The 144,179-nt window shown below is 33.3% G+C and overlaps 3 protein-coding genes across 3 annotated transcripts in view; 1 reads left to right on the top strand and 2 right to left on the bottom strand.

The window, feature by feature from the left end:
• LOC129222069 (nidogen-like) overlaps nt 1-10,456 on the top strand; it is a 96,698-nt gene extending 86,242 nt beyond the window's left edge. Inside the window, exons 19-21 of the mRNA XM_054856501.1 lie at nt 446-569; nt 7,304-7,419; nt 10,109-10,456. Of these exons, the coding sequence (XP_054712476.1) occupies nt 446-569; nt 7,304-7,419; nt 10,109-10,242 (374 nt within the window). The 3' untranslated portion in view covers nt 10,243-10,456. The remainder of the gene's footprint in view (nt 1-445; nt 570-7,303; nt 7,420-10,108) is intronic.
• A 2,125-nt stretch (nt 10,457-12,581) lies between these two features.
• LOC129222059 (serine/threonine-protein phosphatase 5-like) lies at nt 12,582-49,859 on the bottom strand. Its single transcript, XM_054856488.1, has 14 exons — nt 49,691-49,859; nt 48,914-49,083; nt 48,595-48,666; nt 46,420-46,567; nt 38,754-38,875; nt 36,520-36,585; nt 28,347-28,445; nt 28,042-28,147; nt 27,900-27,957; nt 26,741-26,825; nt 26,546-26,633; nt 24,881-25,100; nt 19,868-19,949; nt 12,582-12,753 (listed from the first exon to the last, which is right to left on the bottom strand). Exons 1-14 carry the CDS (start codon nt 49,758-49,760, stop codon nt 12,697-12,699), a joined length of 1,443 nt encoding a protein of 480 aa, XP_054712463.1. The 5' UTR covers nt 49,761-49,859; the 3' UTR covers nt 12,582-12,696.
• Nucleotides 49,860-70,789: 20,930 nt separating this feature from the next.
• Nucleotides 70,790-142,625, bottom strand: LOC129216237 (glutamate receptor ionotropic, kainate 2-like). Its single transcript, XM_054850439.1, has 15 exons — nt 142,504-142,625; nt 129,154-129,312; nt 124,845-125,102; nt 122,586-122,776; nt 117,559-117,612; nt 112,209-112,355; nt 106,299-106,466; nt 104,885-104,989; nt 103,106-103,222; nt 97,543-97,752; nt 96,005-96,372; nt 93,166-93,364; nt 91,737-91,959; nt 88,132-88,403; nt 70,790-73,373 (listed from the first exon to the last, which is right to left on the bottom strand). Exons 1-15 carry the CDS (start codon nt 142,583-142,585, stop codon nt 73,200-73,202), a joined length of 2,727 nt encoding a protein of 908 aa, XP_054706414.1. The 5' UTR covers nt 142,586-142,625; the 3' UTR covers nt 70,790-73,199.
• Nucleotides 142,626-144,179: the final 1,554 nt, after the last annotated feature.

Genomic DNA, 144,179 nt, shown 5'->3' with positions numbered 1-144,179 from the left:
TTATGGCTCAAAATTCCCTGAAACTTTTCAACAACACTACATTTAGTAGGCATATTGAAAGCTGAAAGATAAAAATAATTAATAGAAAAAAATATATAATTGGAAAATACAACCAGATTTGCAGCAAAATACAGTAAATCAGAAATCTGCTTGATCACTTCACAAAGAAATGGCGCTAAAACATATATGAAATCCAAAAATTGTTGCCACAAAACTTAAAAAAAAAAAAAAAAACTCAAAAAATAGTACGAAATACAAGAAAATATTAAATTTGGAAACAACAAAAACCTAAAAGCTGAAAAAACCTAAATTGGCAACACCAAAATAAGAAACAGTAACCCTAAATGATCCCTAGGGAGTGCCAGATTTGGCGCGTAATTTTTTTTTTTGGGGGGGGGGGGGGTATATCAAAGTTATACCTTTCAATGTCTCATTTTTGTTTCAGGACTTGGCAGGATTGAATGTATCTCTTTAGGTGGACTTAGTAGGCGTCTAGTCTACACACCAGCCGCTTATCCATTTGGAATTGCAATACATGAAAGATATATTTATTGGACCGATTGGGAACTGTAAGACTTTCTTTTTTTCTATGCTTTTGAAAATTAAAGGTTGTTTATTTGACCTTTTAAAACAAAATGATCTATGAAATTTTATAAAATCCATTTACATATTATTTCATACTTGAGATTATTTTGGTACTGCATAAGAGTAAAATATTGTTTTCAGGCTCGTCATTTCAGCTTGGAAAAGGACTATTTGAACACCCTGGTTTTCAGAGCCCAGTGTTATTTTACAGGTGTGACTGCACCATGCAATATGAATTAAGTGCATACTCCATGCCCATAAAACTCCAGATTAACGGTCACCAAAGGCAATCTGAATGATCGCAAAGCTGGTTAATACGGGTAGTATGGGTTAGCAAGCAAATCCTTAACTAAGCAGCCTTGCTGTTCATCACTGCAAAAACGATATTATGCAGCAGCATTACAGAGAATTGTGCATAAGACATTTACCAAAACAATTTCATTAAGTATTAGTCCCGTTTGTGTTTCTGTTTTTAACTTCAGACACACAAAGGAAGGGGGTTATAAGTTTGACGTGTCTGTGTATCTGTCTGTGGCACTCTAGCGCCTAAACGGATGGACCGATTTTGGAAAAAAAAATGTTCGAAAGGAGAGTTGATCGTTAGTATTCTTAGCTAGGTTGCATCTTCGGGTGACATTAATTAACGAAGAAATTTATTAGAAACCTTTTAAAGATTTTTCACGATTTTGCAGTGAAAATACAGCTAAAAATTTTAAAATTTAATACTAAAATAAAGAGAATTTTTTTCCGCATCTGATAGAATGTGTTTGGAACTTCCATGTTTCATAGAATTCGAATTATGCTTTTTTAAAGCAGATTTTAATAACAGCTAAGCCTTTGTTCACGCTATTGATGACGGAATTCATTATTGGCTGACAAGGAAATTAAACGCAATCATTTAAAATTTTTATCTGTTGCCAGTTTCTATTTAATAGCAAATAAAATACTTGACATTGATTTTTAATAATATAAGGATTTTAAAAGGATTTTCGATTTTCCCTCTTGATTCTACAGTACTAACTCAGTCGGGATTTTTAAAAATTTTTAATTTTATCGTTGCTTGTTGATGGAATAAAACAAGGTCAATCTAATGCTTTATCGTTCAGCTGAAGTGGTGCATGTTAGATTACCATAATTTATTGTACAATCAGGCCGCCCCAATGAGAGGTCACTGTGGCCTTCCAAAAATTTCCTTATTCGGCAAACTTTGTTTGAAGGTTCGACAAAATTTGGAGTCGGCAAACTTCTGTTTCTCTTCTTCCAAAAATTTCAGTTTCGGGAGCCCGTTTATGATCTATCATACTTTCCAACCTTCGAAGAAAAAAAAAAAAAAACAGGAGATTTCACTTAACGTACATAGATGATTCACCAGCGACATTTTGCACATCGATATTATTATATTACTAGATAATCGCCCGTCATGGAATGACGGGTGAAAATTGTTTCTACATTTGAATGAAGCAATTGCCTGATTGGTGATATTTTGATAATTGAAATTTTAACCCTAACTCCAATAGATATAGATAGCGTTAAGACGTTGATCACTTTTTCGTTTCTTTATTCCCCTAAAATTGGCGGGAAGCTTTGTAAAGTGAGGTAGTTGCTTGGTGAGCAGAAAGCTACCCGTTAAACAGGATTGAAAACAATTTAAAGGGTCGATCCTTTCTGGTAAGGATTTAGTGATGGGGGCAGTTTTTAGCGAAAATAGTTCTGATGAAAGAGGAAAACAGGGAGGATGGTAGTTTGGTAGATACTTGGCGAGAAAACTAGATATCATAACTTTTTAAGGTTGAGGGTTTTTTGAGTTTAGGATGAAGGCCTCCTTTATTGTGTAGGGAAGAGATAAAAGTTTTCTTGGCGAGGAAATTTTTACAACAGGGTTGTTTTTGATGAGATTGATATTACGCTGAATAAAAGGTTTGCAAAAATTACTGAAAAGAAATATTCGTATTTAAAAAAAAAATAAAAAAAACGAAAAAAACCTAATAATGTGACTACTCCTGTCGAATATTTATCTCACTAGAGGGAGCGTAACTCATCCCTTTTGGACCGCATAAGCTGAACGAATACAACTTATAAGTCCCAAAATAAGAGGGAAAATATTGACTTAGTTCTTAACAACGGCATCACTTAAAACGGAATTCAAGTACGTATATCAATTTTAAATCGTTATCGCTGGCAGCCCTGACGGAACGAAATTGAAACTTCCGATATCCCTGTTGTCGCCAGTTTCTATGCATGAGCAGACATAGTGTTTTTTGTGTAAGTTCTACGCATAAACAAAATTGGAGTTGAAATAATTATACGAATGCAAATTCTAGCTTGCACAGACATAGGTTTCTTCGTGAAAGTTTCACGCATTTACGTACTTGGGGTTTTTTTGACTTATCAAACATAGGTTGCGGAATTGAGGTAGCATATATTAGGATTTCCGGTTCTCTGCGAAATTCGATTGTCGTAGAAAACCGAGAATAAGCTTGCATTTATGAACTTGTATAGTTTTTGCAATTTATGTAAAGGAAGAAAGTTTTAATGTGCAGATGATTTAAACATGGATATTACCCCCCCCCCCCCCCTCTCGAAAGTTTACATGGCACCTTCCTCCCACCCCCTAAAATATTATTCCCCAATAATGAGGTCTGTTTCACCAAGACTTAAAAGTTTTAAAGCATACCCTTTGTAAAATTTCAACAATTTGGTCTGTGCTTGTGACCCCAATCACCACATGAGCGGGGAGAGGGTCGTTGCAGCGAGTATTATTGAAAAAAATTACAGAAATACTACCTACCGAGGGCTTTTATCAGTTGCCGATCTTGATATGCATAGATGTATGTCCAAATGCTTCCTCCCCAAAAGATGACCTCCTCAATTAAAACGAACCCCCCCCCACTCGAAAGTAAACATGACATCTCATTAAAGAGACTAAAATCCATTTAAAAAACCTTCATCAATTATTTCAGTGGTAAAGCCTACCTCATGCCCCCCCCCCCTTTCAAGGAAGGGCACTTCTACTTCAGCTATTATTATCAGAATAAATTACTTAAATATTTACGGATCAAGATTTACGATGACTTTTTTCTACTGCAGATCATGTAGCTAGGAGTGCCAATTCTCCCCCCAACTGCGTTGCCCCCCCCCACCAAAAAAACAGGATCCTCAAATAAAGATGCTAAATCTTTTTGAAATAACATCTCTGATCCTTTCAGTTGCATAGTCTGCCTTATGCCCTCCATGAGCATATATATCCCTGCTTTAGCAATTATTATTGGGATAAACTATTTTAACATTAGCTTTCAAAATGTCAGGAGCCTTCCCTCTATTGCAGATCTCTATACAAAGAATATAGTTAGGGAAGCACATCCCCCCCCCCCCAACTGCGACGACACCCCTCAATTGTACTGAGCGTCACCCCCCCTCCCCCGAAAAAAAGGCTCCCCTAGTGAAGTCTAAAATCCTTTAAAAATAACTCTCCTGATAGTTTTAGTGGTATTGTCAGCCTCATGCCCCCCCCTCAAATGGGCACCCCAGCTTTATCATTAGAATAAATTGCTGCAATATTTACATTTCAAGATTGCCGTAGGTTTTTCTCGATTGCAGATCTTAATATATAGATCATGATGCTAGGGCTGAAAATCCCTAATAAGTGCGAAGGCGCCCCTCATTTTTAATTTTACCGAAGCCCCCACCCCCGCCAAAAAAAAAAGAGTCCCTATTTAAGAGACTAAAATACTTTCATAAGTTCCCTGATAACTCTAATGGCATAGTCAACTTCAAGGCCATCCCCCCCCCCCCAAATAGGTACCTGCTGTAGGCATTATTATTCACTTAAATTGCTGGTACATTTGCTTATCAAGATGTTCGATGACTTTTCTGTATTTCAGATCTTATGTATGCGATGTAGCTCAATCCATAGAAAAAGGGGGTGCCAATTCCCCTCCCCAAGTGCTGTGGCTCCCCTGAATTGTATCACCCCCCCCCCCCCCCCAACAAAAGAAAAACGCCAGCATCTTTTTAATGGATTAAAATCCTTCTGTAAAAAATTTAATGGCATTGTCTGCGTCATGACCTCCCTCCCCCCTGCAAGGGCTGTTATTATTCTTATATATTACTATTATTATTCACATAAATCCCCCTCCCCCGCCTCAAATTTATCGCGCTTACCCCAAAACGCAACCTTTTATTGAAGAGACTAAACTCCTTTTAAAATAATTTTTCTGATAATTTCAATTGTATAATACTAAGCATCAAGACCTCCGCCCCTCCCATAGGCAAGCCTAATTTAGCTATTATTATTCAAAAAAACCGATGGAATATTTTCCTTTCAAGATGTCCGAAGGCGTTTCTTTGTAGCATATCTTAATATGCAGATGATGCATGTAACTAGGGGTGCCCATTAACCCCCGACTGCGATGGCACCCCTCAATTTTACCAAGTCCCCTTCTCCCTCGAGAATTGCGACCCACAAATAAAAAGACTTAAAATTCTTCTAATTTCTTCAAACGTTTCTGAGGTATAATCTGCCCCCTCTCACACAAACACATGATAATCCTTGCTATACCTATATTACACTAAAAAAAAATTAACGAATTTTCTGTTCCTCAATATACTTTGGGAGTTTCCTATAGTTTTCAGGGTGCTGAAAAAGAATATGTTTGCAAAAATTCTCTATCATACCCTCCAATTTTAAGAAATTTCATTCATTAGTTTTGGATTATATAGGCTATCTTATAGCAGTTAGAAGTTCACTACATCTTTCCTTTAGATGCATTTCATCCTTAGACACGGTTTTTTATTTTATTTTTTATCCATTACAACTATTAAACAAGAAAGTAGAAACCGAATTCACTCTGATACGTTATATTTTTTAAAGCACTTTTATTATACTTGGCCTGATTGTCACGGAGAAATCTGAGGCCTGTATGCCTTATATCTCTGCAACTAGATCATTTAGAGACTTCAGGATTTCAGTAAACGATTTGCTTAATCTTAAGGTACAACTTAGTGCAGAAAAATTAAAATTCTGGAATAAAATTATTTCGGTTAGGATGGAAAAATGCAAATTTTATGTAATTTCCCTATTAAATGTTATAAACCCACTGTTACAAATTTTGTTGCCTTGCAACAGTAACGTTAAATTAAGCAATCATAATGAAAATTTTAAATCAAGGCTTCTCTGAAGCAGGCATGGAATTAGCAAACATAAATCCGAGCATTTAAATGAAAAAATAAGGGGAAGTTTTGTGAGGGTAAAATTATTCTATTTCTGAAATATATTTACACAAAAAAAGGATAAAATAACAGATTAAAAAAAAAAATACTAAGTAAATTTCATAATGCACTCAAAAGGACGAAATAACTTTTCTGGGCCAGAAAGGACAATTTAAGAACTCCTTTAGTTTTTGAAAATTCCAAGAAAATAACACCACAAATGAAGAAAAGTGCGGTTCTAGTCATTTCAAACCAAACTTTAACAATAAGAAAAATATGCATGTTTCAACACTCAAAGTTATGATTGAAAGCTAAATAATAAATTTTCTTCATGACTTGAACCGCACTTTAGGCGGCTGTTGGGGATCTTTGTTGGAATCTTATTAGAACATTATATCTTATTTAAGTTTGTGTTACTGCCAATAATAAAGCATCCGCAATTAAGGCATTTACAGCTACATAAAGTATGAAATTTAGGAATTTTTTTTATAAGTATTTTTTTTCATCAAAAATCTCTGTCTCTCTTCCATTCTTCTACTACTTTTTAAACAATGCATCTTTTTTGTGCTTTATACTAGTTGTTGCAGATACTTATATAATAAGCTTCGCAGTTTCCTCACCTCATAAAATGTTGAATTTACAGGCCTAAATATATCGATATTTTGAGAGCGATATGTCGCGGTATTAAAATTCTGATATCGCCCAGCCCTACACGTTACATACTCTAACTTGTCCTATGGTCATATTTTGCTAAATTTTGCATTTTTCCGGAACAGCAAAAGTATTTGAAACTGTATTATTATGCTTTAAATTTTTAATCAATTTTCTAAAAAATTTTGAGTTGAAATTATAATAGTTTTCATGAATTACTGAAAAGCTTTTTTCCACTTATTTTATTTTAAGACAATTGAGAAATTTTCAAAGGTAATTGAGCTGAAGTTACAACAATATTTGTGATTTTCCATGAATGAACCTCTTAGGTGGTCCATTCGTGAAAACACCTAGCGGTACAATGATGGTAACTGCCTCATTTTGAATATTCTTATAGGTTTTACTGCTATGACGAATCATGATGAAATAAGAAGTATGGGGAATTATACTTGAAAAGGCACTCTTTTAAATTTATGGTCACGTTTAATTGATCAGTGATATTGAAAGCATGTTAAAACTAAATGAAAATCTTAACAGTTAGTAAGGTAATTGTAGAAATCTTACCTGACCGATTAACAATATAATGAAGTAATTTTATCTACTTGACGACACTGCAGTAAACTATTTTAAGGCAAAAGAAGGTACTAAAACTGATTACGAGTCTGCACTAACTCTGGTACGGGAAATATCTTCACGGTCTAGTCATGGAACCGGTCCATTGACGGCAACCTCCCCCTATATATACTGTACATGTATATCATACCTACTGCATTTGATTGTGAAAGTTGACCTCACTGCAAATTGTTGTCAATTATTTGAATACAAAACTAATCAATCATTACATTTACTAATGTTTCAGGAAGTTTTTACATCGGGTTGACATAAATGGAGGTGAAGCAGAACCATTAGAAGTTCCAGCTGGAGGAAGTGGAAGAATGTATGGATTGGTCTCACTACCTTCTTACTGTCCTTCAGGTATTTCTTTTTTCTAACCTTATTATTTAAAAAAAATTAATCATTCTGTTGCTGTTTAAAGCATGTGCATTTGTACACACTTTAATCCAAATATGGAAACTTCAAATAAATATACTACTTCCTACACCAATTTCTTCCTCTTAGGATTTTATACTCATTCTATACAGGATGTTCTGTTTTAACCTGCAAGAACTTTATTTTCGCAACCGTTAGTCCTAGAAGTATACTTCCAATTTCAAAAAAGTTCAAAATCAGATGCAGAATTAAGATAATGAAAGTTTGAAGTAAAAATAAAAATAAGTCAAAAAATACAAATTTTAATTTTTATATGGGCGCCAGGTCCCCTAACTTATATTTAGGGAAATAATCTCCATTGAAAAATAATTCCAATACCTTTTGGGGGGAAATATAGTGGTTAACAAGTGTAAAAAAAATTTTGAAAAAAAAAAAAAAAAAAATAGAACCGACTTCAAAATTGCTCTAAAAAGTGAAAAATTATTTTATTCTTTAAACACCATCGATAATGCTTTTAAACATAATTTTTGAAGTTGGCGAAAAAACAAAACGTAAAATCCAGTGTAACCATGCTTCGTTCATATTTTTTTTCAGAAAAGCATCCAAAGTTACGAACGAAACATTTATATCGCTATTCAAATATGCTGTCATCAATGCATAATGTATGTGATAGTGAAGAAACTGGTCCTGGTTAAATTTATAGTTGTATTTGAGTTATGGCTGTGAATGATTTTATCTATCGTTTTTGCGCCAACTTCAAAAATTATGTTTAAAAGCATTATCGATGGTGTTTAAAGAATAAAATTATTTTTCACTTTTTAGAGCAATTTTGAAGTCGGTTCTATTTTTTTTTTCAAAATTTTTTTATTTTATTCTTTTTAGTGTAAATGTAGGTATTTCAGAAATAATAAGTTACTATCACGAAACTTTATTTTTTTCTTAAAAATGCTCCATACTAAAAAAAAACTATTGACATGCGTTAAACTTTAAGCGATTGGCACTAAAAACTTATCTTTGTTCCTCTCTGGAAATCATGCGTAGTTAATTTAATTATAACCATTTAAGTATTACGTTTTTCCTAACTAATTTACATTCCACAGCATCTAAGTTGCTTATGGTGCAATCCTGTATTTTCTTACTTAGCCCCGATCATCTGTGATCGGCATAGATGATAACGATAAAAATACTACAGAGTAGTTGAGTCAAACCTAATGGTAGCACTGTGAAGGCTAAGCAGATCCTAATCACTGCATCACCTCGCTTCCAGGTTAGGTTTACCCCTACTATGGAGCAATAGCACTGAAGAAAGGAAGATTTTGATAATTCACATAGGGTTACTATAAATCAGCAGGGTTACTAAAATAAAATTTACGCCAAAAATGAGACGACAGCGCCAGATTCCCCATTATCGAAATATCCCTTGAAGAAATTTGATGCTTGCTTCAGAGAAGCCTTCATTCAAAATTATCATTACAATTACTATTAATGTTACTGTTATATGGCACCAAACTTTTATACCAAGGAGTTTCATATTATCGCGTAGATGAAGATAGCGAAGACAATGTGAAAGTCAAATGAAGCGAATACTCGTTAGTCTCAACTCGAGATCTTTATTCAGAACCACGAATGAACGTTACATCTCCTTATATACAACTTGAGAAAGTGCTGGAACTTTCCAGAAAGATGCAGAAATTAATAGAAGATTCGAGAAAATACGGGAAACAGTAGAAACGAAATTTTGGTAAAATTCACTTTGTTCTAGTCGGGACTTGAACCCGGGTCGCTCGTGTGGGAGGCGAGAATTCTACCACTGAGCCACCGTTATCCACGGATGAAAAGTGCGAACTTCCCTACAATATCATTTTGATCATTTAATAGGGAAATTGCATAAAATTTACTGTTTTTTGCCCATAACTTTTTTTCTAAAGAACAAATATGGTCAAACAAAGTAATGGGACCTAAGTTGAGCCATCCCCTATCCATTAAAAAAAGAATCATCAAAATCGGTTCACTAGGTGAGACGCTATGAGTGGACAAACAAAAAAAAAAAAAACATACATACGGTATGAATTGATAACCGCCTCCTTTTTGAAGTCTGTTAAAAAACTAGTGTGTATGGAGTGTGGATTTTCAAATTGTTCAAGGTTTTGTAGTGTGTTTTTGTGGATCACGACATAGCATTTGCATTTAATTTAATTTTGAATAGCAATGAAATTATAAATACCTTACCAGGAAATATCCAACGTCGTTTAGCACAAATAAACAGATTTCAGAATACACGTGTTTCGAGGTTTCAAAGAACCCCTTTTTCAATTCAAAGATGTGATGAGTTTTGATCGTAAAAATGTCAAGTTTTTTGTGTCAGTAATAGTTTTTAATGGAGATTATTTCTCTTACTATTAGTTAGGGGACTTAGGGCCTGTATAAAAAGTTAAATTTTGTATTTTTCGACTCCTTTTTATTTTTGCTTCAAACTTTCAATATCTTAATTCTGCATCTGATTTTGAACTTTTTTGCAATTGGAAGTATACATTTAAGACAAAAACGGTTGTGAAAATAAAGTTTTTGCAGGTTAAAACAGAACACGCTGTATATGTGCACTATTCAACAGTATTTTTCTACTTACAGTCAATTTAACATGCAAAGAAGTTTAGTCTTGACATTTCTCTTTCAGTCGGAAGTCCATGTGCAATTGAAAACGGCGGATGTAGATACCTCTGTCTTCCTGACGGACGAGGTGGTCGTTCATGTGTCTGTCCAGACACTGATGGAACATCAGAAGTGGAATGCAATGAGATAGTTTCTTGATTTCAAGCATTTAAAGGAACAGAAGGCATTAAATGAAACTGTTTGTGAGAACGAATGTCTTGTTGATGAACTTTCCTCAAGTCGTTCAATTTTTACTCTACAGTTATGTTCATACCTCATGTTAGTGCGAACAGTTTGAAAGCTGTAAAAGTGTTTTATGTATAATATTTTTGTACAATTTTTTTCATTTAATAAAGTCATTTCATAAAAAAAAGCGAATTATTCTTTCTTCAATTTTTTGTAAGAATAAAATTTGAAAATGAATGCCGTAATTATACACACACCAGGGTTCATACTAAATTTTTGAAAGTAAAACTTAGCACTTTTTATGGATTTAAGCATCTTTTGAAAAAAATTATTCATCCAAACACAAAAATGCATAGCACGTTTAAACAAAGTGTCCTCTCACACAAAATACTGAAACTAGAGCCAGTTTAAAAACATTGAAATGAAAAGACCAGCACTGTGCAGCTTACAAACAAAATAAAAAATGTGGGAGGATGACCAGATTAAAATGAAAACAAATTTTCTACACATTTTATTTTGCTGCTGATATGTAATGCTTTTTCCCAAAAGAAATCAGTTTCTTTAAAAAAGAAAAAAAAACTTTTTTAAAGTGAACAAATAGTGAAACAAAAGATATTTTAACAGCATCTAGATTTTTACCAAATCAGAATTACAACAGGTTCTGCACAATAAAAGAAACCCTGCAGTGGCTTATGCAAATTTTCATATGTTCTTTACTGCCAGTGTTAGCCTTAGAAGACATTACCAAGAACAACTTTACCATAAGCAAGATCCACCCATTCCGTAAAACATGTTTCTACTTATTTAATGTAGCTTACAAGAACCTTACAAAAACCAGACCTTTTTGTGACTATATCGTATATTTTGATATGTATCCGATATTTTCAATCAATGCAAATTTAAGTCATTAAATAGTAACTGCTTCCTCAAATCACTATTTTCTTATGCAATTATTATAATGCATTAATTCTTTCATTATTTACATTCATAAATATACATTTTTTAAAAAAAATTACTTACTTTGAAAGGCATTTAAGTATAAATAATCTTTACGATCATTTGTAAAATTTGATAATTTAATCTATTGGAAATATAGCATAGCTGATACAATTCTATTAATTTTAATAGAATTATTCAAGCATTAGATGCTTTACTCATTTTTCTTTGGTTAACTTTTACGAATTTTATATATTTTATAAAAAAAAAAATCATTAGCCAGTACACATCCATAAGACTTTTTTTTTCTCCTGACCAATTAAAATTGTTATATTACCTAAAATTTTATGAATAAAAAATAAAGAAGGAATATAATATTATTTACATTATATTAATGATAAATTAATATGTTATATAAATATAATATATTGCCTTTGATTATTTATAATAATAAAAGAATAATAAATTTAATATTTATATCGCAAATGTCGTACTACGAAAAAGAAATTAAATGTCGAAATATATTTTCAAAATAATATTGGATATATATTGTGACATATATCATGATATATATTGATGAACCCTGATTGCAGGTAAAAAGTTTTGTATGATGCTTCATCTTACAATATGCAGTATAAACTTTTAGGAAATTTAGTGTTGAACACAATTTTATTAATGTGGCTGTTATAAACTTTTAAAGACAAAAATATGTAATTGCGGTCTCATTTTTTATGCTATTTTTTTTCTAAAGCGCTGTGGCACGTTAGTTACAATTAAAAAAATACTATAACTATTCTTTGAAATACCATGTCTAACAAGATATCAAAAAAATTAGTTCCAGCAGCATGTCGATAAGACTTTAGTTGCTATTTTTTATATGCTAATTTTTATAATTTTCTTACACTTCAACTCATATGATACCTAATTAATGGAAAAATAAGGATTTTGAAAAATTTATTAGTAATTCCACATTTCTGAGAAATTCCATATTAAAACATCAAATTTTTTAAATCCAAATTGAGCACTTAGATTTCCTGACCTGAAAAATAAGTATATTGGGTTTCTGTAGATAAAAACAAAAAGCAAGCACTTTGAAGTGAAATTACGCATTTGCAAGGGGACTAAAAATAAATATATAAATTAAAAAAAAAAGATTCTGCATTGATTTCATCATCAAAAACAATTTCACATTTATCATAAGCAAAACAATTTAATAACAGCACAAATTTGCAAAATTTTCTGCAGTTATCATGCTCTTTTCTTATGATAACTTTGTTACATAAAGGCACTATTTTTACTCAGATGTGAAAAAATAAAATAAATACTTCAAATAAAAATTATATACAATTTATTAAAACAGTATACACCTAAATATGTACACCTTATATAGGGTGCTTTTGTGAAAGCATCGCTTGAGTATAACAAGTAGATTTTTTTCGTCCTGTATGTACAAAACATTCCTGAGAAACTGATTATCTAATATGGCCTCCGTCACATAAAAGCAAGTAAACTACTTGCATAAGCCATAGGCTTTACATTAGGATGCGGCTGAAAAAGAAAATGGCAATAAATCAAATTTAAAATAACAGAAAACAAATTTTATATTAAACTGCATTTGTATTCAAATCCTTAAACACTATTTTCTATAATAATAATAATACCAGAAACTGTACACGAAAATTTTCTTGTCGAAACTTTTGAAACAGGTGCTCATAACATGAAATATTTAAATTGAGTTTTAAAAAGAACCCAGGGTGTCTACTTCAGCTTAGCTATTAATATCCCTGAGGTTTTTTTCCTCTCAGAACATAAAACTTCCACATGCTATGCTTTTGTAACATTACAGGTAAAACAAAGCAAAAGTTACAAAAGAAAAAAAAACTAAAAAGTATTAATTTAACTTTGTTTTAAAGTAATTCTTAATTTATAGCTGTTAAAACTTTTTTTTATCCTTCAAGTTCACATTCCCTTAACTAAAACTAAACTGAGAGGCACAACAGCCCAAGCGGGGTGAGGCTACAGTGTCCATCTTGATTTTCTTGACTGAGCTGTGGGGTGCAAAGGTAGGATTTCTAAATTAAGGTGGTAGTCGGACATGATCCCCCCCCCCTTGTTTAGTATGCTTGGTACTCATTTTATCGACTCACTGAAGGTATGAGTCTTTTAATAAAGATGGGGGAAGAAATGACAGGCATAAAAAAATATCTTGCTATGCAAAGAAAAAGATAAATAGACTCAGTTTGAGTTAGTTATTTTAAATTTCTGTGAATATCTTCGGTTTAAATATAGCAAAATTTGAATATCAATTTAACTTCAAAGAGAGGAAAATAAAACTGCAGTGTAGTTTATGAGAGTTCTACCATGAGCAAGCAGAGATTGATTTCTACAATTAAGTATTTCGTTAAACTTTAAAAAAAGGACACTAGCACAAGAGTCAGAAGCAAATTGAAGGATTTAGAATTAGATAAATTAATATTCAAATTGCCACTTATTTATTCACATGCTTGGCAAGTCATACACAGAGGAGAGGAGTCCAACAGTTGCACTGTGTGTATGAGTGAAAAATGAAGGGGGCACAAAACTTCCTTCAAAGTATTCTGCTTTCAGATAATTGAAACATTTTGGGAAAAATTACAATTTGAATATAACAAGCTGTTTTCTCAATTCTTATCGCTATCAGCGACCCTCAATCTTCTAAGTGGAACCTCCAAGGGTGATTTGAAACTGATGAAACAAGGGTTTATTAACAAGAAAGAAACTATCAAAGAGATTAAAATAAATTCTCCTCATTCCCAACCATAAAGGGAAACAATTTAATGAAAAACCGATATAATTATGCTTTTCTAGTCGTACTTTAATATTTCGAAATTAACATATAAGGTGTTATTTCTACAGGGTTCATACACTTGTGGTAAAAAAAATTTCCCTGAATATTCCAGGTTGTTTAAGAAAATTCTAGGTTACTCATTTCATTTAAAGTTAAGTTGAAAATACAATGTTTTAAAAATAATTTTAATTGTTTAAAGTAGCAATGTGCAAGAACTGAAACTTTTTCCCTTAGGTTTAAAAAAAAAAAAAAAAAAAAAAAAAAAGGAAATTTTTTCCTTCTTTCTCTCCAAATTTAAGGTTTTTTTTCCCCTAATATTTTTTTGGAAAATTACTTTTATTTGTTTACTACTTGTTGAAAACAAAGTACTTTCAACTTATTTTAGTGTTTCTTCGATACCAGGTGTCATGCTTCATATTGGAGTTTTGCTCTAATTGGACTGCAACCTTTTAGCATCCACTTTTGGTTTACAATATTTCTTTTTATTTTCTTATAAGTAAACAACACAAAACAAATAGAGCAAAATACAAAGCTATTTTTCAGTACAAATATAATTAACTAGTTGCATCGATCGGCATGCCATATTATGCATGATAACAAACATCAATATCTGCGAATCATAGGCTGATGCTATTAAACATCGTTTTTTTCTTTCACTTATTAAAGGGTGCAGGGTGCTTACATTAAAATTATTCTTTTCTTGAAAATAATTTTTAAAAACTCATAATTTACTGCACATTTTGGATTACTTTTAATAGTTTACATTGAGATAAACATCTAATTCTGTTGGAAATTCACTTCAACTTCCATTTTGCAAATAACAAAATATGACTATGAAAAATTTAAGATAATATGTAGATTTCTCATTTTGTAGCATAGTAGTTACAAATAATTAATAATCATTAAAAGACTACAATTAAGACAAAATACAGTTTTTCGTACACAAGCGTCAAATCTATTGGAATAAAAAAATGTTTTAAAGAAAAATTTTGCATTTTTCCAGAAAAAAAATTACAAAATTTGCATTGCAATAAACAGTTTTCAGGAAATATATATATAAGAAGGGTTGAAAATAACAGTCAAAAAAAGGTATTAACGTCTAAGCAGTAGAATGGCATAGCAGATAAAAATGAGAGAGTGTTAAAGAAGCGGATGCAATCGGATTTCAAAGGCTACATCTAACAATAGCACTGTCACTCTCCAGCATTTCCCCACCAACAGCAAGCAGGGGCCAATCCAGGATTTTTTTCTCGCTACCTATTTTTGTGAAAGTATTGCATCATTCTATTTTTGTGAAAGTTTTTTTTTTTATCAGCATTGTTTTTGTGAAATTTTAGACGCATCCTAATTTTTGTAAAAGAAGTAGTGGAACAAGTGAAATTTTCGTTCGAAAAGTGTAAATGTCATCTAGTATTATTTTTAACAGGTTTCGGTTTTTTTGGGGGGGGGGGGGGAGCTAAAAACCTAAGAAGTACGAAAAATACCATCGTAACTTTAACTTAATGGTCTACGTACTGTGTACAATATAGGAAATTATGAGAAAACGGTTCCTTAAAACAGATGTTGAAAGATTGCGATAATATTACCTAAATACACTTTGGTGAAAAACAGTTAAAAATTAGTTATAATAATAAAAAATGGTTTTTATTTAAGCGATTGTTCATATAAACCTGCTTATAATTTTATTTTATGAGTATATTTTATTTTAAACAGAGAAACAAATTTTATATTTTAAAATGCAAATATTTGTGAAATTTTCGATGTTTTGGTGAAGCTACTGATTTTATTACTTGATTTTTGTGAAAGTACCGATTTCAAAACAAGATTTTTGTGAAGGTACCGAAAAACGGTAGCAAAATCAGCCTGTATTGGGCCCTGGCAAGTAACTTCCTTCTTTCTACCCAAGAAAAAACGATTGTCTCAGCAAAAATCCTGATGGGAAGGTAGGAAGAATTGAGGTGAGGGGGTATTTGCGTGATTGCTTGAAAGTGACTGTGAAATGGGCATGGCAAAACGATAAGCGTACAAATCTTCAGCAAAAAATAAAATAAAAGAAAGGTTGAAACTAATAGTCTGCAAAAAGTTGTAAAGATCTGAGTGGTAGGATGGCATAGTAGACAGAAATGAGCGAGTGTTATGGAAGTGGATGCAATGGGATTTCGAAAATGCGTAAACGTTGACGATTGCTACGTCATTCTCAATCCTTTCCCTCTACCCACTCAGTTAACTAAGTTCCTCTCTTCTTTCTACCTTAGAAAGCACACATGAGTTAGTATAAATCATGGCCAGGAAGGGGGGAGGAAGGGAGGTGGAAATCGGCCGCTTGAAAAACCTCGGCCAAGAAATGGGGAAAAAAAAAATCGCGAATCCGCCGAAGATTTTCATCCCTTGTACCGACAATGTAAACGATACTGTGCCGTTATTGTTTAACACCAATATTTTCCTGTACTGATTTCGCGGCATTGTGGCGATATCGTATGTGCGCAGCATTATGACCATTCCCGCTTTTTGTATCGTAAACATTGTGTCATCATCGTTTAGCCAACAGTTGTTATCTTCCTATATCGTTTCTGCGTCGTCTCACCAATGACGCAACCGATATATGCCGCCTTTGAGAATTAGTTTTTAAAACCTAAAAACCGCAGAAAATAAAAGAAAAAATACAAAAAGCGGAAAATTGCTGATCAGCGGAAGATTTTCGTCCCTGCTTGTTCACCTGTTTTTTTTTTTTTTTTGCATCACCATTTTTTATTGCCAACATTATTTTACCTCAAAATTTCAAATTTTTTCCTGTAAACATTGACAAAAACGAAAATAAGATCTCATTGTACAGAACAGGGTTCATACTCAATTCGGGTAAAAAATGTCCATGACTTTTCCAAGACTTTTTCATGACTTTATAAAAATTTTCATGACAACGTTATACAAAAAATGTAGTGCTATTTAGTGTCAAACTTGCCAACTTTCAGAAATGGGCTTTAGAAAAACTTTTACGTGAATGCCACTACCTCATGGGAGCACTTACTTGTGACTGAAAAAATATCAGTGCACACTGCAGAAACGAATAAATTATTCTTTTTTGTCTTCATATAAATTCAAGTACAGTAAAAATATAATGAATGCAATACATTGATGTTGAAATGTCTATTAAATATTTAATAAATAGGGCAGAATAGTAATAAATGGGATAAAAATTGAATGAGTCATTACTAAAATTCCAATAATAAATTCACTTCATAACAACATTGCTCTTTGGTGTCAATAGTGCATATAATCACCCATGTTACTTGACAGTATATTCATTTATTAAAGTAAAGCCACGCTTTTAGTATATTCATTTTTCTAAACCAGATCAGATATATTTCAGCTGGACATAAGGATCAGTTTTGCAAGCTGTATGATGAGCACCTCTGTTTTAGAGTATTAGAATTCCCCTATTTCTATGTTCTATTGCCTGACTAAAGTCTTCGTTTCCTAAAGCCTTCAAAATATTGTGATTAACTCTGATATTTTTAACAATGATTTTTTTACAAGTAGTTGAAACGAACTCGGATGCAATTGAATTACTTTTCGAGGAGTAGTGGCCAAATCAAGAACATGCATGTCCACTACTACATATCTACTTCGATTCCAAAACTCGAATTTGTTTTTGAAATCGTTCAATTTATATGCCAATACTGCTAAATCACTCAATATTTACAGCGCTCTTTTAGTTATTGCAATTTTCTCACAGACGAAAGCATTTTCCATGACTTTTAACAAATTTCCATGACTTTTAATGAAAATATTTGTTTTCCATGACTTTTCCAGGTCTGAAATTCGTTAATTTTTTTTCCATGACTTTCCATGACCCATTCAAACCCTGACAAAATTCCCGGGGTAAAAATTGTTAAAAAAAAATTTTCGGGGAAAAATTGGAAAATTCCCTGACTTTTCCTTGACATTTTTAAATATGCCATTTTTCCTGACAACTCCAGGTTTTCTCGGAGAGTATGAACCCTGTTCTATGTATTTAGTCATCGTTATTGATTTGATGTTTTTCTTTTACCTACATTTTTCACTTGCAAAAAAAGATTATCCCTCATATTTAAACTCAGCCCCTCAGTCTTTGCAACAGGATGTTTAAGTTATAAGGCATTTGTTCCTAAGCGAGTAGATACAAAACATTTTAGATGTGAGAGTAATATCTGTAAAAGTTTGAAAACATACAAAATTATTTTTTAAAAAGAGTGATGTGATTTTTTTTTTTTTTTGTGCCAGGAAATTATGATATTCAGACATGCTTTTTAAAAATAATGTAAATGATGCAAAATATTTCTGAAGATATAGATAAATGTTTGAAGGGGTTCATTACATTAAAATTTTGGGCATCCATCATCATCATGTAAAGGTAAGTCCCTCTCTGAAGATTATTTTCAAGATACTGGCACACGTAAAGATTGGTGACAGTTCAAGTACAATGTTGGTTTAGCTTACCTTGCTTAATAGTTTTTTTACACTTGGAAAAATTGGCAAAAATTAAATTTTTAAAAGATTTTAAGTTTGAAATTTTCTCAAGAAATACAAGAAAGGTTTGAAATTTAGACAAATGGCTGAACTGAAATTTTCATATTCTCACATGCCAGTAAATTCAATTCAAAGATTTCAACCATTTTGCAGAAAATATTCATGTATAAGAATAAATAGAATGGTTAAGAACAATGATATCATCATTTTTCATTAAAATTTTTACATTTATTTAAAAAATTTATTTTCTAGCATTTGTTAATGGGTAGTTGAATCATCTCTATAAGTATAATTTAAAAATATATACTGCTTTTCTAATTGTATCTATGCAGGCAAGTTTTAGAAGATGATAAAGTTAATTTTATTATTCCCTCATGTGATGGAACATGGGAAAATGGTTCTATTACTTTTTAAATTTCTATTGATTGTCTTAAGGGCCATTCCTTAACTACGTAAGGGTCCCAAGGAGCAGGGGGGGTTGGAAAAATCTCAACACCTTTACTTGGGGAGGGGGAGGGGTTCAAACCCATTCTTGCATAATATTTTTCAAGTTGATATTTTACATTAGAAATCGCGCGGTCAAGTGGGCAGGGATCATATTTAATTTGCATCAAAAAGATAAAAAACTGATTAGGAAGAGCTTTTTATTTGTTTTATAAAGAATGAATGGTGTAAAATAAAAATTAAAAAAAAAAATTGCACTATGTATGACATGATTTATTTTTAATTAGTATCGCGTCACATACAAAAAATGTCGAAAAAATATTTTGTCTAGATTCCAAGTTTTTAGCAAATATTTCTTGATACACTAAAGTGTAATTTAATTAATAGTGCATTTATTATCGATTCCAATGATACAAGATTCCTGGATTCATTATTTTATTATTTTGGAAAACAAAATGGAATTTTGCACAACAATAGCAATGGGGTGGGGGGTTGTTGAAAAATCGTATGTACCCTTACATGAAAGAGGGGGGGGGGATCAAAAATTGCCAAAATCATTCTTATGTAATTAATGAATGGCCTCTTATACCCAAACAGTTCAAGTTTGATTCGCAATTGCAAATACAGTGAAACCTGCATGAGTTGACCACTTGAAGTTCACCACTTTAGTGGTCAACTTAGACAGGTGGTTAACTTCACAGGTTTCACTGTACTGTATAAAAGATTTAGTATCATGATCTAGGCTTGGAAAATTCTAATAATGCATAACTTGTAGATCTATGAATGTAGTCACTTTAATAAAATTAATAGTAGTTACCTGGTCTATGAAATTGCTTCTGTTAATTTAAACCAATAAATACTGGTGTGAGGCCAAAAAACACTTACCACAGCTGTATATGTTACAAAATTAGGCTTCATATCTTTCCCATTCATAGTAATAAAGGCTCCTTTGTTGCCCATAGTATCACTAAAAAATAATTTTAAAAAGTGTTATAGCTACTAACACATATACAGATACATATGCTACAGAAACAAGGGCAAATAATTAGCAAAAATGAAAATTTTATAATGGTTGATTAAATAAATAGCTTGCAAAAAGAGGAAAAAAGGTTGCTTAGAAATTTAGTTAGAAATTGCTTGCATTTACACTTAAAATCACTAATGTCTAATACAATATTAACTATAATATTCAAAAGGTTTCAATAAAATTCCACTTTTTGCCATCTATAGATTTTATACTGTCAGACCCCAATTTAATGAATTTCGCAAGTTAGCGAATTTTTCTTTTTTCCCGACAAAACAAAGTATTTTAACAGTCAAAATTTTTTTTCTTTTTGTTAATTTGAGTTAGTGAACATTGGATTGTTTTCCAAATGTTACATCTATATTGTCAGAAGCAGAAAAAGGCATTTCTTGGAATCAGCAATTTGATGGGCGAGGAGGCATCCAACAAAGAGTGATTTTGATCCAAAAAGCAATAGAGAAACTCCCATGAAAACTTACTTTTTCAAATGCATTACATGGCCTTTAAACTGTAAAAACATATCTCATGCAGCAGGCTGCAATAGAAATAGTATTTTTTTCTCTCCATAAAGTCGAAAGAGAACTATTTTGAGTTGAGTATCAAGGAAGTTGTAAAACATCTCGCAGTAGTTCAAAATTTCAAATTAACTAGCATGTAATAAGTTGTGGAATGCTGAATAAAAAGTGCATGCTTTCTAATTATGGATATTTTTGTGCAGTTGCCTATTGGAGTTTTAAATAATGTAAGAGCGTTTTTTTAAAAAAACTTTCACACCCCGATATTGGGCCATTCTATGGACGTGACGCCTTATATATTTCATTAAAAATAATACTTTAAAATATTAATGAACATTTTTTTTTTCTGCTTAACAAATTACAAACCTACGTCGGATTTCTTAAGCAAAAAATTTCGTCATTACACTTAATACCTTCAGGTCTGAGCTATTTTAACCACATATCTCCCACCAGACTGGGGTTTTTTGGTACTTTGCGTGATTTTTAAAAAAATACTTCGAAGATGTGTATTTTAGTGATTTTTATTGTATTACATGCTTCAAGATGTTTTCTTTCGTTATGAAGAAACTATTTGAATAAAATAAGAATCAATTTTTAGTAGGAAATTGTTGGAAAAAGCATGGTTTGAAACTGAAAAAAAAAAAATCGCATTGGAAAACATCACTTTTAACCGTAAAAGTTTACATACACCAAAATAAAAACTTCCTTAAATCTTGAGCAATTATCTGAAAATAGGTTTTATTTGTAAATAAACAATATTTAATAAAATTTGCTTTTGTATGGTACATTTCAAAGTACCCCACAAACTGTAATTTAAACCCCAATTCGATCACATTTAATGTAGTTATTTCTGCCTGGTGCTGCCATTTATGTTTTTTTTTTCTGTTTGAAAGTAAAAGGTCGTAGATAGGATCTAAAAAGGCTAAACACATATATAACTCTTACTTTTATAGCTAAGAGAGTAAAAATTTGACCCCGAGAGAATTTCGGGCTTAGTTAACTTTGCCAGAAACGGCAACCCGAGTTACGCTCGGGCTTAGACTTCAAAGTGTTAAAAATTATTACTCTTTATTGAAATATCTGAACCGTCACATGCGGGACAAAGGATCAACTTTTTCGTGGAATGGCCTTATTACGAATAATCTCGAATTAATGTACAAAGATTTCGGTCCCGATGAATTCGTTAAATCGAGGTCTGACTGTAGTTATCATTACTGGGTCATTCTCATAGAAGCTGTTACTTTCATGTCCCTATAATAATTTACGACTCATACAACTTTTTAAGGGCTGAAATACGTTCAGGATAAAGTTTAACAAGATCATTAAAAGTGTTATTTCCATATTTTATTTTAAATGTTAATGTAAGTCAAAAGTACCCAAATATCCTTCTCTCACTAGTCCCCACTGTTAATTAAAAATAAGCAAAAATTATTTCTAAGCAAACAAACAATGAGTTCACATTTTTGTTTTCATTAAAAAATGGTTCACATAATTATTTTTAAGTTTGTCCCCAGCGGTTGGTGTCATTCTCTCATAACAGTAACTTCCTTCCCAGAACATCGGCAAAATATTTTTTTTAGCAAAACATGTAGTAATTTACAGCTGGAAACCAAGAAAAATATGTCAGAATATTTGCCTCTTTAATTTATCGGAAATAATTACTTGGAATGAATATGAAAGCAATGAAATTAGAGAAGGGTTTTTGCATCTGTCATTTCCTCACATCTGTTTTTACAGGAGAAAAAAAAAGAAATAATGCATAAAAACTTCATAATCATAAATTTGCTTCCTGGTTTGACAATACTTTTATGCGAATAACCTCAAATATCAGTAAGGCATTACTACTAGAATCCAATTTCAATAATTTCGTCATTCCCTCACTAGTGAGGGAATGGCCCCTAAGTGAGTTTATAATGATGAGGGCATATAATGTGATTCAAAAAAATAAATAGTTTGATGGGCCATTCATAAAGCCTTACATATGTCCATGGTTGGTTAAAAAAAATGTTTTTTTTTTTGAAAAAAACCAGAGACATCGTTCTTTCGTAACCAGGCTTTTTTTTTTTTTTTTTGTTTAAATCGAGTTTTTCTTGGTTTATACACTACTTGAAAGATAAAATTTTATTTTAGGAAAATCATGACGATTATAAATTTTTATGGAATATTTATATTCATATTTTTACCTAATTTCTTTGTTATTAATTAAATAATTAAGAGTAAAATATTGTAATTTCATTTCCTCATACATAGAGATTTCTATAGGAGAATATTGTTTGAAAATCCTTAACTATTATAAAAAATACAATACAAAAATGGGCCTTGGTATAAAGAATCTAAGAAATAATTTGCTGTGACAGTTCACCCATTAGTTACGAATAACCAAGAGTAAATTCTTGTAAATAAATTTCCTCACAATCATAGCTATCTACGGTAAATAAAAAAGTAAAATTAAAATCACCAATTCTTAAACATGGAAAGTATTTTGCAGTATCTACAAATGTAACACAAATCTGATGTACATAACAGAACTTTGAGAATCAAAAGATCAACGCATATTTTGTTTAAAGATTTAAAAATTTTTTTTTGATATATTAGGTAAATAAATTACAAATCATGTAATTTATTTACCTAATGTATCAATGAAAACAATTATCGAAACAGGGCAAGTAGGATTTAAGAAAAACATGTTCCCCAGTTCCCCATTGTAGACATTATTTCTCCTGGTTTAATGCATTAAGGAATAGTTTTTTTATCACAGAAAAAAAAATAAATAAAAGCCGCAGTATGAAAATACTCTTTCATATTTTAATAATGAAGATTGTCATAAACATTTATGTTTTTTGATTTTTCCACCATTCATACATGAGACATTTTTTATTACATTAAGATCAAAAAAACTCCTTAAAAGGTGAAAATTTGGCATATTTTTTTTTATAAATAAGAGCACTGAGTTACATGAATATTTTCTGTTCTCATAATTTACTGCCTATCCTTGAACTCCGTGATTAGCAGTTGCGAAAGCTTCCAATTGAAAAAGGGGTGATGGCTTACAGAAGAGAACTTCCCGATGCATTCAGTTTTTGCTTGCTCGTTACTTCCTTCTTGCTATCACCCCTGTTTTGATAAAATCAGAAGAGACCTGATGCATGCACAAATTCGAGTAAGGTTTCGCATTAAAATATCGGACAGTATATAGTTTTTTCTTGCTCTGACTGCACCCTGTATCGGGTATGCAAACAGTGTGCAGATATTAGCACAATTTTATGCCTACTCTAAGTGTTCTTGGACTTTAGTTTTTTTTCCTCCTCTTGTTATTTAAATATTATAGCATTAAAATTTCTATACATTATGCATCGCTTCAATGGTACATTATCTATCTCAATAAATCTTAAGTAAAGAAGCAAATTAGGTAGTAAATGAAATTTTGGTTGAAACATGCTTTTTTCACTATTTTGAAATGCAAAAGACTGAAAAATGATGATAATTGAATAATAAAAAAAGAGCAATTTGGATTTTTTCCCCTTGTAATTTTAGAAAAACTTAGTTGGTCTACCTTGTATATTTATGTACCAAATAGGAAAGCTGTGCATCTATTTAAAAAATAGAAAAAAGAAAACTTATTTAGCAAACTTGCATAATCTTAAAAATTATTAAGTTTCTAAATTTATTAAATCTGTAATTTATCTATAAAGCTTCGTTTGTTATTTTGCATTAATTAAATTTTACTCTTTGCAATAAATGTGTAAAATTTATGAAAACATTTGGGGGAAAATGAAGTTTTTCAAAAAAAAAAAAAAAAAAACACTTTGTTTAAACCAACATGGATTACACCAAACAACCCTGCATAAATCTATCTTTTAAAAGGTTTCATCCGATTCCAGCCACTTTAAGTTTTCTAACATTATAAGCTAAATGTGATTGACTACTAGAATGACTCTTATATGAATAGAACGTTACTTAGCATTTATTCAAATCATTAAAAACAGCACTTAAAAGTGCAAAATAAAAGAAATTTTTACATGTAGTAGAGAAACATAATCTGGTTTCCATCAATTTATATATCTTACTAACATTAAAGCACATGAAGTTACATTTCTCAACAACAATTTTTTTCCCCCACCAAAATACCATTAACTTATTTGCCAACATTCCAAGAAAAAAAATCCAGTAAATGATAATGATTCACTGCAATATACAATTTTCATTAATATTTATGGAAATAAAAAATGTTTTTTTTACTACCCCTCAAAGTACAATCAAATGCAAGATCCTTACAACATATACACAATGGGGAGAAATGCTTAAAATCTAGGAATCTGCATGGGCATATAATGCATTAACCGATTACAATAAACTTACCAGTAATTAGGAGCTGAAAAAACAGTAATGCATTTCCCATCATGGGTTACTTCATAGCCATCTGCTTTGACTTCATGACTACGTATAATATAATCAAGGCCATTTTTGTTTAGAAAATGCTTGGTCACATCAGGGCCAAACTGAATTCCAACCCCTCGCTTGCTAGGTGATATACCAGGTTGAGGTTGAGGATCTGACCATAGTAATTCACACATAATACCTAAAAAAGGAAAAAAAGGTTACAAGCTTAAAAGTATTTTATTCCTCTGCAGGTATGTAGTGTAAGTTCTCATTCCAATGTCTTCGGTAAGGAATTTTGTGAAAATATATAATTTGCCATAAGTTAAAACTTTATTATTTTACAAAAACGTAAATTTTTTACCACACATTCACAGACAAAAAAAGCAACAAAGTAAGTTTAAAAGCATATCAACAAAGAAATTTTTAATTAGAGGGCACAGTTTTGTTTGCTGCCGAATTTTGTGAAATTATTTGCTATTTAGTGAAGGTGTCCACCCCCTATTAGGAGTCTTAGATTCATTAAACACACCTAATTTCTGCTTAGATTCGGTGGTGGTGAACCCTTTTGGCTGAGCATGTAAATTTTTTTTATAAACACTTAACTTTATTCTGGGTCTGCATCACACAGAAATGTTCATTATTTTTTGACATTTGCACAAAAAATTAATATTTTTGATACAGTTTATATACAGTCAATACGTGATAACTCAAATGTAAAGGGACCGACAAAAAACTTTGAATTATCGGAAGTTCGACTTAACGCCAGTTTCGGTTTTCGATATTTTAATATTAAAAACCATCAAATACTTTTAGGTCGGCCTTTGAATAAAGGTACAATCAGTTGACTTGACAGCTTAAAAGCAAATTCATAGTCCAGCAACATGTCAAAGTGTAAACAGTACAGTAGACTAAAAGAAGGTAACTCATTTTGAAACGTGTAACTCCTTTATCGCACATTGGCTCAGCTGGTGCTCTTCTGGATCTAAAGGTCTATTGTGCAGGAATTGCTAGTGAAGGTGAAATAATTATTCTCTTATAGTCACTTTTTTTTTGTCCATTCGAAATAAATTTCGAGTAATCTTGGAAAAAACTTTGAGTTAAAGGAAGTATACTTTGAGTTATTGAGAATAATTAGCATGGAATTAAAGACAAAGAGGTCAGGACTTGATAAAAACTTCGAGTTATAGTAGTATTCGAGTTATCGCAAATTGACTGTATTTATATGACATCAAAAAATCAAACTACATGCATAAAAATAAAATATGTTCATTTTGTTTTTTCCACGGAAAACAAACAGCATGAAATAGAATAAATTAGCGACTCTTTCGGCATTAACTCTTGTCTCCTCAATATGTGATCGTTAGTTCATTCCTGGTGCACTTCAAAATCAAGCAAGATCCACTAGTTTCATCTCACAGATTTCTTTTGCTCATTTAATAAGGGTTGAAAAGAAAATGAAAAAATTAAATAAATTATCTTAAATCAAATACTTATAATATACTCGAAAGGTAAAGGTAAAAGAATGAAGCTTTTTAAAAAGAACATAATGATTAAGGATTACAAATACCACTAAAAGCTACCAGCTAAAAGATATTAATTTACAAATTTGAAAAAAAGTTATTCATAGATTTTAAAAACACATGCCTTTTTCTGGGGGCTGTCGATTTCTATCTATTCCCTTAATATCACTAAGTTTTACATCTGGCTCTGAAAATAAGCCTCCATGCATCACCTGAAATTACCAAATAAAAATATACACATTGATACAATTACAGGTCAAGAATTTTTTAAAAAAATTTACTGAACTTTTACAAACTTCAAAATAAGTAAGAAACATACCAAAACCCTGTTATTGAGTAGATGACACAGAGGAAGAAAATTGTAAACTTCTGTGAATAAATCTGACATCTGTGCTGAATATTTATTTTAATATAGGAATACAACATTAATTTGGTAATTATTACAAAAAATAAATTTTCCTAAACAAATATTGATGAATCTATAGATAACAAGCAGTAAAATACTTAGTGTATCAATAGCTAAGAAATGTTCATAACACTTACACATACATTTAAATTGCAACTAAAAAATTGCTACATTGCGTTTAACATTGAATGTAAAAAATAAATAACATCCAAAAGCAAACAATAACACAATCATAAGTTTAAAAAAAGGGGAGGGCGCTCATTATATAAGACAAAGTTTTTCTTGCAGAAATACAAGGAAGGTGATTCAAACTTCAAATGATGCTTGTGAAAACATTCGTTTTATGAGCGACAAAAGTTGGAAAACGTTTGCATAAAAATCTTTGCAGGGTTGGAAATCTAGCCTGATTTTGCTCTCAATGCCGCAAAATATCATGCGGGATAAAGCATGATTTGGGATCGGAAACCCTATTTCTAACCAAGTCACATAGCCTCATTAAATGATTTTTTTTTTGTGAAACTCACGGAAGTTTAGGATAAATGCAGGAGATCTATACATTTTGTTTAGGAAATTGATTTTTTGAAGCAAATTATAAACTTTATTCCTCGTGTGGGACAACTAATTATTTTTCGATTCTGATAAAAAAAAATTTTAACATGTCGGCCGGTAGAGGCAACTTTTTATCAACTTGACACATTGAATTTCGAAAAAAAAAAGTTTTTTTTCGATATGCCCTAATATCAATTTAAAAAATCTATTACAAATTAAATATTACATCCAGTTTTACCAACAAATCACAAAATGTATGCATAAATAAAAAGAGAAAAATCAATTTTCTCGCTTTTTCTAGAAAAAACTCTTTTTGCCCCTACTACTTTAAAATGTCTGAAAATTTTACATCTATATGCATGAACACAGTTAATAGGTCTATGTGTACATACTTTTACTGGGTGAATAACAATGTAAATGCCTAATCTATAATAATTTATGAGACAAACGAGTAACATTCAATCTAAATTTTAAACTAAAACGTATATACATTTCACTTTCACCTAACAATAAAGGATATTTAGCTTTAACTTCTCCTTCAAAGCCATACATCTGATTCATAGTTTGACTTTCATGATTTCCTTTAAAGAAAAGAATTTTTAAAAAGGAATTTAAATAATTTAAAATAATAACAATACTAAAACAAAAGTATAAAAATAACTCACCCCTTGACATGAAAAAATGATTAGGGTACAGTAGCTTGAAACCAAAAAGAGTAAAAATACATTCAACAGAAAACGAGCCTCTATCCACAAAATCACCATTGAATAGCTATTACAGAGTTAAGATCAACAGAAGCAGCCTGAATAATTTAAAACAATTTCACATGTACTTTTAAAACTTACAAATTTTTATTTTTGAAACTTAATTATATACCTGTATGAGAAAAGTTATACATAGTTACAGTACAAAAAGTTTCATTCAACAATGCTAGCAGAAAAAAAAAGCACTGAGTTTCATAAAAGGATACATAAGGATTTGTTTCCGATGGTAAACCATTCATTTCAAAAATATTTACAAGATCAAAATACTGTCCATGAATATCACCACAAACGGTAAATTTACTTTCCTATTAAAAACAAACAAGCAAACACATAAATTAAATTTGAAAAAATAACGAGAAATATGTTTTCAAACATACACTTAGAAAGCAATAGCTAAAAAATGTCAATAATATTCACATACATTAAAACTATAGCTAAAATGATAACAAAGTTATACTTTGCTGACCCATGAAGGTTTAATGTCACTGAAAGGGAACAGGAAGAAATACATGGTACCACACAAAAGTAATGAGCTTCATGTTATACTGATGCATGCACACTCTGCAGATCGCTCAGCTTGACAGCAACGGCGGTGGGAGTTGTTGGCTTTACAACGCAATGTAGTTCAGTTGCCTCCCAGCTTTTGGAGTGGTACTATCAGCTTTACCAGTAATATGGTGGTGCGTGACACAGCGATGTGGAAAGTTTGTCAGAGCTATGTAAAGAAATCAAATTTTGCTTCCGGTCTCTTTCCCAAACGTTCCCAATGTATCAACAGGCATTTGGGACATGGTGCCTGTCTTATTCGCAAGTAGAAAAGTGGCACAAGGCCCTTTGTAAGGCCGTGGGAAGTGGTGACTAACAAACCCAAGTTTGGACGTCCATCCTCGGCCTGTACTTTTCTCCGGACGTGAATGTGCAACGTCTGTGTGAATTTTTGAACAGGGACTGGTGTTTGACACTGTACCAAGTAGATAAAACCCTGGACTTGTCGGAGACAATGCAACACATTGTTACAGGGTGGCGACAGATCAGGGAAAAGTCAGGGAACTTTATCACTCAGGGAAATTTGAAAAAATGACAAAACTTCAGGGAAAATTGAACAAATGAGAAAAAAAAAAAATTCCCTTGCAAAATGAAGTATTTTGATTCCTTACGAATTTTACACATGTTGTTTGTTTTTAAAAAGTAAAATTAATGAGGTGCGATTATGCAGTGCCGCATATTTGTGCATCTTTTTTCCTCAGGGTTAAAGTATTCAATCTCAGGATGAGCTTCCTAAGATTGCTTCTGTGTCTGTAAAGTTGTTTATATTTTACCTAGCTTGAATTTTTCTTCCACGCATTCCATGCTAAGTAAAATACATGCTAGGTAAAATAAACAACCCTACAGGCAAAGAGGAAGCCGTTATTGATGACTGTCCCTTGCCTTTACTCATTTTCTTGAGGTCATTAGCATACTGTTATCACAATTTCAAGAAAACGTCTTTGTTTTTTAAATTAGTGCTGAAAAAATCTTAAAAGTTATCACTTGGCATTTTAATAAAATTGCTATAATTGAATTTTGACTGAAAATCAAATTTGTTTTTTGCCATGGTATTACTTGCTGTCACTTCAAATTATATGAAGGGTTTTCTTTTCAGACTTTAAAACTCTGTTATTTTAAAACCATTTTCATGTACATTTTAAAATTAATAATTGCTTTTGCATATCAATGTTGCTTGTTACTAAAGTAATGTAAGATTTTTTTCGACAACTAATGAAATCCTTTTTAAATTGAGTTGTGTGCTTAAGTAAATATTTTCATTATTTTTTAATAGCTAAAATGCTGTATTCATTAAAACTTAAGTTCTTGATTAGAGAATAGCTCAATATGACTGATTGTTGAAAAATTTCAATTTGTTTTCCATAAATATGTCGATTCTGCCATGTGCAAGTAAAGGGCAGTAACTGCACATTTTTGTTTTTGTTTTTGCATTTTTGCATTTTTGTCATCTATTGTACGTTATCTTTATCATACATACTCGCTTATTTGGTTTCTGCTGAAAAAGAGGCGCGAAAAAAACGTCTAATTCCAACATTTTCCAGTTGTTAGTACTGAATCCACCACAAATTTCTTCAAATGTCTTGAAAACTAATTTCTGCAGATACTGCAGTTTTCCTGCACAGGGCAGTATTATTTACATAAGTAAAACTACATTACTTCTGTACTTTAACTGTCACTTGTAATTCTTGCAGCAACAATTCTAGTGCTTAAAAATTCAGTTCAAGATTATCTCCATTTAAATTCTTTAGTTTTATCACAATTAGATATGTCTCTAAGAGTGGTTTTGGTAATTTCTCAGAATTCTTATGTTAACTGGTTCCTGGAAGTAGAGTATTTGTTTTATATTTCCTACAATATTTCTCTGTCGATAATTTAATACATTATTTTTACCGAAAAAAAGGAGCATCTTTTCAAAATATATAGTTTTAATTAACAGCTTAAACCGTTTGAAACACTGCATTTTATTTAATATACAATGCTTTTCAGGTAGGGCAAAGAAAAGAAGTATTATCATAGGTAACATAAATCAGGGAAATTTGGTGAACTTAATCAGGAAAATCAGGGAAAAGTCAGGAAACTTTTTTTTCCAGTATCTGTCGCCACCCTGTGTTATGGAGAAGTTGCAAATGCGGAAAGTTGCGCAAAACTTATACCAAGAGTTCTGACTGAAGAAGGTGTCCAAGTCAACGCTCCTGTGCTGCCCTAGCCTTCCTACAGTCTGGGCTTGCGGCCTCCTGACTTCTTGTTTCCACTATTAACCCTTTCGCCGTCCTCCTACTGTCCGCGAAAATTTCTCCCCAGCGGCCTGCCGCTTTCCACGAAATGGAGTGTTGTGTTTTCTCTGTACAGCTCACTTTCATCCACTCAAAGGATGAATGTAAATAATATTTGGAGTATTATGAATAAATAAACAGTATGATTATTATTTTGAAAAATATACACAAATTGTACTTACATATACTCGATTACTTTACACATTTTTTACAGTGTGATAAATTTTAAAACGAGGGGTAATATATAGTCCTACATCACATTCTTTACAATAGTATCACGTTTCTTTACTCACTGACTTTTTCCCCTAATACTGTTTTTCTGCAACAAATATAGCATCTTCTTGGTTCTTTCTGATTTGCAGTAGGGGGAATATAGTCTACAAAATGCCTTTCAGTGAGACGTGACACATCACAGCTGCTCAAACGACACACTCTCTGTGCATTTGTAGCAGTCTTGTAATATTTATCCATAGTTTTGTCAATAAGATCAAGCCTGAAAGATAAGTGGTCTAATTTGCCACCATTTTTTCTGTATAAAACATAGGCGTTGAACACTGACATATCTAATAAATGTCGAAATATTTTCAAATAATATCTGTTTATTTCTCACTGCAGGATAGTTTGACAGCATCTGGTCCAGGTGGTCCACTCCTCCCATTTTATTATTGTAATCTTTTACAATTATTGGTTTTTTTAGTTTCTTTCTGAGTTTTGATATCAATCATCGAGTTATTATGAACAGTACTTATCAAACAGATATTCTTATCTCTCCACTTCATAACGAGAACTTTCCCCCTTTGGAAAGCAACAGTCTCAAGTTTTCTTCAGTTTCACTGACTGTAAGGGAGACATGTCTTTTCTGTTCAATTTTATGGTACCAAATACGTCAGTTTTGTTTTTTAGAAGTATATCTGACAGTTCTGGACTGTTATAAAAATTAACTAAAGTTAAGCAGTATCCTTGGCCTAATAGAGGGTTTGCTAAAGGTAATACAACCTTTGTCCCCATAGATGTATTTTCTGGAGAAACACATAGCTCTGTATTTTTGCCAGTATAAATGATAAAGTCCCAAACATAACCACTGTCGAATTCAGAGTTCGAAAAGTTTGATACCAAATCTAGTTCGTTTCAAAGGTAGATACTGAATCCAGGTTAGGCGGCCTTTGTACAAAAGTAAGCTTTCATCAACGCATATATCTCTCACAGGAATATAAACACTTGAGAACTTTTCCTGGGATGTTCTGAAATATTCCAAATTTTTTTTAGCTTAGGATTTTGAATATTGTTTGAAGTGGCTTCATTGTCTGAAAAATGTAAGAATTTCATTAGAAGAGAAAATCTTTTTTCAGTCATAACTTTGGAGAAAAATGGCGACTCAACAAATTGTTTTTTGGACCAGTACCATTTAACTGCTGGTTTTTGTACTATGCCTTATAATAAAATCAAACTCAAAAATATCCTAATTTCCTCCTCATCTGTATCCTTCCACTTGTGCACACGAGAATTTTCTTTCAGAGTGCTAATGAACTGTTGGTAGCGACAATTCGTTTCTTCGACAATAATATTTATCAGGTCCTTATCGAAAAATAATCAAGTGTTGAAGGATCACTTTGTAGAACATTTTGAGAAATTCCAGGAGTTTCAAGGAAAGGAAATTTAGGTGAAGCACACAACGTATTCGAAATCCGGATCCATGTTCTTGCATCTGCCAGATTAGACTGTTCAGCTTCACTTTCTGATGATGTAATTGAAAAATCATCAGATGAGAATGATTCACTCTCATCATCTGAATCAGATAAATCACTTTCATTAAAATCAAGCAAACACAACTCATCCTTTTTCTCTTTTTTAGCTGAGAAGTACTTTGTTGTAGGAGGTGCCTATTTTTAAAACTATTAGTCAAGTGTACCGATCAGTTCAATAAATCTGTCTTTTTAAACGAAGACTGATTACTTTTGGATTGTACCATGTATATGTCTAAAATTAGATTTTGCAAACGTTAAGTTAAAATCTGAGCATTTATCCACATTCAATTTATTATTGGCGAAAACTTTAAAAAAATTTTTTTGAAAGTGTGAAAGGCTGCAGATAATTAAAAGTTAACTGTACATCCATTTTACAGATTCATCATTAACAGATTCAGAGTTTAACAATATTTTACTAAGAGAAGATCATGTTTGAATGGAAATACGCAACATTATTTGTGATAGACCAATAATTAGTCTAGATTTAGTAATCTTAATTATATATATATTTCTTCTGTGCGGACGTTTGTAGTCATAAGGCTTTTAAACGGCTGGACGGATTTTGATCAAATTTTTAGTGTACAATTAAGTTGATCTGAGACTGGTTTAGAGTCGCAATGGATCAAATTGGAAATGTTTTTGTTAATTAATTAAAACATTGGATGGTTATATCTCCCAAATGATTTATATTTGTTTTAACCTATTGGTGAGCGAGAACTGAAATAAATATTTAGCATGTTGTCAAAGGACAATAAGAGAGCCAACTATGATTTTTGTAATGAAAGTTCCTACTGTGATATGTCAATGGAGGATAGATAGAACATGGAGAGAAGAGAGAGAGTGAAGCCTTCATTTCTTAAAAGCAACAATATTATGTCCCGTGATATACTTAAAAGTAGAGTACAGGAAGAAATCGGTGTCTTCCAGGGTTCGTACTCACTCTGGATACGAAATTTCCACGACTTTTTCATGACTTCATAAAATTTTCATGACCTTGTTACATGAAGAGAATAAAGAGAGAAGTACAATTTAATGCCATCCTTCCAAATTTTGGAAATAGGCATTTAGCAAAACTTTTATGTGAATGCCACTACCTCATCGAAGCGCTTACTTGTGCTTGTGATTGAAAAAATGTCAGTGCACACTATAGAAATTAATTACAATCTGTTTTTATTTGTCTTTAACATATAAATGTAAGTGAAGTAAAAATATAGAGAATGCAATACACTGATGCTTATATGTCTAATAAATAGTAATGAATGGGAGACAAAGTTTGCATGAGTCATTTAAGTTTTGAATAATAAATTTACTTTACACAAATACTGCCCTTGTTAGGTGTCAGCAGTGCATCTAACCATCCATGTAACTTGACCGTATTTCCGTTCTATTAAGTAAAGCCACTTTTTTCAGTAAATTCAATTATATAAACCAAATATTTCAGCTGGCCACATGAATCAGTTTTGCAAGCCGTATGTTGGACAACACTATTTTAGAGTATAAGAATTCCCCTATTTCAATGTTCTATCCAGACAAAAGTATAGATTTTCTAAAACCTTCAACAAATTAAGAGAAGCTCTGATAAATTTAATGAATTTTTTACAAGTGGTTGAAATGAACTCAGATGGAACTGAATTACTTTTTGAGTGGACAAAGCAAAATCAAGAAGATGTAATTCCACCACTACACAATATAAAATATAAGAGTGCTAAAAAGAATGGTGAATTCAAAATTAGTGATGTCCCAGTAGTGAAATCACATTACAAAAAAAGACGGGTGGCTGTTACAGAAGCGGTTGCAACAGGATTCCAAAAAGATTTATTTTTGGGATCATTCAATTTCCCAGAATTAATATCTTTTACAAGCAATACTTTTAAATCACTCAAGGTTTTTAATGCTCTTTTAGCTACTGTTATCTTCTTACTACTCAACAAATTTTTCCATGATGTTAAATACATTTCCATGGCTTTTAATAAAAATATTAATTTTTCATGACTTTTCCAAGTCTGAAATTTGTTTTTTTCCCCATGACTTTCCAGGATTTCCACGACCCATATGAACCCTGGTCTTCTGTCGTCATAGTTGAACCATGTGACCAGATCAGTGCTTCAAGTTTTCCTAACCAAATGATCAGAAAGTACCGTACCTAGCAACATTTGTTTCTCGATTCAAATCCATCTGAGTTTTGGCACCAATGGCAAGAATATTTTAAGGATTATCAAACTAATCAGCACGTTATTAAAGGAAAAGATGGTGGAATTTAAAGACGAAACAAATTTTATTTTAGTCCAGATAAATTACAACAGGGCAGCTCCATACACAAAAATCAGTGCAGTGGTAGCTTTTTATCTTTGGTGGAAAGAACAAGTTAGGCAATGTATGAAGATCATTCAAGTATACAAGGAAAGATAGTAAGGGAGGCTAATGCTCAGGGAGAGAGCAGGATTTGTTTTCGTTTAAAAGATTGGACGGCTAATTGGTCAGATTTCGCTTACGATCGACTGGATTACAGTAACATGGTGACTTTGGCCATAAACAATCGAGTCACGTGATTATGTGTTTACATTTTAAAGCTACTGTTAATGTAATTTATTGTATTTTTGCTTATTAGGTGAAATATTTTGAATTGCAAAGAATTATTTTTGGTTTTCAAAGAGTGTTCAGTCATTTTAGTTGAAGAACGTGTTTATTTTACATTGGGAGGGGGGGAGGGCGGGAAGTGATTTTCGCTTACTCAAGGAACTGTTTTTACCTTTATCATTTTTTTAAACGATATCCTTTCAATTGTTTTATTCCTTTTCATATCGGGACGTTGCAGCGGGATTTCCCATTTGATCTAGATGGGTAGTTAAGTTTTTTACATTTAATATCTGAGGACGATTTTTATCCTTTGAGTATGACTGAAGGAAAAAACCATACAATCTGTGAAGATCTTTCAAGTACGTAAGAAAAAATAGTTAATAAAAGTGGGCATTAGATAAATCAAGTTGTAATAAATATATGCATTCTGACACCAAGCAGCTTAAAACATTTTCCTTTTACTTATTTTTTTCAATAAAAAGGCTCTAACACTTGACAGTTTATTGAAACTTTTCAATTTACAAAGTTTTAACAGAACAACGTCTGTAGGGTCTTCTAGTTATTACTAAATTTTTGACTAGACAAGAAATACTTTAAGAGCTTGAAGTGCACATTTTTATTTTCTTATTAAGTAAGCACAGTTATAGCAGCCACCTTGTTACACTTAAAGGTCACAAGTAAGATTTCACACCATTGAGTTGATAGTCATGATTTCCATATCATTCATCAATCCAAACTGCAAAATATCTTTTAAAAAAAAAGCACATTGTTTTTAATTATATTGTTTTTGCAGAATAACTTTCAATTCTAAGAGAGAGTGCAAAAAAAAAAAAAAAAAAAAAAAAAAAACTATTAGATTATTTGCAATAACAGCTGAATGCATCATTTTTGGGTGTATCCACCCGGATTCATCAGTAACTTCAAGAATTAACTTAATAACTGTAACACATAGAATGTCTAATGTTCGGAATAAATTTAAGGAGACAAAGAAGGATTTCTGAGAGTTTAATGAAAATTTTGGATGGTCTAATTATTATTATTATTTATTTATTTATTTTTTTTTTTGGCAACTTTATGGTGAAGAAATAGATTTAAACTACATCATTCCTATTACAGTTCAGATGTAACTGAATAAACAGTTTTTAAGTGAAATTTTTTAAAAACTTAAAATTGTAAAAGAATACTGGTAAATTATAGATATACTTCATGAAACGTATATGGCAAAATAAGCGTTTTACCTCTGGTATAGTGACTTCAACCATAGTAGGCATATTTTCAAACAAAATTTTCACATCAAGCAACATCTAAAATGATACATAAAAGGCACATTAAGAAATTAAAAAAGTGATTTTGCTAGAACTTAATTCTTCAAACATATTTAACAACAGCTAAATTTTAGATCAAATTAGTTATTAAACAAGAGGTAGTTCATAGAAAAAGAAAAAATGCATTTTAAAAGATTCTTCTCTATGAGGAAGTTTACATTTACAAGGGAAATGATACCTTCATAAGTAAGGTATCATTTTAAAGGTATTTTCCTCTGCTTTTGGTGGAATATAAACAGAGTCACATTTTTGCCCATTTATTTTTAAAAAATTACAAATTTCCGCTTTGATTGTCAACCCCCCCCCCCCCCTTTTTGACAAAATATAGTGGCAAAAGGAATTGTGAAAAATTTTTCCTTGATTAAGTTCACCAAATTCTTTGATTCACCTTACCAACAAAAATGTGTTTTTTTTTCCTGTGCTCCACTTGAAACCTATTGTTTGTTTACATAAAATGCAGTATTTAACTTATTTTAAGCCATTAATTAAAATAGATTTTTTTAAAGAAATTATTATTGAAGTACTAATTACAAAAGCTTATCAGAAGAACTTCGCTAAAAAAAATAATAATAGTACATTAAATTATCTACAAGAAAACATTATAGGAAACTTAAAACAAATAGTTTACTTACCGTAACGATTCAGTGTAAGAATTCTAAGAAAATATTATAATCACTTAATGACTGATAAAATAAAGTTTATATTGGAACAATTTTGAACTAAATTTTAAAGCAGTATAATAATTGCTGGAATAGCAGGTTATAAATAAAAGTATAGAAGTAATGTAATTATAGTACTGAAAATAACAGACCTGACCTATTTATGTAAAACAAATTTAAATCTTTTGACATTTATTCATAAGGAACTACTCTCTAATCAAGAACTAATGTTTTAATGAATGAATGCAACTTTTAACCATTGAAAAAAAAAAAAAAAAAATTACATTACATACACTAGGTAACTCAATTTCAAATGACTTCATTATTTATGAGGGGGGGGGGGATCCTAGATGATGTTTGAAACAGATAACTTTGAAATGCAAAAAAATAAATAAATAATTATCAATTAATTTTCAATTTTAAAAAAAAGCTTGATTTTAAAGTCTGAAGAGAAAAACTAATGTATAGTATAATTATACGAAGACAAAAAAAAAAAAAAAAAAACTAACTGATGTAACATACAATTTTAGCAACTAAATTAAAAATGTGAAGAAGTAACTTTTAAGCTATAATCAAAATTAATGTAAAAAATAAAGATTTCAGCAGATATGTATACAACAAATTAAAGTATTTAATTTTAAAAAGCAAAAATGAAATAAACAACATTTTCTTTTGACCAAGTTTTTCTGAATATTCATTATTTTTTCAAAATTCTGATCTCCAATTTTCCGGTTCTGTCGTTACCTTAAGAAAACCCAGTTGGTAAAGTGTTGGGTTTACAACTGAATGGTGCCAAGGTCGAATTGTTGTTAATTTTTTTCTACACAAAGCTAAAATTGATTAATTAAATTTAATGTCTTCCTTTCATGCAAACCAGTTTTAAAGTATCAATGTAACGTGTGACCATGTAAACCATGTGCTCTACCATCAATGCTTGTCTCGCCTATGAAGATAAAAAAGTTCCAAATGTAAAAAACTAGGTAGGATTTTCCTTTGGGGATATGGGTTGTTCCTTGATTATCCCCCAACCCTCCAGAGAATACAAATAATTATAAGAAGTTAATTAGAACATGTAGTTATATTTTCAGACTAGATTTATAAAGGAATGAGATTCTTCAAATAAAAAAGTTCCAAAAAGAAAGCTTGAATGAGAATTAACTACTTTGCATGCTTAATAGTAGAATCATAAAGCACCTAAACTCAACACTTAGTTTGATTTATTCAACAGACTTTCTCAAAGCCTAATTTATCACTGCTGGATTGTTTATTATTATTGAACACAAAAATTAACTGTTGTAAATAATAATAAATTACTGACTCTTTAAATTCACCATTGAAGTGTGGTTTATAAAAGCAATGCAGTTGGCTACCACTGATCAAAAATTTTAGCTCAACTATTAACTACTAATATTAAATAGTTATTTTCCATCAGAAAAGAGTCATTATAAATTTTTAGGAATGCTCAATAAACGAAATAACTTAACATACCTGATAAGCATATCTTCGATGCAAGGTTTTACCTTCTTTGTAGGTTTCTATAAGGCTTTTCATGAATTCTAATGTTACATTGCCATTCTCTAATTTTGGTCCGTTATAACAATCATCAATGGCTTTAAAAAAAGAGACAACAGTACAACAATAAGATCATTATTTAAAATTCTTCAGCGGAATATTAAAGCTCTATATACATCTTGCAACAAATTATGTTACAATATTACAACAAATAATTATGAACTAAATTAATCAAACTAATTTGAATCAATCCTTATTTATGCATGTTAAACACCTGTTAGGGGGAGAAAAAAAACTTATTAAACAAAAATTGACAAAATATACATTTTGAAATGTAACATGCAGTTTCTGAACAATCCCACTCTCTCATCCCTAATTCTATTATTAAACTCAATTTTTTTTATAGGTTCTGTGATGAGTAAGACTTGGAATTTTTAGCATATTTTTTGGTTTGATAAAATACTCAACCTGACAAAAGTCTTAAAACCAAAGAACTACAATGGTAAACAAGGTTTCTGTTCCTCATTAAGTTGTGATATTTAAAAATTTTAGGAGCGGCTAAAAAAGAATATGACAAAAATAATCCATCATCCACAGATTTTTGAAAAATCCAACATCTTTTAAAATCTCAATTTAATTATATTTATTCAACAACAATGCACAATATTTGTCATTTACCTTTTTATAAAAACAATTAAGCTTAAAACTAATATAAAACAAAAAATATATATATTGTTTAAACAGTTGTAAAAGATTGAAAGATTTTTGATGAAAAAATAACAATTCTTGTAAAAAATTTCATACTTTATGTAGCTGTAAATGCCTTAACTGTGGATGCTCTCTTATAGGCACTATTAAACTTCCCTAATAAGATTCCAAGAGTACTCTTGGGCATATTAGGAGTAAACCGTCCTTGATATTGTGCTTTAATTGCAGGAATATCTTGATGGAGGCTCTTTCCATACTTGTCGCTCACAGCTCTCATACTTACAGGGGGGGGGGGATTTAAGGGAGATGCAAAAAAAAAAACATTATGAATGACAAACATCCTAATTTTTTGTAACTTTATAACATGTAATTAATTGATTTTTCGTAATTAGGACTTCGGAACTGAAGTGATATACCCCACCCTTGGCGACTTTTTCCTGTTGGCGCCAAGAAAGCGTCGCCAAGAAAACGATGTATGACGACATATGTCATACATCGTTCTTAGCGATGCTTTTTTAGCGCCAACAGGAAAAAATCAGATAAAAAAACATGATCAAAGCACTTCAGAACACAATATATATAAAAACAACATAAAAGCACAACAAAAAACATCACGAATATATGCTTCAAAAATGTACAGGGCCGGGGTTTTTTGTAAACATATTAAAATACAATGAAATAAATTATTGTATTAATTACAAGTCGAAATTAATGCATTAATTTTTTTTTCATCATTTCTCCGGGATACGAGCCCTCGGTCTCAAAGTACTTTCGTAATGAGACCTCGGCTCGCCGGCCCTGCCTCGGTCTCATTACGAAAGTACTATGAGACCTCTGGCTCGCCAGGACCTCGCTCCGCTCAGTCCGTTATCCCTCCGACTGTTAATATACATTACAGTCGGAGTATGGTCACAGTTATGTATATTTCCATGACACCCAAGGGTGGCTCCTTCCGTTCAGTGTACAATAATGACACAGTTTTAAGTGTGAAATATGCACCATTATTGTGCAGATTTATTAATAAAATTCATCATTTTTAAGAGTACAACCGAAAGAACTTTCAATTGTTAAAATTAAATTCAGTATCTAAAGGAGGCACGTTAATAGAATGTCTAAATAATTCGTGGCATCGATAAGAAATACCTTTTAGAACAAAATAACCGTACTATTTCTGTAAAATTAACTTACATACAGTAAAAATAAAGTTAAAAACTACAAGAACCCCTCAAGGATTTGTAAAAACAAAGAATTTTGGAAGTGAGAGGTTTTTTTTGAATTCTAAAATAAAGAACTTACCTTTTTATATGGTATAAATATTCACACTCAGTCTAAAACAATACATCATATGACAATGGCACGTTACAGATACACACCATGTTGGAGTTAACTTTTAATTAACCTTCAAGTTTGAAGAAACTGGCATTTTCTAATGTTTTTACTTCAAAACATAACTACTGAATTTAAACTAACACAAAATAAGCATTCCTGTAAGGTATATTGCATGAAACAACACCACGTATCTTTCCTGCGTGAAACCCAAACAACCCAAGTAAACAAGTTTGAACAGATCTGTAAGATTGCCTTCGGGTTGCTAAACACGTTTGGCCAGGGATGCCATGCATAAAAAATTATCGCCTCATTGGCGAGAAAAATATTTTAATTTTGTGCAAAAAAATCGAATGTCGCCAAATGGGGGGGTACATCACATCTGTACCAGGACTTCTATTAATTCTTAAGAATTATGTCAAAATATTTTTAAAATCAATCCATGCTGTTTTTTCTTAAATCACCTAATCGAGTTGCAGACCAATGGGAAAGCTGACCTTTAAAAACTGCACATATGTTAATTATGATATGAGTAGTCAATTCCATGAAACAATATCTTCATATTTTTGTATTTTGTTTTTCTTTCATTATGCAAGAAAAAGCTATTTTAACCAATGGCTGAACGTTTTATTATGGAGTAGATAAGCTAGTTTTCGAACCATCGATGAACAATCATCATTCTTCTGATTTATATGAACAATTTAAAGCAGACACTAAATTACTTATATTATTGTAATATCATAAATCACCTTTTGTGGAAAAAAAAATCATACGTTGCTCTCGGTAAGTGGATAGCTTAGTGTTCTTTTGGAGAAGGTTCGAACCTAGCAATCCTGATCCAAATAATACTCAGAGTATTATTATTATTTTTGTTGATAAATTTAAGTCTCTCACAAGATCATTGAATTCTTCTTGATGAATTAGATGTGGTTGGTCATTTATGTCAGGAGCATAGCTTAAATCAGATGCAGTAGAAGTTTCTGCTACATCCACTTTCATTGGTTTTGCTGCATCGTCATATGTAAAATTTTCTGAAGGTGTAGGTGTTAGTAATTCATCATTATGAGAAACTGGTTGTATTGCTAAATGTAAGTCTGAGTACTTAATCGTATGTTTACATTTTGCAGAAAATCCTTTAATGTTTGTGACACAAAAGTAGCTGTTGATTACGTGATATTTTGGTTCAAGCCAGATCATGGGTATTGCAAATGACATACCGTTCTATGCACAGAGGTTTCTAAAGGATCGTGTACAACATGAATGAAGTGACCAGATCATTTCTTATCTTGCTCACCTACTTGACACCCAAAGTACAAGTGATAAGGAGTCATTATAAGTGGCGAAAAGCACATGAATGCTTTTTGAGAGTTAACTCTCCACATATAGTAAAAGAATCAGGTTTATTAACACAACTTGAAGACATTTTCCCCATCTTTTAAAAGAAAAAAAGATAATTCTAAACAAAATTTATGTTAAAGGGCTTCAACAGGAAAGATTGCTGTCACACGCACCAAAAGACAACTTCAACTACCGTGACCTTGCATGAAACCGAATTCCTAGTGCCATCTGCTCAAGGTCGCAAATGTAAAACTTATCAAAGTGAATTCGGTTTGTACTTTCTTGCTAAATGTTCTCAGGGGTCTGTCCAGGAATTTTCACAGGGTCCGTTTTTTTGTGAAAAATCAAATAATTTTGTGAAAAATCAAAAAAATTCGCGAAAAAAAATTTTTTTTTTTTTTTTGTTAAAACGAAATTTTAGAATTTAGAGTTGGCAAACTGCATTAATTAAACTTAAAGTTGAGTGTTTTCCTCTTCTATGTCGAGAAAATCATTCTGGATTTTTTTTTTCTGATATTTGGCGGGGGGGGGGGGGGGGGGGCATCGCTCTTTCAAGTATCAATTTTTATCTACCATTCTACATTATGTTAAATTATACTAGATATATTTCTGTACAGTACTTAAAATAATTGTAACAAAAATATATATATAAATAAAGTAAAATTCAGAATTAGGGTTCAGCATTCACTTTTTGATCCAAGACACTCTTAAAAAGCACAGAATTTCGTTTAAAACTTATAAATTCCGTGATTTTAACAAAAATAAAAAGATATTTCAATTGTTTACCTCTTAACAAAGCGTAATAATCATTAAAAATTCGAAAAATCGGATTCCCATAGCGGATGCAAAGAGATCGCAATTCTCAAAGTGTAGGCATCAAAAGTATAAAAACGGCTTGTAAAAGAAATATTTTTGATAAAATTATTTTAAAATTGCATTTTAGAGTCCTATGATAAACATATCATTAATATCTGTGGACACAGTTGACCCAAAAAATAAAATAAAATAAACCATCTATTTAGCATTTTAATTTTTGACTCATAACAGAAAATGGAATTTTGCTTTAAAAACTTGAAATGAGTATTCTAACAGAAATAAAGAGACTTTTCATTTATTTGAATCCTAATAAAGCGAAGTTAGCTTGAAAAAAGAACAAAATATGATTCTGATATCGGATGTTAAAAGATTGCATTTTTTAAAATGTAGACATCTAAAGAAAAAAAAACTGTAATTAAAAGAGTTTATTTAAAGTTAATCATCCTTGTTAGCATCGAAAAATCAAAACCCATATAATTTTCTCCCAAAATAACAATTAAGTATCGCACTGCACTGTAAAAATGCAAATACTATTGACAAGCTGATAAAATGATGAGAATATTTTCTAATCAAGTCATTATAAAGGTTCAACGCCAGACACTAAGTGGTGATAATTTTGAAGTTGGTAACACTATCTGAAGCGATCATATTTTTTCCTCACCCTTACTATCCCTTTGCAGTTCTAAGTTCATTTCGCAGATATATATTATTATTGTTTATTAAATCATGAGCGGAGAAAAGTGCTTACCAATGCCTTTTGAGAAAAGTTTACAAAAACACCGCTGCTAATTAGCTGTGATAAAACAAACAATCATTATATTTATTTGGCAGTAGCAATTATTTATCGCTTGCAGGAGCATCCCAAGAGTGCCGATTTTTTTTTTTTTTTTTCAAAATTAGCCTATTTTGTATAAGCTGATTCCTCTAATTTGACTTAAAAAAAGGTTCCAAAAATTATCGGTTTATACACAGAAATATGCGTTATTTTGGTTTCAGATTTGCTCTTTCAATAAACAATTTGACAGATCCGATCTTGTTTATCAGAATTTTGTGAAGGGTCCGTTTTGTTTGATCGGGATTTTGTGAAAGGTCCGTTTTGTTTGATCGGGATTTTGTGAAAGGTCCGTTTTGGTTGATCGGATTTTTGTGAAGAGTCCGTTAACGGACCCAAATATCCTCTGGCCAGACCTCTGGTTCTATTGCTGTAATGAGTTAAAAAAAACGTGTCTATATATCAAATGCATCTAAAAGAAAATCTTGTAAACTTGTAACTGCTATAAGATAGCCTATATAATCCAAAACTCTTAAATAAAATTTCTTAAAATTGGAGGATGATAGAAATTTTTTGCAAACATATTCTTTTTCAGCACCTTGAAATCTATAAGAAATACTCAAAGTACATTGAGGAACAGAAAATTCGTTTACATTAATTTTTCAGTGCTATTAGAAAAACAAATCAATTGAAATACAGTGAAGCTCAGGATTGTTGGTGCTCGGCTTTGGATGAGCCTACTACAACCCCCATGCTGATGGGTGCAGTGTACCATATGTACATCCCATGATTTCCTTTTACGCCAATTTAATGATAATAGTGCCTTGGAGAAAGCAAAGCAACACTTTAAATCTTTTTACTTCAATTTTGTTGCGAACTAAAGCAAAAAAAAAACATTTTATGTCTATTAATTTTCCCAATATTGAACATTTTAATGTGATTCAAAGGTTATCTCTCTAAATATCTCCAATAGTGGCCAAAAGAAAACCATACTAAAAGTAATAATTAAAAAAAACGCCAAATTTGTTGCCAAAAACTTGCCGATATGTTGCCAAGTGTTTTCCAAATTATTAACAACACTTGAGTTTCCATTGAAATTAATGATTTTCCCACAAAAAGGTGTAAAAGACCCTCTTTGGAACATCCAAATGCAATCAAATGAGGAGGTGCACAACAAGACGTACGTACCAAATTTCAACCTTCTAGGACATACCGTGTTTAAGTTATACGAGATACATATGCACAACGCACGCACATACAGACGTCATGAGAACACTCATTGTAAATAATTCGGGGATTGTCAAAATGGATATTTCGGGTGTCGATACGTTCTTAGGCATATAACTGCGGGTTGAAAAAATAACTCAATAATTATTTGCAGACCAGCAAAATGGAAATTAAGGCTGATTTTTGGGTGAAAATTTTTTTGTGAATACAATACTTTCTTTACTTCGCAAAAGGAAGTAAAAAGGTAAGCATGGTTGCTATAATCAAGTGTTGGCAAAACAATATTTGTTTTCATGCAGCATTGTTATTTGTTTGCAATAAAAGATATTTTTCTGGAGAAATATCATGTCAAGCGTTTTGATAAGAAGACTGATTGAAAATCTTCATTTGCTTATGCCATTTATTGCATTCAATACTTTGCCTGAATTCTTTTTTTTTTTTTTTGACCCTTAAGTGCACTAAATTTAAAAGCCTTTTTACAACATAAAAACTGATCAGAATTTTTTAAACTTTTCTGAGCAATACTAAAGATGAAATAAATCAGGCGTCAAACTACACTAAGCAAAAAAAAAAAAAATAAATACATAAAATAAATAATATTTTCACTTATTTTTTCCACTTGAGATGAACCAAATCTATATTAATGATATAAAGCTGCAGAGTTTGTTTGAATGCGATAATCTCAGGAACTACTGCTTCGAATGGAAAAATTATTTTTGGGTTGAATAGTCCATTCATTGAAAAAGGTTATAGACTATATAGCATCATGCTATGACTAATAGGTGTGGAGCAGCAATAAAAAATGTAATGAAAACATGAAAATTTATATTATAATATAAAATGCTCGGAACGCAGAATATGCATAGCCACAGTAGCTCAACCTGAAAGTGCAGGCTTTGCGATCCAGTGGGCGTAGGTTCGATTCAGCCATGAGGCAAATCTCGAGGGTACTTTTCAGAGAGAATACTAAACAATGTTAAAACTGATTTGTTCAAAATTATATGCATGTATCATGGTATTATTTTTCTTATTAATTAACTAATAATATAAAGCTGAAGAGCTTGTTTGAATGTGGTAATTTCAGGAACAACTGGATCGAATTGAAAAATTATTTTTGAGTTAAATACTATGAATATCAATCTAGACTCAAGAAAGAATGAGTACCCCAAAACTTTAGGATAGTCCATCACAAAATTTCTGGATTTTCATTGGAGCAGTCATCCCTGATTCTATATGCAATGTACAGACTTAGACCTGGCTCAAGGTCCATAACTTACTGCTTAATACCCCTGATTATGTTCAGGAGAGAATTTTAAAGAGCTGAAATAATGTACCAGGGACAAAGCTCAAAAAATAAAGTAAAATAAAAATGAATAAATACAGTTAAATAAAACAGTATGCAGTTCAGATATAGTATCTAAAAATGAGGTTTTAAATGTAATTAATTGCACTTACTCATTGTATCTAAATTTAAAGAGTCAGCAACAGACTTTTTTGTTTCCTCAACAGCTATGGCATTTTCAAAAGCTTTTCTTTTAACTATTTTAGAACACTCAAGGAATTTTGCTTTAGCATCTTTGTCATTTGGTCGTGCAGTAGTAACCTGTAAGAAATTGTAAATTCTATCTAAGTGCTATAAATGCTTTTAAATATTCATATTATTTCAGCAGTCAAAATAATTGAAGATATTTTACAAAAAAGTGGATTTTTTTTATCTTTTAAATAATTTTTAATAGTTGAAATTTTTCATCTTTGAAGAACGGGTTCACTGAAATAAATAAAACATAAATAATAATTGAAACTTCAAAATATTTAAAAAATAAGAAATAGATTAATACAAGCTAATGTTAAAAGAGCTTCCAATTTTCAGAGTAAGTGAATTAGTTACAGGATGCAAAATTACTGATGTCTCATACATAAGAAATAAATTTTCCCAAAGCACATGTTTAATGAGGGCATGTTTCCCAAAAATACTTTTTGCCATTATAACTAAGGAATTATATGAAAATTGATTCAATTGAAATATTTGAACTAATTTTATTGTAAACTAAAAAAAAAAAATCCATTACTATAAAATAATAAGTTTTGGAAAAGGAAAAAAAATGCGGTATGTTATTTTCTCTGAAAAAAAAGTTTGGTACTTTTATCTTCAATGAACAAGTATTTATATTAAAAGAGCAGCTACTTGAAAAGAAGGAAACACCGGACTATATAGCTGATCTGTTGGAAATTAAGAGTTAGTTTTTAAAATTATGAATGTAATATAAGGTCACATGAAATTAAAAAGTAAAACTTTATTGATATCACTTCTACAATAATTGAAAATTAGAATTGCGAAAGTGAACTTAAAACAAACACTCATGATATTTATACAGAAAAGCTTTCCAATTCTGTGTACAGTTGAAATACAAATGCTTTGCCAATATTAAGCTCAACAATAGCAGTGTAAGTCAGGTCGCAAACAAATTCCGGGAGAAGTCTATTGCAAAGAGAGGTTTCCTATGGTATTTAAAAATTCCCCAATTTTCGAGAATTTGCCAATAAGAGTGCTGCAAGTGAATAGGCAGACCTAGATAAAAGTTAAAACTGTCTGAACTCAAATGAGTGCTTAAAAGTTTCTGCCAAAAAATGCTGTACTCCTGGTGTGTTTTATATTGCAGCCAACAGAAAAAAAATGTAACTTAGAAAGTGAATAGAGTACTACTATGGAAGCAGAATGTTTTTCTAAACATATTTACTCCTTTCATGATATAATTAATTAGGGTACCTCAAAATTGGAGATAAACATTAGTTGCTTCATCAATAAAAAAAATATTACGGAATTTTAAAAAAATCTGCAAACTTAGGAAATTTTTTGCGAAGGATGCTTGCATGTTCGTCTGTGAATAAGGGAGGATAAAACATTTTGGAACAGGTCTTCTGGTGGATTATCTTAAGGAGAATAACCTCTATAACTGCTGAATGCTATAGAGCATGTGTCCAAGTTTGGGCCCCAAGAAGAGAATTTAAAGCAAAACTGCATTGCTGTTAGAAAGGGAAAAAAATGATTTCTTTACCTAACTGCTTTTTATAAATTAAGAGTATTTTCTTCAACATTTTTTTTCTGGTTAAAAATCCTTAAGGTATTTTTTTTTTTTTTTTAATTTTCACACAAAATTAATGCAACCATGTAATAAAATGAAAACTCATACAATGCACAGACCTTAGAGCAGGAATTAGTATATGGAGGGAGCAAGTCTAAACATTGGGTTAGCAAAAGCTCAAGCAAAAACCCCAAGCCCAGTAACTTAACAACGACGAATGATTGACAGGTTTTACATAAAACTAGTGAAATAAATTTCTTCCAATGTTTAGCTTTAATCTATCACGTGACTTGGGGTCTTTGCTTCACAAATGAAAGTTTTCACTCCCTCCATTTTATCTCTTCTCAATGGTGCAGACTACACAGAAAAGTTTGTAAGTACAACACAAACATTTCTTGAAAAGTTTCGAGTTTTTTAACAATATGAAGAACTAAATGCCAACTTTGAAAATACAAGCCAAATGAAACAGTCTATAATTTTAAAGATGATATAAGTAGAATACTAATATTTTTAGCTAGTAATAAAAGTTATGAAAAATCATACATACTGCTTGAAAATCTTTTAAAGCTAACTTGAATTTCCCTAGAGACATATATGATGCAGCTCTCCTATAATAACCCTGTTGAAAGAAAATAAAATTAATATACAGTTGATCACTTTCATTTTTTGTAAAAATATAAATTATGGTGAAACAAATTATAAGACTTCTTTAGATTTACTAGCATTTCTTAAGTCATATTCTATACATTATCCAGGTTAAAATACAAGAAAAATAATGTAAAGCTTTAAGTGAGGTTGAATTAATAACAGCAATATGTATTGTATATTTTATTTCTTGAACATAAAAAAAATAAATGCTGAATTACCTTTACATAATTTGGATCCAACTCGATAGCTTTTGAAGCATCTGTAAGTGCATAACCAAAACATTCCGTTTTTAAATATGCAAAACTACGATTTCCATAATATACTGCAATATTAGGATTTAGTTCAATGGCTTTTGTGTACATATCTATAGCTTTGTCGAACTCTTTGTCTGAAATAAATAAAACAAAATTTAAATACACATAAAACTGGATATGAAAATGAAAATATGCCTGACGAAGGGGGAGGGGGGGGGGGCTCCCGGGGGAGCGGTTGAACATTTCAGAAATCTGGCAAGCCTACCGATAACAGTATAGTACTTCTAATCAGCTTTTGAAGAACTACAATATTAATATCATGAACGCTTTAAAGTCAATAAAGATGAGATAATAGTTGGAAGAAAATTACAAAAGATAGATCAGTAAAGAAAGCATAAATTTCAGTTCAAAAACACTGAACTGTTTTCAAATTTAATCATTTAGCAATATAACAAAAAAGAAATTGTCTGGAAAACAAAGAGCACAACGCTAAGGTGAGTATGCCAGTGTATGCAGTATAAACATAGTTGAACCAAAAAACAGGTACATTCAAAATAAAAATATACTTAGAATAAAAAAGATATTAACAATAAAGTCACCTACAGAATAATACTGACAGAATAAGACCTTTATGGGATGATATTACAGCGAAGAATTCGACAGTACAATAAATATTTTTTATACTTTGAAGTGAGTTATAAGAGCTGTTTCTCTACCGGCTCAAATTTTAAATGCACTTACTCTTAAAATGCTCATTAGCTTTCTCCTTTAGCTCCTCTGCTTTCGACTTTACATCATCACTGAGAGACATGGTTCCTTTTTGCAGTCACTGTGACAAAATTTATCTATTGTAGTAATTTAAAATCAGCTAAAACATTTACAAATTTTAAACATTTCACACACGGGAAATCTAACAACACGTCGGTCAATGCAGGAACGATCCTGGGTCCATGGTTACCATATTGGCGACTTCATCTATTTCAAGGCGAGTTCTTATCAACATGCCGAACATGATGCCAAAAAAAAAGTGCGATACCATAAGCAATACAGTTGCAGTTTATTTTTCCTTTTTGGAAACACTTCCTGAAGGAGTATGTTCTTTTCGAGTTTAAGTGTACTTTTTTCATGTATTTGGTATTTTCAAGAATGGTAAACATCATTAAATACAAATTAGTTTTAGAAAATAAACTGATTCGTTCTGTATTCTAAAGTTATATATTTTGAATTATAATAAAACAAACTAAATGACGTTACAGTTTTTACGCATTTTTTATGGAAATTCCATTTGCACCAAAAAAATCTTTCCTAAATCAGAGATGCTCCTCTTCCCCCTCAAGAACAATGACGTCCCCTCCCCTCAAATGCATCCCCAAAATGAGATCCCCTAAAAACGACAAAGACTACTTTTAGCAAACCCTCCTCTCCCTAAAAATTTCAATCATGCTGTCTGCTCTGAAGTCCCACTCGTTGCACTTTATTTATCTATTTATTTAGAAGCTACACAGCTTCACATACATAGAGGACTTCGTGCCAAGCGCCTTGCCTCCGGACACACACAAAGGAAAGATTTACAACACTAGAGAAGGAAATAACACTCAAGGCACAGGCGGGAATCGAACCCACGATCTTCGGCTTGGAAGACGAAGCTTCTACCACAGAGCTACGGAGGCCCCCTCGTTGTACTAACTACCTTAATTTTGATAACATATTAATTGACCCCCTTGAGTGCCCACTCAAGGGGGATCGCGGCACGAACCGTACCATAGAAATTTTAAGGGGTATCCTGGGTGCTGCTCCCGATTGGGGGGAGGGGACAACTACGAAACACATAGATGCAGAGGGGTACCCACCTTGGGGAGGTCATGGTGCACTGCACCATCGAAATTGTTATGGGGGGGGGGGGTTCGAGTGGTATTTTCCCTGTTATGGGGTCTTATTTTGGAGGGGGTGCACCCTTGCTAATAAGGGGAGGAGGGAACCCCTTGATGCAGTAATTTTGCAAACTTTTTCTGCAAAATGATAGTTGTAACATTTTTCATTAGAAATGATTCATTAAAAATTTTAATATTTTCTCTCTTTTCTTTTTTTGTGACATAGATACAGCATACGCAACTTTCAAGAGTAACAATATTAACTTTTGTGTCAAAATGAACTGTATATCGCTTTTCCAACCCCATGCCGTTATGCGTAAGCTTTGGAAAAAGCAGCAATAAATAGTTGGATACTGTGGCAATAAATATTGAGAGTTCAGAGATTGGTAATAAAATGATATGTATGACTTATTAAGAACGTGAATAAATAGCAAAAGTAGTACTTCCTTGCAAATGAAGAAATTCACAGGACATCAGTGGACGCCCAAAAACAGAAGCACAACCTTAGGTATTGGGCTTTGTGTGTGTGGGGGGGGGGGAGCAACTTCATTGAGTCTCAAGCAATTCTCACTAATCCTTGAGTGCTTATGAAAACACGAAGATTGCTAATGAGCCACAATATGTCCGTTGTCATTTAGGGGGTTCGGGGCATGGGCGCGCATAAGCAAAATTTTAAGGGGGGAGGGGGTCGGATATTTTTTCCATGGTTTAGTAAGATACTTTCCGCATAGAAACCGATTTAAGTACAGATTAGAGTTATTAAAATTTGACATTTTTAATAATTTATTCATTAATGGCTGGAGAAATGTTTTTACTTTCTTGCTAGAAAAAAAGTACTAAAAGCAAGGAAGTTCTAATTTCCAAGGTGGGCTTGAGCCCCCACTTGTCCCTCCCCCCTCCATGTGGACGATAGGGAGGAAAGTCGAAAGTCCCCCTTGCTTTGGAAAAATAATGCTTTTTATTAGTTATAAGTGGATAGCGGGCGTGTTTTTCGTTGTTTTCCCAAGTCAATTCCCATTGAGTGCACACCCCCCTCCCTCCATGTCAAATTTCGAAATGAAGGACCGCAGAAAAATATTTCTGATTGTGCTGCCCCCTAATAGAGAATATGTTACAATTTTTCCCCCCTTCCACTTCAAAGGAAACGCAAACCTACCTGGATTTAAGGCTACCCACCGATTTGTTACGTTAAACTATTATTTATTAATTTATTGCAGCGAAAAGGCAAGGAGCAAGTTACTACTTCATTAAGTTATTTACTTAGCCCAATTTATATAATATGTGCATATAAGTATACAAAGGGCAAATGTATGTTCAAACTGACAAACTAAAAAAATTCCTATACTCTCCTACTCCATGATTAACAGACATTAAATTAACGTGACTAGGGGTGCACCCCCCCTCCCCGTTTAAAAATTCCCTACTCTTGATTTTCTCCTGCAATAGAAACTGAGTATTTTGGACATCGTTCCCTTGGTTTTTTTTTTAATGACGAGCCTGTCAGGTGCTTGTACACTCAAAACAGCCTTCATTAAAAAAAAAAAAAAAAAATCAAAACTATGACTTTTTAGTAATTAAAAAAAAAAAAAACGTTTAATACAGAAAAATGTTCATACGGCAAACGGATTAAGGAGAAAAAAAAAACGATTACACTTGTTTAATATAGAAAAGAATTTTCCAAGTAATGTGTTTCATATGATACATGATAGAATTCTGAATAGATTAAAATTTGACAAACTCTTAATAAAACTCTATGTGAAACATAAAGTTAAATAACAATTCTTAATAAAACTATTTAATATATAGAGCTGAATAATTTTCTTGTAAATATACAGGCGTCTCTCGTATTCGTTCCGTGTAGTATCGAAATCGTGTTATAAGAGACTTTTTTAAACTTATTAACATATTTTTTACACTAATTAATCATGTACATAGTAAAAATCATGTCAATATGTATCGTGTTGTATCGAAACCGTGTTATACGAGACTTAGAAATATTGTAAATCAAAGCATGTCTATCGTGTTATATCGAAACCAAGTTTCATGAAAAACAAAGTAAAACCTCATTAGAGTTATCAAACATTAACAGAATGTATTTAAAAAAAAATGTCTTCTTTATTTAAAGAGAACTTTCGTGTTATATCAAAACCATGAAGTATTAAATTGAAGTTTTGTACTGTGTAATATCGAAACCGTGTTGTGCAAGTACCGTGTTATACGAGGAACGAATGTACTACAGTAAATTTGTTAAAATCGAACGTCAATTACATTGATTGTATTATAAAATAAAACCTGCTAAGTGTGAAGCATATGCAAAATATAATGCTGTGGTTTTATTTTAATTTAGAAGCAAAATTACCCACTTATAATTGTAATGTGTGTTGTTTAAAATGCTTACACTGAAAAACACAATTACAGCATATAACCAAATCCAGAATAAATCATTCTTAAAAATTGGATGGTATGATAAATTGAGGAATGTCTCCACATGCTTTTCAGCACTTATTCAACATGGTGCGAATATTTTTAATGCTCTTGCTCAAATGTTCTTGACATTGAAATATGAATATAGCTTAAAATTACTCCTCTGTTAATTTGAAAGGATGATCTTTTTTAAAATCCCCACGGAAAATACATGCCTAATGACTATCATGCTAAACTTGTTACCAGCTATATTATTTTTACCATTAACTACTAATATAGTGCTTTTGTAGAAAACAATAAATTAAAGTACAAGAAAAATATATTTGACCTAAAGAAAGACAATCATTTTCTCTTTTAACTATAGCTTTGAAATTTAATATTTAAATACATAATTGGAAAAACTATATATGTCATTGCTTTGACGGGATTTTTGAAACATATCAATAACATAAAGCATATATACCACTACTATTATACACTTAAGTTTTGCCCGATACCTTTTACTTAAAATGCAATGTTGATTTAATGCTCATTTTCTTTTGATTCCCCTCACTAGAATACTTTGCTTAATTTCTACTTTCCTCATACCCCTAATTTTCTTACACCATAAAATTACAGATTGTGATCTCCAAGTTTTAATGCCAGCATGCCAAAGAAGTTTTGTAAATGTTTTTCTTTTGACATTTATGAAACTTTTGCACCAGGAAAAACTTTAGAGTACTGAGCTAACTACAGGAATAACTTAGAGAAGCATATTCATTCTTGGTATGATAACAGCAAGAATTTGTTTTAAAATAGAATAAAACACAGATTTTTTTAAGCCGGCTGTGTTACAATTCTAAGCAAAATAATTTTACCAGAAATAAAATATATCTGTGACCAAGTAAAAATGTTCAAACTAAACTTTTTATCTCAAGAAAATTAGCCTAAAAAATGTTAGCATTTATAAAGAGAGTTTTAGTCATAAATTAAGTGACCAACATCCCTTTATATTAATTCTGTAAATGCTTTTTATTACATCAGACACAAGAATCATATATTTAGACTACACTATATGTTTTAAAGCATTATTGCCAGCAAAATTAGTACTTCACAGCAAACTTTAATAAAGTAACTGCTGTGCAAGTTCTAAATTCAACTAGTGTGCTTTAAGTTTCTATAACCTCATCCATCTTCTCTTTATTCAGGATCAAACAATTGACATCTTGGTAAACTAACATGGAACCCTTCTGAAAAATATACAATAAGCAAAAAAATGTATTCATAATTCACAATACAAATTGAACATTCAACTTTGGGCACATTGAAATAATTATTTTTATACTTATCTCACAGGAAGTTTGTGCATCAGATGAACTTAATACTGATTTCTGACTGCAAAGCATAGACCCAGCATTTCAAAGACTCTAATGGTTGTTCTTGTTCATTGAAAGGTCCAGTTAAAGCATTATTACCAGCCAAAATTAAGACTTTGCAGCAGACTTTAATAAAGTAACTGTCATGCAAAGTCTAAATTCAACTAGTGTCGTGCTTTTAAGTTTCCATGAAATCATACATCTTCTCGCTATTCAGGATCAAACAATTGACATCTTGGTAAACTAACACGGAGGAACCCTTCTGAAAAATATACAATAAGTGGAAAAATGTATTCATAATACAAATAGAACATTAAACTTTGGGCACACTGAAATAAAGCATTTTTATACACATGTCCGCAGGAATTTTGTGTATCAGATGAACTTGGAACTGATGACTGCCCAGTGAAAAACCCACAATCTCAAAGATTTCAATCATTGCTCTAACAATGACTGCTCACTGAAAGGTGAACTTATACTTCAGGTTCTATTGACAAATGTACCAGGTGCTCTACTAATTTAATAGAATAGTGTTTCATGCTTAAATAATTTAGCTTTTAGCAAACTACAAAAATCTTTCATTTGTTGCTAGACAAAGTTTAAGTTCAGTACAGATTAAAAATCTGGCATATAATTTTAAGTAATGAATTAAACAGCTAAATAGTTTCAATTATGTAAGGATTAGGAAATAAGTATTTTACTCATGATAAACACCTATTTGTTACACATCTATAATGCTGGATAAGAATAATACCTAAAATGCATGAATTTTGACAGTAAATTAAACAGCATACTGATTTCTGACACCAAGAATAATGAAAATTAATAAAATGTTCATTTTTGGCACACCCGGGAAGGCTAATAGGGAGAATATTCAACAAGAAAAGATATGATGGTTGAAGGGAAGGGGACTTAACAGAAAGAACCCTTTACAGAGTTAATTTTTGAAGGAAATATTTTGCCGGGGAAATTGAACAGTTAAAGGGCTATTCCACGGAAAACGATAATTTTTTCCTGCACGTGACGCTTCGTATAGTTCATAAAAAACAATAATTTAAAAGGATAATGAACAAAATTTTGTTGCTTAAGACATCACAAACGCATGTATGACTTCTTTAGCCAAAACTTTCTTCAAAAATTATTTCTTTTTTATGAATACAGAAACCGTCACGTGCGGGACAAAATGACCATTTCCAATGGAATAGGCATGGACATTTTTTTTTCAATGATTTAAATAATTATTTCTAAGCTTATGAGATATGTTTTCCTTTACGTTGGAACCATAGCTTTCAAAAATCTGCAATTTGTTTCATCATTGCTATATTAATAGAGCAAAAATATTAGCTTATCCGCAAGCAAGTTACCAGAGGTTGACTTTAGATGTCCCGCACGTGACGCATGTAAATAAATTTTAATTTAAATCACAAAATTGTTTCAGAAGTATCTTTGTATCACATTTAAAGATTAAAAAAATTGCTTACCCCGGTTTCATTAAAATATTAAGAGATATGACGAAATGTTAATGAAATTTAAGCGTATTTTTGTCACACATGTGACAGAGGAATGGCCCTAAATAGTTTCAACTATGCAACAGGAAAAGAAAATAAATGTCAGAATGAAGTCATTTGATGCTCAACTACACAGGAGACAGAAAGAATCCTTACTTAAGATTTGATATCTGAAAGTTAATTTTGGCAGAAAATTAAATTTGCTGCTAAATATTCCTAATTGTTCAAGGAACAAAAATGCTTTACAGTACAATTTTCAATAGCATTCATTAGAAACAAATCTTTGCACGCTAATGGCTAACAGGAGGAATCTGCCCTTAAGAATAGATGACAGGAATAAATTTAATTCTGGCAGTAATTGAATTAATTATACATCAAAATGGTTTTACTAAATGAAGGAAATTAAACAATTTACTCACGATGACAGATTTCTAGTTGATGCAGACCTACGCACGCTAAAGGCTGACGGGAACAATTCTGACAAAAGTCAAACACGTTTGAGAAAAATGATTGTTAATTTTGGATAATTGAGCAACTCAGTAGCTTTAATTATGCAAGGAAAAGGAAACCATTCTAACTATTTCACAAAGGATAAACGTTTAATGATGTGAATACATGCACGCTTACAGGAAGAATCCTTAAGGACGTCTAAAAGAAATGTACGTTAATTTAGGCGGGAAATTAAAAGAAGCCTAATAGTTTCGATTTATTCAAGGGAGGGGGGGGGAAGCAAAAGTCTCAAGCACACGAGAAACGTTTATTTAATGCACACCTATGCAAGCTAACGTCTAACAACAATTTCCCATATTATATTAGATATCTGAAAGACGTCTAATTATGGCATAAATAAATATAACTTTTGTCCGGATAGAAAGTACAGATGCACAGAATGATAATCTAGAAAAAAACCTAAGGCCTAGCCATAATAAATCTTAATACATGCTTTTAATTTCATGACCGTTGTACTGTCCAACCACAGATTGCATGGAATTTTCAAACGTCCAGATCAACGAATCTATGTGAATAAGGGGGAAAAGTAAAAATTTGATGCGGCGTATTCCGCTCATTTGAATGAGGACTCTGCTTCTGCAAAAGCTGACATCGGTAAATAATAATAAATTTATCCATTTCCGGCTGTAAAACGGTGTTTGTCATTCCATACAATCCGTGGTCAGACAGTAAGCATAAATAAAGGAACATGCTCTTTTTCAAAATAAAAAAAACAAAAAGATACAACTTAATATAGTCCACATCCAAGAAAATGTTTCACTTACTTTCATGCATATTTAATTGTAAAAATCTCATCATAATAAATACATTAACACATTACTCATTACTAAATTCTTCAAGCCATTTTTTAAACCACGCACGAGGTACAGGAAGAATCCTTGTCGCCAAGTCTGAGAATGATATCATTTAGCGCCAAAATATAGGGTTGCCTCCCGTTTATCTGTCAGGATCGTTCCTGCATTGACCGATTTACAATCTAACATGCCATATTTCTATATTTATTGCCAAAGCAGAGCTGTAAAACTTTTCTTCAGATCGCGTTGCCAGATTTTAACACCCCTGCACAAAACTTGTTTTTGCGTCGTCTGCTATTCCGCTATCCCACGTGGTTTCGTCATGCTTTTACATAAAACAAGGGAGAACTGGCTCCCCCTGGAATATTTTGGACAGGCTCAGCTCCCACGGGAGAAATGGCACATATCACATTAGTTTACGGTACATTATGTTCCTCCAACAAAAATTAAAAATTATTCTGTACTTTTTCCGGGAAATTCACACAACGAACAACAAAATAGAGCAGAGGTAATGATGTACACTGGAAGTCCCCAATGCACACTCCGGTCTTCACCTTTTTTCTGATTGTTTACAAACCTGTCGATTTCCGAAAAAAGGACTCATAGGCTAGTTACAGATTATTCGTAATGATAGGCGGTTTCCCTCCATCCCTGTATCGAGCTCGCTTTTACAGTATGAGTCCCTTGTTGATCATTTTCTCTTTCTCTACTAATAATAAAGAAAAAAGCAGCATCAACTTAAATCAAAGCAATTGCTTCCTCTGTTCTTGATTCATTAGGCAGTTTGAATCGCGAAACAGTATCAAGATTTATGCTAAAGTATCGAAAAAAGGGACTCTAGTGGAGACTCTTAAAATTATTGCTGTACTGTTGAGAGATTCACCACTACTGCGTAGAGAGAAAAAAACTTTCGGACGAAAATTTAACAAACTCAGTTTTCTGCCGCAAGCTTTAGGAACGTCGTTTCAGCATTAAAGGATAACCCTTTCGAAACTCCTTACAAGAAAAAGGGAAGAAAACTCTACATCAAACATGGAAAAGAAAATGATGAGCGTCTTCATATATACTATAGTGCCTAGAAGGAGTAGTGTTCCGATCGGCCAATGTTCGTATGTTACAAATATCGCCCTCCAAAAGAGGAAACCGCGAGAGGGCGCGCAAGTTCCCGCCGGTGATATTTTGAATTTGGTATGCGAAAGTATGCCGTAATACTTGTTTTATAGAGAATTGAAATTGTTTGTAAATAGTAAAAAGAAAAAGTGCGACAGGACATGCTTTGTTCCTGGATGTACGAGTGGCTACAGTTGATTAAAATATATTCAGTTTCAATTATAGATGATTCTATCATTTGTTTCAAATGTCATGGCTACAATGAACTTCAAAAAGAAAATCACAATTATTTAACTTTCATTATATCAAATTCATTTTCATTATGAAAAAAAGGGGAATGGCTTCAAATCAGAGGCGGCGATTGGGGCTCATAAAAGGGAAAGGGGGGAGGCAAAAAAATTAAAAAAAAAAAAACAAAAACGGCAGCATAAAATGAAAAAAAAGAGAAAAAGTACAAAATTCTGATTGGGCTTGTTTTGAGAGCAGATAAGTGGAAATTGATGAAAATCCAGCAACTTAACTCACCTTTTTCTTAGGGTTTTGATGAATTATGTACACAATAACTTCCCTCGAAGAAACTTAGACATGAATTACACTCAGGACCGTCGCCATAGGGGGGGGGGTGAGGGGGGTGTCTCACCCTCCCAGTGATTTCATCCAGTCGGCAAAATCAGTTCATAAGTCGGTATTTTCAGTGTTTCGGAATTTCAAAGCTTTAATTGACAGAAATTAAAAAAAAAAAAGTTAGCATATTCATACAAAGTTATACATCTAACCTTTTCATAATTTGCGCAAGAGAAAATCATGAATGGGATCTCCGTTTACATTCAGTTTTACATTGCTCACACTATGCCGATTGCTTAGTTTCCGACTGCTCATTTTGCCGAGACAATAAGCGTTCACCGTTCACTCAGAAAATTCAGCTAGAGTCGGCATTTTTGCTTTTTCAGTTGATTCCGTATTCTAAATCTTTGAGTAAAGTAGTATGTAGCTTGACCATGTGCACGTTTTCACCTTTTATTGAAAAATGAAAAACAAAAAAACATGTATATTTTGCGTACTGACGACTATTCATCTGAAAGCCCCCCCTGAAAGACAGAATCAATTCGCCGACTGCTAATTGCACAGTATTCTCAATTTACCGACATTTACTTGAACAAAGTATTATTTTGCCGACACTGTATTCAGGGACACACCAAACTTAAATTCTTGGGGAAAATTTTCGATTTTCCGAATGATAAAATACGGATATGCAATGCACACAATAATGTCTTAAAATTTGCTGAATAATCAGACAAATTTGGCCAAATAAGGAATTTTATGGAGGCCACTGGACCTCCCAATGGGCGCCGCCTTCCTGTACACAGTCGGCAATTTCAGCTACAATCGGCAATTTTTACTTTTAGAGTGAATTCTAAGTTCACTATATCTTTGATAAAAGTTAAATGGAAGTGTGCACCATTTTTACATTTTCTCATTTTAACAAACTTACAATGCAAAGCATGAGTTCTAATAAGTTTATACTGTAAATTTTAAAAAGAAAATTCAATTTTAAAATATTATTTAGAAATATGTATCTGGGAAGCTGTATCACACATGAAGATTACCTGTGAGCAGCCTAGTGTAAGATTCAAATATTTTTTTTTCAAAATAGTTATTCAATAAACTACATGGAAACCCACGGAAAGTCTCAGTTTAAAAACACAACTACATTAATAAACATGATAGCTTTGGACAGTGCACAGTGGACACATTTATAAAATTGAATCATCAATAAAAAATTCACAGCAAAGTGGAGAAATACATAGGGTGCCGAAATATTAAAAAAAATTAAAATGAAGAGAAAGATTTTATTACAACACAAAGTTCCATTGGTATGTATTTTAAGTGATTTTGAAACGAACTTCTGAATACACATTCAGCACCATATCCCCTTTTTCTAGGCTGACGGGCAAAAACCAAAATAGTATTCTACTCGCAGGGGTTATGCGTATTTGTCGACCACACAAGTTTATTGTGTAACTAAAGCAAGACATTTGTCCGCCAATTGTAACACTCAGAAATCCCGTCGTGGAGACGACGTGGCGTAATCGCGTGTAGGGGTGACAGAAACGTCAGACCTTCAGGGGTCTTTTCTGTTAAAAACCTTTCTCTGGAATCTGGAACTAGGAGCTCGAGGGAAAATTAGAGAAGAGTTAGATCAACTGTTGTTGTATGCTTAGGACGGTCTGTCCGGCCCCTGCTGTGTGAACTTTCTGCCTAAAGAAGGAAAAAGAAGGTTATTAGCGTTGGAGCCTTGAAGAGATACAAGTGCTTAGAGTTTGTCCGGCTGCGGCTCCAGAGTTTGGCAGAAGACTTAAGTGACTATCCTGCATAGTTATTTTATTCATTATGAATTCCAAAAAAAAAAAAGACTAGTTATAGTTTTGAACTTCATTCGCATGTGAATGAACAATAATTCTCATTGTGGCAAGTAAGGAAAAATCTGAAAAAGCATTTTACTTGAATTTGAGAAAAAAACGCTTATTGAAATGCGGCAGAAAAGGTATGAATATTTTAACTAATATTTTCAAAGCATTATTTTAATCTTTCCCCATTTATATATATATATATATATATATATATATATATATATATATATATATATATATATATATATATATATATATATATATATATATATATATATATATATATATATATATCTATATATCTTCCGTTAAATATTGAAAAAAAAAAAGAAAGCGTTCTAAGTAAGTTGCTGGGATGAAAAAATCGGTGTGAAAAGTTTCAAAAAAGAAAAGAAAAAGACGGGGAGGGGGGGGAACAAATGAATGTTTTTTTTTTTTTTGCTGTAAAATTTCAGAAGAAAAAGCAATTTTAAAATATTATTTTAGGAACATTCAAACATGTACATCATTAAAATTACCATTTACCAAACCCAAGAGATCTGAAATACGTTTCAAACATTTTTTTTAACCAATAGAGAAAAAGAATAGCCAGAGGAGTTATAGAATTACTTAACAAGTTTCAATTTAAAAAAAAAAGGCTAGTAAATAAACATGATAGCTTCCTAGGGCACACCAGTAGAAAAATTAAGAAAATATGTTTCAAATAGAGGAAAAGATTCAAAATCTTGTCTAGAAAAGTCACACCAGTAACTCTAATGACTGTTTAAAAATTGAGTTATGAAAAATTAACATAAAATGAAAGTTATTAAGAGATTCAGGATTTCTGATATTTAAATAAAGTAAAAAAGTTATCTTATTAGGTGTCACTAAAAAGTACCACCTGTATTCGAAATGTTAAACGTTTAACCCTACCTCAATTTAAAATATAAAAGCTTTAAATTATCTTAGTCTGTAAGTTCAAAATGTTAACAGATTGTTTTAAGGTTGCATAATTTTGTACTTTAAACAATTAAAAACATTAGAGTGAAAATTGAAAATTTCGTCGTTGAAAAACTAAAACAGCTAAAAGGTTTTTTAAAAAGAAAATTTGGAGGAAGACCTTTAACCTTTTTTTCTTCTAATAAATAAAATGATTTAGGGAAGTCGCTTAGGAGGGAGGGACGGAGAAATCGCAGAACCTAACCATTTCCTTTTATCTTATGGTAATGAAATGTAGTCTAAGTTGCGTTTTTAGAAACTTGCTGCAGGAGAGCCCTATGACATCAACGAAGATCGTCTGAAACTTCTTTTTTTCGGCATTCAATTTCAGAAAGTTGTCGAGAAAGAGAGCCTATGAACCTCTTTTACCACAAATGGCCTACAATGAAACTTTCAAGACCTCAATTTTCAAAAAATTTTCGAGCGAAATCACTTCGCATAACCTTCTCCTAACATCACCAATAGCCGTTTAACGTTTAAAACTATATGTTTAGAACTACAATTCAAAAAACGCTTGGGGAAACACTCCGGAAGAGGCCCAAGTTATTAGGTTCTTACCACATTAATTATTTTCATTGAATTGCTAAATTGATTTCATTATAGATAATGCTAATTATTTATATCTGCTTATTATTAATTAATAGTTGTTTAAAAGACCAATACACTCCTATTTGTTAAGTCTAGGTATTTTAAAAAGTGATAAATAACCTCAAAGTTTATGCATGAGTTATATTCTTAACTAGAGGATAAAAATGCTGACATGTTTTCTTCTTCAGTATTTCTGAATATGGTGTTTGGGAGCTGACCCTGCTAAGAACATTGTAAAGGCTATATTTTGCTAAGTTGGATGAGGGGGAGGAGTGGAAGGTGTTACCTAAAATTAATTAAAACTTAAGACCCGAAAACCGCATTTTTGAAAACATTACGGAACTGCTTGCGAATCGGAAGCTCGCCCCCGAAAATCTTCCGAAATTAAAAGCTGAAAAACAAGGTTTTAGGCTCTCTTTGCTCTCCAAGAAGGGCCCTTGGCCCCTCTCCCTGGGCGCTGGGTCCCTCCCCTGGCTACGCCGCTACCCATATCCATCAAAGTTGTCTAGAGATTTTTTTTTTTCTTTTTTCAAGACTTACGTTCTTAAAATTTTTCCGCGGGGCAGCCCACGAACATCATCGCAGATCGCGTAAAAATACATTTTTCGAACATCATTCGCAGAAAATTTCCGTTGAGAGTCTATGAAATCCACTCTTGCCCACAACACTAAAAATGTGTCATTCCCCTCTCCTTTCCTTAATATCACCAATGGTGGTCCATGATTGCCTTTCTGGAACTTTAATTTCACGAAATCGCCTAGGGAGTGCCCCTGAGCCCCAGCGGAACCAAACATGACTTACTATTACCTGTTTAAGTCTTCAGTTTCGAAAACGTTCCTGAGCCTGCCCCTAACATCGTCAAATACTGTCTAAAGTTTCATTTTTAGAATCTTCAGGGGCAGAAACCTCCGAACGCCACTTTTTCTAGCCTAACATTACTAGCATGATATAACTCATTTTGCAAACTATATCTCCCATACAAAGCAGTTCTTCTGATTTGTATATTTAAAATCCCTATTTGTGCACCATGGAAATGTTCAATCAGAATCAAAGTACTCAAAGATACCAAAACGAATGATTACCATGAGGGTCCCCCCCCTCGCCCCCCCCCAAAAATTACATACAACATAATTATTTCACCATTATATTACAACACTTTTTGAGTAGAAAATGTTCTTATGTGCTAAATTTTATATGGATAAAATACGTTTTCTTTTTCTTTTTTTCGAATTTCCTCAGAATGTCTCCTCCAAAATTCCTTGTAATTCCTCATATCCGTTTTCTCCAGCTAATCTGCCACTGTCCACTGGACATCTGTAAATACCTACCCTCAGTGTCGGATTTAAGGGGAGGAGGAGACGGGGGTTGCCAAGTTCGACGACTTCTAGGAGGCGGCAAATTCACACTATTTTTATGTTTTTTTCGTTGAAACTCAATTTTAAAACTTGAAAGATGGATATAGGGGCGGCAGTTTCAACATTTGCCCCGCCTCGGAAAAAAATGTAGATCCGTCACTGCCTACCTTCTCCCCTAAAGTATCCTTAAATAACCTAAAACTGTGTTTTTAAAACTTTAATTTCGAAAAACCTTCGGGGGAAGGCCCCCGAACCCCCTATCCCTTTCCTTCGCGTCAATAAAGATGGCATAAAATCTTCGTTTTTAAAAATTTCAATGGAAGAACTCCCGAAAACCACCTTTTCTAGAAAAAAGCGCTACATTGACTCCAGCGAAAAAAATGAGAATGAATCCGCGATCCTCTTGCTTCTTATATAAACCAGAGCCTAAAATCATGTTTTTAGTATGCCAATTTCGGAAATTTTCCGGAGGGCAGCAGTCTATCTTGACTTTAATCGAAATTAATGCATCCCCTTAGTATCACTGAAGCACTGAAGCTTGTCTACAATTGCATGTTTCAGACTGCAATATGAAATGAAATCTTGTCAGAGGCCCTGAATTTATATACATATATATACATATAATGTGTGTACGTATGTATCTGTCGGGTCAGCAAAATGTTAGGAGTCAGTCGGCAAAATCAGTTTCAACACCCCCCCCCCAAACGAATGCACCTGGCGACAGCCCTGATTACACTTACATTATTTATCCCGATGTACAAAGTAAAACAAATAATTATGTTCTGAAAATTTTGACATTTCTGCTTTTTTGCAATTTCTAGTTTTGGTTCCTTAATTGGAAAAGATAATAAATTTCCCATGAAAAAAAGTGTGGGGTGGGGATGTTTCGTAAAAGATGTATGATGTAAAACAAACAATTATGTTCTGAAAATTTTGACATTTCTGCAGTTTCTAGTTTTGGTTCTTTAGTTGGAAAATAAAATAAATTTCTCATACAAAAAGTGGGGGGGAGGGCGTCCCCCACTACTGTTTCACATTAGTACATATATGCAAGTGTGACATAATATTAATTGTTCTATGAAATTTTAGTTCCAAGAGAAGTTTGTCTCCCTTATACTGCAAAGAGCTTTTATATTTTAGCTTTGTACATTCACTTTTTTTACTTGTGAATTACACAAGGCAACCAAATGTGCTATCAAATTAAAAACAAAAATGTTTTCAACAAGTTAGAGAATAATATAATTGTTCTACTTATTTATTTTAAAAGAGGTTTCAGTTGTTTGTATTAAATGTGTTAAACAAATCATTTTAATGTGTAATAATTTTCAGTCATCTATTTCTGAGTAATATTCATTTCTTCCCTCTGCGTTAGTCTATAATTGTTCAAATTTTACTTTTAAAAAAGTTTCATTTTTATCGTATTCAAAAATCGAGATATTTACTTTGCAAAATAGTTTTTCAATAAAATAATTTGCATGTACTGTATCACCTTGTACTGATACAAATAATGTGTCTCATTTGTAAAATAATAAAACTCATTATTTTTTTCCTGGGAATGTTGTGAGAAATGAGTCTTGTTTATTCAAAATGTTTGAATATTTTGTTCAAATACATACACATTCTATTTGTTTTTATTAACGCTTTTGCTGCAGAACGTAGTTTCGTTTTTTGGGTATATTGTTTTAAATTTCTAGTAACTATGTTCTTTAATAAGCTATTAAAAATTAACTTGTACTGTTTGATGTGAAAAAAGGAGCAAAACTGAATACTGCTATATAAATCACAATATAGTTAACTTATTATTGAATAATAAGTTTTATTTTTTGCTTGAAAACATTTTGGGGCGTTAATTTCCTATTTAAAGAAATTTGTAAATATGTATTACTATAATTGTACATTAGTAATATTAATTTAATTTTTCATCTTTAATTCACTAATCAAGGGTGCCCACCTAGGGGGGAGGGCTCATGGCGCAGACTGCACCATTGAAATTTTTTTTTTGGGGGGGGGGATGTTTTGAGGGGTACTTTTCTCATTTGGGGTGGGGGGCTCCTCGATATTTAAGGGGGTGCGCCCTTGCCCTTAGGTGGTACCCCTGCATAATGGAATTAAAGTAACTGCATACTTAAAAAGTTGCGGACACTTTCGAGCTTAAGTATAAAGTTATTTTGTTAGATTTTTTTTTTATGGTGGGTTTCATCAAAACAAATTTAAAAAAAAAAGATAACTTTGGCAACTTTTAACTAAAGTAAATTCAAAATATCTTAACTATTTTTCTTTCGTTTGATGCACCGAAATGATAAAAGACGTACACAACGAAAACAGAAATTATACGAGGGCTGTTGTTTTTCAACTTCCGATCGTGCCGCTAGACGGCAGGGCGAGTGGCATCGGCCAGCAATGCGCGGCAGTCGACTGCGCACCTCTCCCACTACAACCTTACTCGTTTTCGGGCGTCCGACGTCATTACCAGTTTTTCTAGCGACAGATAAACATGGCTACCATGATAGAATATCCCGCCAAGTTTGAGTTGCGAAGTGTCATTTGCTTCTTGCAAGCTGAAGGGCTACCCGCAACAGAAACTCATAGTAGAATGAAACGAGTATACGGTGAAAAGCTTTATTATAAGTGACAGTGCAGTGCGTAATTGGTGTAGGAAATTTAAAGACGGACGAGGTGACATTCATGATGAAGGGGGCCAAGAACGAAAGTCGGTCGCAAACGAAGACCTTGTTGATCGAGCTGACCCAACTGTAAGAAGCAATCGTAGGTTTACGATTACGGACCTATCCGATTAGTTTCCTGAGATTTCAAGGACAACCCTATACACTATCGTAACTGACAAGTTAGGCTACAAAAAACGCCGGGAAAATCCATCTCAAATCACTGGCGGCAAACTTCTATGAAGAAGGTATTAAGAATCTTGTACCCTGGTATGAAAAATGCCTCAATTTAAATGGCGATTCTGTTGAAAAGTAACTCTAATAATGTACCTAACTTTTGATAATAAATTTATTTAATTACTTTCACTAGTTTTATTTTTATACCACATCGGAAGTTGATAAAAAAACATCCCTCGTATATCAAGTCAATTTTTCATAAACTGCATTTTTTATCAATTTTATCTCAGTTTACGAATTTTCAGGTGAAATATATTTTCTAAATTAACGTTTTGTATTGGTTTTTCCCTGATTGATAAGATTTGTCGTACATTTACAAAATAAAATACGATGAGACATTATTCGATTGATACGATGGGAGAAGCAAAGTAGTTCAGACGCCGGTGGGGACATCAGCGCCATCTGGTTGTTTCCTTCGTTTAGGTGCTGCGGTTTCTATTTCGATTGCAACACTACCCCTGCTAGGCACTATATACATGTATACAAAGATGGTTCCAAATGTGTGGAAACAAGCCATCCCTTCACTCCAACACAACTTTTTCAGAGAAGCACTCTAAACCTGTTATTAAGGAATTAAAACACGATTTAATCGGAAATAATTTGACTCCCTTATGAAATTCGTATTTACGGATGACACAGACACAACTACAACCACCTCAGAATTGAAACAAAAGTTTAGAATCAGGGAGGCTAAAATGAGCCTCATCTCCTTTTTGGCAACCGGGTGAAAACATTGCTGAATTTTTCTATCACCGTTGGGGGTGCTAGTGTTCCAATTGTCCCGTCATTTTGACGTTTTCCAGGGGGAGGGGCAGTCAAAGGGTCGTATATGCAAATTGTACCGAAAAACAATCAAATCAACGCCTACTTATATGTATATTAACATTAATTTTACAAAGCCAGGGGGGGGGGGTAATTGCTTCCTCCTAACCCCCTTAAATGATCAGGCCTGGATCTATGACTTTCGATTGAGGAAGAAGGGAAAGGAAAATTTCGCTGAACCCCGAGTGCTTTCGACGGGGCTCGGGGACAATGGGGAGACGGCCGGGATAATTACTTATTTAGAAGAACGAATTTCGAAAATTTTTCCGTGGAGAGTCCCGAACCGAATCTCTTTCCTGATTGTTCTCAAACATGGTGCTTTGCATACAATTATAATTTTAGAGCTTAGACTTCGAGAAAATTATAGTGTGGAACCCGATAAGCTCATTTTTCTTTTAATATCATCAAAGATGGCTTGCAACAGCCTTTTCTTCTGAATTTTAATTGCAAAAAAATTAAGAGATTTCTCCATAACGCTGAGCTAAACCCAATTCCTGTCTGTAGTCTCGTAAAAAATGGTTAAAGTTGCTGTTTAGAACATTTTTTTAAACATGCCGCAGTAGAGTCCTGACAACAACCTGGTCAATTGGGGTGGGGAAGGGGGGGGGGGGGGTAGCGCGCATTTACTTCCCTGTCGACGGTCATGTCTCTGAGGGCAACCGGGTAGGAAACATTTGATTTTGTCTGCTTGTTAGAACTAACGGATGCAAAGAGACTAGGCGGCTTTTGCCCTTGAATGAAATTGTCTTACACTACATGAAATGTCATTTCGACTTGAGTTTCTTCATGCTCATGCGGTAGTTGTTATTTTATACATTTTTTTCTTCAAATGTTATCACACAGAAAACAACATCTCATTATATATCTACAAGGTGTTTCGTTTTAACCACTAAGACCTTTATTTTCGCAACCGTTAATCCTAGATGTATACTTCTAGTTGCAAAAATGTCCAAAACCATATACAGACTTGCAGATTTAAGGTATTGAAAGTTTGAAGCAAAATTAAAAATTAGTCAAAAAATACAAAATTTAACTTTTTATACGTGCCCTATGTCCCAAAACTAATACTAAGAGAAATAATCTCCATTAAAAACTATTACTAACACAAAAAATTTGACACTTGTGCGACCAAAACTCAAGGAGATATTCCAGTTCAAAGTTTTAAGGGACCATACAGAAGATGAGATTGGAACTTAACGCCCTTTAGAAGAATGACGGGTCGTCAAAGTAAGAAAAACAATGTATTTATATTTTTCATCGTTATTCAAAAATAAATGCAAATGTTATGCCGTGATACCGAAAAAACGCACTACAAAACCTCGAACAATTTGAAAAACCACACTCTACACACACATATGATTTTAAACACTTGTTAACCGTTACATTTCCCCCAAAAAGGTGTTATTGACGGCGAGTGAAAAATGGTGTAAGTCATAAAACGCTGCGTTTCATATCTCGATAAATATTGGTCGTACTTATTTCAAACTTTTTGTGTTGGAATTGTTCTTCAATGGAGATTATTTCTCAGCACATAAGGTAGGGGTTCTGGGGCCCGTATAAAAAGTTAAATTTTGTATTTTTTGACTCATTTTTATTTTTACTTCAAACATTCAACATCTTAACTCAGCATCTGATTTTAAACATTTTTGCAATGGAAGTATCCATCTAGGACTAACGGTTGAAAAACAAAGGTCTTGCAGGTTAAAACGGAACACCCTGTATAGTATGATAAATCACTTTGATCCCAAGTTCGGCAAGGGTAGGGGAGGAGAGGCAAAGAGGACCTTTACATTAGCCCCCCACCTGGATATTTATAAGCTAATTTTTTAGTTCTGCACAGAAAAGTGCTTTGCAGCTATAGAAAAATCCGAAATCACCATTAAACTTTTTCCCCTTCCTTAAATTTTTCTAAGCACTGGTGGCTAACCTTTTTGGGAAGAGTGCCACTTTCTGGAGAAAAAATGTTCTGCGTGCCACTTTCAACTTTTTTCAACATACTGAAAAATGCAAAAAGTGAAAATTATTTGAGGGCTGATTTTAAGATTCTTTCTTAAATTACACGTTTTTTTTTTAAAAAATCTGAGCAATGGAGAGGTTTAGAACAACTTTAAACTCTAGGGTCCCCGTACCTGCCGCTACACGGGGTTTAACGTGGCCGCGAGGAAAGCTATATAAGGCCCTGAAGAAAGCTTTTTTTTTTTTTGATCCAGAACAGTAGCCGAGCAATCCCTGATCCATCACTCCATCCATTTGGGGTGGGAACGTGGAGCATTTTGTGACCACGAACTTGTTTAATGTGTCCCAGTCACCATTAGTGGACACGGATGATCATCAATTGGCTTACATCGAACTCGGAAAGCTCCAGTTACGAGTCCGTAGCCTTACCGATCTGGTCATCATGGCTTTTTAAGTTCAATACAGGAAGAACGCGTCGATCTAGAATTCTAACAAAATAAAAACCAGTGCTGTAGTTATGTTGGAACGCAGAGGGACGCTGGCCCCGAAATATTTTTTTTTTCTTTTTTGTAAAAATAATGCAATGTAGTATTAATTGGTTTCAAGCCACCTTTTCTTTTGGTTTGTTCTCACAAACCCTAAGGTGAGTTCCCTCAAATAATTTTCTTTTAGTACAGCACTGGCTAAAGCTCGAACTTGACCGGTACACTTTTCACTACAGAGTCGCCCATATCTACCACTATTTATGATTTAACCAGTTGGATGGGACCCTGAAGACAGCTCTGATTTTTTGATCCACACCCGAAGTCGAACAATCCCTGGTCCAGCACCCCTAGAGGTATCATTTCACTTGGAGGACTTTGTGACCACGAACATATATAACGTTCCCTAGGTACCTTTAACGAAGACGGCGGATCTTCGACCGGTTAGGATCGAACCTGGGCCCCTCCGGTCACAAGTCCGATGCCTTACCAATCATGTCACCACGCCCCTTTGCCGGTACACCGTGTACTACGGCCTGATAGACCTGAAATAAAGGCAGAGAAGAGAGACTCAAAACAATACTTTTCTGCTACTCACTAAGAATGGAACGCAACCTTAAATGCTATAGCAAATTCGTCTTGGGCAGATAATATTGGTTTTCTCAAAAGCCTTTTTGAGTAACTTGTTTGAAATACATTTTTGCGTAATCGTTTAACACATGTGAAATAAACGAAGTCTTTTTAATAATAATATATTTATTTTTCAAAATAAACATGCAAATATAAAATTTTCATAGTTATAAAACGGACGGTAGTACATGATTTATCACTATACGAGGAACAAAACTAAGTTTGTCTGAATGAGGAACTATAAATCATACATCATTCTGAACATAGCTACTAAATTTGCCTTAGGATGTACCATTATTACGTGACAATGTATTCGACTTAAGTAATGATTTACTTTCATGCTTTATGCAATAGGTATGGAAAATGATGAAATAGTTTCAAAAGACTAGTCACTATTGCACTGCAACTGGTCTTTTCATCAAAAATTTCATTTAATGAAGTTTTAGTGCCTATGTGTACAATAGATGCTAAAATAAGAACAAGAGAATAATGAAAATGTATGCAGTATACCAGAAACTGAAATGTATAAGAATCAATTAGGGCGGTTGAGAACTCGGTTGGGTTGTCAACCGAAGGTACGTGAAAATTTGTAAGGAGTACGCGGTTCAGTACCAGAAAAAAAACACACACACACAAAATTGTATCTCTAATGATAGAACATAATTATGACCAAAGTATGAGTAATTTCAAGAGATCCTACATTGCAACAAAAATATATTGCCCTGTTTTTTTTTTATTTCTGGACTGGCGAAGAAAAAGAACATAAATAATTTTCAGGCATTACTCTAAAAAATTACCTTCTGCGGTTTACGACAACCGACTAAAGCGAAAAAGCGATTTTTAAGTTTAAAAGACCTTTCCATATTTATTCCCATACAAAAGATTTTTGTTAACACATGTATTGAATTGTACTAAGACATAACTGGTTTTGCACACGAAAAAGTTTTCGTTTAAAAAAAACTGTTCGTTGCATTCTGTTCATTTAATTAGAGTGGGACTCGGTAAAGGTTCAAAGCGGTTAATAGAAAAACTGAGTTATTAGGACGCAAACAAAAAATTTTTTTGTTTGGTAATTAGCATGTCAATGCTCACAATTTGGCTTTGTATGTAAAAAGAAAAAGAGAAAGAAAAAAAAATCGTTGAAAAAAGAAAATAATCAATTTTAGGATGTTTGCTCCCCAAAATCAAACACATATTGTCAAGAAAGTTACAAAAAAAAAAAAAAAGAAAGAAAAATAAGTGTATAAACCTGCTGTAAGTGCATATCCATGTGCAGTTAGAAGACCAAAAAGTGTTTAATGATGAAAAAAAAAGTCTATCTTGGACAAGCCAGAAGTGTGCTCTCCTTTTGCCATTATCCCCCCCTGCAAGCAATCAAACATGACAGCAAAATGTAAATTTGATAGTACATAGTTCAATAATGACGTATGAAGGATTTATGTCCATTTAAATTAATTTTTGGTAATTGTAAATCATATAATAGAAGACAAGAAAAGGCATAGCAGCCTTGAACTACATCTATCTGATAAAGTTCCAAAATGTGGTGACAGAGCTAGACTACCAGTTAGACAATGCTACGCTTCTCTTGAATTTTCAACCATGTAATGATTGACGAATTTCTAAATGTTTCAGGAATGCCTTCCATAGCCATCATTAACCCCAGTCTAAACTTGATTAAATATTTCTAGAGACTGTCAACTCAGTCTGTGCGGTACACACACTGGCGCTGCCAGAATTTATCTTCTGAAGGGGGGGGGGAGAGGGAAGGAGGGGAGAGGTTGATAAAAACAGTCCCTACATTTGTATGGATTATCGCAGTAGAATTGACAAAATTGACAAAATGTGCTACAAGGAGGGGGGGGGGGGCTGACTCCCAAACCCTAAAAGGTCTTATATCCTGCTGCGACAGCTGCCATGCTGCAACGAGTTCTACTTTCGCTCCCGCTACGAATATAATTTCCCTCTCTGTCTTATACATTCTTCCTACCTTTAACTGTTTCAATGAATTTGATGGAGGCTAAACGCAACGCATAGCTCGTAGTCTTCATCAAAAATCTAAATCACCACTTGAAGATTGATGTAATGGTCTATGCTAAAAGTAAGAAATATATACTCTTGTGAAAGATTTAAAAGTGGTTATACTAGTCATTTGCATTCGTTATTTTCAAAAAACTTTTGATTCTACACCTTTTTAAGTTAATAATGTCATTCGTCTGAATGAAGCAGATATAAAGGTTAAAATGAAGTAAGTACGATTAAAAAAAAAAAAAAAATGCATTGAATATGAAACAGTAAAGCTGAGGAAAACAAGTGTTTCCTATCAATACTGTAGCTTTTTCTGAAGTTTCACAATTGTTTTTACAATTTTTTTTCACTCAGTTACTTTCATTTAACGTAGTTATATTTGCACAAATTTTTAAACCTATTCATAGAAAAATAAGGGTGTCCGAAATTTACAAATGGCCAAAAATTTCAAACGAAGTTTAGTGGATGATGGTAGTCTTGTGATGTGATTTGGTTCAAAGAATAGCGTTAACATTTTGTTCAGTCAGGTCATCAGTGTCGACTCGCGTTGTCTTTGAATGCATACCGGATATCATGTAGATCGGACATAGTTGATAAGCTGTTATTATCCAATTTTTTCTTTTTAAACTTCGGAGCCTCTTTTGTGGAGTTGCTGCAAGTCAAAGCAAATTTGATTTCTTTTGCCATAAGCTTGCCAATGTCTTCCTGAAATGAAATTAAAATGAAAAAGTTAAATATGATACAAAAATTTAAAGAAACTCAAATGAAATTTGTTCTGATAGAAATTCAATTACGAGGCTGGTGTGATTTTTTTTTCTTTTTTGGTCGATAGTAGTAAAGTAGTAAGATACGATAGTAGTAACTCTCATAACCAGTTAGAAAAGGCTTCTGGATTACAGTGCCATGCGGTCTGACCAAGTAAACCAAACAGAGCTTGTGCACTAAAAAAAATTTTCATTTCTCATTTGTATGCTCATAATTGACAAGGAGTATGAATTATAAGTTTGTTCTTATCTTGACTTTCACTAAAAATAAGTTAAAAAAACATTTAATAGTGGCTCAAATGGCGATTTCCCCGGAGCACGCATCCCCATGCAAAGGAAAGAGAAAACCAAGATGTCTAACCCATGCACTAGGAAGAACGAAGGGGTGTTGCCATGACAACACAGTGTTGCCATGGCTCCTATTTAATGATAAGAGACTGATGTTGGCACTTCTTCAGAGGCGAGACTAAGCAAGCAGTTCCAAGCATGTGGAAGTAGGGTCCAATCTAGGAACTCAAGCAGGGCTACCAGATTTGCTTTTTTGAAATTGTCTGGCTTGAGAAAATCGTCTAGCTTCTTGACATTGTTTTGGATTTTGACCTTAGAGCAGGAATTAAAATGGAGGGAGCAGATCCAATCACAGGCTTGGCAAAAGCTGACTCAATGACCCCAAGTCACGCGACTCAACAACGACGAATAGTTGGCACGTTTTGCGTTAAAAAGCGAAATAAACCAGATTTCCTCCACAATGTTTTGCTTTAAAATCTATCTCGTGACTTCGGGTCTCGGCTTCATGAATAAAAGTCGTCACTCCCTCCATTTTAACTCTTCTCAGTGATTTCGACTGGACAAAAGCGGATTTCTACTCTTGGACAATGGACTGATTGCGATTATGGTTTCCAATCCCGATCCTAAACCACGCGGGATCCCACAAGACATTTCGCGGGATTGAGAGCAAAATCCCACAAGATTTCCAATCCCGCAAAAATTTTCCATGCAAGCGTTTTCCAACTTTTGCCCCTCTCCCCCCCCCCATAAAACATATAGTATTTTCACAAACATCATTTGAATTTTGAATCACCCTCCTTGTATATCTGCAACAACAAGAAAAACTTTGTGTCTCATACGATGAACGGTGGACTTACCATTTAAGAACACCAATAAAAATAGTGTCTTATTCTGAGAATGAAGAGGTATCGGTTTTCATTCGTTGAGATATTGGGAATTTGATGCGTATACATTACAAACGTTTTCAAAAGCCATCCCTAAAATATGAATCCTAGAAAATTGCACTTTAGAAAAAGAAAAGAGAATGTGTATTACAGATTGCAAATCCACAGTGGCAACATAAATGCAATATTGGAACGCTTATGGAAGATAAGGGGATGCCCTCAAAATCTTTAACTTAGTAAAAATGCTCAATATTTTTCTCCGAAGAAGAAAGCAGTGAAAAGCCTGGCATTATTTATGCTCTCTAATCTGTAGAAAGTGTCTGCTGGTGTCTTTGTCACCGTGAAGCTAATGTTATAAATGTGACTGGTACCTTGAAAATTATGTTGGATAAATTATCTGAGCAATTTGTAATATTCGTCACGACTCTAAAAGAGATGAGTGAAGCAAGGATGAAAAACAGGATGACTCGCATGACAGTGCATACGTTAAAGTTAAACTGTTCAAGCTTTTGAATGTCTTTTTGAATGAGAGGTAAAATTAGCGAGGACCTTTACTGAGGCTACGACATAATAAAACCAATCAGCATTCACCCCCTGCTGTAATGAATTAAATTCACTGGTACAATGATCAACGTTAGTTAAGCAACAAGGGTGTTCTCAGTGCAAATTATATTGGATATAGCAAGATACGCAAATCAAAGAGACATCGTTTTTGTCCGAAATTTGCAGTTCTTGATCAAAAACCAAACATGAACTCCATTAGAAGAAAAAAAAAAAACCTATTTTAGAAGGCAATGAAGTTTATTATAGATCTTTTGATGAATGTCCACAATTATTTAATCTCTGTAAAACTAAATGTCGTGGAACCACAGCACGCGTTTTCATCAAGCGCGTGTTTTTTTCTCTTTTTTTTTTGAGCAAAAATCCTTCCCCATTCCATATGCACAATGCTTTGTTAATATGCATTGGACTTTTTTAGGGCGCACTTTTGCATATCAAACGATAGTTGCTATTTGGATTGTGACTTTGTAGTACAGGGCCGCTGCTAATATGAATCACGCTTGTTTTAAAGTTTTGATTCCATAAAGCGGCTGATTCAATAAAGCGGCTAATTCAATAAAGCGGCTAATTCAATAAAGCTGGATTTTATTCTGTTTTTGACACTTTGATTCGTTAAAGCGGTTGATTCAATTAACCACTGATTCAATTAACCGGCGTCCACTGTACTCTACATTTGGTAAACGGAATTTGAGAAAACTACTAATTCAAGTAACAAAAGCAGTTCTTCTTAAGGGGTCTAAGGACATATTTGTTTTTGATGCATAAAATTTTTCTATTCAATAAGGCAGTTTCTAGAGTTAACACGCTTTATTCGGAAAACAAACATTATAAATCATAGGTAATAATATGAAGACAATTGGAAGCATTACAGCTGCTTGGGCCGCCGCGCCGCATGTGCCTGCTGGATTATAATGTTTGACATTAATAGGCAATTTGCTATAATTTCAAAGTTGGAAGAAACTCCATAATCGGAAGCCTCATTTTTCCAGGGTACGCAACGTCTATTTAATAAAATTATTGAAAATTATTCTGATGATAAGGGGAAAAAACTATTTTAATTAAGAAAAAATAAATTGAAATGTTAAAAATTAGACTGCGATTATTATTTTTTCTTTAGGTCCTTATTTAAAAGAACCCGTTTAGCTCAAGTTATTAGAAATGATGACCTGAAGATGAAAGCAAGTCTAAGTCGCATAAGAGGAAATCACAATAAATGAAATCATTCTTTAACAACACTCTTTAAACACGGATATCAGTTTCATGATCTATGTTAAAACAACCTTGAAACCTTGTCATTTCGTTTGCATTATAATTTGAAACAAAGTGAATCCCCCCTGCGAGCGGGAAAAATTTACAAATAGCTCTTCACAATTCCGCCAGGCCATCTCTGGCGAGAACCCAGAGGTAAATGAAGCTTTAAAGGGGGGGGGGGGTTCACGTACGAGGGCAAATCATGAAGTGTTTGCGCCTATTTTTTTTTAGTCAAAATACGGCTGTGAATTAAAGCAAACATATACACTCCCAGCAGTGACAGTCCCTTGAACCGTACCAGCTGTATCTGCTTTTTGCTAGGAAGAGCGGAGCTGCTATCAGTCATTTAAGATGACGGTTGTTCTTCAGACATCCACAGCTTATGAGCAGCGAAGCGTTATTCCTTTTATATGGAGCAATTGAAAAAATGCCCATAGCAGTTCACAGGAAAATGCCTCTACAGACCTTGCCCTAGTGATTTTCACGTTTTCACTCAACTGAGGAAGTTTCTGGCAGGACAGAGATTCACATGTGACGAAGAAACAAAGAACACGGTCCGACGGCGACTCCACAGGCAGCCGGAAGAATTCAACACACGGGGATCTCTTATTTAGTGCTGCGATGAGACAACGGTCTGAACCGGCGCACAGTGGTTCAAGGGCGGAAAAAATAGCCATTTTTAAGTTTTAAGATACAAAATATTTCATGTCGTAATAACTTAGTCCTTGAGTTTTAGTAACTTACTCCAGAAGAGTTTTTTGAAATAAAAAATTGTTTTTACAAAAGTAAGCCGAAATTGCTGAACAATTATGTTTTTACTTTTTTTCGGACGTACGCCTCATACTTCAGTTTTAATTCATTCGTTCAATAAGGAGGACTAAAATTTAATAAAAGTCATTTCTGATTGGTTTTTCACACTTATAGGATGCATATTACAGTGTAGTTAAAAATTAAAAATTCATCAAAATTGAAAACTACCTGAAATAAAAAAACATTATTTTCTTAAAAATATAATGAAAAGTATTGTGGGATATACTTTTATCGGCGGCTTCCGGTGGGCTAAAACTTACACATATCAATAGTTTAATCCTTCCTGTAAATGTACAACAACATTTTAGCTGCGACCACCTGCGACTGCAGTAGTGGCAGATGTTTTTGTTTGATCTTTGCTGTTTACGAATACCAAAATAGTAAGTTAGAAAATAACTCGTAATGGTATGACGGGGGTAAATTGCTTTTTTATCAAAAAATTGATCATCAAATTTGACATGCTCCAGACTAACGTATGTCACAGTTTCACTTCTTTGCAGGAGAGCCTAAAAACGTTTGTTTACTGTTTCAGAAAGTTGGGACTTTTGAAACATTCATCAATAAATATAGAGGATTTTTTAAAAACAGATTTACGTTGTTATGGCTTAATGCGGAGCATTATTCTATATGCAATGCAGTAATAACCTGAAAATAACAGTTTTCGGACCCGTTTGGCCTTAAAGAAGATACATATGAGAAAGAAATTTTTAAAACTCATACAGAATTCTATATAAAAAGTTAAATAACCATTCTGTTCATAAAACAATGAAATTAGAAAATCATTAAACGTTTGAAATTTCTGATTTCCTTTTCGAAATCATTCTAGTATAAAGCTGTTCTCAGTTTGTCAACATTGCCAGAAAATATTGTTCGAGGGTATCAATTGCAATAAATAAACCTTGCTTGTGGCATACGACTGATTTAATTTATATTTTTCACTAAAAACAGAAATGAATTTTAACTACAGAGACGTTTACTTTCACGTTTCTCAGAGACCTGAATCAAACATAAAGTACATAAAATATGGGAAAACGTCAATTCAAATCCAAAAACATAAAATATGGGAAAACGTAAAATACGAGAAATGTATAAAAAGCAAAAATCAGGTAAGGAAACCAAAATTAAGGTTGCTACGATGACGCTTATATAAAATGTAAAAATGCGATATTTTACGAAAAGAACATTATTATACACACCAGTTTAGATCATTTTATCACATTAAGTAACGAATTCGAGCGTTTACGTTGAAAATAGTCAGTAATAATGAGTCACTGAATCCAAAGTAAATACATCATCCCCCAGGATTGGAACACTTTGCAAAGTTTTTTCCTAGTCTTTATGATAAAGAAAATAGCTTTCCACTCAAGCTCTTAAATGCAGTATTGAAAGAAGAGACAAGTTATGTTTCCTCTTCTTGTTCATCTTCATTGGCGGCCGAAAAGTCCATAAGGTCAGCTACGAATGGAGCAGAAGCGTTTCTGTTTTCATGGATTAACTTTCAACAGAGTGGATTATGTTTAAAAATGCACAAAGGGAAACATTTTTCTTAATTTTAAAACATTTTTTCTCTTTTTTTTTTAACTGCCAAGGGAAAACGTAAAATGCGGGAAATTTATAAATAACAAACTTTCCATCCGGGATAAATTAATATTATTAGTGTACGGAAAAACTAGGACTTGATGATAAAAAAGGTAAAATGTGGGGGAAACGTAGATTCGAGGGACGTAAAATTGGGGTTTCGCAGTGAATACGATCAGCAAGTATGAAAATAAATATTACCATGCAACAATTTTAAAAATTTTCCAAAGCATTTTTTGAGAATATTCAAAGTTATTGAATTTTTTCCGCTTTTTGGTCGTTTTGAACCAGTGGCGCAGCCACGGGAGGAATTTTGGGGTTAAAACCCCTCCCAGAACACAAGCACATTCATTTCCTCCGTTAAAATCAAGGGAAAAAAGCAGAGTATTTGAGCTTTTCCAAGCGGAATAGGTTTCAACAAAATATCTTACTGGTTTTAATGATCGGGAAGCAGTCAGAAATTAATTTTCAATTCTTAAATATAAAAGTTGTATTTCATGATGAGTAACCCACGCCCCCCCTCCCCCCCCCCGGTATAAGATAGCTAAAATGGTGTCAATGAAGCTCTACAGGGTATCATGGTCCTTCAGCACTTCCATCATTGCACAAATGCTTTTCAGCGGAGGAAGCTTACCGCACCGGATTTTCTGAGGCTCTTAACCAATTATCATCGAAAGATCGAAACCGTTATTAACTAGCATTTGACATTCATAAAGACATGAATGTATTTGAGGAGGAGGTTTTAAATGATCTCGCGAAAAACACAGAAAAAATCAATATAAGATTAAAGTAAAACTAATAATAAATATTCTGTGCTTTTTCCCAATTTCTTCGTTTCATAGCGATATCAGAACGAATTATTAATTGTTTTTAAGCAGTTACTTTGACTGAATAATTACTAATTTGTAGAAATTCTTAGATATTGAATAATTACGCATTGTAAATGAATGGGAAAGAAAGCAACAATTTTCGATTTTGAAAACCCCTCCCAGAAAATTTTTCTGGCTGCGCCACTGTTTTGAACCACTGTGCGGCGTGGTGACTATGTGGAGAAATGATGTAAGGGACGTAGTACACTGTGTATATTTGTAAATTTCTGTATGTACCTGTTGTGGTGAATAAAAAATAGGCGCAAAGACTTTTTGATTTGCCCTCGTAGAACGGAAAGGGAAGAAAAGTGTGTATTACAAATTCTGTAATTGTGTTTGTTTAATCGAAACAAATTGTTTCTGAAACTACAGTTGCACAAATTTGATCTGCCAAAACCGAAAGTTCTTCCGATCACGAAATCGCCTCTAGAGGCACTAGCGGAATGTTTAAAAATCATTTTTTTAAAGCTGAACAAAGTGAATGGGGGCCTGATAGTTGTCACCTTCAATTTTCCTGAAACTTTCAGGATATTTTATTAGTACTGTGATAAGAAAAGCTGAAGCTTCTTTCCTCTCAAATTTGACTTGTTGGTCCTTAAGTAGAGGTCAAAGTTTAAGGTCATGAATAGAAAGTGCTAAATACATGGTTGCTTTGCTTCAAAAGCAGTGAATGAACCAAGCCAATTTTTTGTACGTGGATACTACTTGATACTAGATACATTAGGGTGGTTCAGAAATACATGTAAAAAAAAATCTCCTAGATAGCGGGACATCCCTAAATATTTTTAGACTTGTGGATAGTAATATACTGGAAGAATTTTAGCTGTCCTATTTCAACTGAAAGAAGGTGCTCCGAAAAACAATTTTGTTTCCTAATCAATTTCTAATAGCACGAAAAACTTGCGCTTTAGCATCCTAATAACGGGTAAAATAATTAAAAAATTCTGAAAAAAAAAACTTGAAATTGCGCAAGAGTCCTCAAGTTGAGGAAAAATAGAAAAAAAATCGGCAATTTTTAAAGACGTATATTTTTTTCAAAAAATATTTTAATTCATTTCTAATAGTATAGAAAATACACTTTGTAGTTACCTAAATGTACATAAAAAGCTTTGGGGGCACATTGTAGATCATATGAATTCGCACAGAAAGCCTTAAAAAGTTAAAGTCATATTATTGCAAAAATTCTTAAGCTGACATAACGTTCTAAAAATATACTATTAAATATCCGTTTTAATGTTTTACATACATTTCTCTTATGATGAAATGACTCAGGACTCACCACGTGCAAACCCGTCATTTTTTCACATTTTTCCGGGGGGGGGGGGGGTCAAAGGGTGCATTTCAATGGAAGTTGAACGGAAAACAGCAAAACTCACGCCCGCCCAAGTATAAATTTATTTATTGTTCAAAGCTGTGGTTGGGGGGGGGGTGGAGGGGGCGACGAACCATTCCTTGAGCCCCTAAATGACGCGCCTAATCAGGTAGCGGTGGCAGCAAGTCGAGTCCAACCCACCACCCTACCCAATCAACCAATTTCGGTGTGATTCATTATGTTGAAGTTCTTCAAATTCTGACTTCGTATCAAATGTTCTTGATCTGATTGTTATTTACTATGAAAACCTTCTGCGTTTTCATGCTTGCAATAGTTTCTTGCAGCCTCTGACACAAGTTTTGCACTTCTCTCTACCGTTTGAGTATGGTATCAAATATTCAAGCTGTGGCAGGGCTTTGACTTTCAATGAAGTTCAAAGTCGTCTGTTGCCATATTTGAAAACAATGGCAGTGGCATCAGCTTATACTTGAGCCGATCAATAAGTTCAGGATAATCTATCCGGGCCCAAACAAGACAAAAAAAAATAGCATTTTTAATTGACCTTTGCCCTCAAAGCAATGAGTGAGCCACCAAAATATTTATGCTAGCATGTATTTAGTATCAAGTACTGTTTGACCACGGATTGCATGGAATTGGCAAACATCCAGTTAAGACGATTCCATCTGAATGAGGGGAAAAATAAAAATTTATGCGCGTATTCAGCTATTTGAATGTGACTCTGCTTAATTTAGAGGCCAACATACATCTGAAAAATCTGACATCCCAGAAAACTAATAGATGCTTCCATTTCCGCATGTAAACCGGATGTTTGCCTTTCCATACAATCCGTAGTTAGACAGTAGTGTCCACATAAAAAAAAAAAAAAAAAAAAAAAAAACAGTGGGTTCACTCACTGGTTTTGGAGTAAAGCGATTATATATTTATCTGTTTTTTTCACGACCTTATTTTGACCTCTACTCAAGGACAAACAAATCAGTTTTTGAAAAAAAAACTTCACTTTTTCTTATTATAGTACCACTATAGTCCAGTCAATGAACACATTGTAGCGTGCATGGAATATGCGGTAATTTTTGACTCCAGAATATTGTAAGGGTGGTTAGTAAGTAAACATACTAAAAGTCCCCGACCCTGGGGGGTGAGCTAAAGGTGGGAGGGAGGGGGGAAGAAATTTTTGGGTTTTTTGGGAAAATGTAGGAAAAAATAGATTTAAAATAAAAATTCAGGCTAAATAAACTTACTATGAAACCGTTTCTACACATATTTGACAAATTTCCAATAATTTTCAGGGTATATGTTATTACAAATCGATGATTTTCGGAAAAATTCTCTCTTTTTGTCAAACATTTGCTCCTAGTGCCTCCCAGGATCAGTAATTATGAAAATTGTCAGTGACAAAGTTGTAGCGCTTCAAATTTCCTTCAATTTGGTATGCTATTTCACTATATTTTATTCAACCAATCAAAAGTTACAGAATTTCAAACACGCACTTCATGGCAAAAAAAATGGAACACTTGCCATTCACAAATTTCAAACTGACTCGAAAGGATCGCGCACTTCCTCTTTCTTCAATGAATTCGACAATCCTGATGGACAATAAAGAAGTATTCGTGGATTACTTCAATACAAATGATGTTAAACGGTTGGGGGGAGGGGGAGTCGTAAAATTGTGGCTTTGTGACAAGGGGGAGGGAAAGAGTAAAAAGTGTGACATCAAGCATTTTTTAAAACTAGTTTACGAAAAGTTCTTTGTGACAAATAGGTAGGAGGTCAAAAATGTTGAGAAAAAGTGTAACATCATTTATGGACAGCCCCTTACTAAGAAATCGGACGAATATTTGCAGAACTACACTGTTATAACCAGGGGTTCCAGACGAGCGAAAATATTCCCCCTAAGGTGAAAGCATAGTGCCTGAAGGTGCAATGCAGGCCAGAAAATAGAGCAGAGGAGCCGAAACAGCATGCAATCGCAAAAAGACTCATTGCGCATGCGCTTTTGCCTTAGACATACATTCAACCACCTCAATATGGCGGACTAATGATGATTGCGTTTGTGTGTCTTTCACATTGAATGAAGTATACTATTGGATTAAGACACAACTTTTCTAGGATTAATTATCCGAAATTACAAGTAAGTACAGCTTTTGATCACTTTGTAGCTTTTAGGGCTTTCAAACATAGTTAAGTGTTTAAAAGTGCATTTATTGCTTTTCAGTTACCATTACTGTCTTTTAGTTTCATGTTTACCGTTACTATCGTGAAACGCTACGAAAAATATCTGTCATTATTTTCTTGAGTACTCGATAAGCAGCTTTTATTAATGACTAAAAAAAAAACAAAAACAAAAAAAAAAAAAAAAAACCCACCTGCTATAAGATTATCAATAATCATCAAGTGAGAATCTTAATAAAAATGGTTCTTATGCTTCGTAGATTATAACAGAAAGCTAGCGAAAAAAAAATCTCTCTCAGTCTAGCTCTTTTTTAATTTTTTATTTTTTGCTTCTTCATTCAAGCGTTAGAATCATTTCCTGTTAGCGGTTAATGTCTCGATAGCGTTAGAAATTTCTTTTGGTTTTTTAACTGTCGAAAAACTTCATGTGCATTTAATTTTGTTACTCTTGATTAACGTTTATGAAACGATTTTGCTTTTCCGTAACTGTAATATCCCTGAACATTTTTGGCTCTTCATGTAAATAATTCATAAGTACAGCTATGCTTCATTTTCAGAATGCGTCATGTTTTAGTAAATGTATAATTTCTCACATTATTTCAATAATTACTCCTCTTTAAATTATAACGATTTGTGACAGATCTTTGATACCAAGTAAAGGGGTAGATATTTATTGTTTTATTAATTCTTAACATCACTTTTTGTAAAAAAAAAAAAAAAAAAAACTCATCAGAACTCTGAATTTTTCACATGTTTTTAACGGCCCCAGAGTTATTAATATTATTTATTTTGTGAATTTTTAAGAAAACGATAAAGATTTCACTGGTCCGAAAAGTTTTTCATTTGCTTTTACCGCGCCCGTGAGTTAAAAGAGGTTGAGAAACACTGAGTTAGAGCAATGAGCACTTCTTAACTATGTTGAAAACTTTGAAATATGATCAAATGCTGTAATTACATGTTTTAATCATTTCCAGTACCGAGTTCAATGTGAAAATTTTCCAAAATGTAGAATATCATAAATCAAAACAAAATTTTAAAAAAAGAAAGAAAAAAAAATACATAACTGTATTCAAAAACGCACACAATAAGGGGGAGGGGGGAGGAGGATCTATAGTAAGGGTGCCATTTCTCTCTCCGAAGGTTCCTTTTTTTCACTCCGGCTGTCTATTTTTTAAAAGGTGCCTGTTTTTCATCCTATTTAGAGGTGCGATTTCGGCTCCGTATTGCTTGCCGCTGGTGAACAAGCGTTTCTCTCCTGAAAGGTGCCGAATGCATCCTGTAGTTTTAACAGTGTACATATATGCAGAATTACATTCCCATTGCATTATTCAACGAAAGTGAACTGAGGAAGTGCAGAAAGTCAGAATATCATCAGTAAAAAAATTGTTAGAAGTACTTAATAAGTAAATATACTGAAAGTCCCCGATCCTGGGGGAGGGGAGTTCAAGGTGAGAAGGGGAGCCAAAATCTTCAATGAATTCGACAATCGTGATGGACAATAAAGAAGTATTTGTGGATTATTAAAACACAAATGATGTTTAAGGTATGTGGGGGGGGGGGGGATCGTCAAATTGCTACTGTGTGACAAGGGGGAAGGAAAAAGCAAGAAGTGCGACATCAAGCATTTTTTAATACGAATATGTTTATGAAAAGTAGCATGTAAAACGAACTTTGTGATAAAGGGAAGGGGGGGGGGGGTAGAGGGTTAAAAATGTTGAAAAAAAGCGTGACACTATTTATATGAACAGTCCTTTACCAAGGAATCGGACGGTGATTTGAAAAAATTACGTATATGCAGTATGAATTGGTGGACTGAGGGACTGAGGACGTGCAAAAAGTCAGCACTATACATACTGTTTAAGGAAATTGATAACGCCATTGATTTAATTAAATTTGAATTTGTTGTTACTGTGGATACCTAGTCTACAAAGCTGTTAGGCAAAAAGAGACGACTGTATAAACCATATGGACATCAGTTAGAAAATTGAAACGACTGTCAAACAAGAAGGTTTCTGTCCAACTTTCATAATAACAGTCAGCTGACAAATCCACTAATGATGAAGCTGTTGAAAAACGAGACAAATATGCTCCGATCTTTAGGTGATGTTGACGTTGATATTGCGAAGACGGCTATCATCAGATGGCAAACTTCTTCGGTAGCTATCATTTAAGAGGAAGTCCTCCTGGTTGTCCTCTTGATAGCCAAATCCTCAACTGATCACAACATTCTGCCAGAAATCTAAAATCATACAACATGTATTTAAGGTATATATCAACAGTTCTTCCCCTGAATCTATTGAGGCTGCTGGGGTCATGTGTATCTCTCATGGTATGGTGCTTTAGCCACAGAAAAGTCTCTCAATGAGTTCCGTTACAGATCATGTATCAAAGTAGCTGCAGATATCAAGATTAATCTCTAACTTTACCATAATACCAAGTTAACCTGTAGTTGGTAACTTATTGGTGAAGTACCGGATTGGGGATTTGGGAAAGAAGAAATCACCAACTCGTGCTGAAACTCTCGGAATCGGATGTTGCTCCTGACCGAATCTTGAAGATGATTTTAACAGATTGCTTTTCTACAAGTGACCAGGAGGTCACTTGTAGAAAATCATCGTTAGACTACTCTGTTGCAAACTTGCATTGCAAGGGCAGTTGCAACAACGGAATCAAAATATTTATCCAGGACGAAGGGAACGACGATGGCATCAATACATTACCAATTTCTAAGAACAACTTTTCCACTGCTGGTGACATAACCCTTCCGCCTCAGAATAGAAAGATGATGTCACCTTAAAGATGATATTTTCATTTTCTAATTACTGTCTGTCCATATTCCATATAAACATTTTCAAAATAGGATTAGTAATAATGTAATAAAAACTATAATTACAAAAAGGTGCTGCCTGTCAGCTACATTTACCTTTTTTCTATTATTAAAATTTTCTTTATCCTGCTATAGCGTTACATATTCATTTCAATAAGAGTAACGAAATTGAGTACATGCTAGAACTTCATAGTTTTTGACTGCTTGTCAGCTGGATGTCGCTGTGATTGCGCATAGGCTTCGTATTTCTTTGGTATCATGTTTGAATTTGCAGTTCAAGTGTTCAGCCGGTGGATTTTCAAGACACAGAAAACTGTCAGGTTCCTTGTCACATGATTGCTGCCCAAGATCCCTTGAGCGCCTGCTTGACACAGACACTCAGAGACAAAAAGAACGAGATAATTTTTTTTACGAAAAGTATTGGTTTTCAAGAACGCGTACCTAAAATAACACTGGAAATGTGACATATATGTATGAAAAAAATTTTATAATAAATTTAGTTAACTTTTACTTTTATTCGAAACACATTTTTCCTGCTGTTTCCGAGATATAATCGAAAACAACAAAATTTAGCTCCCCCTTCCCACCTTTAACTCCTCCCTCCGCCAAGGTCGGGGACTTCAGTATATTTACTAATTACTTCTACCAAATTTCTTACTGAGGAAATGCTGGCTTTCTGTACTTTCTCAGTTCACTTTCGTTAAATAATGCAATGAGTATATCAAACTGCATATACGTAGTTCTGCAAATCTTCGTCCGATTTCTTGGTAAGAGGCTGTCCATAAATGATGTTACATTTTTCTCAACATTTTTGACCCCCTCCCCTTTGTCACTAAGTACTTTTCATAAACTAATTTTTATAAAAATATTCGTATTAAAAAATGCTTGATGTCATACTTCTTACTCTTTCTCTCCCGCTTGTCACAAAGTCACAATTTTACGACCCCCCTCAACCCTTTAACATCATTTGTATTGTAGTAATACACAAATACTTCGTTATTGTCCATCAGGATTGTCGAATTCATTGAAGAAAGAGGAAGTGCGAGATCCTTTCGAGTCAGTTTGAAATTTGTGAATGGCAAGTATTCCATTTTTTTTGCCATGAAGTGCGTGTTTGAAATTCTGTAACTTTGATTGGTTGAATAAAATATAACAACTTAGCATATCAAATTGAAGGAATTTTAAAGCTCTACAACTTTGTTTTTGACAATTTTCATGAGTACTGATCCTGGGAGGCATTAGGAGCAAATGTTTGACAAAAAGAGAATTTTTCCGAAAATCATCGATTTTTCATAACATATACACGGAAAATTATTGAAAATTTGGCAAATATGTGTAGAAACAAGTTCATAGTAAGTTTATTTAGCTTGAATTTTTATTTTAAACGCATTTTTTCCACCGTTTCCGACATTTTCTCGAAAACCCAAAATTTTCTTCCTCCCTCCCTCCCACCTTTAGTTCACCCCCTAGGAAACTCATTGACTGGACTACTAACACATCCTGAGATTTTTATGAAAATTGAAGACATCGACTATCACAAGTGTCCAACTTAAAAAAAAAAAAAAAAAAAAAAAAAAAAGGCTCTTTACGCCTGCAACTTCTAAAAGAAGCTTTACCGGAATTATTGACTTTCTGTACACTTATACTACACCCGTTGATTGTGGTTAAAGATTTTTTCATAGTCGCACCAAGCGTACACTGTTTTATGAGACATCAAGTTCAAAATTTGCTGGATGCGTCGATTTTGGGGACTTTGTAAAAATAATTCACGATTTTTTAAAACTTCAGTTACGGCTGTTGGTTGTACTGGGCTGGTTTTCTTACACAAATAGTCTCTGTTCTGAAACTACTTCAGACGCTGTTGGATGTAGTGACGGAGCGATAGCTCCTTGCCAAATTTCGAGCGAAAATTTCTTTGAACGACGATAAAATCGGATCCCTTAGCAGTGGCAGGATTACCATGTCACAAACATCACAATTGCGAGGGGTCCTCATAACATAAGGGTTTCGAAAGGGATCAAAACTGTGCATAAAAAATGTTTATGTGAGACCAAGAGGATCCTCAAATGTGCTTACTCTCCTCTGTCACTCAGTCTCTTCTATCTGTACTGGACGTTTTTCAAACTTACTTGTGAATGAGTGGCAACTTTTCTATATTTCCAAAGGAACTCAAGCCCGGCTACTACCACTGCCATTGAAACTCCGGCCAAGAGCACAACAAACACGCCTCCAACGTTTCCTAAACCTAATTCCCGCACTGTGCCTCCAGAAGTTGATTCTCTCGTACATCGCCCTCCGCCTCTTTTCTGCTTCCACCAACGCTCTTTCAAATCATGAAGTATTCCTTCCTCCTGTAGTTTCAAGATACCACTGCTGAGCCAACTTGTAAGGGATGCATTGCCTGCGGGATATGCAGAAAATTTCAATTAACAAAACGTTAATAAGCAAGTCAGTGAACACAATTTTGTGTTTATGTAATTTATAAAACACTTGCTGTATGTCCGGTGTTACACGGTCTACCTCAAAAATATATGTATATTCAGCGCTCCAAGAATTTTATATTACGATATAAATTTTCCCGTTTTGATAACATTTTTTATTGCTGCTCCACTCCTATTAGTCGTAGCATGATATTATAGAGTCTATAGCCTTCTTCAATAAATGGGCTATTCAATTAAGAAAAAAAAAAAAAAAACAGTTCGAGCCAGTAGTTCCTGAGATTATCGCGTTTGAACAAACAAACTCTTCAGCTTTATAATTATTACTTAACTAACTCATTTAAAAAAAATAAGACTGATACTATTTCTTTATAACTTATTTTTTCCATCGTTTAGGATTTTCTCTGAAATTCAAGCAGAACTTAGCTCGATTTCGAAGAACCTCGAAATTTGCCTCACGGCTGACTCGAACCTACGCGTACTGGATCGTGAAGCCCGCACTTTCAGATCGAGCCACCGTGAATACATACAATCGGCCTTCCATCAAGCACTTTATATTATGATATAAATTTTTCCGTTTTCATAACATTTTTTATTGCTGCTCCATTCTATTAGTCATTACGTGATGTTATATAGCCTATAACTTTCCTCAATAAATGGACTATTCAACACAAAAGGAATTTTTCAATTCGAAACAATAGTTCCTGCAATTAGCGCGTTCAAACAAACAAATCTTCAGATTAATATTACTACTATAGATACATTTCCGTCCTCGCTTCAATTTTTTGGTTGCATATGTTACAGGAAATGTAAGAAATCCAATATTCTATGGAATACAGACCTTCAATGCAGCAACTAGGAATTTCATAGAATTCCAGTTTAGCTCTTGATGCGAGGCATGTTGTAAAAGAATGCATGAACTTCATATATTTCTGGTAACACATTCCACCTTTTCCCATGACTTTGATTCGCTGCATCAGCACTATTGTCTTGAGACAAAACGTTTAGCTCGCAGAGTACATTATCAATTACATTCCAAAAAAAAAAAAAAAAAATTAAAAGATAGCGAACAATTTATAAAAAAAAGGGGGAGGGGGAAAGTAACCGAAGCTTTTTTATTTGGAAGGTAGGGAGAGGGCTGGGTATTTTGGTTTTTACATGCATATTACAGAGAGTTCCAGTTTAACCTGCAAGAATTCTATTCTCGTAACCGTTAGTTCTACATGCATACTTCCAGGGCCATCCCAAGGGGAAGGGGGGTGAGCCGGGCAATCGCTCCGGCCACCACGAAATGAGGGGGCACTGCAAGGCGCCCCTCATTTCATGTAACATAGCATTTTCCTGTGTATAATCCGCGGATTATATGTTAAAAAAGTGCAAAGTTAATGAGGTGCGGATTAAACGCTGCCGCGGATCACCTATGATTTTTTTTTTAATCTACACCAACACTTCACCAATAGAGACCGTACGCTGGCTGAATGTTGTTTATTTTACATAGCTTGAATGTTCCTTCGCTGCCTATATGTTGCTTATCTTGCATTGCTCTAATTTTCCTCTTACGCGATTCAGGCCATGTAAATAAACAACACTGAAGGAGAAAACCTTCATTTGCACAAGATTAGACCGTTTGCTCCTTTTGTTTAGTTTAGTTGCTCAATTAGTATGTGAAAAACCAAGCTTTTTTTTTACATCGTATTATTCGCGGACTATACGTCTCCGCGGATTATGCGAAGCTTTTTCTTTTCTTCAGACCTATTTTAGGATCTGCGGATTATAGGCCGCCCTCGGATAATACGCAGGAAAATACGTAGATGCACATTCATAAGCACACAAAATAGAGAATCATTGCAAAGATTCTCAACTTTTTCCCAGTGCATGAAAATATTCCTGTCTCCCAGTCGCCAAAACATTCGTTTTTTATTTTTAACATTGATGCAGATACAAATTCTGAGAATCTATTTAGAATCAAACAAAAGGCATTTCTCTTTTGCTTAGTTCCCAGCAAATTTCTTGGAATTCTTCCCCTGCGTTGTGACGTAACCAGAAAAATGTTTTTTTTTTTTTGCACATTGAAAAAAAAAAAAAAGAAAATTTTCGATTTGATAGGAAAGGGGGTCCGGTCAAAATTTTAATACTTTAATTTTTAAAAACTCAGTTTTAGACTTTCTTTGTAGATACTACGGCAAAAAAAATGTATAGGGGTCTCGGTAGAAATTTCTAGAAATTGAAGTCTTAAAAACACGATTATAGGCCATGTTTATTGCCGTTAGAGTAAAGGATGGAGCTCAGGATCTCTCAATTCTTAACTCTGCATCTGATTTTGAACATATTTGCAATTGGAAATATGGATTTAGGACTAATGGTTGCGAAGATAGAGGTCTTGCAGGTTAAACCGGAACACTCTGTATATTACCATTCTGAGAATACTAGTACATTAGCATGGTAATATAGCTTGCTATCATAGATTCTGGGGATTTAACCCCTCTCACGGCTCCTCTGGTTTTACTACAACTCGGCTCAGAATTATAGGTTCTCAGGTTACAATTTTTATACAAAGGATCAACCCAGACTTCTCGACACAATATAGTAGGGTTCCTTTTAGAATGTTACCGTGAAAACGTTGTTCACCACAGTTACGTGATTTGGCAATCTGTACTGTTCATCTTTTTCAACAATCTTGTTTCTAGGAATACGAGTGTAGAGTTCCAGAGTTGATTGAATTTTAGTGATGGCGACAAAGATTTTCTAAAAAAGGCATGCAATTAACTTCTGTTTAAGGTAATTATTTTTCAAAAAGAAGGTAAGAACAATTCCACGGTAAGTAGTTGCGAAAAATCCCCTTCAAAGACTCCAAGTACGTTACATCCCTGTTTTATGACAAAACCTTTATAAAAAGCATGGACTTTGCAATATAATGCAATTCAATTTTGAAGATTTCCAGAAACAATATTTAAGTAACATTTTTTGCGCAGCAAAGGATATAAAATACGTTTCTTACTGAACACCGGACTGCAATTTTTTTTTTCAAGTATTTACCGGTTCATGGTTCGAAAGAGATTGAGAAACACTTTGATTTGATCAATGTGCCAGAAACATATTTCCGTAATTGTGATTCTGGCATGGCCTCTATATTTTGGACAATAGAGAAAGATTTGGAGAACTAAACGCACTAACATCTAATCTACGGTGTCATAAAATTCAGCGCTGCTTGAAAAACTCAAGAATTTCAGTTCTTAAAGTCCTCCTTCTCTGCTTAGTAAAGATTTAATCTATCAATACTGCATGAAGTTTCTTACCTTTCTTGATCGCAATGCCGTATCCCTTGTGATCAAGAAGTCCACCGATTTGTGTGAGATTGCACTCCCTTTCTGTGATAAATTGAATGGAAGCAGATTCCATCAGGAAAGCGTAGTTTCCAGCATAAACTCGCTCTTTACCACGCTCATTACTCTCCATCAAGACTTCTGGATTTTGTCGCATCTGCTCCCACATATAGTGATAAGTTGGAATAGCCGAAGACTGAAAAAGAAATCGATATTGCCAAATTGAGATTCATTATTGAGTATTATCATGGTTGTTAAGTACGTCCACATTTTTTTTTAAAATTAAATATTTAGGATGATTAAATTTATTCGTACTCAAGTCTCCAATACAAAATCATCAAAAACGATCAAGAGAAAACCACTGCTAATGAAAAAGATGATGGTTTGTTTTAGCATAAAATTTGTTTATGTGGAATTCACCTATTAAAATAGTTTAAAACGACAAAAAAATATCTGAAGCATATCCCCAGAGATTGCAGTTTCTTTTTTGCTTTGAGCTAGTAAGTCTGAAATAGCAACAGCAGTGCTAAAGGCCGAAATACCTAATAAAGAAGTATATCTTCATACTGGTAACAAAAGATATTTCAGCACGCACAACGTGAGGTCCACAAATATGGTACGACCCCCGCTTCGAAAAGTGAAGATGAAAGCTATTGCATAAATAACTGATGTCTTCGGATTTCAATGTGGAGCCGTACTACGGTTGAGAACCTTTTGCTGGTGTGTTGAAAAGTTTTTAGCTATCAGTATGAAAATATATTCTCAGCTTCTTTATCAGATTTTTTGACTTCAGCTCTTTTATAACTGTTTCAGACCAATGACTCCAAAACAAGGACAAAACTGTAGTCTCTGGATGTTGTTCGGTATTTGGTTGTAAGGCAAAAAACTAAAGATATCTATGAAAGTCATTAAGACTTGAATTTAAAACTTATATCGATTTTTATACACATGCACTGTGTATTTATGCGTGTGCATGTGTACGCAATTAAGCAATAATTTCACATAGCATGGACCCGCCATATTACAGATCAACTACGTTCTGCTTATTGCTTAAAATTCGATCCTCGATAAGATGGAGCTGCGAAATTTAGTGCATCCAATTCTGTAACATCTCAGAAGTGTGGTAAATTTTTTTAAAAAGTTTTAAACGGTTTCGATTTTGATCACACAGTTAATCAACTTTAATTTAAAATATTATGGCTCGTTTCTGTTTTACTCGAGTTATTTTTTATGGAGGTGTCAATGGATATTGACGTTATACAGTGGATAGGCCATAAGCAAAAACATGGCGTCAGTGTCGATTGACTGTCGATGAAAGCATGTACAATACCTTAGATAAGGAAAATGAGTAAATTATCATAGCTATAAATATAAATATTTTCTAAGACGTAAAAAAAGAAACCTCAAAAAATGTTCTTGTCGATCCACTGGCTAAGCAACCGTATTTAACTTTGGTTTGCTTGGCGAGATCTTCCGCTGATTCGATAGGATATACCACTTTTTCCACTGTTAGGAACGCTGCTAGGTTGGCTGTATAGGAGGAGATCATGATCAGTGTGAAGAAATACCAAAGACCAGCTACCGTGCGGGTGGACGAAGACCTAAAATAGAAGAAATTTGCCTGAACAATGTAATCTTAATAAACATTGGCCAGATTTTCCAATATAAAAACTATGTGTCGGGAGATATTTAAAGGGTGGTTTTTTAGAGGTACAGAACTTTAAGTTGACAACACTGTTTGATATGTGTGCCATTTTGATAGCTGTCACTTGTTTTGTGTTCAGTTCGGTTTGCCATTTCATCATGAACAGACAACAAGGCGGTGCAACATGCCACACAGCGCGTGTCACAATTGATTTATTGAAAGAAACGTTTGGTGAACGAATAATTTCGCGTAATAGACCCGTAAATTGGCCTGCAAGATCATGCGATTTAACACCGCTGGACTACTTTTTGTGGGGATATGTGGAGTCTCTGGTCTGCACCGATAAGCTACAGACGATTGACGCATTGGAAGAGAACATTCACCACTTTATTACTGACATACGGCCTCTATTGCTGAAAAAGTGAAAAAAATTGGACTTTCCAATTGAACTTTCTCCGAGTAAGCAGAGGTGGCCATATTCCGGAAGTCATATTTAAATAAAAATGGCAAAGAATCACCTTTCGAATAAAGCAACATTCGTGGCAATTAACAACATTTAACTGTGTTTTATTTGAACCTAAAGTTCTCTACCCTAAAAAAAACACCCTTTATTTATACAAACTAGAAAATCATCGTCATGGTAAGACGGGTGCGAATTGCTCCTTTACAAGAAGGATTTCCGTGAAATTTGACGTGTGCAAATAGGTATACACTTGGTGTCCCACAGTTTTGAAATGTCGGCAAAACTGGGGATAAACCATATATTTTAAGAGACAAATGCTTAACATTGATTGGTAAAAAAGGTTAATTCATCACATGTTTCACGACAGATTATATTTTTATATTCACGTTGTTAAAATAATTCTTTATTTGGTTATGTTTTGCTAATTGAGACTTTGGACATTAGTAACAAATAAAAACAGTATAACGGCATACTTGTACACTGTAAATGTAATCTTTGTATAAAGTGAGCGGATGCAACTTGTTTCGAAAACACTTTATTATCTCTTCTTTTTGATGGATATATCTCGTATTACCTAATCTGGAAAATCACCACTCAGAATATGTATGACGGGTTTGAATTTTCCTTCATTCATCCAAAGTCGCATCACTGTACTTATTCGTTAATTTGCTGTTAAGTTGACTTGACAGTTAGCTTCGATCTTGTACTTAACTTATAATAGTTTAAATTTACTTTATATAAAACGCTCCGCAGAATAAAATGGTGGCTTGAAAATGGACGGCCAAAATATTTTTATTTTTATCTTTACCTAATACTAGCAGTACCCGCACGGCGATGCCCGTGCTAAGAATTTGAAGGAAGTCCGATGAATGAAAAAAATTCACCATCCCTTCCATCTCTTATGATGTGAAATTATCATTTGTCTTCAACTGCATATACACATTTTCAAATACCTATTACTGTCTTTTTTGGAATTTCAAACTATTCACCAAAACACATAGAAAGATTAACATTAGCTTCAAAACTCAAAATAATTCTCCAATTGTGTAGTTCATCGTTAAACGCGTCAAGAAACCACGCTACCGTAACCCTGCCCTTTAGTGAGTGAAGTGGTTTTTTCTGCAATTTAAAACGTTTCGCCAAATAAGCAATACTATAATAACAACGTTATAAAGAGCAATCACAATTGAATAATACGACAAATGAAATTATTTACTTAGATAAGAAACTATCTTCAACTATAAGAACAAAAACAAACATTGTAGAAATAAGGGAAACAAAACCCAATTGAAAAATTCCATAAAATCAAACTATGTATCTAAATATTGAAAAAAAAAAAAAAAAAAAACTCGCATTCAATAATCAGTTCGCTGACCACAACAGTCCTACGACAGCGTAGCTATCGACACTCTCGGCCAGTGCCCTCTCGAGTTAGCTTACTCCGCTATTTATTAAGAATTCATAGAACTAGACCTACCCCGCCATCTATTAGGAATTAATAGAACTAAACGTACCCCACCATCTATTAGGAATTCATAGAACTAAGCAAATAAATTAAACATTTAATTTGCAATTACAAATATTTCGGGAACGCTGTCGAACGGGATAAAAAGTATTTTATGTCCGTCTCCTGGCTGTAAGCTACCTCCCCACCAATTTTCAGCCAAATCGGTTCAGCCGTTCTTGAGTTATAAATAGTGTAACTAACACGATTTCATATATATATATATATATATATATATATATATATATATATATATATATATATATATATATATATATATATATATATATATATATATATATGACGAGCAAAACAGTTGTTCGTTGGATCTAGGTCTGCCTTGTCAAAACAAAGCAAGTTTGTAAGCAACTTCTGAATCAACTCTTTTGAAAGTAGAAAATTCGAAATTTAATAAACTCTACTAAAAAATTTCAGTATCAGGGATAATAAGGATGTCCATCGGATGGTATGACAGTTTCTTGCTTCTAATTGAAAAGAAAGGAGTTTTGACAAGGGATTTAAAGCAAAAGAAAGTTAAAGAAATTGGGAGAACATGAAAATTCATTTAAAGAACAGCTTATGACAGACATATATGAAAAGATGTATGCCCAAAGAGTCACAGAAGTTACCTAGGGGTAATTTCACACCCTTGCTGCATCAATGCTGAAATAGTGAACCACATGCTGTTGAGAATACTAAATTCATTTTCTTCCCATCCTTCTTCATCACTCCTTCGGCAAGGAGTGGAGTTTCCCCATTCGTATGGACTCAACCTTCCGCAAACGAAAAGGACGGAACTCACGCCCAGAAAAGCTGCCATGACGTAGATCCAGACTTCACCAGAAAATGGGCTCAAGAAAGAGAAGAGAGATTTGACTTTTGTTGTAGGTTTCTTGAGTAAAATGCTGATCCCCGTGCTCATGAAAGGCAAGGTGAAATCTAATACCTTTTCACGAGTAGAACTGATTGTGACGTCAGCAACTGCCATATCTGCTTCCTGTTAAGAGAAATGTTATGAGATTCAAATAAAGAATTAGAATAAGGTATATAAGTGGGCTCTTTTTATTTAAACTACTAACAACAAAGAAAGAAAAGGAATCTATATCCCTTAAAAAAATAGATTTTTGGAAGAATGCACTACAACTGAATGATTTGTTTATGGGAAAGGTTTATTTGTTTTAAAGTTTATTGCAAGTTTATTTGTTACTAAGCAAGAATAGACGATTCTTCGTCAAACTTGGTTTCAACAAGGATACTAGCTTTGCGATATCTTGACAATTTCTTACACATCCCAAAAGTGATGCCAATTTGCCTAACCCAAGGCCAACTAATGTTAGCTTGGCGATCTTCTGGACGCAGAGTACAAATTGTAATTATATATAAATAAAAAAACTATTGCTTAGCATGTTTATACGGTTTCAATATTAGTTTTCTAAAATATTTTGAAAATGATTGGTTTTGTGTAAAATAAATAAATGATCAACAATATTCAAATAAAAATTATGTGAAATTGGAAAGATTTACTCTATCATTAAAAATATTCTTGCTTCACTTTAATTGCTTTGCCTTTTCATACCTTGTATTAAAAGATAATCTGCCATACATCAGTAAGCTAAAAAAAAAAACTATAAAGATGAGCTTTGATGCCTTTTTTAAGCAATAATATAAAAGGTTAAAAAATGACATTGACTGCCTCCTAGACCTGCTTTAAAGACTATATTGACGAAAGACGTACTATCACTTAGGTACTGCGGCAAGGTACTGCTCAAAGTACTCTAAGCAAGATACTGCTTCATATTGTTTCGAGGATGCAAATGCTTTTTTTATGCAATAGCTCTATCTACATAATATTGCCATTTGGCATAGCTCAAATTTTATTTTTATGTTTTGTATTTCACACTTTATCCATTTATCATGCAGACACTTTTCCTTCAAATTTGGACCAAAATTAAGTTGCAGTTTTAAAATTACTTTTCCTGTCACTAAGACAGTTATTACAATCACGTGATTTTTTTTTCTTTTGGCAAAAAAAAAAAAAAAAAAAAAAAAAAAAAAAAAAAAAAAAAAACGTCATGCATTGCAAAGTTAAAATTCATAATATTTTGAACTATAATAGTCATATTTTAAAGATCAAAGAAGGAAAAAAAGTTTAAAAAGAAAAACTTACTCCCCGAAGGACTTCCCCAACCATGCCGTTCCAAAGTCCTCTCTCTTTGTCGATTTCAACTCCATACTTATTGTCTGCTACCTCCCGTATTTCATAATCGAAATGCAATCTTTTCGATAGTTCCTCAATGAGATCGACACCGAACCCTTCATACCTCTCGTTTCCGCTCAACGGCCGTGGAGAATTTCGAAGCATTGCAAACGGTTTGTTCTAAAACAACCAATAATAAAAATGATGAAGTTCATTGATTCTACAAACTAGTTTGCCACTAACAACATGTTATATTTTTCAACTTATAAAATTGATTAATTTGGGACAAAAATAATCAATCAAACCCACAATGCAAAGTTTTTATTGCGTTTCGAAAAGTTTAAAAAGACGCAGTCTCATGGAGAATACTTGATTATAATATTTTTTAAACTGTCGGTGTTTTCAGAGAATGTCATCCTCGACCTTATTGTCACAGTCTGCCTGATGTCACACGCTTATGCTCCAAGAATCCATCGTTACGAGGTCCAGAACATGTAAACATGCAAACATGTGGCGTCAGGGTGACCTGAGACGGTGAGATGAAGCATTAAGTTCTCTTAAAAATCGAACCTTACTTCGATTTCAGAAACATAAAAATGCTGTTCATTATTCATTTTTCTTTCAGTGTTTTTAGGTTTTCAAATCTCTCTGGAAAGGTATACAGTTAAGTCAGCAACGTACGTAGGCGGACTGTGCTTCTAAATAAAATATTAGTAAGGACGTATAGAAGGGTGCAGCGCATCTGGAGGCTATTTTTGCTCTTTCCATCGTTTAGAAGTTTATTTTCAGGATGCTTTAGCTTAAAAATAAATGAAATGCTCTTTTTTACATTTGATGAGAACCGCAATTTGGTTGTATTGTATATCATATTTGGAAGCTAATTTGGTTGTCAAGACACATTTATAAAAAACTGGGGGAGTTTAATGTTTTTTTTTTGAAAATCTGTGCAGAAGCTTTTAATGAGACGGTAATGCAAGGATATACGAGTAAAACTACAAATTGGTCTAAAAAAGATGCTACAACTTCAAACTTTTATTTAAAATTATAGTGCTGAAAAAGGCAGCTATGATTTGGAACAAATTAAATTTTTTACCCTCGGAGATAAGTTCGACGAGGGACCGCCATTCGTAGCACGAAAAATGTCAAGAAATTATTTCATTTACGTTAAGGATAGTTTCAGATTACCTAGATCAACCGTTGATCCGTTCCACGATACAGTGATCGTTTGTTCCGGTACACATTTTTCACATAACCAGGAAAAAAAATTCCAGTTCATTACGATTGAATTTTGGATTTTGTCTCGATATTTGGTTATTAAATTTTGTCTCCAGATAGGACTATTCGTTTCTACCTCGACAAACCACGCGACACACAATGCTTTTTTCGAAATATATGGCTTTTTTTTTTTGACAAGTAAGTTTGAGCAATGTAGCGCAGACGCTACGCGAGTAGAAACAGATGGTATAATAGATTTTGGAGTTGTTTGTTGGAGGCTTATCCATAGTTTACAAAATCTTTTGGTGCGCATACATTCATGTTTGAAATTGTACGGATCTTTTCAAACCGATGGGCATTTGAATTGTATCTAAGAGAAGAATGTGTCAAAGTTAAAGTTTAACTTGAAGAATTTAATGCGCAATTGTATATGTAATGAATAACAAAGAAAGCATGCGTATTTTTTAAAGTTTCACTCATCTCTACGTATTCTACAACATAAACATTTCTCTAGCTAACATAGTCCTTGAGGGAAATGGTGTTATTTTCTAGATAGAGTGTTTTCTAGCTTAATAGCAATTCTATTAGTGCTTATGGTATTATGCCTAATGCGTTTTTTTTTTTTGTTTACACGTAACATTTCCGAATGTAAATATTTTTTTGCTGCTTAAAGAACAAAATTTGATTCTATATAATATTGGTGTTCTGAATCCGAACTTTCAATCCGTTTACAGTCAAGTCCCGACTTACGCGAAGGATGCGTTCCAAGACTCCTCGCGTAAGTCGAAATTTCGCGTTGTGGAAAAATGTATGCATAAACATTTTTTAGAAACATGCCAAATTTTTTAGACATTTGTAAGCTCCCCTCAAACTGCTTTAAAGCGTTCCTCAACTATACATTACAGTTTCTTACATGAGGAACTCAACTTTTACTGTATTTAAAATATAAAAAAGCTGTTTTATTCAACATAAAATTGTTAAAATGCACAAAAAGAATGATTGATGAAATAAAAGAACACGGTACATACAGTATGTAGTGATAATAAAATGCTGCACTATAATAGTACTGTACAGTAGATACTGTAATAATATTTATGAGTTAAAAAATGAAGATGATGAATATTTATGCTGCATAATCAGATCGTTATTTTTTATTAAATACATTTTAAAATACGGTTGCTTCACCTTTCCTATAATAACGTTTCCATTTCTGGCAACAAGCCCTTCTTCCCGATCTTTTTAATCCACAATGCAGGAGCAGCTTCCATTTTCATGTACTTTACTCAGACTCTGCAAGCTTTAACATTGAAACTTTCTGAACTTATACGGATATCATTTTAATTTGACTTTTAATTGTACGTATGGAATATTCACTCATAGAGTAAAACCTGTCAACTTAGACAGGTGGTCAACTTACAAAGGGTTTGTTATATGATTTTTAACCAAATTTGGTGCAAATTGGTGGCCATGATAGACAGGTGATCAACTTACAAGGGTGGTCAACTTTACAGGTTTTACTGTATTTTTATTGCGTTGCTACCGTCAACGTTTGGTAGTTGTCCAAGCATATCGAGAATCTTAATCTTTTTATTGTCAGAAACTTTATTTTTTCCCCATCTTCATAAACTTTAGATGAAACAGATCACTAAGGTGCCATTATATTTCATCAACTTTAATGTTTAGAATGAAAAAAAAAGAAAGATGCTGAGCGGTTTTTTTATGCACTAACAACGTGATGCCTAGACTAGTCTGATGTAGGAACTTTCGATGGTCAGTGTGATGCCAATGAGATGTAATAACATTCACAAAATATATATTTAGTTGTCAATAACGAAGCCGATACTTCCTTCTAAAGAAATTCGTGTTGTGGACGAGGAATTCGCTCGCGTCAGCTCTAAAATTCGTTACTCGTGGAAAATTCGCGTTATAGCCATTTCGCGTAAGTTGAATCGCGTTGTAGCAGGAGTCGACTGTACTTCTTTTACGTAAGGCTTTCTTTTAAAACTGCTTCATACTTGCATAATAACGCGAATTCGTGACAAGCATTTTCATAATTCTTTTTAATTTTTAGGGGGTCCGGCACACATTTTGAAAAAAATTTTATTAAACAGTTTAGAGTTTTGAAACTTTTTGCACTGATTCGTCATCTAATTAATAAGCAAAATCATGACAAAAATATTAAAAGAAAATATATTTAAATTTAATTTGTTTAAAAAAAATGGGGTTCTTTAAATCACAAAAACTCAAAATATTCTAGGGTCAATTTTCATTTTTTTTTCAAAAAAATATGCACAAATATCTCAGCTTTTATTCTTATTCGGCGATTTTAAAAATATTAATTCCATAAAAAATAACCAATATTTAAAGAAAAATTTCAAAAAAAAAAATCATTTTTTTTTTTGCAGAAAACGTTTATTTTATTTATTATTTTTTTTTTCAAATTTGCTGAATGAAAATTAAAGTGTTTGAAAAAGATATGCTCCAAATTTCATCACTTTATCTTTATCTGCTCTTGACTTATGAGAGTTTGAATGCAAAAAATCGGGAAAAATTGCATCATGGAGGAAAACGCGTTCAAAGTTTAAAAATTAAGAATAATATTAGTTAAATGCATGCAACAAACACAATTATATCTTTCGTTCTAATTAAGATAGAAACAAGGTTCAACCGTCATTTTAAGCAGAAAAAAAAAACAAAGAAAGTTTTTAAATGATTAAAAAAGAAAAAAAAAATGCAAAATTTGACAATTTTTGTGTCCCGGACCCCTTAAAGAAAAACAAGTATTGAATGTACGCAACATGCTAAAATAAAGTGTATGGTTTTTAATACATGCTATTAGATAGTTTCTGCTTTATTTTGTCTTGTTTAACTCACTATTGGCAGGGGTGCTCATCCCCTTAGAGCAAGGAAGCACCCCCCTAAATAATTCACCCCTGCTATTGGAAAGTATCAGGTGAGAAACATCTGGTGCCCTCGGTGTTAACTATAAACATATTAAAAGGATTCTAAATGTTGCTGATATTCAAACTCTGACTTCAAAAACTGCACTTGAAGTATTAAACTCCTACAATTACTTTTTTAAGCATATGAAAATTGAGCTATATGTAAAATGTAATTGCATCTAATAAAAAGTACGTAACAGGAACTTCCTGTCTCTAAATTTGATTTTAGCATGCCAATAATATCTCAAAATCCTTCAAACTTTGGAGGAGGCAATTTCATCGCAGACAGTGTAATCAACATGTTCACAGGAGGCATTGTTGCTACATTACCAGGGGTGCCCCCCCCCCCAAGTTCAATAACCCAAAATTCGCCCCTTCACCCAAAAAAAATTGTCTTAACCCTCTTTCCCTTTTTTTATTTTTTTATTTTTAACTCATTGTTCTAATTTATTTATTTTTAAAAAATATTTTTTGTTTAATAATTTATTTTTAATTATTATTTACTATTATTATTATTTTGTTAGAAAATTTATGACTTTTAATAACACACACACACACACAGACTGGATAAATAAATGAAATAAAATATAAACAGAATAAACTAAACTAAAATAAATAATTTAAATTAAAAATAAATCAATAAATAAATTTCTAAAAAATTAAAATATCTCCCCCCGAAAAAAAAATGATGGCACAACTTGCGGAATAATCCCCCCCCCCCCCCCTGTGGGCACCCCTGTACATTATTACAATGATAGGTTTGATCTTAGATCGAACCTAAGACAGAAGTGCTTTTCTGACCATCGGAGGTCGACTGAAGTATAAAAAACTTGAATGCTCTGCTTTGCCCGATAAACTGTTTAAATTCATGCTCTAATTGCAGAAGAAAGCACATTTTTCATGAGTTTTTTACGAACATTGTTCATGTATTATTCAAACGTTCCGAGGTTTACGCCGGAAAATAATTTAAATAATCATTTAAAACATGCATGTATTGAAAGATACAATGTAATTTGCTCATTCATACACTTTATCTGAAGAAGCACAACAATTATTTTCTATGGCAATTCAGCACGAGTTATTGGAGTCGCAAATTCAAGGCGAGGATATTTTTGCTTTCCAGAAATGAAACATAAATGAAACGTTTCGAATTGTTGTCATTGCGTAATTGCATTGTCATTGCGATAGTCCGTTTTTGTCCACGCAGCAATTATTGGTAACGTAATTTTTCATTTTAGTTCCGAAATATCTTCAGTTCAGATTGTAATCATGATGGTGCGAAGAAGTAGTGTTCCTATAGAAGTGATTTATTACGCTTCAGGAACTGAAATGAATGACTGATGAAACGGAAAATAAATGTATGAAAATGGGCTTACAAGTATGGTAGTGATAATAAACTTCTTATGTTCAAACAGATATCCAGTGCCATCATCGTTCATACTTCCCAGTTCTTCTGTGATATTAATGTCTCTGCCAGGAAATACTGTACCAATCTAGCAATTCAAAAATTGAAATAAAAATCGAGTCATCAATCGTGTGACTTTCAGAAAAGCACAAGGCATTACTAGTACAACATTAACGAGAAACAAAACTAGAGTATTTAATGTGATGCATAATAGTAGTTAATATGTGTGTTGAATCCGCTAATTACTTTGAAAGTGCAAAACAATTAGTCCTTTCATTCTCACTCCTGCTTAGATCAAAGGAAACTCAAAAGTACGAGTAGTAGTATTTCATTTGTCAGTCATAGCATTTTTATCCACCAGTAGATTTAAGAAGGAAGTTAATGATAATAATTCAATAAAATTTGGCTACAGTTGCTATTTAAACATTAAAATATTAACTAATATGAAATAATAGGATACATTATTACATTACCATCACAAGTTCAAGTATTTTATTGTCCTTTACTAGTTTCAGTAAAAATTGAATTAAGAGTTTTTTTTTTTTTTTTTTTTTTGTATAGGTAATCGAGGAAAGTTCTGTATTAAAATATGAGATGTGAATACGTAAACTGTTGCAATGTAAACAAAAGTACAAATGAAATGATTAAAAAGGGAGACAAGATACTCAAACAACCATTCTGAGGCTCGTAATTCTTGTAAATGTTGGCTGTCTTATGTTTGACAAATTAAACCATGAGAAGTAAATTGTTGCAGCGCAAATAAAAGTGCAAATTAAATGATGAAAAAGGGCATTTGCTACCAAAACAAACGTTTTAAAGCTCGTAATTCTTGTGAATGTTGGTTGTCTGGACAACTGAAACGTGCACTAAAATTCCCGTTGAAAGAACGCGAAATTGCGTAAAAAATCATGAAATAGGACGCTTTTGTACCGTGCAGGCATTGCTGGCTTTATAACTACGTTTTAAGTTTTGTTCGTTAGCAAGTTATGAAATCATTAAAAATGTTCCACTGTTTACGATCTGGAGTTTTGGAAATCTAATCTCGTTTGGAAAAAATCCACTGTCTTTTTTAATAACTTATTCAACAACTCCGTTTTCTAATGTTTACAAATCTTTCTTTTAGTGTTTTCCCTTCTTTGTCGTTATTAGAGGGGTGTTTCTGTTCTGCTGCTTTTCTTGCCTATTTTAAAATAACGTAACTCTTCGAATTTCCAGCTGCCTGTTCGATATTGTCTCGTCCAACTGTCCGTCCTTTTCTGTTCTCCCACAAGTATTGAGTTATTTTAACACTTCGGTTTCCCCTTGATGAAGGTATTCGCTTTATAATCCTCGAAATGGCTGTTAAATAATTAGTGTTTGTTTTAATCGTTTTCATTTGTACTTTTATTTACATTGTGGAAATTTGTTTTTCATTAAGTAACTAACTATTAACAAACGTACAGTGTGTTACTTTAAGCAATCTTGTTCTAAAATCTATTGTTTCTTCACAGCAGAACAAAAATAATCATTTAAAACATGCATTGTATTGAAATATACAAGGTAATTTGCTCATCTATATACTTTATCTGTAGAAGCACAATAGTATTTTCTTTGGCAACTCAGTACGAGTTATTGGAGTCGCAAATTCAAGGCGAGGACATTTTTGCTCCCCAGAAATGAAATATAAATGAAACGATTGGAATTATTGATCACGGTATGCATCAGTTAAGCTGCAATTAACTAAAGAGAAGATAAAAGCCAAGTTTCCTACTTTTTTGAGCCCATCCTTTGTCAGCTGGAGCAAATCAAGAGAGAATGAAGATCGGAAGCCTTGACCATCAAAGTGTACCAAACCAGTTAGTCCTTGAATTTTATTCTTGAAATAAATAAAGGCAAAACTTAATTAAACAAACAACATATCAGAATTGTTTGTTTTTATTGGTGCATTTCTTATAAATTGTTGTCTACTCAAAAAATAAACCAATTTTTTTTTAATTTTTTTTTATATAGATATAACTTTCAGAGAATGAAATAGGAAAGTACTACATACTTGCTCATAAGAATATCATTAAATGAAACACCTAGAAATAAAGGGGGAATAAATGCTCATTTTATAAATTTGGATAAAACTAGAACAAATGGTAGAAGAAACTCTACCTGTTTTGTGTCAAGGGATGGTACTAGTAGCTCTGGTAGGCTATACAAAATGATTTCGAAAACTTTTCAGTGAAATTCTACTTAGGATAGGGTCCGATTAATCTCTGAAGTTAATGAAAGCACAGTCTCATTTTGGGGACTTTTTTTTGACTGGAGATTTATTTAATAATAATAATAATAATAATAATAATATTGTTATTTTGAGTTCAAAACACAATAAAACGAAATTGATAAACTTTACGATTATTATTTCTGAAGGTGTTCCTGCTGAATAACTATTTTTACGAACATATAGAAAGTTTGCATGTTATATGTGCTAGTACTGCAATTCTATGGGAAGTTGTTGAAGTAACCTTATCGCTCCATTCATTAAATGGGATAAATGTTACATTGTAATGAAACAGAGTGGAATCTTCCACTCAAAAACAGCTCAAAGGGTACTCATTTTATATCATTTGCCCTTACTTTTTAAAAGTATTCCCAAATTGTATATTTAGTTAATTCTATTGCTGGCAATATCTTCTAAAATGTATTTAAAAGAAAAAAATATTTTTTAATCGCAGTTTTCAGTCATTTTTGGACTCTCTGAAAATGACAGGGAGACAGAGAGAGAGGGAGAAGGAGAGAGAAATAAAAACTATAAAAAAAATTCGGTTGAAAAACAAGATTCCATAGTTTTACATTGGCATACGCAACATAGCATATACAATATAGCCTATACAATAGCATATGCAACAAAATAAATCATACTTTAGCTTTTCTGCTCCTGGAATAGTTTTTAAGTTTTGAAAAACATTTTTTTCGAAATATACTGATAATGTTTTTGTACTATGATATGTACTATTATGATATCTATGTTATGTATCACACAATACATAGTACAATCATAATAGTTTCATCTATATGTACTATTATGATTGTACTATGATATGTACTATTTGTACTATTATGATATCAGTAGTACTTCATCTTATTTGTCTTACAGCAAAAAAAGTACAACATTTAGATACCATGTAATTAAATCTTACCGACTTCATATAGTTGACGAGACTGGTGCCGTCTGTTCCTTTAGTTGCGGTGGGAATTGCTTCATCACAAGACAGGGGAGGAAATTTCCCAACATCTTTACCATTATCCAAATCTTGCAATGCTCTTGAAAATAACAAAACAGCATCATGCAAAAGAGCTGCCGACGTCTATCGAAAAAGTACAAGAATTAAATAGTTACGAAGCTTTTTATTTTCTTTTTACATAGAATTTTTATTGATTAATTTCAAAAGTTTTGAGTCTCATCTTAATAAATCGATTTTCAAATGATATAAAACTTTTGTTATAAATTTAATCGTCTAGAGAACAGTGGGTACGCCTTAAAATGCGAGGATGAATCGAGTGATTTTATAAGACACTCCACATTTAAAATATGAGTATTTGACGGAATGTTTAAAGAGAGACAAAACTAATAAAAACATTATGCGGTTTAATTGGGGGTAAAAAAAACCTTTAACAGTCGTAATATTTTAAAATATTTAAGGTCACAAGAGCACTACAATCATCCAATTTAATTGAAGATGATAAAAGACGCGCGTTCAAATCAACATATTATCTCACATTATTCTTAGGGAACCATTCATTAATTACGTAAGGATGATTTTGGCAGTTTTTGACCCCCATACCCTCATGTAAGGGAACGTAAGATTTTTCAACACCTCCCCCCAATTCTTACGTGAGATTCCATTTCGGTTTTCAAAAAAATAAAAAATGTTGTTAGAAAAGAATCAGTTACACTAAAACTCCCATTAAAACGTAAATCGAACGTTTTTGTTTCTGAAACATATTACATGATGCGATACTAATTAAAAATAAAACATACCATACATTGTTCGATTCGTTTATAAAATTTTATACTGTTCATTTTTTGTAAAACAAGTGAAAAAGAGCTCATCCTAATACGTCTTTTACCTTCCAGATGGAAATAAAATATGATCCTCGCCAAACCAGTTGACCGCGCGATTTCTAATAAAAAAAATAACGATTTGAAAAATATTACGTAAAATTGGGTTGAACCCCCCCCCCCCCCCGAAAGTAAGCGTATGTAGAGATTTTTCACCCCCCCCCCCCTTTGGACCCTTACGTAATTAATGAATGGCCCCTTACGGCCCTGTTGTTTATCTTTATCTTCGGCAACACATAAAAATAATAAACCGTGTATTAAGCATTTGCTGTGAAAAACATTGACTTGATAACATGAATTTCAATTCCAACTATCGCGTTTCCATCAGGTTGAGATTCACTTGTCGGTCATTTTATGAAAGTATTTACTTTAATGGAATATTGACTCAAGTTGTCATTGAAGGAAATGTGGTAGCCGATACCTTGGCAGAGAAGACGAGAACCCTCAGAGATGTAATGTCAACCTAAATGACATTATCTCAGTAGCAAAATTTAAGCTGAATGACCGAACAATCAAGACTAAACATCAAGTCTGCGAACTAAGTACCAATAGCATCATTGCGAAGAGCATAACAAGGCTCAGAGACAACTGACATCTTTTCCTGCCCTACCACCCAAGGTAAGCTACAACTAGAGTTTTCAATCCCGAAATCCCGAATCCCGCAGGATATTAAGCGGGATCACTCCCACGGGAGTTCCCCTTAATCCCGCGGGATTCCCAATCCCGCAAATTCTTTTCCATTCAAGCGTTTTCCAGCTTTTGCCGCTCATAAAACGACTATTTTCACAAGCATCATCTGAAGTTAGATTCTTCTTCTTTATATATCGGCAAGAAGGGCAAGAAAATCTGTTGGTCTCATATGAAAAACGATGGATTTACCATTTAAGAACACAATAAAAATAGGGTATATTTTTCTGAGAATGAATTGGTATTTTCATTCGAGGTTTCAGTTTTCATACGTTCAGCAATTTAGAAATTTCGTAAAACTTGTAAGCTTTCGAAAATCATCACTAAAATTTAAAATCTAGTAAATTAAGCTTTAGAAAAAATAGAGAAAGTGTATTACATATTCTAAAGCTCGTTGAAGTAGCCTGAATGCGATGTTGGAGCACTTCTATAAGCTTTAGTAATGCACTCAAAACCATCAAGTTACAAAAAGTGCACTTCTTTTTCACGTTTTTAGTTTATTTGCTCAATTAGTATGTTAAATCCAAACTTTTTTTTTTTACATCGCATTATCCGCCGCCCCTGAAGCTTTTTTTTTCTTCTTCAGACCGATTTCAGGATCTGCGGATTATAGGCCGCCCTCGGATAATACGCAGGAAAATGCGTAGATAGATGCACAGTCATAGACACACAAAATAGAGGAACATTGCAACGATTCTCAACTTTTTCCTAGTGCACGAAAGTATTAATGTCTCCCAGTCGCCAAAACATTCGTTTCTTTAGTATCATTGAAGCGGATACAAATTCTGAGAATATTACTGTTTAGAACCAAACAAAAGGCACTACTCCTTTGCTTAGTTCCCACCAAATTTCTTGGAATTCTTCCCCTATGAACAGTGACGTAACCAGAAAAAAAGTTTCAGGGGGCGCATTGAAAAGAAAAAAAAGAAATTTTTTGATCTGATAGGAAAGGAGGGTCCGGTCAAAATTTTAATTACTTTTAGTTTTAAAAACGCAATTTTAGACTTTCTTTGCAGATGCTACGGCAAAAAAAGGTATAGGGGTCTCAGTAGAAATTTTTAGAAATTGAAGCCTTAAAAAACTCGATTATAGGCCATGTTTATTAACATTAGGGTAAAGGATGGAGCTCAGAAACTCTGATCGTTTAAAAAAGAAAAAAAAAAGATTGAAATCAATTCTTCCTCCTTCTGCATGTTTTCGAAATTGAAGTTTAAAAATGCAATTTTAGATTAGCGTTGGAGATTTTAGGGAAGGAGATCTGCAGCCCTTCACTGGAAAGTGTTACAAAATTATGGCCCAAAAAACTTAAGCAATGTTTCATATTCAGGGGCTATTCCACTTAAATGTTTTGTAAGTGTCGTTCAAAAAACCCATAGCTTGTGATATTAAAGAAAGGTGGTAGGGGGACCCTTGCCCGATTGATTTCTGAAACTAAAGTTTTAAAAATACAATTGTAAGATCATATTTTTTAATATTAGGGCCAGTAATTTCTAGAAATTAAAACTCCAAAAACGCATTTCTAAGCAATTTTCGATGTTGTTGAGTATTTGAGTGGTTTTCCCATGAAACCTAAAAAATTTTGATGCAAAAAAAAAAAAAAAAAAAAAAAATGACGTCTTTATTTTTAACATATATGAAAGCTGGTATTAAGATGGTACAAGTAAAACCAAAGACTTTCTTCTTTCAAAAAAAAAAAATCTTTAAAAGAATCATTGGATATGTCCAAATTGAAGTTTAATTTTGGTATAATTTACATCGATAAAAACATTTTCTATTTATAATCAAAAAAATATTTATTCATATTCTTAGTTTGATCAATATGAGTAATTACTTCAGTTTTAATTGTTTGTTTTTCATGTTGTGGCTAACACATTTTACAAGATAAATATTTGGATTTTTAACATTCTCATTTTTCGAAAAGTCACTGTAAAAAAAATTCCGAAACGTTACTGAGTATTTCCGTGTAACGTTCCGGGGTTTCAGTGATTTTATCCACTTTCTGGAAAATTCAAGTGTCATTGTCAAAAAGTTTCCTGAATTGCTACAAATCGCACGAATTTAGACTTCTCACAGCTGTAAAAAAATATTTTTAGCTCCCAGTTTAAAGATTAACTAAGCGTATTTATAATGTGTATTGACTTTAGTGCAATTACAGCCGGTCCAGACAGATAAGGTGTAGCAAGAGCGCAAATCAGTCTATGAACTACGCGGCTTTGCAAGAACTGCAGCCGAGTACAATGCTCGATACTTGCTTGCAGTTCTGTATTAGCTTCGGCGATGTTTACAATACTGCTTTTATGGTTCTATTCTGGAAACGCAGGAAAGTGTTAAGCTTTTATATTGTGCTTAACTAAGTTCACTCGAAAGTTCCAGAGACACGACTGGCTTTAAACAGAAAGATTTCTGAACATTTCAAGAAGTTTCTCGGATAATTTCAGGAATTTTACGAGTTTTAGCGGAAAACGTTTCAGGCTTTTGTAAGATATGTTACTGAAAAAAATTGGGCACATAAGCTGCCTATTATTTTCCAGCAACGTTTCTGAATCGTTTTTACAGTGATTTTTGGACTATTAATGTATATTTCCAGGAAAATGGGGACATAACACTTGAATTTTAAAAATTATTATTCATTAACTTGCCATATACGAATCTTTTCAGAAATAAAAGAGTTTAATGAATTTTAACTTTTTTTTCCCAAACAGTTTTATGACTTTTAGAAAATCAAGTGCAAAATTAAGTTTTCACTTTGTGCTTTTACAGAGCGAAAAATCTCTTCTTTTTTACATACTGTAACTTCAATAAACTTGTTATCAGCATATAATATTTAAGTTAACTTTTATCTTTTGAATGTCTAGTTAAACTTTTTGGTAACTAATTTGAATTTTTTTTCAACCATTAAATAGGTCCATTACTAAGGTGACAATTTGATGTCCTACCGTTACCAAAATACTACATCTTAGTTAGTTCACCAAGAACCTATTGCGTGTAGAAATTTTTTTTACGTACAAGTTTTTTTTTATGCAAAGCAGAATTATGTCTCTTGTGAAGTTGGCATAGTTAGAATTTTAATATAAATTTAATTTATATGGTTTTTAATGGTAACGGAAGGACAAAAAATACGGAAACGGAAGGACATTTAACTATAAGCTGGTACAGTGTAAAATTTTAGAATGCTAGTACAAAACAAATTATTATTAAAAGTTAGTAGTTACATTTAAAGTAATATTAAAGTTAGTAGTAATATTTGTACAAAAGTTATGTGTGCTTTTATTTAAAAAGTAAACTTCTATTTATTTTTTTAAAAACTGTTTCGTCATTTTATTTCTTCTATTGTATTTGATGGAAATCTTGAAAACTACACTTAAAAAGTTCAAAGCATGTGAAAATCATTTTGGTATGACATGTTTGTGATATGACAAGCTAATTCAAGCAGAAAGAGTTCAGAATTGTAGCAGTTGGCTCAGGCATTATATATCATTGTTTCAGACTGCTGTATTAGCTGAGTAAATGTTTGTATGTTGAAATGTACCAAGTTTAATTGTTTTGGACGTCTTGTAATTCCGTTGCTGTCCTTTCCTTAACAAATACATAATTCATATGCTTAAAAAAAGTATTTTTTAAAACTAAAGGTGAAATTATAATGATTGAAAACTCCCGTATGTGCTATATTTTTTAATAGAATTTTCCCTTTTATAGTTTGGGTGAACTTTTAAGGAGAACATGATAGCGTGAAACTCATGTCGCAAAAATGTCCTTCCGTTACCGACTTTTAAATTTGATTAAAAAAAAGTTACTAACAAAAAATTCTTGGTTTTGGCTATTTTAGCAACTTACTATGATGTATATAAAAGGCTATGCATCAGGTTTTGGAAAAATATGTGTTTTGATATGCTCACAGACAGAAATGCATCGATTTTTTTTGTAAAAATGTCCTTCCGTCACAAATGGAATTCACCATAAATATTAAAAACAATGTTTTAATTTGTATTATCCATAGCCTTCTGAATGTTTTGTTCATTAAGATTTAAAAAATGCAAGTATGACGCGTTTACGCGTACGATGTAACTATCTTGATTTTTCTGTGTATGTGAGGGGGGAGGGAATAGCGCCTAGAAACTTTCGCCCCGGGCGCCGTCAGCTCTTCGGAGGGCCCTGCGTATATGCTAAATAAGATTTATTTATTTGAACCGATTTAAGTCCGAAAAGGAAACAGCCCATTTAAATTTTTATACGTTTTATATGATCTCATAATGTACATCTTCATAATCTAAGAATTTAAGGAGTTTCATTAAATATTTACCGAGATAGCTGTTACGGCTCCTAGAGTCTCGGCTTGAACTTCTTGTAGCAGAGTTCGGTATTCTTCACTTTCTGTTCTCAGTAAACCAAATCCAGTCACGTTGGCTCTACTGAACTGAAAGTCTTCTAAATATGCCGTATGTAGATCCTGTAAGGAAAGGTAAAGAATGAAAAATTGATGCAAAAAAAAAAAAAAGAAGAAGAAAAAAATATGGACGGAATAAAGCCACACACGAAAATAAAAACCATCTAAATTTATAAATGAAAATTTAATTTGGAGAGAGCACATTAGCGCTAGCTTTATCTTCTTTTTCTCGTTTCTGCGATTGATTTTTATAATGTAGTTTTCAGTTTAAAAAAAACAATAATAAGCATTACCATGTTTCGAAATTACAGAAAGGCAAACAAAAGGGACTTTTATGTCAAATTATTTTATCGTTGAGGTTTCTTGTACTAAAATTGCAGACTATTTTTTTTTTTTTTTTTTACAAAAAAAAAAAAAAAAAAAAGGTTAACTTTCAGAGCATTTTCTAACTTGAAAGAAAAGAAAACATAATCGGACCGATGAGTTTGCTAAACTACATCATTTTTATCGATGAAATTTCGTACCTATATCAAACTTCAAGTTTTTCTGCAAGTGCCACCGCAAATTATGTTTCTTTAAAAGTATATATAATTTGTTTGAAACTGCAAAATATTCCAATGATGGAACAGAATCTTTACAACAAGTGAATATAGTCGGCATTTCGATTTATTCTTAATTACTAAACATAATATTTCTATAATTATTTTTGCAGCATGTAAAATTATTTCCTTACATTAGACACGTTAATCAGTACCAGAACACTCTTCGGAGGGAAATGGGTCAAATTATTCCTTACACATATGAAAGGATTGAAAATACAGTTTAAAACCATAGGTCCTGGCTGGGAGATCCGTAAAATCCTGTCTTGTGATGAGTTTGTCCGCATGTGATGTAATGTACATTGAATAATATTTTGAGTATCTTGAAGGACAATGAAAATTATTCAAAAAAAAAATGGCGAACTTCAAATAATGACTTTCGAAAGAATAAGTACTTCTGTTGAAATTTATTTATATTTGGAGTCAACTCACGAAAAAAAAGACAGTTATTCGTCATCTCAATACCCTATTCTGGGATGTGTTTGTTTTTTCCCTTTTGTTTTCAATTATAAATTTTTTTTTACATTTTTTAAAAATTTTTGTTTCAATTTTCATCGAAATGCTTTTAGAGGACGATTATTTTTACTGGAAATGAGCTGTCGAAAAAGATTGTTCGCAGCCAACAATTTTGAGCTGAAGAAAAACAGATATCTTCAGCTGCAGGCGCTTCTATATTGCACTTCGCAACGACTATCTTCGGAGAGAGAGACAGAAAAAAAAAAAAAAAAAAACACGTTTCAACGCTACCATTTCAAAACATATATTAAAGAAAAACTCGTATGTTAAAGTGGAAAAGATCTTCTGAGATCAATAGCTTTAGGATGTTCTGCATAATTTAAGTTTCTGAAAAATTCATGCAGTCTATTTAATTACAAATAATTAAGCACTATTTTTTCTATTAGTTCTGACTGTAATACACTTGACTCTTACATCACGAAAAAGAAAATGATGATATGAGTAAATACAATTGGGAATTAAAACAATAATTTATTTGTTTATTCTTAAGGCAAAAATTTTCTGATTGTGAATGAACCTAAAAACTATATTTTTTCGTCATAATGCCACACATCTGATAGGGGGGGGGGGAACCTCAAAACGGTACTTCAAGCGCAATCGGCATAGAAGAAGGAAGAATACTATAGTTGTGGGGCAAACCTAACCTGGCAGCATCGTAATGCTTTGATTAGGATCTGTGTAGCCTTTCCAATGCTGATAGGTTAGGTTTGATTCAACTATAGTGCAAAAAGGAAAAGATCGAGCGCGTACACTATATGGAACCGAATGAGAAAGGAGTTATCGAAAAAGTGTTGACAATTCCAATTTTGCAAGTCATATTTCAAATAGATTCCAAAATACCCAATGACGGTTGCTTTTTCTCTTTAAAGAAGAAATCATGAAATATAATTTTTGATGTTAATGGGAATAAAACCACCACTTTTTAAATAAATTAGCATGTTCTCTAATTAGTTCTGCCTTCATCATCTATTCAAGCATATTTTTGTCTGCTATTGTCAATGTTATTAGGTTTTACTTTTTTTCAAGAAACTTTGTAAAAGATCCATAAAACAGTGCCAGGAAACAGAACCTCAAAAGATAGTTATTTTCGGAACAGAAATTTCTTTCTTTCAAAGACACGCTTTTATTTCACTATCATACTTATTCATCTGCCTAGCTTTCACATTATGATACTTCATTTCTAAAAAATCGAGAGAGCGTTTTTTTTTTGGAAGTCATCTTTCATCCATGTTGTTACTACACCGTTTTTTTAAATTGAATTTTAGAAAATTCAATATGAAGCACAGCAGAAAAAAAAATTATTCAAGAAAATGCTTAACTTAATCCGTCAAACGACTATGCAGTTTATATAGGTTAAAATAACTCAAAATAACTCACACTAAAATCTTCTAACGAGAAGTAATACATAATTGGATCAATATTTAAAACAAAAACCATTGAAAAGGAGGCAGATATTACATCGTATTTATGAACCAAATTCAAGTTTTGTGATTGTTTCATTTAAATATTGAGAGTTTGTCATGTAAAAAATCGTAAAAACCAGCTAATACTGTGTTGTTGACATGTTTACTTGTGTTTTCTATAACATTCAACATTCTCTAAAGTGAAGAATTCATAAATAATATTTTTTCTGAGTAGTTCGAAATTGTAAAGAAGAAAATTAGAGCCTAAATATAACAGTAAAATTTCTCAATTTTCCACTGTTCATAAATAGGTCGATATGTCTAACAAGATAAGAAAAGACACTGAAAATGTACTACATATACACTCGTTTCACATGTAATATCCAATACTTAAACGTCAAAAGTTTCTCTGATGTTTTTGACCCTTAATAAATTATGAAGACTTCAGTTACTTTAACAAGAGAATAAAGTAATTATCGATTGGAAATAGAAAGACAATCTTTTTGAAAGCTATTAATCTCCGTGAACCTACTTGTCATTGCAATTGATCGCTAAAGGGAATATAAATGTTATAAATGTCCAACGAACTATCATAGCATTATGTAAGACATTGATTCATGAAATTTCAGATGAAATTTTCTCTAGTAATGTAATGTAAGATAAATGGTATTTTCTTCTTACTGCAATGAAAACAAAGCATGCAAATCAATTATTTTGCAATAAAGCATGTTTAGATCACTAGCGTAAACAAAAACTTGTACAAATAAAGTTTTAATTGATATACTCAAGGCTTTTAACATTATAAACTAACATCAGCAACTCAAGCATCAGTTAGATCATAATATAACTACCTTCGTGGCCGTAGTTAACATAAAACAATTCTATTGAAGTCCGGAAACATTTTGGTTGTACCACAGCCTACAACTAGGCAAGAAATGTTATTATACATTCTATAACAAAAAAAAAAAAAAAAAATCGACGCACCAGGAAGGAGTTGTCCGATTGACACGAAAATTGTTGGATAGGAAAACAACGTACAGAATAGTAAATGATTAAAATCTCAGAATAATTAAATAATTTATGTCAGAGTTACAGTAACAAATTAAATATGGTGTTAGCCCGCCTCTACCCTGGAAGCACAAGCTGAAGCACGGCGTGGCATAGACTAATAAAGCTCCCGGATGGTGTCCTGTGGCATTTCCTGCCAAATTCGCTCCAATTGTCGAACGAAGTCATCAACATTCCGTTCCAGATGCAATCGCCTTCCCATCATATCCCAGACATGCTCGATGGCTGAGAGATCTGGCGATCAGGAAGGCCAAAGAAGTGTTTGACAAGCTTGCAGACAGTTCATAGCAGCACGTGCCGTATGTGATCTCGCATTGTCCTGCTGAAAAATCAGCCGAGGGTACTGCAAAAGGAACGGTAGCAAAACAGGTTGTAGGATGTCGTCAACTTACTGCTGTGCAGTAATTGTACCTCTAATTACGACCAAAGGGGTCCGGCTATCAAAGGAAATGCACTCCAAATCATAATGCCTTGTTGAGGGCCCTTGTGGAGTGCAATAGTGAAAGCAGGATATCCTTCTGTCCTGCGTGTCTACAAACACGTCTTCGATGATCGTCAAGGCACAGTTGGAAGCGGGATTCGTCGCTAAAGACTATACGTCCCCAGTCGGCATCATTCCAACTTGATCGAGCCATGCACCACTGTAATCTGGCTCGACAGTGTGCAAGCGTCAGTGGCAGGTGGCGTAACGGTCGGCGCGAGCGTAGATTTTACTGTCTCAATCGTCTGTAAATGGTCATGATAGATACTGGTGTTTGGGTTGAATGTCTGATGGCTGATAGAGATGAAGAAGCTGCTGTAACAATTGATCGGACAATCACTCTGTCCTCACGATCTGTTGTGGTCCTAGGTCGACCCCTACCATCCTGACGCTGAACTCTGCCATTTTCCATCCATCTTTGCCAGCACCTTCGAATCGCCGCGCCGCATCGCTAAACTCAAATGACGAGCGATTCTCCAATTTTTGCAACCGGTCTCTTTCAATCCAATGATAAGACCTCGCTCAAACTCTGACAGTAGCTCGTAATGTGGACGAACTCTGCGCCGAAGCATTTTTTAAGTTGTTAAAAGTTAATCTGAATCGCAATTAAACCGAAATTTTTAACAACCGTTGAAGATTTGCTCCTTATATACATCTGCTGGATGCGCAGTTCCGATGAGCTGGAGATCAAACTATTCATTCATTGGACACCAAGTTTTAATCATTTGCATATCTGGTCAAAACACTCAAGCATACGAAATTTCAAAGTAATCGGATGATTGCTTCTTGGTTTATCGATTTTTTTGTTATAAAGTGTAGAACAGATGCTTCCCTCAGGCCGACCGTAGCGGTTTCTCCAGATATTAAATATTAAATTCTCCTAAATCAGCGCTACTCGCGTTCCATGGACGAGGCAAGTTGTGTTTATATATCCTTAGTAAAAGAAGGAGGAGAGGAAAGGGGAACTTGAAAAGATGTGACATAAACCATTTTTTGCCACAGTTTTCAAAAGTGCTTTTTTTTTCTTCTTGAGTTAGACTATTGTCGGTAGGTTAATTATAACTGAATTAGAATACAGGGGCTGATAATCGCGTAAGCAGTGAAAATCAAGTAATATATAAAAAAAAAGTGTCCGTTGTCTAAAATATTAAAGCTTTTAAATGACAATAAAATATGTACTATATGCTATATTTACTTACAAGAGATGTGATGATGTATTTGTTTCTCACTGTCATCATTTCAACCTGTTGAGCCTGCGAAATAAATGTTCGAACAATATTTAATTACTACATACATGTAGTACCTGTTAAATTTTTTTTTTTGAGAGAAAACAAAATGCTATCACCAGTGGCGTCACTATGACACTCGGGGGGGAGGGGGTTTCTACCCCGGATGTGTCTTGGGGATAACGCCCTAAGTGGAATTGCAAGTTTTTGAAAAATGTGAAGCTAAAATGCATTAGACTACAAATTTGAAAATTTTCCGGTTGAAAACCACCGAACCCCCTCTACATCCTCGGACCCCCCACTTTAATTTGTTTTTTGTTCATTAGCCCATTTAAAATCTCGTTATAACACTAATGTGATTGCTTCTTAAAATTGCATGAATTTCATGTTTTTATGTTCACATATTTTTTTTTTCTTTCGCGTCTGTAAGGGGGGGGGGGGGTGACACCACAAATTACCACCCCGGGTGTCACCCGTGCTAGGTATACCACTGCTATCACAGACATTCAGTTTAAAAAAAATCACATTTTACGAGTTTGTATCTAAATTTTATAACAAATTTTTATAACACCTTAAACGTATGGCATCAAAAAAAAAAAAAATAAATAAATAAAATAAATAAATAAATAAATAAATAAAAATAATAATAATATTTTTAATTCTCAAAAATTTGAATTAAAATGATGTTTTTCGTAATCACGAGCTGCGACAGGACCCTACTCATTGGAGTTATTGTTTATAGAAACGGCTCCTGTCCCCCCAAGCCGGCCCCTCCTCTTGGGCGGTTACGTGTGTATAGTTGTGTATGTGTATGTAAAGGCTTGTGTGTGTGTCTTCCTGTGTGTCAACGTATGCATGCCAACGTGCATACGTTGGCGCGTTTGTATGTGTATAAAGGCGAGAGTGTGAGTATGTATAAGCGTGTATGTGTATGAGCGTGCTTGTGTGTAGGACATGGACGCCACCGACCAGGAGAAGCGGATTCAGGGGGACAGTGCTCAGGACCAAAGGAGCCGCGCTTGCAGAGGACGGTGGGCGGCGGTGGCCCTCGGTCCAAGTTGAAAAAGGAACCACAACGTCAAGGACGGTCAAAGGAAAACAATTAGCAATCGTGATCGCTCAAAAAAGAAAAAGAAATAGGGGAAAAAATTCATTAAATTAAGTACTTTAAAGCCCTTAAAACGGGAAAAAGAAGGATATAAGGGGTCATTCATTAATTACGTAAGGATGATTTAGGCAATTTTTGACCCCCTACCCCCATGTAAGGGTATGGGAGAATTTTCAACCCTCCTCCCTTCCCCTATTTTTACGTAAGATTTCATTTCGTTTTTCAAAATAATTTTTAAACCTTCTTCCATTCCCCTATTTTTACGTAAGATTTCATTTCGTTTTTCAAAATAATTAAATGTTGATAGAAACGGATCAGTTACACTTAAACTTCCAGTTTAGCGCAAATCAAAGATTTTTATTTTTCAACAGATAAACTATTTTAGTGCTGTCAACTTCGCATTACTATTATAATTACAGTATGAGATAAATATCTCGTCTTTGGAATATTATTTATCAGTAGTTAAAAATAAGTTTTTAAATAATCTTAAACATAAATCAGTTAAACAATCTACAAACCAATAACACTTTTAAAATAATGATCGACTAATTTTTAATTAATTTCAAAGAAAAGGAACTGCTTATATCAACCGTTGACGACGTGGTTGGTTCGTTCACGTTATCTAAGTGTGGGAATGTGGGGCAAAATAAAATAACGGACTAAAGGGAAATGGTGAAATATATACTCCGTTTTTAGCGCCACCTATCTGGTAATATTTTAACCATGTAGTACCTTATGTAGTCTGTTATAGTCAAAAAAAAGTTATCCCTGAAGATCAAAGCATGTGATAATACAAACAATTTTCAAAAATTTGTACCCATTTTCTAATATTGCGCAGAAAGTCAAAAATTACTTTTTTTACAGTAAATTGATCAAGTTCTTGTTGTTAACGTTTCAAATGTTTAATGGAACCTACTATGTTCATTGAAGTATTTATTTGTTTAATATTAAGCTAATTTTTATTTTAACTATTTTGTACAATTATTCAAGTGCATGAGGAGCAAAGTGAATGCGACAAAGTGAAATGGTTCATTTCGCTTACGTATTCAATCATTTATTAAATAACTGACGTATTCGTTAATTAATTCATTTAATTACATTCCTTCATTTAATAATTCACTTATTTTTTTTCATTCCCTATTGTTTTCACTCATTTGTATTCTTTTTTTCATTTATTAATTATTTTATTCGTTTATTCTTTTCAATATTTATTCTGTTTTTCATTGATTATTTTATTTACTCACCCATTATACCAAAAATATTTTAAATTATTAAATAGAAAATACTTTATAAGAAGAAAATTTTATTTTTCACTTTGCCCGATGAAAAAAAAAGGAGTGAAAAGTTCCCCCCTTATTTTGAAAACGTAAATGTATTGTTCAAAAATGTAAAATACTATTTCAAAGCAAGTTTTATTATAAAGCACATTGTTCTTTCTTCGTGTACTGTAATTTTCAAAAAATGTTTCCAATTTGTTCATTTTGAAAAGTAAGTCATCTTAACTATTTATCTTTGCCCCACATTTCCTTATTTCAAGTACTGTTGCGTGCGGCGCAATTAAATGCGCCGTACATATTATAAAAACATCTCAACACAGTTCTGGAATCGTTTTTAAATGCACTGTTATGAAATTATTTTAAAAACTATTTTGCGCAAAGAAATATTTACTAAAAAAAATGGAATCTAAACTGAATGTTTTTTCGAAATTTTTTTGTATATGCTGCAATACTAATATTTACTAATAATAAATCTCAAAATCTGTCCGCATATCTATCGGGATATGTGTCCGGATGGCTCTCTGTGACGCGCATAGCGCTTAAACCGTTCGGCCGATTTTCACGAAATTTGGAAAATTAATTAGTTTATAGCATGGGGGTGTGCACCTCAAAGCGTTTTTTCGAAAATTCGATTTTGTTTTTTTTTTTCTATTTCAATTTTAAGAACATTTTACAGAGCAAATTATCATAACGTGAGCGAGCAAATTTCCAAATTATCATAACGTGGAATCGTAACATGTGCGAGCAAATGAACATAGCAAATTGGCGAGAAATTCATTAACCATTATTCGTAAGTATACAGGCAAACCAAATAACCTTTTAATTTTCATATACCTTCAAAGCTGTGCGGGTACCGCTAGTTAAGAATAAAACGTGTCATACATAGTGCGATTCTTTTATTATGTTTTACACTATTCATTCCTTGTAAAACAAGTAAAAAACAGCATATCCAGATACTTTTTTATCTTCCAGAGGCAAATCAAATATAATCCCTACCAACCCATTAGATCGCGCGATTTCCAATATAAAATATCGATTTAGAAAATATTACGTAAGAATTGGAGCATTGTGCAGTTTCACATCGTACAGTGGAAGTAGAAGCTTGAATAATAAACAAAAGGGCTCCACAGGTTGGTTTTTATCTTCACTTTGCCCGATGCTTCACTGCATGAAGTGGAACCTCACATTGTTTGCTGAGCCCTTACCGGTGTACTAAATTAAAATTTAGCTACCAATGTGGAGATAATACCAGCTTCTATGAGAGAAGTGCTACCTCCAGCTCTGTTATGGCTATTCCAAGATGATCTCCAAAAAGTGTGAAAATGTGGTCCCTGGAAGACATAATGAGATGTTTGGAATTTGCTTGTTGTTCCGCCTACGCAAAGGGTAATAACGCCAAACGCTATGTAATAAACAACGCATTGAGCGTTGTTTTCGGAACAAAACTTGACGTTGTAGTTCTTAGTTTCAGAGTTTCATTTATTACATATTAAAAAATATTTTTAGTGATTATTTTCTAAAGTGTTTTGAATCGAACTAGTCACTTGCAATATCTATATTACGCAATTGGTTTCCTATGAAAATGGTTCAGTATCCATCAGTCAGCGAGTTTCGGCTTACATTCGGCTTAACCAGAATATTTGGCTTTTTCTTTTTTTCCCCATCACTATTGTGTTGCACGTTTTTCTCCCATTATTAACTTGCATCTGTTTTTCCATGGGCAACGATTACGTTTTATTCTGTTACAAGTACATTTTTAACTAAACGTTAATATGATTCTCTGTTCTTCTATTTAAAAGAGACTTTGCGTTGATTAATCATGAATCAGGGGCATATTGACATCACTGATATGTATTTAACAGGGACAAACCTTTGATTCAACTTGTCCTCATTGCTGAGAGCAAATTCAAGCATGAAGGAGGAGATATCCTTTACCACGGGCAGCGAGTCTCTAACAGTGAATGACCATCATGCGAGAGGCATTTAGCGAAAATAAGTGATCTTAATGTTGTGCTGCTGGCATTCAATGCAAACAACGATTCTAGAAAGCTATGGAGAAGCTTGAAGATCCATTATTGTAGGGGCTACTTTTTGTTGTCTAAGTAGTTCAAGCATGAAGAAAAATTATTTTATCGACGATTTGTAATAAAATAAACTTGTATTCTTTCTGTTTTCCTCATCAGTTTCATAAAAATATCTAGCATTTTGAAGCAAATATGTTTTTGCTATGAAAACTGTGAAGTGTGTAGAGGGTAAAAACGTTGTCACAGTTGTCATGAAAGACTACGTTATTTTCAAAGAAGTATCAGAATTCGGACGACTCTCTGACGAACATATCATTCAAGCAAAGTACTAGGGGTGTCCCAAAAGTTCGTAAATATTTGCAAAAAATCGAAATTTTACATCCCAAGTAATAATAAAAGCAACAGAAATTTTTCAAAAATGTTAAAAATTCTAATCTTAGCAAGTGTTTATGAACTTTTGGGGCAACCTAGTAATAAGGCCGACATTCATTGAGCAAAAGTTATATCAAAAGATTCATTCACTTATTATTATCTCTTTTTGTGATAATCACTCAGAACGGAGACATACATTTCAAAGAATTTAAATGTCACCTGTTTAAGTGCAGTTTGTATGTTCCTTCGAGATACGTCTAGTAAAATGCAAATTTCAGGATCTTTAGAGGCTGTTGCTCTTATATGCCGGAAGAGTTCTCTGAATGGCATTCCTTCCCGGAACTGATGGATTCTGATGTCCCAATCTCGTTCTGAAGCTTCTTTCAAAAAATCCTGCAGCCGAACAATACCTAAAATCAATCAGATGAAATATTTTATGTAAACTCAGATGAATGAAGTTATCGGGCAGTAGAAGCCAACGAATTTTTGTAACAAATGCTATTATTTTTTCTAAAAGAAAAGAAAGCTGGTTTTAGAGTTCAGTAGTTTGAGGCTAAGTCATAAATATCTGCTTATTATGTTTCTTGTTCATAAGAATTTTAACTGCACTGCATATTTTACTAAAATTTCTACGCATGATGTTTTGTTAATACGTTGGTGATTCAGACCCCTTCGCTCAGTATTCATAACGATCAGTAAATGGCTATAGGCAATATCGAATCTTCATGCGAAGATACCATGGCTGTAGTCCATATGAAGCAGTGAGAAGCAAAGGGATGTGTGTGGACATTTTCAAGATTTGAGTTAAACGCGTTTAAAGTTGCGGTCCTAGATAGGTTTTCATTGAAAAGTTTTTCTAAATCATCCTATATAGCAGCCACTGTGAAAATTTGTAAATATATTAGACGAAATAATGTATTCAGATTTATTTTGAAGTTTGGTCGTAATATTTTCATTAGCATTCACAGGTGTATTATGTGTGTCCAAGTTATTTCTTGTCACCCTGTAGAATGAAAAGTAAAATTTTTAGGTGTATAATAGTTTATGGACAATTTGTAGGCAGATTTCCGAAACAAGGTATTTGTTGTTGTAATTGATTCTTCAAATCGTTTTTGACTTGCTTTTCCTGAAATTAATGATTGAAAATGTTTAATAGAAATTGTTTGTGATTCTTGAAGTAAATGTCCTAGGCATCCTGATGCTTTAACCATAAATTGAATTAAGTGACCTGACCACCCTAATAAGCCCAGGCCAGTGGGTTAGAATTATTTGCAGTAAAGTATTAACAGTATATGCAAATTAACGCAATAGTTCTTATTACGAAATCGCCTACGCACACGTGCAACGAGTTTCAGCCAGGTTTTCAATAAAGTTTCGAAAATGTAACTTCTGAGGGAGAAGAATGAAATTTCGATAAATGAAGCTTGACACGTAAACATTTTGTGCTTTAAATTACTTTGGAGTTGATTCATGAACTCTAAAAGGTTTTATCGCTCATTCTGAGACGCAAATTTTCTTGACTCTAGCAAGCAAACACTTAAAGCTTTTTAGCTCGCATAGTCTTCCGTGAGAATTTTTTCAGGTGAATTTATGACGAAGACATTACTGAGGGGGAAAAAAACTTTTAAGTTAAGAATTGCAGAAAACAAAATCATAATTTCAAAATTCCCTACTCCGCTTATAAGACAAAGTAAGCTTGGCGGGATAGCTAGAAAACTTTCATTTGTTTACTGCACGCAAAATATTAAACACACACAAAATTATATGTTAGATCAATCTTTCATTGATGAAATGCGTTTTTCACTTACAAGGTAATTGTATGTTAGTTTAGTGACTGCTTCAAAATACAAGTTTAACTGGTGCCACTCTGTCAGACCAAGATGATGAATTATTACAAAATATCAATTTTCAGCTCAATTAACCTTTTTAACCTCTCATATGATTTTAATCAATCATTTTAATGGTTACTTTATCGACTAGCCTCAAAGCAATAGCAAGATATCCTACTGTTGTTCTGAGGCGACGTTATGCACTATACTTCTCGTTCATACCGAATATTACTTTAAGCAACCGTTTTGAATGCTTACACTTTTGAGCGAAATATTATTTGGATACTACTGCTTTTTAGATTAAAAGTAACATATCAGTTCATCCCAAAAAGTGTTTGGTCTTTCTCTTTATATAAGAAAAAGTTTACAATAAGTATCAACTCAAAAACACTTAGGAAATAATAGAATCGACAAAACTTTTGTATTTGTGGAAAAAATATGAACTACAACAAACTAAATCTTTTAACCAGGAGTAAATAAATACCTTTGTGGTAAAAAGTGATTAAATTTTTGCTATAGTTGGGGCAAACCTAACCTGGCAGCTGTGATTAGGATCTGTGTAACCGTTACAATGCTGCCAGGTTGGTTTGTCCCATCTAGAGTCTTTTAACATGAATAGATTTGGTTGAAGGAAAATAGTGAACCTCACCTTCGTTTTCTTCATACAAAATGTTGAATTTAGTCCAGCCCCATTTTCTGACAACATCAAGGTAAGCTCTACTCAAAAGAGACGGTTGAGGATACACATTGACCGATAACCCAGGATCATCTCTTTGGTATCCTGGGTCCCAGCGGCACTCTATGTGGGGTACTTCCAGAGCGTCGCACACCGATCGGACATGCGATGCTGCGCAAGAAGATTCGGGACCAAACAGACCAGCAACACCATAACTCAACAAACGGCATGCTGCAAAAGAATGATAAATATTAACATCAATTTACGGAAATAAAAAACCACATAATCATAGCATGGTTCTGATAAATTGAGTCCTGACCTTGACAATACTTATTTCTTTTCGGGGAGTTCAGTGAAGAAGGGATGTGGGGTTAAGACTCGGATTTGATTTGACTAGAAAAGTAACCTTACTGAACTGAACGCGAATTACCTTTACAATTACCCATGAGTGTGGCCAAAGGGGTCAGAGATGTGCTACTGTCTAGTTCCCAAAGATAATTTAAAATTGAATTTCTAGAACTTCCATTTAAAAAACAATTTTGGAAAGGAGCAGTTTAGCTACCTTTTGTCCGTTTATCTGACCGAAAATAGGATAAACTGTTTATTTTATTATTTTATTTTAGAGTTGTTTTTCAGAGGATTTCTGTGGATGATCCCCCTCTACCCTTTTCCTTGTGTAATGTTGCCAAGAATAGCAAAAAATTATAGATTTCTAACGTTAAGGGAGCTCTTAATCTCTGACCTCTTTCCTTCAAAGTTAGGATTTTCAAATCCTCGATGTTGACAAATTTCAAAAGAGAGCCCCTGTGCCTTCCTTAAGCTTCTCTTAATATCAAGGAATAGAGACAAATAAATCATTTTTAGGCCTTACATTTCAAACAATTTCCGGGGAAGGGCCCTCTTTCTCTTTCACAAAATATCTCAACATACTAGCTTAAAGTTGCGTTTTCCTAACGAAAATGTGAAATAATTTCTGGGAATAACTCCAGAATTCTGACCATTTCTCTAACTTCCTCAAAGCTCTCCTAAAATGTAAATGTGCTTTTTAAAATTCAATTCCGAAAAATTTCCAGAGAGAGTCCCCGAAATCTTTCCCATCTCCTTAATGCAACTATTTACCGAAGATAGCTAAAAATTCTGTTTTAAAGCTTCAGTTTAGAAAAGTTACCGGGGAGAATCCCTCGCACTTAGACATCATGAAAGGTAATCGAAATTTGACTCTAATTTTGAATAAAACATTGGAAAGGGAGCCCCAACACCCCTTTCCCTTAACTATACTAAATTTGGCAAAAAAAAAAAAAAAAAAAAAAAATCGCAACATTTGACTCATTAAAAAAATATATTCAGAGGCGAACCTTGAAACCTATCCCCCGACTATCTGTAACAATACCAGAGTTCGACTAAAACTGCGCTTACTGCTGTTACTAAAGATCCTAAAGCTTTTTTTCCCGATAAGTGCATTTGACTTGAATGCGACTTTATTGAACAGTCACAGATAAGTACTTTTGATGAAAACTTCCATACAACAAATGTTTTGCTGTAATTTTAACTTTCTTTTTTTATGGTTTAAAAAACTGCTTAATGAATTTTCTGTTCAAAAAGTCATTTTATTCTAATATTTGCTAAACAATTTTCAATTTTAAAGCCTAATGCCAAAAACAGTAATAAAAAAATGGAGTAGTTAATATCTTTGCAAAACTCTTAACTCACTCAGAAGTTTCTGGCATTCGAGTCAAAGCCAAATCTACGACAAGTTTTACCTTATTTTTCAATTTTCATTTCATTGTACGAAAACATTTCACCTCCAGAATGCTTGCGAAGCCCATTCTCTGAACTCAAACGCAATTACAGGAATTAGTTTCAATTTCAAAGTGCCATGTTCTCATTTTAAAGGTAACATATGATTAAAACAAATATACTTATCTTCACAAATGCTATGTTGACAAAATCTCTGGATAAGAGCCAAGTGATGACATTATGCAACTTCGAATCTTCATGCGAAAAGTTTTGGCAAACCCTCACCCACGAAGCTCAGGAAGTGTGAATAGCAGACCATGACCTACTACATGCGTTTTGAAAAGCATACCTTTGCAACGTTAAGTAAAATCTCTTTCTGCTTGAGCACGGCTATAATTTTAATTATTCTACTTTTTTATAGCTTTTTTTGTACGATGACATCCGAAAGTCAAGATACCGGTGCTATTGGTAGTAACGTTTTAAGTACTTTTACGGAATTAGCAATGAATGTAAAGAAATTTATAAACAACAGGTTGGAATGTTTCACAAGTTAGCTGTTCTTTTGCCTGTATATTTCATACCGTAGAACGTACTGTGAGAAATATTTTGCTCTATGTCCTGTAGAAAGGCGTAAGTGGCATGAACTTTGTTTCAATTATTACATCACTTTGGCTTCGTTATGAAGGAAAAGTTTCTTTCCTCAAAATTAGATGCCGCATTAAACTTACGGTTACTGGAACAGATTCTGAACAATTTGTTTGAAATATAGTGTTACCCTGTTAAAACTTGACCACCGAGAGATGATTAATGAGCTTAAAGCAGAAACTTCATTTGTATCATTTACAATAGGTAAAATCAGTCAGAAAGAATCGAGTAGTAAAGGACGGGTTCTTTTTGATCCTATCTATTGCAAAATAATAACAAACAACCTATTGCAAATGATACAAACGACGTTTTTGCTTCAAGGTCATCCTCCATTTTTCTGTGGCCGAGCTTTATCCACAAAGAGACTTGATAAGCTATTTCCCCTAAACCTTGGAATCAAACTGACCAAATTTACTTAACGCAGTTGATCAGTATGCTCGTACAATTGTGACACGTGTTTAGTTCAGAGCATATTGTCGTGTCGTCTACAATGCGTAAGAAGGATGATTTGTCAAAGGAATGGCCTGAATCAAGCAACGTCATATTATGAAACGAGTCTAGTTAAACAGTTTATACCGAGAACAGACATATATTCATTTGGAGGGAATATAGAACTTGAAACAATTTTGCTTTCATGCAAGTCATTCAGTGTCATATTCAGAGCAGGTGTAAAGTTGTTTGGGAATGAGACCTCCTTTACCGGTAGCATCGATCTCTACGCGCTTACATAGAAAAAAATTGACTGCTCAGAGGTCTCTTACTTCTTTTTCAGCCTTTGAGAAATTACTCTCTTACACCTTTGGTAGTCCCATACGTATTAAAAGTCTGAGAAGGATCCCTTTGCGATAAAAAAACAAGCAGTACGTATATTTTACCCATATGAGTCGTATAGGCCTTGCTTGTTTGGAGAGTTGTTGCATCCATACAGATGAAGCAGTTTGAAAGAATTCTTTTAGAAGAACAAAAAAAAAAATTTTTTTTAACATTATAAGATTCATCTACAATCTTATAGAAAAATCATTGGCAAACCAGTACTTCAGTCAGGCACTGATCATTTGTAATTAATTCGTTATAGTAATTCGCTATGCCTAACAGGAGATTAACTTTACTATGAGTTACAGGGAGCTTAATCTCCTATTAAGATGGATTTCCAATAACAAACTTGCACATTTTTTTCTAAAGTACCTACACCAGTTATCTGTTTTTCTTTCATGTAAAATAATCAATAAAAGATTTTTTCCCGTATATTATTAAGTGACTGCATTTCTGATAGCACCCTATGTCTGTACTTCATAATGTAGCAACTGGGTAAGACTTATTCAGTAATATCCTGCCAGAAATCAAAATGACTTCCAGTTTTTTTTTGAGCAATCACGATTGCTTATTGCTTTTATTTGACTGTTTTGATGTGCTATCATTTTATTTTCCCGCCAGCACCCTCTGCAGCACCACCGTCGACCGGATATTCTCGATGCTGCTCCTATAGCAAAAACCGTCTCCAGGTTGCGTCCATATCCTACACGCACACGGCACACGCATATATACACGCACGTACACACACACACACATACGCCTACATACACATATACAAACACACACACACACACACACACACGCATACATACAGACACCTACACATAACACACACTTACACACAACTACCCACACACTCATGCCTGCACACAGTCACAAACACATATGTCTACACACACATACACATTCCCACCCCACACACACAAACACTCATACACAAAACTACCCACACACTCATACCTGCACACAGACACAAACACACACGCCTACCTACACACACACTCGTGATTGCGAAAAACATAATTTGAATTCCAGATGTCAAAATTCAAATTAATTATTTTTTTTTACAATATAAATGCTGTATTACCTTTCTTGGAAGCTTCGAAACTGTTATCTGGTGGATGTTCTTCCACATAAGCTACAAGTTTTGAGCGGGGAAGCAAATTAGCGTCAGCGTTCACTCGGTCTACTGCTGCAAGAAACACAGTCTTTTGCTCCAAGCTATCATCCAAGTCAAATAACCCGCCTGAAAGGGAACAGAAACGTTTTTTAAATGCATATTTTATACACATGGAAACTATTTGCAAAAGATTACTCTGGGAATGTGGGAACTTACAAAGTATGAAACGTTTTTATTGTTGAAAAATCATCAAAAGGAATGCCAAACATATCGAAAAAAAAGTACAATACATTGCTTCATATATGTATTTACTAAGTCTCAGATTCAAAGTTTGATAGCTGTAAATTCAATATATATAATACAAATAATATATATATATATATATTCTGTTTGAGTATTCACTAAAGAAGAAACTTCTTCTAACTCTAACTGCACATATAGTAGACTTTACAGCTGCTTTTTTTAATTTACTCGATCTTGCAACGAATGAGAAGCATTGACGAAAAAATCCTTTCCTTAAAAAAGAACACCCATTTTTAAACAAGGGTTGTTTCCATCAGTCAAAAGTACTACTTTTAGTCACAAAAATTGATAGAATAAGCAAAAAAAAAAAAAAAAAAAAAAAAAAAACATGGACCCAGAAAATACTTTCATTTTTCTAACACTTATTTCTTAATTAATTTTTCAAAATGTCCAATTTTTCAAACAAGGCATGATCTTTATGACGTCACGAATGATGTCCTTTGGCGCATTTTTCACTGCGTTTCCACGTTATGATAATCAAGCAACACATTAAAAATTGCCTCTACGCTTGCTATCAACCCTATCGTTGCCAGTACACGTGAGTAAAGATGCGAATTAAATATTGTGCTCTTCTGAATTGCAACAGTGAATGGCATTTCATTATTTGTGATGTCATCAGCAGAAGCGTTAAACAATGAAAGCGCACCGATTAAAGTAATTTTTTTAAAATATTAAACTTATTAGTCAAATTATTAAAAAATGGTCCGACTCCATTTATTCTAAGTAGAAATCAAATATCAATAGCAAAAAGATCTTAAATGCTTCGAGTAAAATGCCTCTAGTTTGGTATTAAAATTACGTAAATATACAGATGCTGTAATTCGTACGTTTTTGTCCTCTGCTCTCACGTGAATCAGTAGACCTGTTTCAAGCTTGAAATACAAGTTACCTTTACCTATCTTGCACCGCTTATGTTTAAATGAAGACTTTTTTGGATTGCAACACTTTTTCAATAATCTACCTTTAAAACAGTCAGTGCAAGCAAATAAAATTACAGACACGTTTTGAGACTATAATTTTAGCAAAAAGCAGTGAGTTTCCGCCCTTAGGCCAGAGCTGAGGAGCAACAAAAGATGTATAGCATGTAAAAAAGATGGGGTTTTACAGATTGTCAATAAAATTGTTATTTATAGAATTGCCAGCATCGGAAAAGCTGTGAAATGTTAAATGATGTTTTTTTCTTGAAATACATTTATTTATTACAAATGTTCAGCTATTTAGCTACGTCACACTGTCAGTGTTAACCCGTTAGCTGCCACTCGTCATTCTTTGTTGACTGACACCGAATTTTCCGTTCCGGTCATATTAGTCATCGATGACTGACACTATTCTGTTTAGCCCGCGGGTTTCATCAGGGACTGACAATATAAAGTGCTTCATGAAACTAAGAGAATGTATTGTTAGTAATTTCAGGATCGCATGATTAATGCACTTATATATTTTTTATCGATAAATTTAACGGATTTTGTTGAAATAGTTTCAGCAAAAAAAAAAAAACTATTGTTCTTTAATACCTTCAGAAATTTTCTCTCCAAAAAGCAATGTCGTCAATCAGACCCTGTTCAGGTCTAACATATGTACAAAGTTTCAACTTTGTACACCACTAACAGGGTTGCGAACTGTTTCGCATCTTGCGGAGTTGCTCCATCAAAAATCAACTCCGCAAAAAAGTTATTTTACTCCGCATTTTCCGCCCGAGCGTTTTTAAGTATGACTAATTGTTTAAAGCTTATTTCTTTTTTTTTTTTTTTGCTAGTGCTTAACCTAATCATCAAAGCTCAAAAGCAATTTTAGATAAGTGGCTTTATTTTTTTATTGATTTTTTTAACGCAAAATACTGAGCTGCTCCGCAAAATTTCAAAATGTTCCTCAAAATCTTTCTCCAAGGTTGACAACCCTGCACTAACCGTTTTTGTGTAATTGGATACAAAAATACATAGGACAGCTAGACGTTTTATAGGTCCTATATACAAAATTACGACTTTCTTCGCCAAGACGGCTTTGAGTAATGGAAGATAGGTTCAAACAATCGTAAGAACGTATGAAAGAGTGAAATCAAAAAAGGGGCGCACAACTAGACGTTGACTTGATCCTGCGTGAAAAATTTCAACCTTTAACTGCTGATTGTTCTTGAGCAATGCGAAATACATGCATACGCCCATAATATGGATACAGTCAAATCCCGACTTACGCGAGGGATGCGTTCCAAGACTCCTGGCGTAAGTCGAAATTTCGCGTTGTGAAAAAGTGTTGTATCGTATGATTTTTTTTATCAACACACCTATTCATTTTAGACATTCAAACACGTTTTAAACTGTTTTTGAATTTTGGTTAACTATACATTACCGTTTCGTACATAAAGAGCTGAATTTTTAGCGTATTTTTTAAAAAGTTGCATTATTCAACATAAAATACCGTTACGATGCAGAAAATCAATGATCAATAGGAGAGAAATGTATAAAAATAAAACAGTACGGAACGTACAGCATGTAGTAATATTAAAGCACTGCACTGCAATAGTACTATACAGTAGATACGATAAGTTACATTTATAACTTAAAAACTGAAGATGATGATTTATCCTGCACAATCTGATCGTCCTTCTAATATATTTTTAAATACAGTAGCTCCACAATTGCTTTTATATTATTTACATCTATGGTAATACCCCTCTGGAACCCCCTGGACTTATACAGATTGCCTTCTCTTGAATTTTAATTATACGTGTGAAAGATATACCCATCCACCTAATCGTGCTACCTTCGACCCATTTTCTAGTTGTTCAAGCTTATCAAGAATCTTTACCTTTTCTTAAATTTTCGCAAACTTTTGGATTTTGTTTCGTCTTTAAACTTTACTTGAAACAGCGTGCCTAGATGCCACAATATTCCATCACCTTTCATTAGAATAAATAAATGAAAAATGAGGAGTGGTGATACATACACACTAACAATGCTATGTTTATAGTGCAGTATGTGGGAACTTGCGCAGTCAGTGATGCTGGAAGGATAAAAGTACTTTCACGAATTAGTGTTTAGTAGTCAATAACAAAACCGAAACATAGCATCACAATTCCTTTCCAAATATTTTCGAGTTGAAAGCGAAAAACTCGCTTTGGCTCTAAAATTCGTTGCTCCGGGAAAACTCGCGTTATAGCCATTTCGCGTAAGTCGGATCGCGTTGTAGCGGGAGTCGACTGTATATGCACAGCATATTGCAGAACTTATCAAAAAGGTCTTAAGTTTAGCAAAATCAATGCTCTCAAGCCTAGATTTAACCACACCTGTGTTTTTCAGTTGAGATTATATTTTCATGGAAATTTGGATCAGAATTATGTCGAAAAACAAAAGACACTAGAACGATATTTTTCGGGCAACGATGGTTGGAACACACGAACTTTGCATTATTAGCACGACGATCTAACCAACTGACCAATGCGTCTCCATTTCACGGTTATGCGCAATAAAAAGAATAAATTGTTTTCCTCCATAAAACAGCCAGAATGGGAATTTTGTCTTCATTTTTCGATGAAAACGAAGAAAGAATCTTTAAAATGATGCCTTATGAAATTTGATAAAGTATTGAGAAAGTTATGACGCTGTCAAATAAAAAAAGAAAAATAATAATAGTAATAACATTAATGTGGAGAAATGGGATGAACAAAAATATTGATAACAATTAAATTGACTAAAATTATGCTTGATAAGTACATTAGTTGCGTTCCTTTGTTGTACACAACTAAAGTGTTTTACACAACTTAAACAGGAGTTGTTTAATAATCTTATGTGGTTGTTCAAAATATAATAGGATCATTGGCCGCATCAAATTGCGCCTTTACTAAGAGCGTTAAAAGTGAAGCTGAATCTTATTTAAATTTCACTGTATAACGAAAGTAAGATTTTCTTAGGTTCTTTTGTTTTTCAATATAGCCTTTTTCTATAACTTGCGAATGGAAGCAATGGGGTTGTTTCCTTCAGTCAAAAGTAATACTTTTTGTCATTAAATTTGACAGAATAAGCAAAAAAAAAAAAATTAAAAAATAAATAAAAAATAAATAAATAAATAAAATAACATGGACTCAGGAAATACTTTCATTTTCCCAACAGTTATTTTTCAATTAATTTTTTTAAATGTCTGATTTTTCAAACAAGGCGTGGTCCTGATGAGGTCACAAATGATGCTCTTTTGCGCATCTTTCTATCGCGTTTCCAAGGTTTGATAACCAAGAAGCGAATTAAAATTGCGCTCTACGCTTGCTATCAACCATATCGTTGCCAATACACGTGAGTAAAGATTCGAATTAACTTTGTTTTGTGAATGGCAACACTGAATGGCATTTCATCATTTGTGATGTCATCGACAGAATCATAAACAATGAAAGTGCACTGATTTAAGTATTTTTTTAAAGTATTAAACATAAAAAAATTATTTAAAATATGATCAGATCCTATGTTTTTAAGCATGCTCTTTCAGAAAAAAAATACTTTTAAAATTTCGGAAACGACCCTATTGTCCTAGTGAATTTTTTGGTTGCCTATATGTTTGTACGTATATAATAACATATAGAACCACGAATGAAAAAATCACAACTGATTCTTGGGTGATGAAAATGAAAATTTTGCTGAAGTTTAAGTTTAGAATTTTTTGTGCCTCCAGTACTTTGTTTATTTTTTACAGGGAAGTGGGGAAAAAAGTTAAAATTTTAAATGTTTTTTTTCATGAAATAATAAATGGTTAATCATTTATTATTGCATGAAAAAAAAAAACAACCTAACGATAAAAATGAATTTCACCTGTAAACAGCACCTCACTCCAAATTATTTGTTAAAATATTTTATAGATAACTAGCAAAAATACCCGGCGTTGCCTGGGTTAGCAATAATTATGAGAAACAATCGTTACTTGCATTTGTTTTCTGTTTTAGGTGAAAGGACTTAAAACACACCTTTTTGACGTGATTTAAAATTTAGCTTCTTCTTTACTCATAAAACTAAAGTAGCAGTAAGTAAAAAGAGCAAAATAGTACTCATTTAGAAACGAAAACACGAAATTTAAGCGTATACAAATTTGAAGAATTTCCGAAATATGAAATTAAACTTCACATGTTTAAAATGATTTATCAGTTAATACTTTTTTTTTTTACATGGAGTCTTACCTTCTCTGTATGTCTATTGAAGAATGAACTGTTTAAAAAAATGTAGCCGCGCGCCCGTGATCCCATTAAACTTGCTTAAGTTATTTTGAAAAATTTCAATTATTGTGGGTTCTTGGTGCGATTTAAAACGTTACCGAATTTTTGGGAATCGTTTTGGGATACCTTGGATAATGCTTCCCTCCTTACTTTGTAAAACGGTATGTTACTAATTTTTGTTAAAGAGATATTGTCGCCATATGCTAAGATACTTTTGGTCTCCATAAAATGGCGCTAAACAATTTCATCCGAAATGTTTCCAAAATAAGTAGTGAAATTTGGCGATGGTTTGAATTTGTGCACTAAGTCACATTAATGGAAGTTTTTGTGCTGTTTATGGATTTGCCTAATTTAGTTTGCTGGATTATTTTACAGTAAAAAAAGTTTTTAAAGATTCTTTGATTGACGATATTTTGTTTACATGGTGAAAGCTGACAAACATTATTACGTAGTCTTTCACTTCAAAAACCGCGACAGTTGAAAAAACTGCCAAATGCATCCGTTACTGAAATCTTTCTGCATAAATTTTGGCGAGGTTTCTGCTGTTAGATTGGATAATGATTAAAAAAGCCAATCAGCACAAATAATTTTAAAAAAAACCCATTAATTACACTAAAAGTTCCGTTTAAATGTAAAATAATCAACCAAATCTAGTTATTATTAGCCAATCTTGGGGGAAAAAACGTTACTTTAAGATTTGACTTGAGAAAAGAATTAAACAGTCAGACGAAACACAAAACATTCAACAATTCTAACTATGAACTGGGAGTTGAGATGATACACTAAATAATGAATTGGGTTGAGGAAAGCCTTCGAACATGGAAAAAAAAACAAAAAAAAAAAAAAAACTCATAACTCGTTTTTCATACAACTTAGAACTTTTTAACAGATGCCATCTTCAGCAGAAAAATAATCGCTTTCGATGGACACATTATTTTAATATGTGCAAGTATTTTTTTCACCGTCATATTGGGGCATTTATGCGAAAATTTGGACAAATTAGAATAAAAAAGGAACTATCAATCGGATTTTTTTCGAACTGGTCTACAAACCTCCCCAGTACTAAAAAGAACAAACGGTGAAAGTTTCAGCCAAATCTGTCGGGTAGTTTCTGAGATCTTAGGGAACAAATTTACCAAACTCCATTTTTATACATATAGATAACTGAGATTACTCATCAAAGTTATGTACATGCGAGGCACTTAAGTACGAAAATACTAAGCATTAATAATTGGAAATGAGAATAATGTACTTTTCTTTTTCTTTTTTTCCTTAATTTTGCTTACTGTCAAGGCTTCAATTACAATGTTTATAATTGATGCTAAAATTTTGCGTTCCCTTTGCTACAATAAAGAAAAGTTCACATAAATTACATTTAATAAAGCATAAATTAATGCTTTTTTGCATGCATTTCATAAATTTTACAACAAAAGAAAATCGAGTAGAGTCAGGTAGACTCCATTTGAAGATAACATACAATTGTTATGCTTTCATTATTAAGTTTTCTTTTTTTAAAACTTGAGTTGGTTTTTGAGAAAACAAGCCTTGTCACTTTATTCGACGAAAACCTCAGAATTGCTCTGCAAATAGAAAATGAGCAAGACAAGAGAAAAGTGGGGAATGTGAGCTTCCTGCCTGCGACAGCGAATAGTTACGCTTCCTCTCTTACTGTCTTACAGTCATAATTCATCTTCTCCGTGCCACCTTTAAAGCATTTCCCGATGATAATGATGGCATTGTTTAAATAAGTTTTACACCGCATTAAAAATGCTACCATTTTGTAACGAAATTTCAGTGCTTGCGTAGGTATTTGTTTTAAATGCAATTTGGTATTTTGTAGCGCATAAAAGAATAAAGAAGTAAAAGTAAAGTCAGTTGTGGCGGTACCACATGCCAGGCCTCTTATCCTCCCCAAAAACTTCTTAAGAAGGATGCCTGCAGTATTTAGTTACTAAGCAGCTCTTTTACCAGTAGTATGTAGTTTTAATTACAAAAAAAAAAAAAAAAATAATTTGAATTTTGACATCTTGAATTCAAAGTATGTTTTTCGCAATCACGAGTGTGTGTATGTAGGCGTGTGTGTTTGTATGGGGGGTATGTGTTTGTGTGTACGGGTTATGTGTATGTGTGTGTAGACATGTGTGTTTGTGTCTGTGGGGGGGGGGGGTATGTATGTGTGTTTGTTGGCATATGTGTTTGTGTCTGTGTGCAGGCATGAATGTGTGGGTAGTTGTGTGTATGTGTGGGTATCTGTATGTATGCGTGTGTATATGTGTTTGTATGTGTGTATGTGTTTGTGTATGTGTGTGTAGGTGTATGTGTGTGTATGTGCTTGTGTGTGTGCGTGTGTAGTTGTGTATGTATGCGCGTGTGTGTAGGACATGGATGCAACCTGGAGACGGCTTTCGATAGAGGTGCAGCATCGTGAGGAGCCCGTCGACGGTGATGGTGCGGAGAGTGGCGGTATGAAAAATCAAAGGAACGTCAAAAACAGTCAAGTGAGAACAATAAGCAATCGTGATTGCTCAAAAAAAAAAAAAAACCCGTAAACAGTTTCCGTAAAAAGGTATTTATTACCTTCGCATACCAATTATAAGCGAGCTTTAACTGGAACTTCCAACGAATCACAAAGCATTGCAGGGTCCAAAATGCGTTCTCGTGACGGGAGTTCAAATTGCACAAGTTTTCTTTTTAATTACTCATTGCATTAAACTATGTTGTTTTAATTTTTTGTATTCTCTCTGCTAATGCCAATTGTAGTAAAATAATCTTCTTCAATGTCATTGAACCAACAGTCTTCGTGTGAAGTTTTGTTTCGGGCGGAGTTTTACCAAACACATTTCTTGAAAAATCTATATGATCAATCAAAAATGATTTCATTCCTACATTCTATTACCTTTTTTTTTATAATTTTAATGAGGAGGAGATACTTTTGCGTTTATGGGAATAAACATTTTTTTAAATGCAGCCAATGTCGTAAGTATTAAATGAAGAAGCAAAAATCTGATGTGGACCCTCAAACTACTTCTTTTTATGATTGGTAAACAATTGATAATTTAATGAATTAAAAGAATAGGTGCGCGTAGCCATATGCAGTCATTAGAATAAATACTCTTGAAATGTATATTTTTAAAATCTTATTTAAAAAAAGTATGGAGGATAGTTCGTTCAAATCAAAAGCATTCAGAAATCTTTGTTGGCGTCTGAGATATGAGACTGCAATAATAATAATAATAATAATAATAATAGAAAAAACTAACTGACTTACCATTATCCATGATTAGGAAGCAGCAAAAAATACAGAAAAAATGCGACCTAGTATAGAAACAAATACAATTTGCTAAGTTCAAAAAATGTTTCTCAGAGGGACTCCTGATTTCAGAAAAATGATGAATGAGAATGAATTATGTATGCCAACGATGGAAAATTTTGTGCTTTATTAGGATTTAGAATTTTTTCTAACCATTCAGAATTCAAAAAACATCTGAAAACAACTTCAGAAAACGTATAGTATATAAATACAGTGCTGGCCAAATTATTAGAATAAAGAGTTTTTTTTTGTTTGCTTTTTGTACACCATTTGTAATAAAATACTATTTATTTTACTGTTAAAGTACAGTACATACTGTACACTGATTATTACTTTATTTTAGCACAATTTAATGTTTGCAGGTGGCAGCACTGTGTGCTTTGTTTATGTTCTTTGTTTATCTACCTGGAACACAACTTCAATCCTCTTAAACAGTTCACTAATTCTTTTTATTAGTGTGTTCTGTTATATTTAAAGTTAGTTTTAGGTAATTAGTGAGTATGTGTATGTGTGTATATGTAATAGTGAGTATAAACAATTTTTTACCTCCTTTTTTAAAAAGTTAAGAAATGGTGTAAACCTTGTGAAAAGTATGCCAAAAAGACTTAAAATGCTCATCAAGAACAAGGGAATGCATATTAAATGTTAGATAATTATTTCACTGTTCGTTAATGTGTCTATAGTTATGTAATCAATAAAGAATTTGCTTTTAAAACAGTCTTAGTCTAATAATTTGGCCAGCACTGTATATTAATCAAAATCGCTAAATTTATGTTTGCAAAAATGTCAAAAAGAAAGAAATAGTCAAAAAACCAAATGGTGCAAAATGTTTCACTGTGATGGCACATGAAACAACTGACATTTCTCACAATGAAGACAGTGAAGCAGCAAGAGTTCTTTTTTTAAAAATAACAATAATTTCATTTTGCAAATAAAATTGAATAAAAACATTTTTTTTATGAAAAAAATAATGAAAAACATTTTTGGAATAGTTTTAAAGAATTCGGAGGGGAGTTCAAGCCTAAAAATGACAAGACATAAAAGATGGGTACCTTCGTTAAAACTTTACGTATTTCAAACAAAATTTCTTTATAAGCGTAAAAAGAAGAAAAATTGCACAATAATATTAAAAGTAACTCATTGTGAGTAAGGATGGTAATCACTGACGTATTTTTTTTCTTTATTTACTTTGATATTGGTATTGACATTAGTACACCTTACCAAGAACCTTTGCAATTTCTACACACATAATTCTTATTTCACTTACAGAAGTTGTGACACGAAATCGATAATTATTTGAGCTGCTAGTTGCACTTAGTGGTCTTGAAAGGATGTAAAAACTGCTGAATGGCAATGGCTGGCATAATGCTGTGGGCAAGTTTGGCCCATGCAAGAAATATATTAATGTACACAATCAAGCGAAAACGAAATTGATCTCAAATCAGGAACTGAAAACTTGATTACACTTAATTTAAAATACTAAATTGCCTATAACTTTGCTCCAGCATTTGCAATTTAAAAATTTTCATCAAATTCAAACAATTTAATAATTGCTCATCAATCAGACTTACGCTTAAATTCAACATGAAGTTAAAACATATAGATACATCTTTGCGTAATTTTAACTTGAGAATTTCACTTTAACTTTTTTCTTGAAAATATTCGCATGAAGTACGATGAACAATGTTTTTCTTAAATAATTTAAAACTAATGGGTATAAGTATAATAAATATTCAACCAATACTTGCTAGTCACAATATGATTTTAAAAATGAATTAGAGTTTTTTTATTACTCTAATCTGCATTATACCCCCAAGTTAAAACATTTCGATACACTCCTCAAACATGAAATTGCAACACCAAGAAAGCTGTGTGCAATGTCACGGAAATTGCAGGAGCACTAGTGGTGAGATGGATAATGACTATAAAAATAGATAGTGAGACTAAAAAAATAGAAAAGCATGAATAAAAGTTAACCTATTTAATAAGTATCTGATGTGCCTATTCAGGCAGCTATAAAGGTTTCAATTAGGCGAACGTGCTGTCAAGAAGTTCATTGACGGTTGCTTGAGGTAACCTTTGCCAAGTCACACCCACTGTTGTGCGCAGATCATCAGTGGTTTGTGCCACCGACCCTCAGTTCATGTCCCGTCTAATGAGATCCCATAGATGCTCGATAGAATTGAAATCTGGAATATTAAATCCGGTTAGAACTGTTTATGAGTTTGCCGCGTGTTTCGCGGCCTGGTGTTGTCTTGCTGTAATATCGTGCTGTGTGCGGCCTGGAACAAGGACAGAACAACAGGCTCCACCACTTTTTCACTTCAGGGTCCTCCGTACCTACCATTGTTTATGGTTTAACCAGTTGGATGGGACCTTGAAGACAGCTCTGAATTTTTAATCCAGATCAGAAGCTGAGCAATCCCTGGTCCAGCACCCCCAGAGGTATCGTTTCACTTGAAAGACTTTGACCACGGACAAATTTAACGTCCCACAGTCACCATTAATGAAGACAGTGGATCTTCTACCGGCTAGGATCGAATGTTGGACCCTCCGGTCGCAAGCCCAATGCCTTACCGATTAAGCCACCACTGCCCTAGGCTTCACCACTTGTGTAACGTAGCGATCCGTTATCAAACTGACGTCAATGTGTACTGGGGGCGTCCTGTGACTAATATAATAATACCCCAAATTATGATGCCCGGTACAGGAATGTGTAGCTCGGCAAAATTGTCTGCTTCGTAGGGTTCTTCGGGTGGCCGTTATATCCTTCGAAAGCCATCATTTCTCCACAGACAGAAACAAGATTGATCCGTGAGCAATACACAATACCGTGGGATTGTCCACGTACTATGACGCTGACGCCAGGCGTCTAGCCCTGCGTTGAGTTGCCAATGGTACCCCTGTGACTGGTATCCGTGAACGTGCTGCTTGCAAGATATTGCATATAGTTTGTTTGGCATAATGTTTCATAATATGACACATTGTCGTCACATATTGCATTTCCATGCACATTGCAATGCACATTGATGTCATTTTGACAGGGGACAACTACATCATACAAGTTGTGGAGCCAGTTGTTCTGCCCTTGTTGCATACTGCAACAAACACGATATTAGAGCAAGAAAATGACAGACCGAATGTCTCTAGGCCAACTCGCAACAGTCTGACCGGATTTACCACCTTTCCCTGGCTGACAGCCTCTCTAGATCTGAATCATATTGAACACCTCAGCGATCTCATTAGACTTGACGTGAACCAAGAACCACATGCACAAACCATTGATTATCTGTGCACAGCTGTGGATGTGGCTTGGCTAAGGTTACCTCAAGTAACCGTCAATGAACTCATTGATAGCTTGCCTCGCATTATTAAGGCCTCTACAGCTGTTTAGGGGTGTGCAAAGGAGGGGGGGACACCTGTTGGCCTAGGCCAGAGCTTGAAGGGGTCCCGAGGTTTTTAAAATAAGGGGTTAAATATACGTAGGAACGGAGGGGTGAGCAATATGGAGGGGACGCGTAAAAATCATTTGTGACGAGCCCCAAAATTTCTGTGGACGCTCCTGTAGCTGCACGTGGTGGACACCTTAGATACTGAATAAATTGGTTAATTTGTGACCGTTTTTTTTTTATTACTACAGTGAAACTTATGTAAGTTGACCACTTGCGGTGCACTACTTTAGTGGTCAATTTAAACAAGTGGTCAACTTACAGAGGCTGATTTATATGATATAGGCTAATTCCGTGCCTGAAAAAAGCGGCCAACTTAGACAGGTGGTCAACTTCACAAGTTTTACTGTATTTGCATTTCCATCCCACCACTATCACTCTTGTAATTTTTATGGCGCTACGCAATTAATGTTATTTGTGTTACCCTTTCACTTTTGAGGACTTTACATCTTAATTTAATTTTAAATTAAGAACTTCATCTAATTTTTTTGTTTTTTGTTTTAAAAATACAAGTTTGACACTTAAGGTTAGAGGCATTTTTTAAAAATCATTCAATATTTATTGTTAGATTTAAGCGGTTTTTACCAGTCACAGGACGAACTTTGAAATTGAGTTATTCAGAAACTATACATACATGTTTTACTCCCGATGATATTACTGGCAGTTAACTTTAGTTTTGAAATTGGGCTTGTTCTTGACAACATTGCTGACAAAAATATCTCGCATCTAAACAGCTTCTAAATTGCAAATCAGCAGTATTTACCAAACAGAAGAACCGTGGGAAATTCTTTGTTCAAAGCAGAAGATGAAAAAAGTTTTCTTAAATCATTTAAAATTTTTGTGAAGGTTCAAACGATTTTTTTCCAGTCACCAGACGAACTATGAAATTCAGTTACTTGTACATATATTTAAGAAATTATGCTTTAACTAATTACCGTCTATGTTATTCTTGTCAGTCGGAATTTGGGTTTTTAAATTTCATATGTTCTTCACAACATTGCAAGGCTGAAAAATATATATCGTGCACCAAAACTACTTATAATTTTTGAATTGGCAGTACTTACCAAGCGGAACAACTGCGGGTAGCCCCTGCACGCGAACGATAATAAAGACGGACAGCAGCACACGGAACGCGTCGCACGGCATTCTCCGTTTCCAAAGCGAAGAAAAAGATAACTCCGAGAGACAGCGGGCCGTTCTTAATTTGGAATCCAAATATTCTGATTCCTCTCGCGTGGAGGATGCTCCACGTTCTCTTTCGCGACGACGGGAAGGAAAGCATAAGTGATAAAACTCCCACGACATACCTTCACAAGTTGTGGTTTTTTTTAGCCACAGTGTTTGTCTTGTTATGTCATTGCCAATTAGACACTAATCATAACGCGAAAGGCAGCCAAATATAGCAACCATTATGAATGCTAATTCGTTCCCGAGTCTTACGCTTGCACTTCTTAACGGAACTATTTATTCGGTGGTTTAAAATGTATAAAATAGAAAAATTAGTTAGCAAAAGCAAAGAACTTAAATTAGTTTCTGACAAATTAAAGTTTTCACAATCCTTTTAGTTGACTTTTTCGAATTTTTTATTAAATTTCAGAAAAAAATACTGTTACCTGTTCTTGAATTGACATAGGTCTTTATATACTTTTCGCTGCACATTGTTATGTTAATAAAACGCAACGTGATTCGAGATCGAAAGAGACTATATTCATAATTCTACAGCTTAAGTACGCCAGCTCTCTCTGAGTGAAGAAATTAACCAGAGTGGTAAAACATTTCATTTATGCGCGTACAAGATAGGTCATATACTACGTTAGTGACGCTTTGTTATACTCCTCTTAGCAACGCCAACAGCCAGAAGCTGCAGCTCCTCTTATAGTTTATTTAAATTGCGACTTATATACATTTTGATTAAAATTGTACTTTTGTTATAAATGTGTGGTTTTATTTTTGAAAAAATGCAGAACAAATTGGGGCATTTTATAAAACGTGGAAATATTGATAAATCGTAAGTTTTTTGTTAGAGTTAACATACATTCTTGGATGGTTTTAAGGGGAAAAGATATTAAATGCAAAAGTTTACTTTTTTTGCTTCCAATGGCGTATTAGAAATAACATGTTTTTTTACGTCAAAGTCAATTGGTTCGTCCCAAAAATAGTTAATTTGGAACAATAAAGAAACAATCTAGCACTTCTTGACTATAGTTTGGGCAAACCTAACCGTGCAGCGCTTGTAGAGTGTGATTAAGTCCTGCATAGTCTTCACACTGCTGCCAGGTTAGGTTTGCCCCACTATAGTGTGTATTGATTAAACCACGTAAAGAAGACTGATAACGAAACGTGACGGCAGTATTGTAATAAAGAGCAATCTGCTAAGTCTAATTCTACTAATGAGCGATCACTTTTCCTTCTTCAGCTTGTTTTCCCTTTAAAGATCTGTTCCCACTGAAGAATTTTAATCTAGCTAAGTGCTTCCTGAACCTTGCTACTGATGTAAATAAAAAAATCCCCTCGTGTATGTGAATTGAGTTGCTGGCTGGTCCATAGCTCTGCATCGGATACTATATATCGACGTTTTTCGGATGATTCTTAGCTCCATATTACCCATTGGATGGTCCATTATCTACACCGTTTGAAAATGCTTTATTAAATTTGATGATGAAACAGACGTCATTTCCAAAATTGAACACAGTAAAAAAGAGAATGTTGTTTTTTTTTTTTTTTTTTAATTTTTTAATTT

The sequence above is a fragment of the Uloborus diversus genome, chromosome 1 (genome assembly GCF_026930045.1).
Source record: "Uloborus diversus isolate 005 chromosome 1, Udiv.v.3.1, whole genome shotgun sequence".
Lineage (NCBI taxonomy): Eukaryota > Metazoa > Arthropoda > Arachnida > Araneae > Uloboridae > Uloborus > Uloborus diversus.
This window is presented reverse-complemented; position numbering and strand designations above follow the sequence as displayed.

Coding starts and splice junctions, on each gene's coding strand:
- LOC129222059 (XM_054856488.1), bottom strand. CDS start 49,760: ATGTCTCTCAGTGATGATGTAAAGTCGAAAGCAGAGGAGCTAAAGGAG. Junction 36,586..38,753: donor ATCGAAGATATGCTTATCAG/GTATGTTAAGTT, acceptor GTATCATTTTAG/ATGTTGCTTGATGTGAAAAT. Junction 28,148..28,346: donor CATCGGAAACAAATCCTTAT/GTATCCTTTTAT, acceptor ACTCTGTAATAG/CTATTCAATGGTGATTTTGT.
- LOC129216237 (XM_054850439.1), bottom strand. CDS start 142,585: ATGCCGTGCGACGCGTTCCGTGTGCTGCTGTCCGTCTTTATTATCGTT. Junction 103,223..104,884: donor CAAAGGATGGGCTCAAAAAA/GTAGGAAACTTG, acceptor TTGAATTGCTAG/ATTGGTACAGTATTTCCTGG. Junction 93,365..96,004: donor GGGTGTGAAATTACCCCTAG/GTAACTTCTGTG, acceptor CTTCTATTTTAG/GTCTTCGTCCACCCGCACGG.